General features: G+C 35.9%; 4 protein-coding genes and 2 long non-coding RNA genes across 9 annotated transcripts in view; 5 read left to right on the plus strand and 1 right to left on the minus strand.

Moving 5' to 3' along the window:
- Positions 1 to 2,214: 2,214 nt before the first annotated feature.
- LOC141333441 (conserved oligomeric Golgi complex subunit 5-like) lies at positions 2,215 to 107,099 on the minus strand. Its single transcript, XM_073838457.1, has 21 exons — positions 107,054 to 107,099; positions 106,722 to 106,861; positions 105,477 to 105,534; positions 104,398 to 104,452; positions 104,153 to 104,222; positions 99,429 to 99,549; positions 73,702 to 73,832; positions 44,125 to 44,284; positions 43,929 to 44,041; positions 42,577 to 42,654; positions 34,898 to 34,979; positions 29,268 to 29,469; positions 26,888 to 27,049; positions 24,461 to 24,560; positions 17,244 to 17,354; positions 14,233 to 14,295; positions 12,032 to 12,135; positions 8,558 to 8,795; positions 5,974 to 6,050; positions 2,696 to 2,822; positions 2,215 to 2,298 (listed from the first exon to the last, which is right to left on the minus strand). Exons 1-21 carry the CDS (start codon positions 107,097 to 107,099, stop codon positions 2,215 to 2,217), a joined length of 2,322 nt encoding a protein of 773 aa, XP_073694558.1.
- LOC141333332 (G-protein coupled receptor 22) lies at positions 87,532 to 91,315 on the plus strand. Its single transcript, XM_073838313.1, has 3 exons — positions 87,532 to 87,837; positions 88,695 to 89,600; positions 89,816 to 91,315. Exon 3 carries the CDS (start codon positions 89,820 to 89,822, stop codon positions 91,110 to 91,112), a length of 1,293 nt encoding a protein of 430 aa, XP_073694414.1. The 5' UTR covers positions 87,532 to 87,837; positions 88,695 to 89,600; positions 89,816 to 89,819; the 3' UTR covers positions 91,113 to 91,315.
- Positions 107,100 to 107,396: 297 nt separating the features above from the next.
- On the plus strand, positions 107,397 to 112,952 carry LOC141333504 (tRNA-dihydrouridine(20a/20b) synthase [NAD(P)+]-like). The gene is made up of 6 exons (XM_073838524.1): positions 107,397 to 107,702; positions 107,792 to 107,913; positions 109,420 to 109,537; positions 109,872 to 109,994; positions 112,346 to 112,572; positions 112,653 to 112,952. Exons 1-6 carry the CDS (start codon positions 107,596 to 107,598, stop codon positions 112,901 to 112,903), a joined length of 948 nt encoding a protein of 315 aa, XP_073694625.1. The 5' UTR covers positions 107,397 to 107,595; the 3' UTR covers positions 112,904 to 112,952.
- A 6,329-nt stretch (positions 112,953 to 119,281) lies between these two features.
- Positions 119,282 to 120,667, plus strand: LOC141333074 (uncharacterized). Its single transcript, XR_012355374.1, has 3 exons — positions 119,282 to 119,479; positions 120,000 to 120,059; positions 120,613 to 120,667. It is a non-coding gene; the product is annotated as an uncharacterized lncRNA (long non-coding RNA).
- A 2,207-nt stretch (positions 120,668 to 122,874) lies between these two features.
- LOC141333073 (uncharacterized) lies at positions 122,875 to 124,577 on the plus strand. The gene is made up of 3 exons (XR_012355373.1): positions 122,875 to 123,354; positions 123,911 to 123,970; positions 124,516 to 124,577. It is a non-coding gene; the product is annotated as an uncharacterized lncRNA (long non-coding RNA).
- Positions 124,578 to 127,774: 3,197 nt separating this feature from the next.
- Positions 127,775 to 144,179, plus strand: part of LOC141333505 (B-cell receptor-associated protein 29-like) — a 28,607-nt gene continuing 12,202 nt past the window's right edge. The window contains exons 1-13 of one of the 4 annotated variants that reach the window (XM_073838525.1): positions 127,775 to 127,979; positions 128,500 to 128,559; positions 129,118 to 129,172; positions 130,576 to 130,675; positions 131,646 to 131,871; positions 132,394 to 132,453; positions 133,005 to 133,059; positions 134,463 to 134,562; positions 136,184 to 136,243; positions 136,797 to 136,851; positions 138,260 to 138,359; positions 139,981 to 140,040; positions 140,594 to 140,648. The gene's annotated coding sequence lies outside the window, so the exon portion shown is untranslated. Of the gene's footprint in view, positions 127,980 to 128,499; positions 128,560 to 129,117; positions 129,173 to 130,575; positions 130,676 to 131,645; positions 131,872 to 132,393; positions 132,454 to 133,004; positions 133,060 to 134,462; positions 134,563 to 135,596; positions 135,757 to 136,183; positions 136,244 to 136,796; positions 136,852 to 138,259; positions 138,360 to 139,278; positions 139,555 to 139,980; positions 140,041 to 140,593; positions 140,649 to 144,179 lie in introns of those variants that run through there. The other 3 variants (XM_073838527.1, XM_073838529.1, XM_073838530.1) reach the window with 3 other exon arrangements.

The following is a 144,179-nucleotide window of genomic DNA, read 5'->3' on the forward strand; positions in this document are numbered from 1 at the left end:
AGAACTGAGCATAACCAGAAAAATGTATATGCACTTAAGAAATGTCAAGATTCTCATAATAATGGAAAACCTGGAAATGTAAAATTGATTTCCAGGCCTGGAAAAATCATGGAAAAAAATAAATAAATAAATAAATAAAAGCTATGGATATATCATTGAAATTTTCATAGTGACTAAATATTTGTAATAGAAAACATAAATATATGCATTGCATCAACTTGGACATTGTTTTATTAATTTGTAAGAAACTGACTTTACTAAATGGAATAAAAAAATATTTCTAAATGCCCCCAAACTATTTGTATATATGTATATACTTTTATTTTCTATTAATACAATACTAATGTAATACATAAATATATGTTTTGCATCAACATTTTAAAAAATAATATATATAAGAAACTGATTTTACTAAATGCAATCTAAAATTTTTCTTTTTTTCTAAATGAAAAAAAAATAATAATATAATTTTAAAAAGTACAGTAAAATAAATAAGAAACTGATTTTATTAAATGCAATCTAAGAAACTTTTTTCTAAATGCACAAAAACAAATATATATATATAAGAAACTGATTTTACTATATGCATCCTAAAATGTTTTTTTTCTTTTTTTTTTTAAATGCATAAAAAAGTGTATATATATATATATACACACACACACACACACACACACACACACACACACACACACACACACACACACACATTATTAATAGAACACCAATAGAATACATAAATATATGCATTGTATCAACTTGGAATTAAAATAATATAAAAAAAATATATAAATAAAATAAATAAATAAAATATATATATATATATATATATATATATATATATATATATATATATATATTAGGGGTGGGCATAGATTAATTTTTTTAATCTAGATTAATCTAGATTAAATCTGGGAATTAATCTAGATTAATCTAGATTAAAATGGCTAATCTGAATTCTGCTGAAGGCATTCAGAATATGTGTGCTACCCAAATAATGACTTAAAGTCTTTGAGAATGGATCATAAAGCTCATAAAGCTGTTCTATGATAATTTGTTGATGAAAATAAATTATGTTCAATTAGATGTACTTGTGTTTACTAACTAACTAACAATGAAATTATTTTTTCTCCCTATTAGATTGTGTTTTTTTTAACGTCAACACCTACCCAGCCCATTACATGTTACACCGTACTTTTATTTTGACAGGTTGCCGTGAATGATGCTAGTTTTCTCAAATGAAACGGTAAAAGTGACACTCACAGCAGTTTGGGAGATTGAGTTTATCTGTTCATGTGAGATGAAAATGCCAAAAATTACCGGGAGCGTCACGTGTGTTTCAGTATGCGTGTAGTAAAAGCTCGTCTCCATCATGCATAACGTTACATACAGCTAGGCAAACGGAACATATCGGATTCATATTAAAACGGTCTTTTTGCATTTCAGTTTTCACATACACTAGTCCATATCGCGATTTGAATTAAGTGACTGACCAACATTTGATTTATGAATCCAAAAAACGACGAATTTCCGTGGCATTTCGCTATAGTAGATTCGGTTTTTATGAATGGAGGACGACGCGATCCCGTCTGTGTTTTGGCGGAGGAGACTTAAACGCGCAACCATATTCTATAGTCTTCGGTATACATCCGCGTTAAACTATCAAGGTGAAAGTCATCATAGCTTGCGTAGTTTAGACCCAGCTCCCAACCCAAATTTGAGAATAGATTAACGGCGATATTTTTTTTATCGCGCGATAAGAGTTTCACGTTAACGCAGCACGTTAACGCCGATAACGGCCCACCACTAATATATATATATATATATATATATATATATATATATATATATAATTAAAAAATACTGTAGACATTTAAATAAATATATAAGAAACTGATTTTATTAAATGCAATCTAAACATTTTTTTTCTAAATGCACAAAAACAAATATATATATATATATTTTGCTTAATTATTACTTCATAGAAATGCATTAGTTATATTATTATTTTTTATTACAATTCCTTAATATTTAGGTTTTCTGTGATTGTGGGAACCCTGACAGTTCCAGTTTGACAGGTATTACAGCCAAAATCTAAACTGCTAACCAAGTGAAAGCAAACAGGTGTTAGTTTTCCACCAGAGGGTGTCACTGGGAATGTTTATTGTGAAAGTGGTAGCAATGGTAAATTACAGTTGAAATTTTAAGCGTCAGATCTTACCTAATAAGAGTGAGACGGTCTTTTTCCGATGGATGATCATCCAGCCACTGAGAATAGCGAGAGATGGACCACTCTGCTCTCTGTTTATAAAGGAAAAAGCAATATTAGTCGTACATAAGAGCTCTACAAATCCACCCATGCTAAAGCTATTTTAGAGAACCCTCATTTTGTAAAATGCCTAAAAATATCTTAATTTTTTCCAGTCCGAGCACTCAAAATGAAATGTGTCATTTAGCAGAAGCTTTTATCTAAAGCAGCTTACAGTAGGTCAGTCACAGGGACAGTCGCGACGGGGCGACTTGAGGTGAATTGCCCCGCTCAAGGGCATAATAAACAGGATCTGACCTCAGAAACCTTTTGCTTGCTAACACCCGAACCTAAAACCTCAATCCTTGAGGATCTATAACCAAGAGGTTTTCATCTCTCCACATTAGTGCAACTGTGTGTGTGTGTGTGTGTGTTTATGTGTGTGTGTACCTGATGTGGTGATTTGAGTTCAGCCGGGGCACGAGTGAACAGGAAATGCAATATGGTGCTGTATGGAATCAAATCTCCCAGCGCTTGACTGCTAGCGATGTGCTCACTCGTTTGAAACAGCAGCGGTCTGAAACAGAGACAAATATATTCATATTCACTGGGAATCACAATTTGTGTGCAATTTAGAGCCTGAAATGAATGCTGAAGATCTGGAAGGTAGGTGCATATGGAAAAAAGTCCAATGAAATTCACCAAATGTCTGTGACATGTTAAAATGGAGCTCAAATGCCATTCTCCAGCGGGTTCACAGCAGATATCTACTCACTGCTGACAAGATGCAAATGATATTTCAGTAACAGGAAAAAAAAGTCCTAGTTTCAATCACATCTGAGATTTATTTTGGTGCCAGTGCAGTGCTCGAATACAATATAAGATCATTTTAACTACACCACTGTTGTCATAAATGCAAAACAATGCATTTTTTGTTAAAAAAAAGTAATATGTATTATCACTCTCCAAACACAAATTGTACATCCTTTACATGTAAACATATGCAGTCCTTGAATACAATATAATGAGAAATGTAAATTGATCTTATTATGAGGCTTATTTTAAAAAAATGTTATCGTTTACCTGAAAATTGAAAGTTAAAAAAGCACATCTTTTCTCAACAAACTGCAGTGAGTACTTAATCATTGCTATAAGACAATATAACAATTGTTTAAAAATGCATCACTATTTTCATAAATAAAAAAAATAATGCAAGTCTAAGCATTTTATTTAAGATGTATTAAAAGCACAGGTCTCAACAAGCTGCGGTAAGTACAACTCATGCAGTCCTCGAATACAATACAATACAATGAGATTCTGAACTGAATCTTATAATGACTCTTATTTAAAATAGTTTTAAATGGAGCACTATTTTTATAACTGAAAAAAATGCAAGTCTTTGCATCTTTGCATTCAAAAGTTATCATTCACAAGACGAAAATCGTACATCCAATTGCATAGTAAGTAAAAGCACACTTTTTCTCAACAAACTGTGGTAAGTATAGCTTTTTTAATATATATTTTTTAATTGCATCACTATTTTCATTCATGGATGCACAACGGACAGGTCTCAACAAGCTGCAGTAAGTATATTTTAAACAGTCCTCAAATGCAATGCAAGGAGACTGTAAATTGAATCTTATTATGAGTCTTATTTAAAATAATTTTAAGTGCAGCACTATTTTTATATATATATATATATATACACAAATACAAGTACACTTTTTCAGAAGTTATCGTTCACAAGCCAAAAATTGTTCATCCAACTGTGTAGTAAGTAAAAGCACACTTTTTCAACAAACTGCACTGTAGCTTGTGCAATGCTACTTGATCTTAGCTTGAAGACAATATAATTTTTTTTTTAATCGCATCACTATTTTCATTAATGGAAAACAATGCACAGGTCACAACAAGCTGAGGTAAGTATACTTTATACAGTCCTCCGTTGCAATACAACGAGACGAAATTAAATCTTATTACGAGTCTTATTTAAAATAATTTTAAATGCACCACTGTTTTTATAAATTGAAAATAATGCAAGTCTTTGCATTTTTTCAAACATTATTGTTCGATGCTGAAAATCGTACATCCGGTTGCATGAGTAAAAGCACACCTTTTCTCAACCAGTTGTAAGTACAGCTTGTGCAATGCTATATTGATTTTTTTTTTTTAATTGCATCACTATTTTCATAAATAGAAAATGATGCAAGTCTGCGAATGCAATATAATAAGATTGTAAATTGAATCTTATGTGTCTTATTTAAAGTAATTTTAAATGCACAACTATTTTCATAAACTTTTCCATGGGAAGAAACTGCAAGATAACTGCAATATGATGATTTTGCATCACTAATGAATTGCATCACTATTTTCATAAATAGAAAACAATGCAATTCTATGCATTTTATTTAAAATGTATTATCGCTCACCAGCCAAAATACATATATGTAAAAGTAAAAGCACAGTAAGTGATAGTCTAACCGGTTTTGCTCAGCCAGCAATAAAGGGGTGCATTAACAAGGATGCAAAATACAGAAGCCTCTACAATAGTAATAGTAGTACTGGTATTTCCATAGCAAAGATCCTTATCATGTGCAAACCAAGCCAACAGAGAAAAAAGGTCACAAAAATCACAAGACACTTTCATGAATCAACTCCAAATTTAAACACACATATCTAGAGGGTAACTATGTCCCTGTACTCTATTAGCTGCGAGGCTCTGTTTAATCAAACAAGTTTATGAGCATGAAAAAGAAACCAATGTCATTTACAAGTCGCAGCTCTGTTCGGGTCAAAAATTTCATTACTTGCCGTCTACGGTCCCTCAACAGTGATCAAACGAGACAAATATCTCCATAGTAATAATTGTTATCTCTATCTTTGGGCTCTCTTGTAATAACATCTTTCCCCTGTGGTTGCCATGCATCATTTTGCATGCTTACACACACGCTCATTGAGTAAAATAAAGTTGCTCGTGGGGAATCGGCCCTTGCTCATGAGGGATACATGCACGGCAATCGCTCCCAGAGCTGGCATAGATGGCAGCGGTTTAATTTGATTAGCTATCCTGTGAGACCTCACTGGTGTTTATTAGATTGCCTGGAGGAAGTATGGAGAAAGCATGCTGCCTTAATCAAACTTGAACGTAAGAGGCACCAGTGCAGTGGACTATAAAAACTTAAATGCCAACTTCCTTTCTGGTCCAACAACAAAACATTAACACATCTCTGTTCACATTTATGCATAATTGCAAAGAGTTTGAAACAAAAAAACATGCAAGTTATTACATTCTAATGAAAGATTACGACAAATAAACTTTCATTTGGAACGACGTGCAACGATAAATCAAGACCAAGACTAAGGAGCTGTCATGAGTCAACCACAAAAACAACAAAGGAGCAACGGAAGGTGAGCATTAGAGTATTATCCGGACACATAATTTGACACTGACTTCTCCTCAGCTAATCAGACGAGCATCTACATTAATAACCTTCCTTTCTCTCTCTCTCTTGTTAATTAACAGCAATTTTCAGAGGGAAGACTCCAGGCGACCTCTTTGTCTCAGCAGGGGAAGGACGGAGACAAAGTATAACACAAATTGAGAGCGTTTGTGTGAAAAATAGACACAAAATCACTCTGAGTGTGTGACTTCAGGAACTGTGTGCAGTCACTCGAGGACAGGAAGATAAAGTCACCTGACATCATCCAGACTGTAAATAAAGACTCACCTGAAAGATCGCAGAAGACGGTACGCTTTACCCAGGTCTGAAACACGTCTGCAGAGAGGAGCCACGGCCAACTCCATCTGTAACAGATGCAAAGAAAGTCAGCGTTTTCCAGAAAACTAAATGTTTTTTGTAGCTTTTTTGGAACTTGACATCCCCATTTACTTTGTGTTTCTTGGTCAAAAGAAAGTTATATACTGATATGGAATGATATAAGGGTGAGTATTAATTATTTGGTCTAAAGGCACCATATATATGACCCTGGACCACAAAACCAAATTGAGGTTTATTTATCACATCTGAAAACATCTGAAAGCAGAATAAATAAGCTTTACTTTGATATATGTGACCCTGGACCACAAAACCAGTCATAAGGTTAAATTTTACAAAACTGAGATATATACATCATATGACAGCTCAATAAATAAGCTTTCTATTGATGTATGGTTTGTTAGGATAGGACAATATTTGGCCGAGATACATCTATTTGAAAATCTGAAATCTAAGGGTACAACAAAATCAAAATACTGAGAAAATCACCTTTAAAGTTGTCCAAATTAAGTTCTTAACAATGCATATTACTAATCAAAAATTACATTTGGATAGGTTTACAGTAGGAATTTTACAAAAAATCTTCATGGAACATGATCTTTACTTAATTTCCTATTGATTTTTGACATAAAAGAAAAATCTATAATTTTGACCCATACAATGTATTTTTGGCTATTGCTACAAATATACCCCAGCGACTTAAGACTGGTTTTGTGGTCCAGGGTCACATATGGTTTGTTAGGATAGGACAATATTTGGACAGCTATTTGGGAATCTGAGTGTGCAAAAAAATCTAAATATAAAAAAAAAACCACTTTTAAGCTCTTAGCAATGCATATAACTAATCAATTTATATATTAACGGTAGGAAATTTACAAAATATCTTTATGGATCTTTATTCAATATCCTAATGATTTTTGGCATAAAAAAATCGATAATTTTGACCCATACAATATATTTTTGGCTATTGCTACAAATATACCCTTTCTACTTGAGACTGGTTTTGTGGTCCAGGGTTTTGAGAGAAGTGAATTTTCAGTGGATAAAGGCTTTATTATTGCTCTGTTTCTCACAGAAAACCTAATGTATGAAATCAGAAGACTTCAGAAAAACAACTTTGATGGTGTTTTTTTATGTTATTTTGGAGCCTGAAAGCCCCAGTTTCCATTTACTGTGCTTTTCAGTGATGAAAAAGTTGAATACAGATTTAAACAACATTAAGGTAAGTTTTCGATCTCAAATGAATTATTTGGTTTGAAGGCACCATGCATTTAATTTGAGAGCTACAGTGGGCTGAATTTTCAGTGAATGAATGCTTACATTTTGCTTGTTTTTCCACAGAAAGCTAATGCACAACATCAGAAAACTTCAGGACAGTTTTAATGGTGTTTTTTGTAATTTTGGAGTTTGACAGCCACAGTTCCCCATTTACATTGTGTTTAATTGATGAAAGAAATCTGAATATGGATTTTAAACAACTAGGGCTGGGTATTGTGACCAATTCGGCGATTCGATTCGATTCTTATTTTTATGGTTTCGATTCGATTCGATTTCGATTCGATTCGATATCGATTAGCTATCAATATTTCATTTAAAATGTTAGTCTTGCAGACATAGGATCCATATTTTGATATAAATGCTGGTACTCTCCTACTTAAGTTTATTACTGAAATCTACATCTACATTAATAAAAGGGTGCACACAGGTGTTTATTTTAAACAACTTTTATTTTAAATGAACACTGTAACAAGAAGTCATAAATATGTGCATCCATTGTACACCATGTAAACAAACTGCAAAATGCACATTACTGTAAAAAAAATAAAAAGACTGTTTAAGAAATAAAACATTTTTCTAAATTCAAAATGTTCAAAACAAGCCCATCATAAAGCCCTTGTCTGCATACCTGTATACAAAACATTCTAACTGTCCATAAAACTAACAGTTCTTAACTACAGTGGAGCAATTCGAAAGATGATATTGTTGCGTTAAACTGAAGATCGATTAAAATCGGAGAATCGATATTTTTTACCCAGCCCTATAAACAACACAAGGGTGAGTTTTATTTTGAATTAATTATTTGGTATACACATACAATACATTTGATTTGAGAGCTATGGTGAATTTTCACAGAAAAGCTAATGAATGAAGTCAGAAGACTTAAGAAAAATGATTTTGATGGTGTTTTTTCATGTTATTTTGGTGCTTGATAGCTCCAGTTTCCATTTTCTGTGTGTTTCAGTGATGAAAGAAAGTTGAATACACATTTGAAACAACATGAGGGTGAGTTTTTACTTTCGAATGAATTATTTTGTTTAAATGCACCATGTATTTAATTGAAGAGCAGTGAATTTTCAATGAATAGATGCTTACATTTTACTTGTTTTTTCCAGAACACTTTCGAAGGACAATTTTTATGCTGTTTTGCGGCCTCAGTTCCCAATAACTTTGCGATTCATGAACAAAAGACAATTAGTAAGAGCCACAGATTCATTAAGAGAGATGAATGAGGAAGTCTGACTCTCATTTTCCTCACCTGAGCAAAGTCAGCCGCCAACCTCATCTTCCCTCCCTCTCCAAGCGGGCGCAAGAGGCTGGCGTGGCGGATAAACAGGGTGATGGCACGCTGGGCGATGTTCTCTGTACTGTCGTACAAGAAGTCCAGACACTGCAGTGGGCGGAAGTAGTCGTTCATCACACGTGCGATGAAGCCCTGCAGCTCACGCATGTACAGAGAGCATGGCACGTCTGGACGGCCACCTGCTGGTAAAGGACTGGGCACACACACACACACACACACACACACACACACACACACACACACACACACACACACACACACACACAAGAATAGTGTACTGTAATCTTGTAATGTAAGCGTAGACTACAGCTACAAGCAACACATTGATTTCCTTTGTCACATAATCAATATCATAAATGTGTTGCTACTGGAACTGCTGAAATACATACACAACGTCAGAAAAGGAAGGTCGTGTTAATGCCTTTTAGCAAGTGACAGTCAGTTTTTTTCTCTAAACACATAGGAGGTCATTTTTGGGTGAATCTCACGATAACGTTACATTTTTAAATTTTAAAAATGAAAATGTTCACGCATTTCATGCTCGAATAAACCTCATTCAAATTTATTTATCGTTATGTTTTTCTGTTAGAATTATTAGTTTTTGTTGCTAACATCAATAATACAATAAATGTATTTTTTAAAATTTGAGTCTAAATGTGACCCTGGACCACAAGACTAGTCTTAAGTAGCACGGGTATATTTGTAGCAATAGGCAAAAATACACTGTATGGGTCAAACTTATTGATGCCAAAAATTCATTAGAATATTAAGATCATTGTAAACTTCCTATTGTAAATATATTAAAACTTAATCAAAACTACGTTTTAAAATATTTTACCTTAAAATATTAGTGTCCAAGCATTTCATGCTTCAATAAAGCTCATTCAGTTTGTTTATCGTTATGTGTATTTCTGTTATAATTATTCATTTTTGTTTCTAACTTCTAGAATACATCATGTATTTTTTTTTATATTTGAGTATAAATGTGACCCTGGAGCACAAAACCTGGCTTAAGTAGCATGGGTATATTTGTAGCAATAGCCAGAAATACATTGTATGGGTCAAAATTGTCGATTTTTCTTTAATGCCAAAAATTCATTAGGATATTAAGATCATGTTCCATGAAGATGCTTTGTGAATCTCCTACCGTAAATACATCAAAACTTATTTTTTGATTAGTAATATGTAATTTGCATTGCTAAGAACTTCATTTGGACAACTTTAAAGGCAATTTTCTCAATATTTAGATTTTATTTGCACCCTCAAGATTCTAGATTTTCAATTAGTTGTATCTCAGCCAAAATTGTTCTATCCTAACAAACCGTACATCAATGGAAAGCTTATTATTCAGCTTTTAGATGATAAATAAATCTCATAAAAAAAATGTATGACTGTTTTTATGGTCCAGGGTCTCAAATACTACAAAAGACACTTTTTAATTTCTTAAAAAAATCTGCATACATCAAAAGCACTACTATAAATACAACCATAATATATTATTACCTAAAATTACCTAAAATGGTTCTTTATCTTTTATGCAATATATATCTTATATAAATGTCTTTACATTTGGACTAAAATAGGACTCTTAGACATTGGTTTGTGAGATTCGCCCTTTTAGCTCATCTCCAAAGGAGGAAAACTCTTTTTAGCGACTTTTGCCGACAGGCAAACCGGGGGTGTTTCTGGACAAAGCCGTCTCTATAGCATGTTTATTTCTCTGCTGTCTTCCCTCAGGAGTGCCTGACAGCAGGGACAGAAATAAAACAAGCCCACCAAGCCTGACTCCAATGGCCCTGAGGGGACGAGAGATGTGGACAAAAGAAGCCGTGCTGAATCACAGGGGTGACGGTTTAAATGTTATCAAACGCTGGCACATCGCTCTCTGTTGTATTCACTGGACTGCCCAAACCAACCAATGAGAGCAAGTGGAGGAGAAAACGAGAGATGAATACAGAGAGAGAATCTTTAGGGATTGTGTCCATTATAAAACACACATGTACATCCCCGCATTCATTTGTCTGCAGTCTGTAGTCTCATGGCATCACAGATGCAATAACTGAATGTAGATTTGTAAAGTTTAAAGACTGAACATGAGAAATTCAGACTTCAAAATACTGGCAGTGCCACCGTAACTTTTTGTTTAATGGTAAAGAACTATGACAATAGCACAGCCATTACACTCTGTCTCTGCTTTTAGTGAGTTGAAAATGAAATATGGTTAGCTGAGAGAGACCTGGTCTCATAACTGCCCTCAACAAGACTAAATAGGGCACACAATCCCAAATGTCATGTTAGTGTTTGAGAAAAAGCCCACGAGGGGAGAACCCAGTTTTTGTACAACCATAAATAGCAATTTTGACATCTCTCATTTGTTTTGTGTGGTGTTTTGAAATTGGTCAAATATATGTGAAAATTAAGTGTGCCTGGAGTGTTAGGCTTCTCGCTTTCCAGCTGCAGAGCACTGACTAACTAGTCGACTACTGTTTTGGACAGCTAGTCCATTAGAAAATAACCTTACTGCATGGAATACGGTATCCCACAATGTTTTGCACTTAACCTGAAAAATAATCATTAAATTTGCAAAATGATAAGTGGACACTACTGAGGTTGTGCAACATACTGTTTATGCAGACTGAGTAGCCTTACGTGGAATGGTACGCAGTATATGAGCCACAAAAACAATTTTAAAATGCATTTAGATACTGAAATCTTAGGTGTTTTTTTTAAGACCCTTCAATTATCTATTGAAATCCACTATAATATTTAAAATGTTAGTAAACTTAATATATAAATAAAATCATAATTTATTGGGTACTTTCAATTGGGAGGTGGCTGTCCTGAAAACTAACCCCTAAATTTCAACTTATGAAAATGATATTGAAATACAATTACACTGTTGTTTTTAAATGTATCTTTTTGATTCTTTTAAAAAGGGAAGTTAAAAAAAAAAAATTATATTTTCTTTGTAAATTATGAAACGATGTAAAAAAATGTGTCCCGCATTTTTCACTTCTCTACCAAAACAGTGTATGTTTTAGTCTATTGGCCAAGACTGATTTTAACTAAACCCATAAATGTATGGGTTCAACTAAAAACAAACCCCAAGCAGTTCCTTTACGAACCCTAGTTTGGGAAACCTTGATGTAATATAATGTTTATTGCACTTCATGTTGTAAATTGCAATGAATAGAACATATTTTCTTACTCTTTGTATTTTTTACATTATTATGGCACAAGATAATCCTATTTAAATCAATGTGATAAACAAGTTAGGTGAAAAGTGATCTAAAAGTAATCTGGTTATTTTACCCAAAATGTGTAATGACTGCAATTCTTGTCATGTAATCTGGAATCAGTAACGGATTACAATTAGTAAGTAATCTCCCCAGCTCTGATAGTAATGTAGTGCATGTGTTGCTTGCTTACCTAAAGAAATCCTCCTGGTGCATAGTAATGAGTATTGCTTCGACGGAGTCGGTAACAGAATTTAGCAGTGGTTGAACGGCACTACTCATCAGAGCCTGAACCGACTGCAAGAGACACACAAAAACTATAAGTTAGCTAATGAATATTAAGTAAACAACAAGAGATGTTATTGAACGGGTGTGAAAACTTTTGAAGGTCATTGGTTCATGTAGTATTTCCTCACACGGTTGCATTGCGACTTGTGCTAACACCTGCTCTCTATTCTCCCATGTGATTGCCTGACATTTGCTGATGGGACATCAGTCTGACCATCATGTGTGTTACGGCAGCTCGTCCTAGGCTCTTATCCGGCTCTCCATCTCTGAGCGACATCAATGCAAACCCAATAGGTCTCTCTGACCAAATAGGGCCGGTCATCGGCAAAATCCCCTGCAAGCAGGAGATAAAGAGCAAATCTCTGCTGCACATCTCTTCTTCCTAAACTCCTTGACAACAAAGTTGGTCGTCAAATACTCAGCAGACTCAGCTTTTTCCCCGTCATTCTTTGTCCAGAGCGGCAACTGGATCTTGGGTGGTGTTGGTGTCCCATTTCGTACTGTTGCGTTTAGTGTAAAAAAGGCTTTTACATTTGCCAAAAATAGATCTTTTTATATTAAAAACAAACAAGCAAGCCCTGTCCAGATTTAAAAAGTAATGCAAAAGTAATGTAATGCATTACTTTGCATAAACAGTAACTAAGTAATGTAATTAGTTACTTTTTTAGGGAGCAACTCAATATTGTAATGCATTACTTTTAAAAGTAACTTTCCACAACGCTGGTTGTGTTCTGGTTTAGAACTGCCACTTGTAGTAAAATAACCATGCTTTCATGGACTTTATGGGTCAATGTGCAAATGAAGGCCACAAGACCGTATGTCCACATTATGTGAGCCATTTGGGACAGCGATATAGAGATGCCATGCCCTACATGGGAGGAGAGCACTGCCTCAACTCTAAAGACAGCGGGCGGTAAAGTGTGGTAATGTGTTTTCACCTTGGACTATTGCTTACACTTAAAGATCAAGGGTTAAATCGTGTGAGTGTATCCGTACAGCTGGCAGGTTTTGTTAAAAGAGACGAAGGGGAAGAGAATGACCAGTTTACTCATCTGATAGCCAATTTACCTCAGGGGAGAGAGCGCTGAATTCGGAGCAGCTCAATGTTTACCCAATTACTTTCCAAAACCACCTTTATACTGTGTGTGTGTTTGTGTACAGCTGCAGCATCTCTATCAAAATTCTGATGAATGCTATGAATATAGAGGACATTACCTGCTTTGAGGTGATATTCAAACCAAAAAGATGTATAAAATGTTACTAATGTGGTCATTTGCTCGTTTACACTTGCTGTTATTACTGTGCATCTCCAATGACCAGACTTGATTGGATTTCATCTTTAAATTTGTATTGAATTTTTTTTATGTTTTTTAAAGAAGTTTCTTCTGCATTTCTTTGTTCCAAAGTACAGCAAAAACAGTACAATTTTGAAATATTTTTACTATTTAAAATAACTGTTTTATATTTGAATATATTTTAAAATATTATTTATTTCTGTGATTTCAAAACTAAATTTTAGCATCATTACTCTAGTCACATGATCCTTCAGAAATCTAATGAAATCATTATTATTATGTTGAAAACAGCTAAATAGATTTTTTTTTAATTGAAAGTTCAGAAGTACAGCATTTATCTGAAATAGAAATCTTTTGTAACATTATAAATGTCTTTATCAACACCTTTGATCAAAAAAGTATCAATTTCTATAATTTCTCCCCAAAAAAAGCTTTATTTCAGATAAATGCTGATCTTTGGATCTGTCTATTCATTAAAGAATCCTGAAAAAATTTACTGAACTGTTTTAAATATTGATAATAATAATAAAATGTTTCTTGAGTAGCAAATCAGCATATCAGAATGATTTCTGAAGGATCACGTGACACTGAAGATGAGTAATGATGCTGAAAATTCAGCTTTGCATCACAGAAATAAATTACATTTTAAAATATATTCAAATAGAAAGCAGTTATTTTAAACCGTAAAAATATTTCAGAATTTTACTGTACTTTGGATCAAATAAATGCATGCTTGGTGAGCAGAAGAGGCTTCTTTAAAAACATCACAAATCTTTTTAGTAGTGTAAACAGAATCTTGTTAGAGTCTTACCTCTAAAGATGCTGTGAGCGCTTGCTCTGCTGCCGGAGGGAAGGTACCCAGTCCAGATATAACCTGAAAAACAACTCAAAGTCAGCAATCGTTCAACATTGAGAGCCCTTGAACAATATTTCCCATCTTCACTCAAAGTCCAGTCCTAAAAAAATAACCTTGCTGCAACAAGCACCTTCACTTTCCACCAGTAAAACTTTGATCACCTCCAGTTTAAATATTTAATCATAGAGAAATCTCTTTTTATTACCTTATTAATCACACCAGCAAGGAAAAAGCTTTGCCTGCTGCTGGCATGTTTTTTTTAATGGGGCAGACTGGGAACTACATCAGCTGGTGCTAAAAAAGCCACTCGTGAAATATCACCACTCATATTGTACAGATATGACCGGTGGTGAGTCTGCAGTTTCTCAAGACTGTCTCTTGAGAAAAGACTGAGTAAAGTCACACTGCAGCCATATGCTCTTTATAGACAGGTGGACTGTTTTCCGCACATAGAGGAGTTTTATAATCCAGCAGGAGTCTATAATAACTTCACGCTGACTTCTATTTGAATGCCCTACAAAACCTTTTCTTGGCATGGAACAATGATTTCAAGCATCCTGCTGAGTGAATTCTTACGATCATCTGGTAATAAAACATCTACAGGGGGCCAAACCAGAACTTTGGTTAAATTTCTGATTATCCGGACAGCTACTAAGAAACGAAATTTAGACAGACTGAAACATTTTTACACAAACTTTGCAAAATTGGTACATGCCAGTCAAACTAACTGAATAAAAATGGTTTTATTTGGAGATTTAAAGGGATAGTTACCATCTACTGCTGTTCAAAAGTTTGGGATATGGTTTTTTTTGCTCATCATTGCTCATGCGTTTATTTGATTAAAAATGCAGAAAAAAAAACAGTAATATTGTTAAATATTATTGCAATAAAAAAAATGGTTTTATATTTTAATATACTTTAAAACAGAATTTACTGCTTAAATATTACTGCTTAATATTTGTATTTTTTAACCTGTGATACTTTTTTAGGATTCTTTGATAAATTAAAAAGAGCAGCATTTATTTAAAATAGAAATGTTTTCTAACAATATGCACTACCGTTTAAACTTTGGGGATCGGTACATTTTTTCTCTTTCTTTGTTTAAAAGTAATTAATACTTTTATTCAGCAAAGATGTGTTAAATTGATGAAAAGTGAACGCAAAGACTTATATTGTGAATTAATGCTGTTCTTTTAAACTTTTTATTCATCAAAAAATCCTGAAACAATATCACAGGTTACAAAAAAACATTAAGCAGCACAACTGTTTCCAAGACTGATAATAAATCAGCATATTAGAATGATTTCTGAAAGATCGTGTGACACTGAAGACTAGAGTAATGATGCTGACAATTCAGCTTTGCATCACAGAAATGAATTAAAATAGTAAAAGTATATTAAAATAGAAAAATTATTTTAAATTGCAATAAAATTTCTAATCATGCAAATAGAACTTTGAGCAGAAGAAAAATCGTACTGATTCCAGACTTTTGAACAGCAGTGTATATATATATACAGGTATATATATATATATATATTTTTTTTTTAATTATTATTATGGGAAGCACAAAAAAGATGTTTAGAAAAATAATGGACACCATTTAAGTAGTTCTTAGACCTTCTAGACTATATTTCAAGCGAAAGCTATATCATAGCTTTGTGTAAGGAACAAATCAAACTATTTGACCTTCCCACATTGCAAAAAATGCTTTTCTTACTTCGATTTTTTTGTCTTGTTTCCAGCCAAAATATCTAAAAATTCTTAAATCAAGAAGGATTTTCTAGACAAGTAAAAAAAAAATCTAAATTAAGTGAGTTTTTGCCTAGAACAAGCAAAATAATCTGCCAATGGGGTAAGCAAAAAAATCTTTCGAACTAAAAACAAGATTATTTTTCTTATGCTATTGGTGGATTATGGCTTATTTCAAGCCCAAACACAATTTTTTTCTGAAAACAAGACTATAATTTTTACTCGTCTACAAAATCTTTCTTGATTTAAGAATATTTTGATATTTTGGCTGGAAACAAGACAAAAAAGGATTTTTTGTAAGTAAGAAAAGCATTTTTTTGCAGTGCATTTATTACATCTCTCAAATGTCTTTTGTAGAAACTTGTCTTGTTTCCAGTCAAAATATCGAAAAATTCTTAACTCAAAGAGTATTTTCTAGATGAGTAAAACTTATTTTCTTGTTGTGAGAAAAAACAAGTCAAAATGAAGTGAGTTTTTGCTTAGAACAAGAAAAATAATCTGCCAATGGTGTAAGCAAAATATCTTCTTTTGAACCAAAAACAAGATTATTTTTCTTACGCTATTGGCAGATTATTGCTTGTTTCAAGCAAAAACGCACTTAATTTTGACTTGTTTTTTTCTGCAAACAAAACTATAATTTTTACTCGTCTAGAAAATCCTTCTTGATTTAAGAATTTTTCGATATTTTGGCTGAAAACGAGACAAAAAGCATTTTAAGTAAGCCATTTTTTGCAGTGCATTTATCACATCTCTCAAATGTCTTTTGTAGAAGCTCTGCAAAAAATGCTTTTCTTAGATTTTTGTCTCGTTTCCAGTCAAAATATCAAAAAATTCTTAAATCGAGAAGGATCTTCAAGACGAGTAAAAATTATTTTCTTGTTTTCAAAAAAAAAAAAAACAAGTCAAAATGAAGTGAGTGCATTTATCAGATTTCTCAAATGTCTTTTGTAGCAGTGTGCAGTCAAATATATTGTACTAATTTTGTAGTACTTTTTTGGAGCTCAAGAGCATCTGACTCATTCATTCACCTTCATTAAAAGAGTGCCTAGGACATTCTGTTAAAATGAGACACATAAAAACTAAACGTTTCTTGGAAGACTCTAAGTTAAATGGGCTTGGAAAAGACAAGGGTGAATAATAACGGCATAATTCTTCATTGTGGAGTGAACTAAACCTATAGTAACCACAGTGTCTTCAATGAGAGCTGGTGTTCTTACTTTAGCCACAGCTTGCTGCAGGCGGAAAAGAGAGTTCACCACGGCAATGTTTCTCCTCTGACCCTCCGTCAGGGGTCCGATCACCTGACTGGCGTCCCCTTGTGTACACAGCTGAGAAAGACAGAAAAAAAGGGGTGAAAAAAGGAGAGATTAAACAATATTAAGCATCACAACCGAAGGCTTGAGTAAATAATCAAGGAGTCAACATCAAAAGCGAGGCGACCGCAGGCTCCCGCTAATTTCCCCAGATGTCCCAGTGTTCTTCTGAGGTCAGAAGCGCTTGTGCTCAGTGGTGGCACAGCGGTCAGCATGCTGAGACACAGGCGTCACCATGGAGCTCAGACACCAGAAGCAGCTGGCATTGTGGGTTGGAGGGCGAGCAACAGGGAGACGAAAGCGAAGGAGGATTTGCCCGGCTCAGTGGCGCACCACAGGAACTAACAAGCAAAAGGTTGTCTCAGTCACGAGCGAAACGCCGCACACAAACACTTATTCGTGCCGCACTGCTGCCTCCTGACATAAACAAACAGCCACTACAGACAAAACAACTCAAAGGCGAAGTCGTAAGAAAAACAGCATAACCTCCAAGACATCACACCTCTTATCAAAGGTGGGGGGCTGGGGAAATAAAACTGGGGAGGAAAAAAAATATCACACATTGTCTGCGAGGAAAAGCCACATAGGATAGTGGCAGCAGGGGTACCATGGCAACAGTCTAAAAATGGCAAGGCAACGGTTAATTAACGTTTCCCGTGGCAGGTGTGGAGATGCCAAGTGAGGTGCAGTAACGCTAGTGATGATTCTAGGTGGGTTGCTCCTTCACACCTGATGTTAAATAAAGCATAGCCTCCGGTGCATATCTGCAGTCCAATACACTAATGAACTATTTTGAGATTAACTGCTGTGGGTCCCTAGGTCTGCTGTAAACCCACCTGAGGACCAAAAACATTCTTATACCTCTGTAATCCTCATGGAAGTGCACTGTTGTCATATATTTCCCCTAGAGCTAAACCAGATTACAGGAAGCTACTTTTAAACTCAAACACTGACCTATTTTTGGAAGGAAAAAAAAAAATTCCATTAGGGAGAATGTCCATTAGTTACTGTAACTATAGTTTAAATGGGTAGTTGTTACAAACACGTAAGTCTTTGGTTAACCTTTGAGGAAAAATTAGGATATATAATGCAACCCGAGAGATTGCTCCTCCATTGAAAGTCCAGTTAACCAAAAAAAGATTAAATTAAATATTCATTATGTACCATTAATTTACCATGGACCACAAAACCAGTCATAAGTGTCAATTTTAAATTGAGATGTATACACCATCTGAAAGCTGAGTAATACGCTTTCCATTGATGTATGGTTTGTTAGGATTGGACAATATTTGGATGAGATACAACTATTTGAAAATCTGGAATTAAGTGTGCAAAAAAAATCAAAATACTAAGAAAATCACCTTTAAAGTTGGCCAAATGTTAAAAAATTACATTTTCATATATTTACGGTAGGAAATTTACAAAATATCTTCATGGAACATGATCTTTACTTAATATCTTTTTTGGCATAAAAGAAAAATATATAATTTTGACCCATACAATGTGTTTTTGGCAATTTCTACTGGTTTTGTGGTCCAGGGTCAAATATAAAGTGATTGTATTTCTTCACAAGGTTTGTATTAAACCATCCTTTTCATATTAATTCCTCATATGATGCCTTTATGACATCTTTTGATCTGAAGTCTTGGTTACCTTGACTTTCAATGGACTCACAGAAACCTGAAGGTTTCATTAAAAATATTTGAATTTGTGTTACAAAGAGTAACTAAAGTCTTATGGTTTTGGAACAACATGGAGGTGAATAAATGATGACTGAATTTTCACTTCTTTTTTTAAGAGGAAGTTCACTTCCAGAATGAAAATCATCCAAGTTGTGTCTTTGTTTCTTTGGTTGCAGAGAAATTAATTTTTTGAGGAAAACATTTCAGAATTTTTTTCTACATAATAAACTTCATTGGTGGCCAACAGGTTCAAGGTCCAAATTTACGTTTCAGTGCTGCTTTAAAGGGCTCTACAAGATCCCAGCTATAGAATAAAGGTCTTGTCTAGCAAAACGATTGGTAATTTCCTAAAAAAAATAAAATCAATAAATACATATAATTTTTAACCACAAATGATTGCCCTTCACTAGCTCTGCAACACGCATCTTCATGCATTGTGTAATCATGTTGGAAAAGTAACTCTCGGTTAGTTTTTCGTCTGTGTACTTTGGTTAAAAGGGCATTTGACTTTCTTTGCATGTTTGCTTCGTAAACTCTGGGTCAGTACTTCCACCTTTCAGCTAGTAAAAGACAAGCATTTGTGGTAAATAAAGTATACAAATTTGTATTTTTCTTAGAAAATGGCGGATTGTCTCACTAGATAAGACCCTTGTTCCTTGCCTGGGATCATGTAGAGCCCTTTGAAGCTGCATTGAAAATGCAATTTGGACCTTCAACCTGTTGGCCACCATTGAAGTCCACTATATGGAGAAAAATCCCGGAATGTTTTCCTCAAAAACATTCATTTCTTTTTGACTGAGGAAAGAAAGACATGAACATCTTGGATGACATGGGAGTTATTTATCAGGAGATTTTCATTCTGGAAGTGACCTTCTCCTTTAAGTAAACCATACAGGATTTCTAAGAAACAATACTAAAGAAATCTGGCAATAACTGCTTCCACGGGATCAACTGATGGGGCAGTGACAATGTACATCATCAGGACATCGGCTACAGCTCAGATGAATCATATGGAGAAGTTCTCTGATGCAAGAAGCACTTTTAAAGCCTGGGTCTACCATCTCTATGGCACATTGGGCAGCAATTCTATCCATATTTCAGAAATCATTCTCCCTGCAAGAGCACTCTGCGTAAATCTGTGGATCGGAGTTGGTCCCATTCCATTATCACAGCAGGAAGGATATGAGAGGTCAATAGAGATACAGCCCTTCACTTTGTCTTCATTTATATCCATCCATTAACTGATGGAGTCTGTTTGCTGCCTGTGTTAAGCTGGGTTTAATCAAAAAGAAATCATCTGTGACTTGACTTGGAGAGCTTCTTGTTCCCGATCTTGTGAGGACATATTTCCGACTGCTTCAAAGATTTATGCAGTACACTACTATGATATCATTTCCAGAAGTAAGTCCAAGGAGAGGTCAAGGTTTGGCCCTAAACTGACCTTGAATTGAGTTCATGGGGTTCCGATGGCCCATCACACGCATCTGTTCCACAGGAAAGAACAGAACCAAACCCTCGTTATTCATCTGCTTGCTGACATAAGACAGATCGAGTCAGTGGGCCAGTGATTCGAGGACAGACACCGGACTAATCCAATCACACTCTCCCTGGCCAGGCACAATCAATCACACCTCCAGCTCACAGTGAATGGAGACAGACCTACACGAACAAGCTGGGTCATTTCGCTACATCTGTGAGGAAATTTAAACAGCTAAGAGGAAAATAAAACGAGCTAGATAACACGAATCATATTTGAGGTGCACTGAACCTCCAAAATGTTCAGAATGAAACTAAATATTCAGCAAGAAATAGAGTCAACGTAGAGTCAAACTGGATTGTATAACACTTAGAAAAAGTTATTTAAGAAGCCACAAAGTTACATATGAATTTTCCATGACATTTCTCAGGCGTAAACAATTACTGGGAAAGGATAGAGACCTTATACAGTGCCTTGCAAAAGTATTCATACCCCTTCATTTTATTCACATTTTGTTTTGCTGCAGCATTATGTTAAAATGCTTTAAATTAGTTTTTCCCCCACATCAATTTACACTCCATACACCATAATGATAATAATGACAAAGCAAAAATCAAATTTTACAAATTTATTAAAAATAAAACACTGCATAAGTATTCATACCCTTAACTCAGTACATAGTTGAAGCACCTTTACAGCTTCAAGTCATTTTGGGTCTGATGTGACAGACTTTGCACATCTGCATTTGGCAATTATCTGCCATTCTTTGCCTCACCTTTTCACCTCTCAAGCTCTGTCAGCTTGGATGGGGGCTGGCAGACATTTTCTAGAGTCCTAGTTGTTCCAATCGTCTTCCATTGTGGAGAATGGAGGCTACATGCTTCTGTGAACCTTCAATGCTGCAGATTTTTTTCTGAACTCTTCCCTAGATCACTGCCTTAATGCAAGACTGTCACTGAGCTCTACAGGCAGTTATCTTGACCTCAGGACTTGGTTTTTGCTCTGATATGCATTTTTAGCTGTTAGACCTTTTCTGAGAGGTGTGTGCCTTTCTAAATCAGACTCATTCAAATGAATTTGCCACAGTTTAACTCCACTCGAAGTGTAGTAACATCTAGAAGCAATATGAATGCTCCTGAGCTACATTTCGAGTGTCCCAGAAAAGGGTATGAATACTTATGCAACGGGATCTTTTTCGTTTTTTATTTCTAATAAATTTGCAAAGTTGTTACAAACCTGTTTTGTGCCTTGTCATTATGGTGTATGAGATGTAGATTGATGTGGGGAAAAAAAGTAATTTAAAGCAGTTTAACATAATGCTGCTACAAAACAAAAATGTGAAAAAATGAATACTTTTGCAAGGCACTGTAGACAATAATGACTTCAACCCTGTTAACATCCTGCCTAACCCTTACCTGTTCTCCGGCTGTTATCAAACATTAACTAAATAACCTAACCAAGGTGTTCACAATTGCTGAAAATTACAAGCAAGTTGACTGCTCTTGTTCTAGATGCTGAAATATGTAGAGCAGAGTACACCTTACACTCTTAAAAATAAAGGTTTATCGCAATGCCATAGAAGAACTTTTTTGTCTAAATGGTTCCATAAAGAACCTTAAACATCTGAAGAAACTTTCTGTTTCACAAAAGGTTCTTTGTGGCAAAAGAAGGTTCTTCAGATTATAAAACGGTAAGAAAGAGATGTTTCTTGAAAGAACCTTTGACTGAATGGTTCTTTTGTGGAACCAAAAATGGTTCTTCTATGGCATCGCTTGAAGAACCTTTTAAAGCACTTTTATTTGAGTGTAAAGTGTCATGAAACCCCCGTTTTAGCACTGGTCATTTACACCTCAGATCTGAAAAAGACTTGGGCGTGTAAAGCTTGAAAAGTGGGAGTGAAGAGGGTGGCAGGAGGGGAGAAAACCAATAAAACATAGACCTACAACACATTCATTATACAGACAAATGAATATTAAAATATGATCAAATAAATAAAGATAAAACAAACAACAATGGAGATAGGTGCCACCTTGATATATTTTAAAAAGATAATAATGATAATGAACTCTTATAATTAGAAGAAATCAAATGTTTTCAGCCACGGCTGCCAATCGCCACAATTACCGCATATAGGTCACTTTTTGTGAGGTTGGTTTAACTTTTTTAACCGGAAAGAACAAAATAGCTCCAAAAAAATAAAAAAATAACTACATTTCCCTTAATAATAGACAATAATGAGTGTTATTACTGTTTTCACTGATGTGCAACCTGTGCACATGACACTTTAAAAAAATAATTTTGCGACCAATATTTCCATAACTTAGTAAATTACAATTTTTAAACTGCTTTATATCTCTAAGTTTCAACAAAAAGTAAATAGGGTGAATTTGGGCTTCATGTTGTCTTTAAATATAAAGTTCTGTCATGAAACTCTAGATGACGCAGGTTGGTTCTAACTAATTAATGTACAATAAAACAGCATAGTCTTCACTGTAAGAATTAGACATGCATTATACTGTTAGACACGTATTTTCATTCTCAACTGTTTACGTTAATTTGATACATAACTGACGAAGGTTTACACGAATAATCACCAAACGCCGCATTTTGACATATATTTGCATGTATTTGACCGTTTAGGTATGCATCTTAGCTAAACATTCACTTTATTTGTCCGTGTCCTGTTCCGTCTCTGAACGCACAGAACACAGAACAGTGCAAACTCTCTTTCGTGCTTTTAAAAACACGACATCAAATAAACATAAATAAATCAAGCACGTCCCATTTAATGCAAGTCACGTTACATGATTTTACTGATTTGCATGTGAAATTGGGATTTTATAGAGGAGTGAAAGCGCACAAAGGGGGCGGAATTGGGAGCAATATTTGTTTTATCTCGACTATTGTATTTTCATAATAGTTTGAAGCCGTAATCGAAATCGAAACTGAACTTCGATTAACTGCATAGCCCAAATCTGATATATTTACATTTATTCTCATTGTGTATCTGAATGATTTATTTTGCATTACAGCCAATGAGCTTGCTGTTCAACATATATTCAACAAATACTTGGCTAGAGCTTGCTGTAGCAATTGCAGCGCATTTTAGAAACCCTCCACCTCCCCCAGCTCCACCTGTCCAGATCTGCTGCGGGGTAATATTATGTATGTTATATATGTTGGTTATTTCATGTCCGTTATATGTCCAGCAGTAATATTTCTACATGCTCACTGCAGCATGTGTGTGGATGTATTGGCAGTGGTAACTCTTAAGACTTGCTCTACCGCCACAGCAGTGTAGCAGATCAATTCCAAGACCGAACAAAACTCTCCGAGAGTTGTCATGACAGAAATGATTTTTTGTTTTATCTCAGAAGTCAGCTGCATAATCTTTGGAGAGCAGGACATGTTTAACTGAAACTGAAACGAGATTAAGGAATGAAAGGATTCACTCACTTGTGAAGCCAGTGCGGCTTTGTAGTTAACTCTATAGATCTACTGATTTATTGATTAAGGATCTCATTGTAAAGTTTGTGATAGCTGTTATGTTCAACTCAGAAGTGGACCACTACTGACAAAGGGATTGAGATGTAAGCCACTCTGACCACTTTAAAAGCATGAATATTGTGTTGCAAACCGATTTATCCTCCAACTACCGGCATTTATTTTTTGGTTGACCCGTTAGATCTCACCTTTTCCTGATTTGTGTGGCTATTTATAGACCAAATCAGCTGGCATGTCTAACTAGGTGGGTTTGAATCTGCCCTGCCTCTTGTCCAGGTCACGGCTCTCAGCAGGTGCTCTGATTCTCTGACTCTTGTTGAGATGAGCTCCACCCTGACTCGGCTCTCATAATGAGCTCAGTCGCAGACCGTGTGTGTCACCTCCCTGGCAGGGTTGAGGGGCATGAGAGCAGACAGCCGCCCGCTCAGCCTAGCTCATTATCTCTGTGTGTGTCTTACCAACTGCTCTGACTTGACGCAGAAAAGCTGCACAGTCTTGGCGGCGTTCTTGGCTACTGCGATCGTCAGGCCGGAATCCACTGATGCAACATTCAGCTCACTAACGTGCAAAAACAACATAAAGGGGCAACTGTTAACAAATTGCAGTCGATAAAAACAGTCAGCAGTCTGCTTATGGTTGGTCTTATTTTTATATGAAATGTAGCTATTTTTATAATTTAGATTTTTCTTGACTCTTAAAGCGACTCTTTTGTATGATGGCGTTTTAGTGTGTTAAAAAAAATCTAAGATTACGAGATTAACGTTGTAATATTTTGAGATTAACGTCAAAATATTACGAGAATAAAATCTAAATATTACAAGAATGAAATCAATTATGAGAATAAAGTTGAGTTTTCGAAAATAAAGTCAAAATGTTTTGAGAGTAAAGTCGAAATTTCGAGAATAAAGTCAAAATGTTTTGAGAATAAAGTCAAAATGTTTGAAGTCCAAATTACAAGAGTAAGTCAAAATGTTTCAAGAAAAAAAATCTAAATGTCTTGAGTAAAGTCAAAATTTGGAGAATAAAGCCAAAATTTAGAGAATCAAGTCAAAATTTCAAAAATATAATAGAAATGTTTTGAGAATAAAGTCAAAAGGTTTTGAGAATAAAGTCAAAATTTCAAAAATATAATAGAAATGTTTCGAGAATAAAGTCGAAATGTTTAGAAAATAAAATCAAATTTTTTTGAAAGTAAAAATGTTTAGAGAGTAAAGTCAAAATGTAAAAAATATAATAGAAATGTTTTGAGAATAAAGTCGAAATTACGAGAATAAAGTCTAAATGTTTTGCGAATAAAGCCGACATTTTTCAAGAGTAATGTTTCGAGAGTAAAGTCAAAATTTCAAGAATAAAATGGAAATGTTTTGAGAATAAAGTTGAAATTATGAGAGTAAAGTCAAAATGTTTCAAAAGTAAAGTCAAAAGGTTTTGAGAATAAAGTCAAAATTTCAAAAATATAATAGAAATGTTTCGAGAATAAAGTCGAAATGTTTAGAAAATAAAATCGAATTTTTTGGAAAGTAAAAATGTTTAGAGAGTAAAGTCAAAATGTAAAAAATATAATAGAAATGTTTTGAGAATAAAGTCGAAATTACGAGAATAAAGTCTAAATGTTTTGCGAATAAAGCCGACATTTTTCAAGAGTAATGTTTCGAGAGTAAAGTCAAAATTTCAAGAATAAAATCGAAATGTTTTGAGAATAAAGTCGAAATGTTTTGAGAATAAATTAAAAATGTTTCAAAAGTAAAGTCAAAATTTCGAGAATAAAATGGAAATGTTTTGAGAATAAAGTTGAAATTATGAGAGTAAAGTCTAAATGTTTCAAGAATAAAGTCAAAACGTTTTCAGAATAAAGTCAAAATTTTTCGAGAGTATTGTTTCGAGAGTAAAGTAAAAATTCCAAGAATTTGAATTTGAGAATAAAGTCAAAAGGTTTTGAGAATAAAGTCAAAATTTCAAAAATATAATAGAAATGTTTCGAGAGTAAAGTAAAAATTCCAAGAATTTGAATTTGAGAATAAAGTCAAAAGGTTTTGAGAATAAAGTCAAAATTTCAAAAATATAATAGAAATGTTTCGAGAATAAAGTCGAAATGTTTAGAAAATAAAATCGAATTTTTTGGAAAGTAAAAATATTTAGAGAGTAAAGTCAAAATGTAAAAAATATAATAGAAATGTTTTGAGAATAAAGTCGAAATTACGAGAATAAAGTCTAAATGTTTTGCGAATAAAGCCGACATTTTTCAAGAGTAATGTTTCGAGAGTAAAGTCAAAATTTCAAGAATAAAATCGAAATGTTTTGAGAATAAAGTCGAAATGATTTGAGAATAAATTAAAAATGTTTTAAAAGTAAAGTCAAAATTTCGAGAATAAAATGGAAATGTTTTGAAAATAAAGTTGAAATTATGAGAGTAAAGTCAAAATGTTTCAAGAATAAAGTCAAAATGTTTTCAGAATAAAGTCAAAATTTTTCGAGAGTATTGTTTCGAGAGTAAAGTAAAAATTTCAAGAATTTGAATTTGAGAATAAAGTCTAAATGTTTTGAGAATAAAGTCGAAATTTACGAGAATGAAGTCTGAATGTTTCAAGAATAAAGTTAATATTTAGTTTTCTCTTGACTCTTAATGCGACTCATTTTGACTATTCTTGAAACATTTTGACTTTATTTTCATAATTTTGACTTCTCGTAATATTTCGACTTTATTCTTAAAATACTGTATTGCGGTTTAATCTCGTAATCTTAGATTATTTACTACTGCTGTCTTCATGAAGGCAATACTTCCTTAACATTGGGTCACAGTGAGGTTTCTCAGAAGTCAGCAAAGTGGCACAGTAGGGAAATAATGATGTAACAGTTATGCTACATAATGCATATTGGAGGTGTACCTGGCTATTGTTTTTATGATGCTGTCAAGTTCATCATTAGAGGGTGGGTTTCGTCCTCCTTGAGGGAACACAAGATTGATGGGGTCAAAGAGGCGGGACAGAGACTTGGAAAGGTACGCTGCTTCATATGGTTGAAGGGAGGCCTTCAGGTCCTTCTCTGGACTGGAACAAATAAAATGTCAAAAAAGTTAGTCCTGTCAGTTTAATGAACACGACACGTATGTCACATACTCTGCGTGCATGTATAAAAATTTCACTGACCTAAATCTTGAATTTAATCAGATGAATGCCCGTAGAGATAATTACAAATCGAGACTAAATCAAAAGTGCAGCAGAGCAAACTGAACAACACTTAATGAAACCGTAGCCTACTTACACTCCTCATCTCAGTAGGGATCAAAGCCCCCAGCATTTGATTTTGCCACTGTAATAAATTAGTTTCCCTGGCTGACAGCTGCTTAATTCCCAATAATTATTCTTTTGTTTGACTTGTGTATACCACTTGTTGATAAAAGTGTAACTGAGATACGATTGTTTCCCCAACGGTTACCGTTTTCATTAAAAGTTTCAGACTTCTCATTATAGTGTAAGGTCTGAAAATGAAACTAAAATATGTGACCCTGGTCCACAAAACCAGTCATAAGGTTAAATTTTACAAAACTGAGATGTATACATCATATTAAAGCTCAATAAATAAGCTTTCTATTGTTATATGTTTTGTTAGGATAGGACAAAATTTGGCCGAGATACATCTATTTGAAAATCTGGAATCTGAGGGTGCAAAAAAATCTAAATACTGAGAAAATCACCTTTAAAGTTGTCCAAATTAAGTTCTTAACAATGCATATTACTAATCAAAAATTACATTTTGATATATTTACAGTAGGAATTTTACAAAAAATCTTCAAGGAACATGATCTTTACTTAATTTCCTAATGATTTTTGGCATAAAAGAAAAATCAATAATTTTGACCCATACAATGTATTTTTGGCTATTGCTACAAATATACCCCAGCGACTTAAGACTGGTTTTGTGGTCCAGGGTCACATATATTTGTAGCAATAGCCAACAATACATTGTATGGGTCAAAATGGACAATTTTTCTTTAATGCCAAAAATCATTAGTATAGTAAAGATTATGTTCTATGAAGATTGTTTGTAAATTTCCTACCTTAAATATATCAAAACTTATTTTTTGATTAGTAATATGCATTGCTAAGAACTTCATTCGGACAACTTTAAAGGCAATTTTCTCACTATTCAGATTTTTTGCACCCTCAGATTGCAGATTTTCAAATAGTTGTATCTTGACCAAATATTGTCCTATCTTAACAAATCATATATCAATGGAAAGCTTATTTATGGACTGGTCTGTGGTCCATGGTCACAGTTCTCATAGTAATGCAAAGAAACCTCATTCTCATCACTATAAAGGGAAAATAACTTATTTTTAAAATGGCAATATAGTAATTAATTACAAAAAAATTTGATGATTTGCCATTCATTATCATAAATTAAACACACTTTTTGCCCAAAAATAAGATTTTGTAGAAGTCACTCGAACTAAAAGCCAAATGAATCTTACTGTTAAAGAAGAAAAGAGCTCAGTGAGTGAATTAACACATAATAGACTGCTCTATAATAATAGATATCTAAACTAAACTCAGCGGATGCTGTTCAATGCTGTACAGCCTGAACTCTACCACAATGAAAATAGTTATGAGAGCCAAATATAGATCTACTAAAATCTCTCCAAAAAAAAAAACAAAGAAAACCACATCACCCTGACATATTAAACGCATTTGCCACTTTTTGACAAGATGCTTTAATAATCTTGCCTTTAATTGCTGGTTGTCATGCATCCTGACAAGCTTTTTCCGAGCTGTATTATGCGATACGAGCAACTGTGCGTAAAACGGGGGCTGTTTAAGGGACAATTGTGATTATGGGATCTCGGTGTTTGATCAGAATAGTGGCAGAAATTTTGAGAGATTGTCTGACAATGCGTCTGAGAGTGGAAAGGCTTCTTTGCTTCCTAAAACATCTCTCCATTCAGGTGAAAGGCAGAAATGCTGTCTGACTGATGAGAGCTATTTGGAGAGCACTCGAGAGCAACAAAATCTTTGTTGTGCCCCAGGAATGATTAGGAAGATGACAGTTTGTGTAGATAATAAACTTCAAATCGTGGCGTTTCTGTTTGACTGCTTGCATTTTGCATCTTAAAATGTAAAGTCTGTCGGATGCATTTCAACGATTGATAGTTGCAATTTAGTTCTAGTAAAGCCGCCATAAATATACCATATTTATAACAGTTACTGTTGTTACCACAATAAATCTTTGGCAGTTGTGTATGTGTTTATCATATATAATAGTACGCACTCATAGTCTGGTTTGTTCTGGGTGAACAGATCTTCAGTATCATGATCTGATGCAGGCAGTTCCACATCTAGACCTGCACCACTGCTCACTAGCGCCCCCTGTATGCTTGCGCTGTACTGCTGCAGCCTCTTCCATAGCTCATTATAAAGCCTCAAGAGTTTGGGATACTCTCCCTCCAAGGCCTGCTTCAGGAAAGTTGATGCTGAGAACAAAAGAGAAAATAAATTGAGAATAGGATGCATTTAGAGAAAAGATAACCACATACAGTTGCAGTTGAAATTATTCAACCCCCCAGAGACTGCAGTACTGAAGCTAATGATCAATTGACTTTCCTGCAGGACAATCATCCCAAAGTATACATCCAAATCAGTTATATAATGTTCTTGAGTGGCCTGTTCAGTTTCCAGATTTAATGCTTATTGAAAATATTTGGTTGAATTTAAAGAAAGCAGTGGCATTGTGAAAACCAAAGATTATCAGTGATCTGAAAGTTTTTTCAGGCAAGGAATGGGCCAAGATTGTAGTAGAGAGGATGCATTTAGAGAAAAGATAACCACATACAGTTGCAGTTGAAATTATTCAACCCCCCAGAGACTGCAGTACTAAAGCTAATGATCAATGGACTTTCATGCAATCATCCCAAAGTATACATCCAAATCTACTTATGCTTGCTTCAGAGATCAGTTATAGAATGTTCTTGAGTGGCCTGTTCAGTCTCCATTTAATGATTTAATTGAAAATATTTGGTTGAATTTGAAGAACCAATGATTATCAGTGATCTGAACGTTTTTTTCAGGCGAGGAATGGGCCAAGATTGCAGCAGAGAGGATGCATTTAGAGAGAAGATAACCACATACAGTTGCAGTCGAAAATATTCAAATGCAAGCTTTTCTCAAAATCCAAGATTTTATAAAAATTGCATCTACAACAGTTTGCTGGCATATTAAAAGTGATAATGTCACTATATAATGTAATGTTTTTGAGTTCATAATTATTCAACCCCTATTTAACATTGCTGTTTTAAGTCACTTATTTTTATGGTAGGGACCGTATGAAGGATATCATGGATTCTTTGAAGTATCAGGCCATTTTGGCAAGAATTGTGATGCCTTTGGTGCAAAGACTGAAGCTGATGATCAATGGACTTTCCTTCAGGACAATTATCCCAAAGTATACATCCAAATCTACTTCTGCTTGCTTCAGGAATGAGTTACAGAATGTTCTTGAGTGGCCTGTTCAGTCTCCAGATTTAATTCCCATTAAAAATATATGGTTGAATTTGAAGAACCAAAGATTATTAGTGATCTGAAAGCTTTTTCAGGTGATGAGCGGGCAAGAGATTGTAGTAGAGAAGTGACAGAAGCTTCTAAGCACATATATATATATATATATATATATATATATATATATATATATATATATATGTAAATAATAAAAGATTCTGCGCCAAACTTTACTTTTGGGGGTTGAATAATTTTGAACATGAACGTTTAGAGCCAATTTGATTTTTTCATTATCCACCAACTTATGTTCTCAGAATTACTCAAATGTGTATTAATAAACTTTTTCCAATAGTGTACTGATGCCTTTGTAGAATTTGCACGTCTTCCACGTCAAGGGGGTTGAATAATTTCAATTGCAACTGTAGATAAATCCATGTGTTGTGTCTTTGTCTCGATACTGACATATAACAGTAGTTTAAAACAACTAAAAAGGATGCAAATGCATCACTAACTTTTTTGATTACAAAGATTACAACAACAAAGACTTATTTCTTTTGAAAAATATGCAATGAATCTCAATAGTTTCACTATAGTTTAGAAATCAGGGTTATAAAGCCTGTATTGTTGTGAATACCATTTAATTAAAAAAGTGTCGCCTATGACAATGGCAAGCAGTGACTTAAAACTACAGATCCTTTCTTTGTGCCTCAGTGAGCTGAAAAGCCAAATCCCTCATCTCCAACCAATTTAACCAAAACAATGTTTAATAAAGAGAATACACTTGGAGAAATGAGAGTCAAACTGATGGAAATGCATAAAAATGCCTCTTCATTAATATGGTAATAACCCAACTTTACAGGTGATTAAATGCTCATTACGAATATTATGCAGATTGTTTCCTATGCAGATTGATTTGATGAATGCATAATTGAGTAGTTCATAGGCACAAGCATCTTAAGCGGTTTTAATCTTTGTTTCGCCATCACCCGAACAAAGATGAGTCCTGGCAGATATGCTCTATTGATGGAGTGCTGTAGCCATGTTCAGCTGACGCTACGTTTCAGATTTACTGCTGGTAGTGAAGCTTAAATTTCCTCACTTCATGAAACTGCCATGCAGCAGCTTTCAAACACCACCTGTGACTGTCAAGAAAGTCCTTCCTCAGGGAAGGTGATGAGGTGCATACAAAAACCAACAAATAAACATGATGAAATGGCTGAAAAATGGCATCTTCATTGAACAAGTGCCTTTCATGTTGATGAAAATGAAAATAAAAATAACATAAATAATAAAAACAGAGCAGAACTGACCCTAAACCTCCACTCTGACTGCTACAGGGTTCAAACAACGCTGAAGGCCAAGTCAGGAAGCCTACACTGAATGTTGAGAGGAAAACTGTCTTCATCTTTTGACCTGCTCTTTGAAAAGCAAACAGTTCAGGAAAGAATTCTGGGAAGGAGCTGTCAGTAGTCACAAAATGTATTTTAGGACAAAGAGGGTAGCAATAAATCATTCATAAACAGATCTTCTTTGAAGGCATGTGGATCAGTGATGTCTCAAGACAGAGTCCATAACAATCGACCCGAGAGTTAAAATGTTTTCTGATGGCCTCTTGGAGCCGCAAAGTTTGTGAGAGCATCTTCACCTCAAACGTTCTCATTCTGTGAGAGCATTTTGGCGAGGTTCCCTTAATAGATGTACAAGGTGAGCCCCCTAGGGTTTTGGAGAATATAAAAGCAAGTTTGATTGAGAGGTTTCAAATCAGGCTTGGAAGATGGAGTAATGCACAAGCATTTGGATAATGAAAGTGATGCAAAGGCTCCTATTTGCCTTCTATTGATCAGGCGGAGTGGAGCACAAAGTGTTGTTAGGTCGTGATAACACAGGCAGGGATCAATAGAGCTACACCATCAATGTCAAGGTCTAAATTACAGTGTCTCTGCAGGGAGGACGTGCTGCCCAGGATCTTTAGCACACTAATTAAGATGGGCACCAGTTGCAATCGTGAACCAGGGTAATGTATTAATGAAGGGATTCTGTGACAACTGAGTGTTTTTTTGTTGCAATACAGGGACCAAAATGAGGCATTAATAAAGTCCAGAGAACATTTCCTCTTGAGTTAAGTGCCTAGATAAAGAGCACAATGGTCATAGTTCATTAAAAGTTCCCTTCTGGGGTTTGAAACCACAACCCAATGGCAAGTTCTTGAGTTGGATTTCCATGGAGTGCATGGCAAACAAGTTGCTTTGGATTAAATTTCTCTGTCAAATGGGCAAATGCAACTGTCACCAGCTTAGAAAACCATCGGTTGATATACAACCATCAGTTGATCTTCAACCCTGCTCCTAGGGATCCACTGTCCTGCATAGTTCAGCTATAAACCTAATCAAACATGCCTGAAACCAGCTAATCAAGCTCTTCAAGATAACTTACCTAACGGTAATAGCTCATGAAACGTTGCTTCACAACCCAATGGCAAGTTCTTGGGTTTGATTTCCATTAAATGCATGGACAAACAAGTTGTTTTGGATAAAGTTGTCTTTCAAATACACAAATGCAACTGTCATCAGCTTAGAAAACCAAGAGCACAATGGTCATAGCTCATGAAACGTCCCTTCTGGGGTTTGAAACCACAACTCAATGGCAAGTTCTTGGGTTTGATTTCCATTAAATGCATGGACAAACAAGTTGTTTTGGATAAAGTTGTCTTTCAAATGCACAAATGCAACAGTTATCAGCTTAGAAAACCAAAAGCACAATGGACATAGCTTATGAAACATCCCTTTTGGGGTTTAAAATGACAACCCAATGGCAAGTTCATGGGTTTGATTGCCATTAAATGCATGGACAAACAAGTTGTTTTGGATAAAGCTGTCTTTCAAATGCACAAATGCAACTGTCATCATCTTAGAAAATTATCAGTTGATATACAACCATCAGTTGGTCTTTACCCCTGCTCCTAGGGATCCACTGTCTTGCATAGTTTAGCTATAAACCTAATCAAACATACCTAAAACCAGCTAATCAAGCTCTTCAGGATAACTTAAAAAAAATCAAAGGGCAGATGAGCTTAAGCAGGCTGGAAATACATTTCCTCTCAAGAAACCTAGAGTTAAGTGCCTAGTTCAAGAGCACAACGGTAATAGCTCATGAAACGTCCCATCTGGGGTTTGAAACCACAACCCAATGGCAAGTTCTTGGGTTTGATTTCCATTAAATGCATGGACAAAGAAGTTGTCTTGGATAAAGTTGTCTTTCAAATGCACAACTGTCATTAGAAAACCATCATTTGATATACAACCATCCGTTGGTTATCAACCCTGCTCCTAGGGATCCACTGTCCTGCAAAGTTCTGCTAAAACCCCAATCAAACACACATGAACCAGTTAAAGCTCTTCAGGATATCTTGAAAATCACAGGGAGAAAAGTGATTACTACATTTTAAATATGGATATTTTTCTTACAAAAACACATCAATTCGCTATAGGAGGCCTTTATTCACACCGGCACTTTTATTCAGCACTTTTTATTATGAATGGATGCGCTTTATTGGACTTCTGTTGGACTGTTGAACAGAAACACATGCCCACTGTCATTATAAAGCTTGGAAGAGCCAGGACATTTTTTAATATAACTCGGATTGGATTCAACTGAAAGAAGAAAGTCATATACACCAAGGATGCCTTAAGGGTGAGTAAATCATGGGATAATTTTCATTTTTTGGGTGAACTAACCCTTTAACTCTAGGTTTCTCGAGAGGAAATGCTCTCTGGATGAACAAGTCTGGCAAATAAAGAAATATAAATAGTCTAAAATCCCAAGACTGGGTGGAAAAGACTATTCTTAAGTGATACTGTAGCTTCCCAAGGTACAGGCTATTTTAAAATAAAGAGGGGAGTCTGTTTTGGTTATACATCTGTGAAGTCACATTTGAAGGTTTGCTTCCTCTATATTCCCTTGTGACCAAACACCTGCCTTGATTTATCCTGCTCCTTAGTGATGCTAACACCAAATTAGAGATCATCGTTTTGTGTCTATCAATGATGGCCTCTCTCATTGGCTGCATCTGAGCTTTAAAAACCATCCGAGATTACGGAAGTGTAAACACTTCTCCAAGGCCCCCTCCTGTCTTGAGATTATAGTGTGAAGTGGAAGTGAACAACGATGCTCAGTCAGTTGAGGAAAGAGTTAACAGAGTCGGTCTTCTCAAAAACAACTCCAGAAGAGCGTACGTGGGTAACAGAGTTTGAATCCGACTGCAATGTGATGAAAAGAAAGCAAGAGCGGAGGAGAAGAGAGAGACTAGGCGCAGGAGGGGAGCTTGTGTAACACACTCACACACAGAATGAGCTTTTGAGATGCATGACGGGGCATCGTCTTAAACAAAAACCCCAGACTGAGACTCACCAGCTGTGGCTTTCTGCAGCTCTTCGGAGAGCGTCTGAGTGACTGAACTCCAGAAGGTGTGCAAGATGTCAGGCTGCCCATCCTGATAAGAGAGAGAAAACACATGAACTTTAACATAATGGCCTATGACACACATATATGCATTAACACACTATGCAAACAAAGCTGATATGACTGCTTTTTATTGCTCCAACCAACAACACATCATGAAACTAATGTCCAAGTCACATTTAATTTCTGCAAAGACGTTCTTACTCATTTCACGTGCATCAGGAAATAATGACAGATTCTTTATATAGTAGCCATAAAAGTAGTAGTGATTGGAGAGAGGGTGAAAAATAGTCATGTGAAACCAAGTCAGTATGTTTTTAGTGCAAGAAACATCAACCAGCAATAAAGGGTAAAAAAATAATATGACCCCCACATTATTTATGCCATCACTAGACAACGCTGGCATTAGCAATCATTGATGGAATAATACCTGTCTGATCCGTTTGTGTGTAAACAGGGAAGTCTATGACAAATAATGATTCGAGAATCATGACAAAACAAATGTCGTCTAATGCTGATGAATGTTTGCCAAATGCCAGTGTGTGTTTGTGTGTAACAAGGCCGGATTGTCACTGGATCAGCCGATTAAAAAGGCATTTAGTTTAGTTTAGTTTAGTTTAGTCTGATCCACTGCTGAGCTATTGAGAAACAAGTACAAACTTGATTATTTTGAAATCACATTTACTTTTTAAATCATCTGGATTCAGTCAGATTTACTGACCAGAACAGTATTCATGTGCCTGACACATATTGTGCAACTTCCATAGACTGTCAAAGATGCACAATGATTGCACTAAGTTTAATTTAATTTACACAGGGAGAATGGGGTGAGCCAGAGCTGATATATTTTAGTACAGAGCTCAAGGCCATTAAAGATGAGCTTATCCAATACCCTGATCATTCCCTGTGTCTCTGTTTTTTTCCTACATCTATTGTTTTGCTGGAGACAAAAGGCAAGCAGCAGTCCAGTTTCAGTGATCCATGCTTATTGCATCCACACATCACCTGTGCAAATAAGCCTGCTCCTGAATGTCCCTGCTGACTCACACAAATTTGTGACATAGAGCATGTGAACTCCATTAGGGATGTAGTGGTATTATCAATATTGTGATATTGCGATAGCAATATTAATATTAATATTAACATGGTCACATGATGATATGAAACGGTCTTCCGGGCAAAAAATCTAGTTTTTAAAATATATTTAAACTTCTTATTCTAACATAAAAGGTCTTTAAAGTTGTGTTTTGGGCCATTATGCTTTGACACAGTATCTGTCAAACAAACTAAAACCGAAAGCGCAATATGGCTTAATCCCTTTATCAAGCCTGTTGTTGTTGCATGTTTCAAATTGAAGTGTATACTTCATTCAGACGATCAGCTCATGCTTCAGAACGGATCAGTTCACTGTGAATGTTACTTTTGAAAGTAATGCATTTCAATATTGCAGTCCCTAAAATGTAAAGGCCCTTTCACACCAAAAAGTGAAATGAATAAGCCTGAGGCTGAAGGACATGTAAATTCAAGTCTGTACAGTAGAACTGTAGGAAAAAGAAGTTCAACACTCTTCAGCATGAGAAAAATGAAGCACAAATGTTAGTTAATCTAAAGTAAGTTTTGTTTATTAGTATATGGCTGAATTCGATCAACAATAGTCAGCAGCAAAGACACGGTTAATAAAATGGGATTAAATACATAAAAGAAACAAAAAGTAACTGGCATTACTTTTTTAAAAAAGCAACTCAGATATTTACTTGTGAATGAAAATACATTACTTTACTAGTTACTTAAAGTAATCTGATTACGTAACTCGCGTTACTTGTAATGCGTTTTCCCCAACACAGTGAATAAATGCAGTGAAATTGCATATGCTTTATTGCATATGCTGAGTTTAGCACACGTTTGCAATGCAGCCTTTATTTTTGCGGCAGATAACAGTATTTCACAAAATTTGTAGGGAGATGCGTTTTTGCAAGCCTGTTTCACTGAAGCTAGAGTTTTCCTTCTAAATAAAACTCTACTGCAGTTTCATTCAAAATAAAAGCTCAAAAGTGCAGAAAGATTTGCTGACAACAAGCAGTCCAATTTCAAAATATCTTTCTCAAGTGTAGAAATTAGGAAAGAAGTATTGTAATTTTCCTGCTGTAGTGTAGAGCAAAAATAATATACCTATTAAATATTCATTGTAAAGTGTTCATGTATTGTACAGTGCAGTTGTTTTACAAATATGGCTATTACTGTCATTGTTATTATTATTAGATAGTATATCATAAATAAAGAGCGTTGAGTCCACTTTAAAGTTCAGGGACGGGTCAATTCACTGATTTTTTTCTGACTTAAGGTTTCTTAGTTAAGAGCTCTTAATTTAAGAATAATTGAAAGTTCAATTAATAGAATAATTAAATCTTCAATATGTACAAATTTTCTTTTTTTTTTTCAATTCTTCATTTGACTTTCTCAATAAATATAGTATCATGGACTTCATCTTGTAATATTATCGTATCGTGAGATTTTGATATTGTTACATCCCTAAACTCCATTGTACAAAAGGTCTGTTCACAAGATGCCCTGAAATGAATATGAAATAATGCCAGATAATCCGGAATTGCACGAGATTGTAGTGTCCATGCCAAATGTGTATATTGGCATTGTTTCAGTGCCATCATAAATGAAATAAAAATGGATTATCTTTCTTTTTTTCTCAAGTAAAATATAAGTGAGTTTCATATTTGCTCCAGTACTTCAGGCAACTGTTTCTTTCTCATGTAGAGTCGTATTTCACATTTATGACACCTGAAGTGAACAAGAGGGCCATCCGTGAAGATGAACTCATGCCAGAGAGCCAGAAGGCTTGTTTGCTACATAAAAGCAGCTGGGAATCCAACGGGAAGGTCTGTTTTACTTGTGTAACTGTTAAATGTGGCGGTTTGCAGGTTTCGCTTTCCGATGGGTGCCTGTGTGGGGGGTGTTTTTGCCACAAATAAAGGTGTGAGATTGTGGGAGTTCGAAAACAGCTTTTGAAGCGGAGGCAGAGAAAGAAAACAAAAAACATGGCATTCACCCACCTTTCCCAGTCTCCAGGGAATCCGACAGCAGCTTTGTTGTGCTGTACATTGACTCCTGCACAAAGTTCCTGTATGTGTTTTCCTATACTGCATATGTGTCCCGTCTCCTGCATGCACCTTGTTAAACTGAGGGTTCAGAGGCACTGTAGGGCCTTTTTACAGGCTTGTGAAGCTCCAAAAGAGGTGCCTGCCCTGCAAACACCTTTCACGGTGATTTTTAAATGTCGGGCGCCTCTTTCATCTGCGGCTAGCAGCTCTCTGAGCACCCGATGACACTCTGTCAGTCATTCTGGGTGGTTTGAATTTTCAAGGTGTCCCTTTGCTACCAAGAGCCATTGAGCTTTAGAATATTTTACAAATTTTGCAAAAACCTCCCTCACACTCAAATCAAACTTTTCGCTTTTCCCTTCTTTTCAACAAGAAAAGAAAAAGGTCTATGGGAGAGTGGGAGAAGGTGTTGCCATGGAAACGCCCACATCTGCTCCCCCCGCACACCCGCAGACCTCAATCTTCTGACCGAAAATCTCGATTTCCAAGAGGTGATTAGAAGCCGCTCAACTCATCTCCCCCGAAACTGTTTACTGAGTGAAAACGAGAGGAATACCAACAGAGAGAGAGAGAAAACGACTCTAGGTTTTGGAGACAGACCTTTTCTCTTTCTCACAAACTATGGCTGTGTTCGCAATGGAATACTAACATACTGTTTGCGATAGAAAACATTAGTATGCAGTAGTATGCTATGTTGTTGTTGCATGACCCCATTACATTTAAAGCATGCGGTGTGCAGTTATCATGAAATTGCATTGCTGTAATCTAATTTCGTCAGTTCGGCTCAAGAAAGAGAGTTTAAAATACTGGTCGATATTTTTTTGGTTCATTGGTCGAGTGACGTGTTATTTCATGCAATGTGCTCTACTTTGCATACTTGTGCTGCATTGTAAATATACAGGCTAAAGGAAATAATGCCATATATAGGCAACAAAAACATGCATTGCATGCATTAATGCTTTTTAAAATGTAAAATCTGGCCAATTTTTCAAAATTGAGGTTTGTACATAATCTGAAAACAGAAAAAATAAGCTTTCTATTGGTGTATAGTTTGTTATGGTAGGGCAATATTTGGCCGTGATACAACTGTTTGAATATTTTTAATCTGAGGGTGCAAAAATTGAGAAAATTGCCTTTAAAGTTGTCCAAATGAAGTTGAGTTGAGCGGCTTCTAATTACCTCTTGTAAATCGAGATTTTCGGTCAGAAGATTGAGGTTTGCTCAAGAAAGAGTTTAAAATAGTGGTTGATATTATTTTTGGTTCATTGGTCAAGTGATGTGGTATTTCATGCAATGTGCTCTACTTTGCATACTTGTGCTACATTGTAAATATATAGGCTAAAGGAAAGAATGCCATATATAGACAAGAAAAAGCATGCATTGCATGCATTAATGCTTTTATAAATCTTAAATGTGACCCTGGACCACAAAACCAGTCATAAGTGTCAATTTTTCGAAATTTAGATTTGTACATAAACTGAAAACTGAAGTAATAAGCTTTCCATTGATGTATAGTTTGTTATGGTAGGGCAATATTTGGCCGTGATACAACTATTTGAATATCTTTAATCTTAGGGTGCAAAAATTGAGTAAATTGCCTTTAAAGTTGAGTTGAGCGGCATCTAATCACCTCTTGTAAATCAAGATTTTTGGTCAGAAGATTGAGGTCTGCTCAAGAAAGAGTTTAAAATAGTGGTTGATATAATTTTTGGTTCATTGGTCGAGTGATGTGGTATTTCATGCAATGTGCTCTACTAAAGGAAAGGCTAAAGGAAAGAATGCCATATATAGACAAGAAAAAGCATGCATTGCATGCATTAATGCTTTTATAAATCTTAAATGTAACCCTGGACCACAAAACCAGTCATAAGTGTCTTTTTTTTTTTAAATTAAGATTTAAATAAAACTGAATAAATAAGCTTTCCATTGATGTATAGTTTGTTAGGATAGGGCACAAATTGAGAAAATTGCCTTTAAAGTTTTCCAAATGAAGTTCTTAGCAATGCATATTGCTAATCAAAACATATGTTTTATATATTTACAGTAGGAAATTTACAAAATATCTTCATGGAACATGATCTTTACTTAAAATCCAAATGATTTTTGGCATTAAAGGAAAAACAATAATTTTGACCCATTCAATATATTTATCCAAACTATATCTAAAGCACACAAACTCCCATTGAAACAAAAATGCATGTGTAAAATTTGCATTACACACAGAATATATACTACAAGTAGTATGCCATCCCAAATATATCCATGTCACAATTTTGCATCAGATAACCTGTTATCTATTCCCTACATTAGCTTTGCTGGTTATGGTTTAAAGAAAAGCGTTGCTAAAGGCCAACTCTAATTCCCTGCATTATATGCTCTCTTTGAAATCCATCTGTGAAATCTTACCACCCCTTCCTAAACTGTTCTGATCTCACAGTTTAGCCCTTCATTTAGCAGAAAATAGCACCTTAATTACCGGCTGTAATTAGCCAAATTCGCCACTGAAGGAATGGAGAGCCACGGATGTCTGGGACACCAAAGGGGAAACGCGTTGCATATGCCTTTGCAAACACTGCTCTTGTCACTCAGCGTGCACCAACACACTCCTGCTAGTTCACAAAGTCACCCAGAGCCAAATGGAGAATGTAGATAAAATTGTCCCATCACTGTCTGGCTGAAAACGTGTGGCGGATATATGTGTGTGCATGTGTGTGTGCATGCGTGTGGGGTAGATAACCTTGTCACAGAGGGGCCAGCCACCTGCAGACACCAATTAGGATGTCATTTACTGCTAATGTGCCAGCAGCAAGTGAACCAGCAGGGGCTATGCAGGCAGGCCAGCCAAAGGCAAGGGCAACACACAAAAATCTTTTGTAATAAATCACTACACATCAAGGACAAACTCTTCACTCATGGGATAAGTATAATATCGACACACATAACTTCCCCAAACTAAATTGAACAGCATACCTCTTCTATTATACACACACACACACACACACACACACACACACAATAAAAACATGTAAAACATATGTGACCCTGGACCACAAAACCAGTCTTAAGTCGCTGGGGTATATTTGTAGCAATAGCCAAAAATACATTGCATGGGTCAAAATTATTGATTTTTCTTTTATATCAAAAATCATTAGGAAATTAAGTAAAGATCATGTTCCATTAAGATTTTTTGTAAAATTCCTAATGTAAACCTATCAAAATGTAATTTTTGATTAGTAATATGCATTGTTAAGAACTAAATTTGGACAACTTTAAAGGTGATTTTCTCAGTATTTTGATTTTTTTGCACCCTTATATTCCAGATTTTCAAATAGATGTATCTCGGCCAAATATTGTCCTATCCTAACAAACTATACACTATACATACATACACAATAGAAAGCTTATTTATTGAGCTTTCATATGCTGTATATTAGTGATGCGCGGGTCGGGGTTTTTTTCAACCCGCGGGTCCCGCAATTATGAAATTATTTGGCCCGCCCCAGCCCGCCCCGCAGTACTGTGTCTATTTTTACAACCCGCCCCGCCCCGCACCCGCGACAATTAAATAGACATACTGCATAATGCAAATGAAAACCGAAAGTGCTTTTCGCCCTTTAAACTGGCAACAATACTGTACGATTATGAATATGAACCATAAATCAAATCATATTAATAACAAGATAATCAGTGGTGTAACGTTAGTGGTGCCGGAAGAAATGTGGGTATATATGCTTAATTTATGAATATCGTTTTGAACTTTCTATTTGAACGCATTCGTTTACTGGATCCTTGGACTGAATGGTTTAAAGGTTCACTGGTTTAAGGAAGTTCTGATCATGAAAATCTGCTTCTTTTTATTTGTAAGATATTGTTTTCATTATTATGTACTGTTTAAAATGACTAGGGTGCAGCCAGGAGACGCAGCGGGCGCAATCACCAAATACATTTCAAAGCAAGCCGGCGCCACAGTCCTGACTACATCATTGCTGTCTTTATTGTGTGTTTTTAGCGAATATTTACATTCATTCACATATGACTGGATGTGGTTGACTGTCATGATTTTGGCTAATGCAGGATAATGCGCATCAGAGGAGATTTAAATACGCATAGCACCAGGCCTGCAGAGTTGAATGTGCGTTCGCTTGATGCGCTTGTGGCTGGCAGCGGGAGCTGCTTGGCGCTTTCGTGACGTGACGTGTTGATAACCTTATTAAAGAACTTAATAAAATATGAAAATAGATATTCCCAAATATGTAATATAGGCTATAGGGAATTGCACGCAACATATTGATTTTTTTTATTTTATTTTGTTTTTAATGACCCGCCCCAACCCGACCCGCAAATAAAATGACAGTTTCTTTACCCGCCCCAACCCGACCCGCGGGTTACCCGCGGGGCCCGCGGGTTATGAGACGACCCGCGCATCACTACTGTATATATCTCAGTTTTTTAACCTTATGACTGGTTTTGTGGTCCAGGGTCACATATAGATATGAAATCATAATTCCATCTCACCTTGATAATTTCATCAATAAAGCACACATGAGACACTGGGTCCCTCTTTTTGGTCAGAACCTTCTGCAGGTGCTGCACCTGTTCAGGAACAAAGCAGAAACTTTATCCAATATATTCAAGGTCCACCTTAAAACACTTGGCTTTATAAAGTAGGTACAATTTGAAATTTTAATATCATGCACATGCGTTTGGATCAAAAACAAATTAGTTCATTTGTATATATACAGTTGAAGTCATCTGCAAAATGTTAATTAATGTACCAAAATAAGAGGGATCATTCAAAATGCATGTTATTTTTCATTGAGTACTGACCTGAATGAGATATTTCACATAAAAGACGTTTACATATAGTCTACAAGAGAAAAGAATAGTTGAATGTATAAAAATGACCCCGATTCTTAATCCATTACAAACACATGCTTCAAAAGGAAACACGATGCATTACTTATTTTGTCTTCTGGAAAACATGCAAGTATCTTCTGTAGCTTCTGAAGGACAGTACTAAATGAAAAAAAATATTATATTTAGGAAAAATGTACACATCCTCATTCTGTTAAAAAGTTTACACCCCTGGATCTTAATGCATCGTTTTTCCTGAATGTGTGAACCTTCTGTAATAGTTGCATATGAGTCCCTCAGTTGTCCTTAGTGTGAAAAAAATGGAACTCAAAATCATACAGTCATTGTATCAAAGGATTCAAATGCACAAAAATGCTGAAAAACTAAAGAATTCGTGGGATCCGAAGGATTTTTCTGAAGAACAGCGGGCAGTTTAACTGTTCAGGACAAACTAGGGAGTCATGAACAACTATCACTAAACAAAAAAACACAGCTGTGGATCATTCAGAAATCACACATTATTAAGAATCAACTGTATGTAAACTTTTGAACAGGGCAATATTTATAAATTCAACTATTATTTTCTCTTATAGACTATATGTAAAAGTCAGTACTAAAAAAAAAACATGCATGATACCTCTTATTTTGCTAAAATAATGAACATTTTGCAGATTCTACAAAGTCTATGTAAACGCTTGACTGTACTGTACTTTGCTCAAGCAACAATATTTTTCCAAAAACAGCTAATGCACAGACTTGAACAGCATGTATGAATGGAGAAGAGTGACAGCAATCTTCCTTCCTCACTCAAGCATCCTCACTCTACCATTAGCAGCAGTGCCAAAAAGCTCATTTCAGAGCTTAATATTTCATGGCTTTACAAGTGTACACCAGACAAAGTGGAGTGTGGCTTGGTAATACCATAGCCATCTGTGAACTAATGGTGTTTTGCCTAATGACCTACAGTGTTTCATAATAGTAACATCTGTGTAAGTTTGATAACTTATGCATACCTGACCACAAGCGGCGCAGATCTGGTCCATTAGTTTCTCTAAATTTGTCCAAAGGGCAGCTCGAAATGCGGCCGTGTTGCCTGGGGTGGGCATGACGGCTCTGCCAGGGGCACCTAAACACAAAAAGCACACACTAAAACACAATGCAATATCAGCAAGCACTCTAAAACAGCCACAAATGCACTAAAATACAAACCTCTAGTATTGGCAGGTTGGGTAAGGACTTTAATGTCCAGGGCGTTAACAACATTCTCCTGCACAGATGTCCGATATCCATCCACCACACTTCTTATGGTCTCTCTCAGACTGCCGAGGTTGTAAAAAACCTGTAGGGCTGTTCCCACCTGAGACGGATTCTGTGGGACAAAAAAAAAAAGTTAAATTGCACTGTATGAGCTATAATATGGTACAAGGTTTACAATGAAGGTGCCTAATATTTGAGTAGAATTGATGTGGGATGCAGGCCACTGACACAGAGCAATCTAAATGCATTAAAATATGCCTGACCCCCCAGGTATCTTCACTTCCAAGTCAACTTTACACCTGAGACTAGTCTTCTCCACATGAGGGGATCACAGACTACGCAGCACTTGCCGCGAGAGTCACGATTGACGTCACTGAGCTCAACGCCAGAGCACATGTTAGAAAAGTAGGTCAACTTCAGATTCTTTAAATTCAACTGTCTCAGCTTAGCTGTGACTACAGGACATTGAAGCTCTCCAATGCTGCATTCAAAGCATCTTCTCTGATCCTGCCTTTAATTTAATCTCCCAGGATGAAAGCGCCAAGCATTGCAACCGATTCAAGACCTTGTCCGACTTCAATCTAATCCCAGTGGATCAAAGATGATCAGGCCCAGTCGCTTTCCCAAACGGTACACTGAAAACTGCAGGTGAATGGATATATGCAACAGATGTGCTAAGAAAAACAAAAACAAAACAGATGACAGAAAGTGATAATCCAGTAAATCTACCCTTTTTGTCAGTGCTGCACTAATGGTGCACAGATTGAGTGTAATAGGCAGGAGTGGTAGGATAAAGCCATCAGTGGTGGCTAAGTACTTGGCGGCAATCAGCATTTTCCAGCTCTAATCACGCAAGTGACGGACACACATTGATTCCCTCATGCTGTCTTCAAGTCCACTTGAAGTGAAGGATAAAACTGAGGGCAGGGCTGCTGGATGTCACTCTAATATTCTAAACAAATGTAAAAAGATTGGGTTGGCGGACAAAATGGATGTTTGAAGATCAAATCCAATTAGATTGAAACACCTAGGTTTTATGCACTGCAACATTGAAAAACCCAAAGGAGTCTCTGACTATAGTAAGTACAAGAAGAAATACCTTGTGACCCCATTACAGGTGTTGGTGAGGGGCCGTTCCGATTTCTGATACACTAGTGGCTGCATTGTTTTTGTAGCTACTTACGATCTTAGGAAGTAGAACCGAATGGGAGAAACTGTTCCGGTACTTAGAAAAAATTGCAAAGCATTGGTGCCAATTTCAGAGGCTAAATGTAAAACCTTCAATGTAAAGCCTGCAAAAGTTGTTCATCAAAATATTGCATTATACATACATAAAGATATAGTCTCTCAAAAGAAAGAGTTGACTCAGAGATAATGATATAATGATGTGAAGAATGAGTGGTTAAAATTCATTCTTTTACCTTCTTTGGCTTCTAATCTTTTTTATTCAGACCAACTAGCGTTTCCTAACCACAACCTGTAAGTACAATTAATACATTGTGTGTGCATTTTCAAGTGAGTGCTCCAAATATCTAGTTTATTGTGCTAATATGTGATGTACACCTAGTACAGCTTTAGGTTTTCAGGTAAATCACGATATTAGTGTCTTACTGAAATAGTTCTGATAATTCGCTGTGAACCCACTATTTCTTAAGAATGCGTCGATTAATGTAGACAGTTGTTCTAATTACTTTTTATCAGTTTTATCAGCACTTGGCTAACGTATCGAATATTACTGTTTTGTTATGTGTTTACAGTTTAGCAGCGAAACTTTAGCTGTGGGCATGATTTGCTTGCATAAAGTGTTAAACAAAATTTTTTTATGCCATTATTTTGAAAACCGATTGGAGCACTATATTATTGTTTTATGTAAAGGTGCATCAGGGTTTCCAGGTTTTTATAACAGCACCAGCTCAATTGCTATTTAAAACTACTCCAATCTCATTTTGTGGGGGGTCCCCGCCTTCTGTGGTGTAAAACTTTATTGCACTTCCATGCAGCTTTACAAAAAAAGAAGCCCGAAGTCGAGTATAAGCAGCAGACTTGGCAACTTTGCTGGCAACTCGCTAACTTGATTAAGTACTCCTCTCTATGCCAATCACATCAGGCTTGGCCAGCTGACCAATCAGATCAGAGTAGGCTTTTGGAAGGGAGGGGCTTACAGACATTACACTCAAAGCTGCTTCGAAAGCACCATTTCGAAATCATTGACAAATGACTATGTATAAATGTACTTCTGAGAAAATGTTTTCTGACCTTATACGCATTTAAACCTGTTGTAGGGGACTCCAACACAGTATTAGGACACTTAAAAAAAAAAAAAAAAAAAAAAAAGCTAAAAACAAACATATGACCTGCTCTTTAATACTGATTTAAACTAGGGGTGGGAGGAAAAAAAAAAAGATTCTCAGATGCATCGCAATTCTCTCTTCAACAATTCTGAATCGATTCTGAATATTTCAGACAAAACATCTTATATATCGAAATCTGTGCATTTGTTTGAATGCAGCCTGTTAAAGCTGCCACTGTCTATAATCTCATCAGTAATAATCAAACAACACAAAATGCTGAGGAAAAAGAAAAAACAATAACTATTATCTGTAAACTTTCAGATACGTAAAGAACACTTATTTTATATAAGTAATTGTTTTAAAAAGTAGCCTGCTTATATAATAAAAAAGTAAGTTTTGCACAAAATAAATCTAATATAAAATGTATATGAAAATGTAGCCATGTGCAATATTGAAAACTGAGAACGTGAAAATCATAATTAAGAAGATTGTGAAGATTCACACCGCTACTTTTGAGATGGCAGTACTGACATACATACATACTGACATACATAAACAAAAAGCATAGAAACTGCAATGTTTGTTAAAATGTAAAGTTGTAAACATGTATTTGCACAGCAGAAGACTTGAGGAAAAAGTGTAGATCAAGAATCGTTTTGGAATCGTATTGTGAAGTGCCTAAATATTGCCACCCCTAATTTAAACTGCAAAATTTTCCCATCAACTTGTGCCATTTAATATCAATTGTTGAAAAACACAGTGGTTTAAAAAAACGAGCCAAAACTGGCTGTTGTCCAGTCAAATCATATGTTGTCACTTATGTAACAGTGAGCGTAGCTGTCAAAGAACAGATGTGAATCACAGACAAAGGAAAACAGAGGATTGGGAGAGACCTAATTGATGCAGCAGGTTCACTCGCAGCATGTAATGCGCTAGCTCTCATTTACCCTGAACTGCGGAGGGATAATGGTTTAGCAGGGACATGCACAGTCACTGTGGAGATGGATTTGATCAGCTCAGTGCAAGCCGGTGACCCGGGATGGCTAGCCGCCAACTGCCGTGAATGAGGTGTTTTCACATTACTCACATCCAGGCAAGCAGTATGCTTTTGTTCCCAGAATTAGCACTTAGCTGGAACAGGTGGCCAACGATCGCCTTCTTTACCGGCAAGAGGGAGAAAAACATATTTGGGCTAAGGCTTTTAAGCTCAAGCTCTAGAAGAGACCAATTTTGATTGGGAAAATAGACAGCCGTCGTTGGGAAGGTGAAATGCAACTAAAAATACACCTCGGTTCCATGTTGATTAGATTGGCTTGCATGTTGTGGGCTATTGGAAATCTTATACAGAGTGTTTCGTTTTGTCAGTGCCGGTCTCACTGTCCGCTCTGTCCAAGGGATCGCATGAACTTGCGTAGGGTGTAGCGCCCTTTCTTGATATGTTTCTTTGGGAGAATTACATTTCATACTGGAATGAATATGTTTATATCAGATAACCCCTCGTAAACAGTGAAGGTCAGAAAAGCGGTGCATGTTCGTGTGCACCGCAATGCAAATCCAAAGCATTCTTAAATAATTGCAAAAGGCAGGTGGCATGCTTGGCGAGCACATCACTGTATCTGAATCCTACAGATCATATGTACAAGGAGGTTTGAGGTGTGCCAATGTTATTTTTGCCATCTTGAGATTTAGGCGTGCTTCTCCAGGGGAACGTAGGAGACAAATGCATGTGAACAAGCATCTTACTGCTTGTTGTATTTGCTCTTAGAGCTGGTTTATAGGAGTAACAATGAGCTTGTGTATTAGTGTTTAACTTGGTGGAAGGAACTGGGTCAGATAGGGTACACAAGATGGGGTGGGATGCTAAGAAGGAGATGTGGTAGATCATCCTTGGCTCTATCACGTATCCTACCTGGGCCTGTAATAACTATACCACACTGATGGTATCACCTCCATTACAGACGCTGTGTGGGGCCTTGATTAAATTCTCTCCTGCTTGGGAGAATTCAATTCGGTCAACCCTCAGGTTCTGCATGAATGCTTCAGGTGGATGTCCACAAAGGAAAAAAAAACACAGTCCAAAAGTATCAAGTATGCCACCTCAACAGGAACATGGCGAGAGTTTGCCCATCACGTAGTGGCGCAGCCCCTTACAAGAAAAACAACAGTCATTTCCAGCCAATTGCTTCCTTTCATAAAAACACCTGGTCACCATGCCAGTGTCATTAGCTTCTGGCTGTGTTTGCTTTGTCACCATATGGAAGACTGGATATTTGTCAAACCAACCAATAGCTGATAAGTAGACGACACCAGGGGTCTGTCCACATACGGTGCCTAGGTAATTTCTATGAGAACATTTCCACATGCCAATTATATGAATACTGGATTAAATGTTATAACTGGGAAATTAATGACAAAAATCTTGTTAGATAAGAGTATTAGCAAGAGATTTCAGTCTGCTTAGAAGCCCCTTTTCGCCACTGAATAAAAAAAATAAAAAAGGCAATTGCGACTTATCTCACAATTCTGAATTTTTTCTCGTAATTCTGACTTTTTTCTCAGAATTGCATCAAACTCGCAATTCTGACTTATTTCTCAGAACTGGGAGATATTAATGCACAATTGAGAGTTATAAAGTCATAATCGCAAGATATAAGGTCAGAAATGCGGGATATAAATCACAATTGCCAGAAATATAAACTCTGACTTTTTTCTCGTAATTGCGACATTGTATCTCACAATTCATAACTTTTATTCTCAGAATTATATAAACTCGCAATTCTGCCTTTTTTTACTCGCAATTGCAACTTTGTATCTCGCAATTGACTTTTTCTCACAATTGCGACTTTGTATCTCACAATTCTGACTTTTTCTCACAATTGCGAATTTGTATCTCACAATTCTGACTTTCTCGCAATTGCGACTTTGTATCCCACAATTCTGACTTTTTCTCACAATTGCAAATTTGTATCTCATAATTCTGACTTTTTCTCGCAATTGCGACTTTGTATCTCACAATTCTGACTTTTTCTTGCAATTGCGACTTTGTATCTCACAATTCTGACTTTTTCTCACAATTGCGAATTTGTATCTCACAATTCTGACTTTTTCTCGCAATTGCGACTTTGTATCTCACAATTCTGACTTTTTCTCACAATTGCAAATTTGTATCTAATAATTCTGACCTTTTCTCGTAATTGCGACTTTGTATCTCACAATTCTGACTTTTTCTCACAATTGCAAATTTGTATCTCATAATTCTGACTTTTTCTCGCAATTGCGACTTTGTATCTCACAATTCTGACTTTTTCTTGCAATTGCGACTTTGTATCTCACAATTCTGACTTTTTCTCACAATTGCGAATTTGTATCTCACAATTCTGACTTTTTCTCGCAATTGCGACTTTGTATCTCACAATTCTGACTTTTTCTCACAATTGCAAATTTGTATCTAATAATTCTGACCTTTTCTCGTAATTGCGACTTTGTATCTCACAATTCTGACTTTTTCTCGCAATTGCGACTTTGTATCTCACAATTCTGACTTTTTCTCGTAATTGCGACTTTGTATCTCATAATTCTGACTTTTTCTTGCAATTGCGACTTTGTATCTCACAATTCTGACTTTCTCACAATTGCAAATTTGTATCTCATAATTCTGACTTTTTCTCGCAATTGCGACTTTGTATCTCACAATTCTGACTTTTTCTCACAATTGCGACTTTGTATCTCACAATTCTGACTTTTTCTTGCAATTGCGACTTTGTATCTCACAATTCTGACTTTTTCTCACAATTGCGAATTTGTATCTCACAATTCTGACTTTTTCTCGCAATTGCGACTTTGTATCTCACAATTCTGACTTTTTCTCACAATTGCAAATTTGTATCTCACAATTCTGACTTTTTCTCACAATTGCGAATTTGTATCTCACAATTCTGACTTTTTCTCGCAATTGCGACTTTGTATCTCACAATTCTGACTTTTTCTCACAATTGCAAATTTGTATCTCACAATTCTGACTTTTTCTCGCAATTGCGACTTTGTATCTCACAATTCTGACTTTTTCTCACAATTGCAAATTTGTATCTCATAATTCTGACTTTTTCTTGCAATTGCGACTTTGTATCTCACAATTCTGACTTTTTCTTGCAATTGCGACTTTGTATCTCACAATTCTGACTTTTTCTCACAATTGCGAATTTGTATCTCACAATTCTGACTTTTTCTCGCAATTGCGACTTTGTATCTCACAATTCTGACTTTTTCTCACAATTGCAAATTTGTATCTCATAATTCTGACTTTTTCTTGCAATTGCGACTTTGTATCTCACAATTCTGACTTTTTCTCACAATTGCGAATTTGTATCTCACAATTCTGACTTTTTCTCGTAATTGCGACTTTGTATCTCACAATTCTGACTTTTTCTCGCAATTGCGACTTTGTATCTCACAATTCTGACTTTCTCACAATTGCGAATTTGTATCTCACAATTCTGACTTTTTCTCGCAATTGCAAATTTGTATCTCATAATTCTGACTTTTTCTTGCAATTGCGAATTTGTATCTCACAATTCTGACTTTCTCACAATTGCGAATTTGTATCTCACAATTCTGACTTTTTCTCGCAATTGCAAATTTGTATCTCATAATTCTGACTTTTTCTTGCAATTGCGACTTTGTATCCCACAATTCTGACTTTTTCTCACAATTGCAAATTTGTATCTCATAATTCTGACTTTTTCTTGCAATTGCGACTTTGTATCTCACAATTCTGACTTTTTCTCACAATTGCGAATTTGTATCTCATAATTCTGACTTTTTCTTGCAATTGCGACTTTGTATCTCACAATTCTGACTTTTTCTCACAATTGCGAATTTGTATCTCATAATTCTGACTTTTTCTTGCAATTGCGACTTTGTATCTCACAATTCTGACTTTTTCTCGCAATTGCGACTTCGTATCGCAATTCTGACTTTTTTTCTCACAACTGTGAGATATAAACTCGCAATTCTGACTTTTATTCTCACAATTCTGACTTTATTTCTCAGAATTGCGAGTTTATCTCAGTATTATGACTTTATAACTTGTGAGTTTATATCATGCAATTTTGACTTTATAACATTATTTCTCAGAATTGCGAGTTTATATCACAAAATTCTGAGAAAAAAAGTCAGAATTTTTTTTTATTCAGTGGTGAAAACGTGCTTCCATAGCTTAGAGATAATACAGATAGTAACACAAGATTTGGTAACATCAATATTTTTAGAGACGAGTTTTAAAAGATCAGTTTAAATTAAAAAAAAATGTAAAGATATTGAAAATTGCCATCTTCAATTTAACAAAAGGAAAGAAAAATATATTTATATTTGTGCAAGAAAAATATCCACATTTCAAAATTTATAAACTGTGATATCTAGCTTTCTATAGTCTTTCCCAATTCGAAAACAACAACAAACATGGCTGATAGCAGCCCATAGGAACATTCAGAGTTGAACGAACTCACACTTAGCAAAGTGTCATAGCCATGCAAGAGTAAGAGAGAGGGCGAAAGTGAGACTTTGAGTGTGAGGAAAAAGTGAAAAGATGATGGATCACTTAGACATTCATTTACGTGTCATGTTTCCACAGCAACCCAAAAACAAACACGACGAAGACCGATTAAAGCCTTTTAAGACGCACTTGGTAAATGTCAGTGCAATGCCAGACCAGGAAGAAATGAACTCAATTTGGGAGAGAACTGATGATTATGGAAAGGAGAAAGGTGAAAGATGAGGTGTGCTCAGCATAACTAATGAGAGAGAACATCTTCAACGATAAAGAAACTTTGATTTGCACCGACATTAAGAGAAAATTATCTCCTTTCATTCTTGCATTTTTTAAGACTTCAGGTCAAATGCATCTTGTATCATATGTCATTTCTTTTATGTCAGAATGTAAATCAAATTCAACGAACATCATTCTGTCATCCTTTTAAGTGTTTTTACGAATGGGAATACATGTGCCCTTATATCTTTGTTCAGTACTAAATCATTAAATGAAATCAAGAGTGCAATTTAACCTACTAAAATGAAAGAATGAACATGCATAACCATGGTTTCTGCACAAGGCCTAAAATTAACACTCGCCAAGTGCAAAATGCAAGTAAAAATCTGCATTGGCGAGAATATGTAACAGTGTCAGTCGCCAGCAGTTGGTGGGTAAAACTTTTACGAATTATAAAATGCAATGTAGTAAAAACAATAGCCAGTTTTTAAAGAGATCCGCTGTTTCTGATGTGAGCGAATAAAATAATCTTTTCCGAAGACAAGTGATTAGCTGTTCTGTTATAAGCGACAAGAGTGAATCAATTAATAGGATACCAATGGGCTGACTGTCCTTGTCCACTTTACGTCCTATTTTCCCTGGACATGTACTCTTTGGATAAAATCAAATTTTCAAAGGCCGGGATTTCCAAATTGCCCAAAATGTCCGGGATTTGGCTTTTGCTTTCTATAGTCGCCATTCATTTTGTGTTTTGTATTATTAGTCTTGCGCTATCAATATACGGAGTAATTGTAAGATTTGGCTTTTGCTTTCTATAGTCGCCATTCATTTTGTGTTTTGTATTAGAAGTCTTGCGCTATCAATATACGGAGTAATTGTAAGATTTGGCTTTTGCTTTCTATAGTCGCCATTCATTTTGTGTGTTTTGTATTTAAGCCTTGAGCTATCAATATATGGAGTGGTTTGGATGCAACTCGTGTTGAATCTAGGGGTGCCAAATCTGCATTTTTCCCATGAAAATGGGTTGATTTTAAACTGTTGCAGTGGGTTGATTTTCTCCTGTGGGTTCAAGGTTTAAAATACTGCATAAATTACATTTGACTGAAATGTTTGTGTTGAAACATTTAGCATTCTACCTGTGATAAAACTGGGGTAGATATAAGTTTTGTGAAGGATGGCAACTGTGGTAGGAAGTCTTTTAGCGGTGTTTATGATCATTCTGCATAATGGTGACTGTAAAATATGTAGTTTAGGTGTAAATATATGATATATTTGTGTTTTGATATGATAAACATTCCAAAAACATGCAAAGGACAGGAATCTCAACGTTTTTTGGTAGGGATGCACCGAAATGAAAATTCTTTTTTTCACCATTGCATGAATTAAATAGCCAATATTTGCTTTTTAGTTTTTTCTTGCTTTTCAAAAAAAAAAAAGAAAAAAAAAGAAAATACAAAACAACAATTTAAAAATATTTTTATTTTAGTAGACATTATAGCCTACCAGCAAAGCACTTAACTTAAAATGAATAAGTTAGTAAAATAATATTCTTTGGTCATCCTTAAGACCCCTTCTTGAATCAGGCATGTGTTTTTAATGTACAAATAAATGCAGCCTTGCTGAGGAAATGAGAATGTTATAAATGTATTAATAGAGCTGTTGTAATGATTGTTATCATTATTTTTGTGTTACCTTTTTATTTTATTTTACAGAACAACAGTAAAATTACAATACTAACATTTATGAATGTTGACTTTTATTTTGGCAGAAACCCACAGGAAGAACTCAGTACTACTTTTTGCTGACAGCAGCAGATTTATGAATGATTCTCATCGCGCTTTGGACTTTGAACCCTGGCTAACTGTCAGAATAAATACATTTTTTTGTTTTTTAGACAACATAATGTGCTGTAGTTTGTTTATTTACTAATGGTTTAAGGCCATTTGGTGATTTCAGTCATCACACAGTAACCAGCAACAACCACCCCTTTCACTTCTCATGGAAGACATGCGATGCGATACTAAACAGTCTCTCGCTGTCGGTGCTTGTAATGATTTTTGCATCTTTCTCTGACAGTTTTAAATGCTTCCACACTGCCCACGTTTGCTGCATTAGTGCACGCCTCTATTTGATTGCGTCACGTCATTGTTCAGTATAATTTATTCTGCCTTTTCGCTTATAATTTTGGTTGCTGAACATTTGGTGCATCGCTATTTCTTGGGACAAAAAACGAAACTCAAATACATTAAGGAACAATGATTAATAAATCATTAAATCTGTATTCTTGTAAATCTGTTTCTATCTATGTTGAGTCCTTAAAGTAGTAATAACTGGCTGTTTTTGCAAAAAAAGTTTTATGGTAAAAAAAAAAGCCATTGGCAGGTGTGGCAAAAAGTTAGTTTTAGGCACTGCTTATGCACAAAGGAACAATGGTGGCTTACTGGTCCGAGTCACAAAAGTTCCTCCAATGCAAATCTATAGGATTTATCACCTTTTTTATTATTCAACAAGTCAAAATCTTAATCTGATCTAATATACTCAATATATCAAGGTATGGTGCTGGAATGGTGTATACTAGCAGGATACCATTTCATGGTATCACAGTATATAAAAACCTGTTTAAATCAATGATAATCAGTCAGAAACATCAAAACTATCACTTAGCAAGTGCAACAGCACTAGTAATCAAAAGCTCATCTCAGTGACACTATAAACACTATAAATAAACTTCTGCGTTTTAACCTCCGTGTGACTTTTTTAATTGTAAAGAACGGACACCAGGCAGAAGGGATGTTAAAAAGCGTGTGCATATGGTCTCCATGGTAACAGTAATTTGTCAGGTGGGTGCTTGGCAGTAACATGTTACTGATGGGTAATGGGCGAGAGAAGTCGACGTGCGAGAACGAGAAGCGCTAATCAGCACACATGGGAGCCAGTCGCTAACAGGTCTCTGATCTGTAACAGTGTACCAGTACTCTTTCAACATATCATACACAACCCTGCTGAAAAACAAGGCTTTAATCCAGTCTACAGTGGCTTGTTGGTCTTGGCCTGCTGGTTTCACAGCTTCAGAAATGCCTGGTCTAGGCGAGTTTGAGGTTGCAATGAAATGGAAGCCGTGACAGATCTTTCTGAACTATTTAAAAGGTGCCATTTAAGGTAACGCTATTTATTATTATTTTTTTTTTAAATAATATTATGAGGGGCCAAGCTTTGAAGGTGCTTAGGCATCCATCATATCCGGATATTGCAGGAAAGTTATGAAATTTGGCACACAGATAGAGGACAGTCTCAATATTAAGCATAGCAAATTTGGAGTCTCTATATTAAAATCTCTAGCGCCACCAATAGGCAAAGTGCCAGCGCAAACCGTCTTTTGGCATTGAAAAAGAACTGTCAGAATTTACTAAAGACACGCAGTGAATTAACGCTGAAAAGGTGTGGTAACAGTTTTGAATATGCTTTTGTAGGTGTTTCCCTTTCAGCAATTTTTTTATTCAATCAGTAAAAGATCTTGCATCTAATTTAAAAAGAAAAAAGTCGGCAGTATTTAGTCGTGAAAAAAGATGCTAATCAATTTGAGAACAGAGAAGACGATGTTAAATTATTTGAAATTCAGCAAGTGGATCAATTCATAATTATGAGAATTATTAATGAATTAAATACTACATATTCAAAAGATATATATGTGACCCTGGACCACAAAACCAGTCATAAGGTAAAATTTTACAAAACTGAGATTTATACATCATATGAAAGCTCAATAAATAAGCTTTCTATTGATGCATAGTTTGTTATGATAGGACAATATTTGACCGAGATACATCTATTTGAAAATCAGGAATCTGAGAGTGCAAAAAAATCAAAATACTGAGAAAATCACCTTTAAAGTTGTCCAAATTAGGTTCTTAACAATGCATTTTACAAATCAAAAATTACATTTTGATATGTTTACAGTAGGAATTTTACAAAAAATCTTAATGTAACATGATCTTTACTTAATTTCCTAATGATTTTTGGCATAAAAGAAAAATCAAAAATTTTGACCCATGCAATGTATTTTTGGCTATTGCTACAAATATACCCCAGCGACTTAAGGCTGGTTTTGTAGTCCAGGGTCACATATAATCTTGACACTGCCTTTTAGATTTCTGCTAATAATTTTTGAACCATAAGGTCTAGAAGCAAAATTCTTTCAAAACCTTGTCATGCTGAGTCGAATGCATGCCAAATTTGCATGCGAAATTTTGAATTTTGCTAAAAAATACTTTTTCTAAGTAGTCCTAGACACTTTGTCCAAAATTCATTAAAAATGGACATGAGGTTATATCTTTGCAATGCTTAAGTGAAAAGAGACCAAACTTTGTATGTTATACCAAGCATGACCTGAAAGCACATGAGTAGTTTTGGCACAGTGTCACCTACTGGTCAAAAGATATAAACATTTTACATTTTAGTTTATAATTTCTGACCAGTTCATCCTAAAATCATAAGTGTAATCTTGTTAGATCTACTTTTTCTAATTCATCCTAGACACTTTGTCCGATTTCCACCAAAATTGGCTTAGATCATCTTTAGGCAATGCTGGCTAAACGTTATCAAAAGCTTTTTGATATACCAAACCGTTTTCAGAAAGCATGCTAACGAAGTTGATGAAATTCGTATAAAAATGGACATGAGGCTATATCTTTGCAATGCTTCAATGAAAAGAGACCAAACTTTGTATGTTATACCAAGCATGACTTGAGAGCACATGAGTAGTTTTGGCACAGTGTCACCTGCTGGACAAAAAATAAAGAAATTTTACATTTCAGATTATAATTTCTGACCAGTTTGACCAAAAACCTTAAGTATGATCTTGTTAGATTCAGAACGGCATACCAAAATCTACTTTTCTAATTCGTCCTAGAAGCTTTGTCCGATTTTCACCAAAATTGGCTTAGATCATCTTTAGGCAATACTGGCTAAACGTTATCAAAAGCTTTTTGAAATACCAAACCGTTTTCAGAAAGCGTGTTAACGAATTTCGTATAAAAATGGACATGAGGCTATATCTTTGCAATGCTTCAATGAAAAGAGACCAAACTTTGTATGTTATACCAAGCATGACTTGAGAGCACATGAGTAGTTTTGCCACAGTGTCACCTGCTGGTCAAAAAATAAAGAAATTTTACATTTCAGATTATAATTTCTGACCAGTTTGACCAAAAACCTTAAGTATGATCTTGTTAGATTCAGAACGGCATACCAAAATCTACTTTTTCTAATTCATCCTAGAAGCTTTGTCCGATTTTCACCAAAATTGGCTTAGATCATCTTTAGGCAATGCTGGCTAAACGTTATCAAAAGCTTTTTGATATACCAAACCGTTTCCGCAAAGCGTGCTAACGAAGTTGACGAAATTCGTATAAAAATGGACATGAGGCTATATCTTCGCAATGCTTCAGTGAAAAGAGACCAAAGTTTTGTAACTTTGTTATACAAAGCATGACCTGAGACCACATGAGTAGTTTTGGCATAGTGTCAACTGCTAGTTAAAAGATATAAAAATTTTACATTTTAGTTTATAATTTCTGACAAGTTCAACCAAAAATGATACGTTTGATCTTGTTAGATTTAGAAAGGCATACCAAATTAAACAATACATAATTTTGTCTGCCTTTTTGGGCGTCTGCCATTTTGAGTTTTGTAGTTAAATTCTGTATCAACAAATGTCTTTAACAGAGGTTTCCAACCCTGCTACTGGAGAGCCATCATATTGCAGAATTCAGCTTCAACTGTTGAAGCAGATTCAGAACTTAAGTCTGTAGGAAGATAGCTCTTCTGAAGCAGGCTTGGAGAACCCTAGTCTTTACTGAAGTAATGACAGCTCCTTAGCTCTTCATTATTATTACTACTTTAAATTTTAAATGTACTTTATCAAGGTGAGACACTGCAGGTGAATAGGGTAAAAGACTAATAGTTATAACCTTACTTAGTGAATTGATTACATTGATAATTGCAAACATTTTTTGTATTACAAGTTGTCTAAAATGTTAGGTTTAAATACGCAAATGACGCATTATTTAATGACATATGCACTAATTTGCATACATTTCTAGTACAGAAATCTAAACACTGGATGAAGTTAGTTTCAAAATTTGGGATTTTGGGTATCTCATATTGTCACTCCATATTTCAGAAAATATTTAGAACAGGCAGAAAACTATTTTTTTTAACGTTTTTTTGGGGGGGAATAAAATGTTGTATAAAATCAAGCAAATTATATATGAACAAATCCCTCTGTAAAAACCTTTAGGATATAGAAAAGAATAAAAATGTAAGGTTTGGTGTGTGTAAGTGCTACTGAAGTGGAGATTTATGGCTCAAACTCATTATGAGAAAATGGCCTTTAAAAATATGTATTGTAATTTAAATCTATTGACACAAATAGATAAAGTGCTATAAAAGAAACACTTAACAGTGTCTTTTGTATGTTTTTTTCCCACTAGTCTAAAATCTCAAACTTGACAGGTGCATGAAAAAACAGTGTCTCCCCTTAAAGGAGTAATTCACTTTCAGAACAAAAATTTACAGATAATGTACTCATCCCCTTGTCATCCAAGATGTTCATGTCTTTCTTTCTTCAGTCGTAAGGAAATTATGTTTTTTGAGGAAAACATTTCAGGATTTCTCTCTATATAATGGACTTCTATGGTGCCCCGGAGTTTGAACTTCCAAAATGAACTTCAAAGAGCTCTAAGCGATCACAGCCGAGGAAAAAAAGGTCTTATCTAGCAAAACGATCGGTTATTTTCTAAAAAAAAATTACAATTTGTATACTTTTTAACCTCAACTGCTCATCTTGTCTAGCTCTGTGTGTACTCTGTTTAGTACGGTGGCCGACAGAGGCCAACGCGCTGCAAACAAGAAAACACATGCAAACAGAAAAAACGACAACAAATTAAGAAAACATCTTCATCCGTTTGACAACACAGGCGCTGCAAATCCTCGCAACGCAAACACAAATACGGAAACGCGCTGCAAATTCTCACAACACAACCAAACTCAGAAATACGCTGCGAACACACGAAGGCGCTGCAAACTAACAAACGCGCTGCATATAGATCGGTCCACAACGGAAATGTTTCAGGGGGACCTCAAAAAGTGACGAACTCATCTGGGACCTGATTATTTATATCACTATCACCTTTAAATGATACTATACTATCACTAAAAGGTGATAGTTCACCGATAACACCTCTGCTCTGACCAACAGCCACTGAACAAATAATCAGGTCCCAGATAGGTTCGTCACTTTTTGAGGTCCCCCTGAAACATTTCCGTTGTGGACCGATCTATATGCAGCGCGTTTGTTAGTTTGCAGCGCCCTCGTGTGTTTGCAGCGGTTTCTGAGTTTGGTTGTGTTGTAAGAATTTGCAGCGCGTTTCCGTATTTGTGTTTGCGTTGCGAGGATTTGCAGCGCCTGTGTTGTCAAACGGATGAAGATGTTTTCTTAATTTGTTGTCGTTTTTTCTGTTTGCATGTATTTTCTTAAGTTTGCAGCGCGTTGGCCTCTGTCGGCCACCGTAGTTTAGAGATTAAAAAGTATATAAATTGTAAATATTTTTAGAAAATAACTGATCGTTTCACTAGATAAGACCCCTCTTCCTCGGCTGGGATCATTTAGAGCCCTTTGAAGCTGTATTTAACCTACATTTTGGAAGTTCAAACTCGGGGGCACCATAGAAGTCCATTTTATGGAGAGAAATCCTGAAATGTTTTCCTCAAAAAACAATTTCTTTACGACTGAAGAAAGAGAGACATGAACATTTTGGATGACAAGGAGGTGAGTACTGTACATTGTACATTGTACATCTGTACATTTTTGTTCTGAAAGTGAACTACTCCTTTAAGCAATGAGATTCAGTTTATTAGTGTCCTTCAGGATGTCACTTATGGAAATGCATAAAGAAAAAAGGCAAACTGAGCACATTATATGTACTGCAAATATATACGAGTAGTATGATCGCTTCCAACAAGCCCTTTGCCTTCCTTCCACTGACAGAGCAGTGTGGAGACAAAAGCAGCCATTTTGGCAGAAAAAGCCACACCTACTGACTGCTTGTCAGCTATATGAGCAATCCAGCGCATCTATATTCCATCTTCATGGTCTTTAGAGAGCAAACAGAGAAAGAATGTGAGAGAGCGACAGAGATGTCATGTTAGAAGTGAGTGTAAAGGCAAAAGAAAGGGAGGCACAAAGCTTCAGGAAAAAAAAAGAGTGGCAGAAAAAAAGACTTAAGGAGTGCACAAAAGCAATGATTTCACTCCTTAGCAGCTTCAACTCCTGAGAGACATTCCTTTTGATGTAAAGGTTACTCAAACACATGACTCAAAAAAATGGATGAACCGTGAATATCAAGGGGTTGACTGCGTAACCTTCAGTCACCAGCACCCACTGGAAAACGTGAGAAAATGAATGAAGATTTGCATAGAGTGCAACAATGACATCCACTTTTTGTGACCTTGGCATTTTCCCCCATTCATTTTCACCACAGGCATTGGAAAAAATCCATAAAGGCAAAACACCAAAACAAATCAACCAGCTCTAACATTATAAACTTTTATTCAAAGCTAAATTTATGCAAAATTGTACTCTACTTGATGCATCCAACAAAGCATGGTACTACAAACTGTGGACTTTGTTATGACTGTCTATTGACAGTTATTTATTATTGGTTTATTGTAAATATTTAGCTATACAAGTAGTTCAAGAGAGGGGTTTAAGAGGGTGAATGACTCAATGTCGTCATTTGAAATTGTGCATGGGACTAAGTGGCTATTGCTAAACTCTTGCACTCTGGGTATTTTAATTCGGTGTACATTAAAACCGATTTACTGTGCCGTTTTTCTCTTGTTTGGAACAAGAAAGCAGACTGTCACATCCATATCTGACAAACCTGTTTATCCATCAGGTTCTTGGGATAAGGACCAATCTGTCACAAACAATGCAAAGCCTCTTGCAATATTAGACACATCAGATCATTCAAGAACACACACACACACACACACACACACACACACACACACACACACACACACACACACACACACACACACACACACACACACACACACACACACACACACACACACACACACACACACACACACACACACACAATTTGAATCCTGGCTGCATTAGCTTAAAGGGCAACACCATTTCCTGTCACCTTAGAATGTCAGCATGCAAAACGTAGTCAAAAGAGCACAAACCAAGCCACACATCTCTGCTCAGACATTTACAAATACCAAATACCAAAGTTATAACAACTTCTATGTCCATGGCGAAACATCAAACTTTGTCACACCGCCACGGATACGCCCTTTAACGAAAACTCAAGATCTTCGAAATTTAGCATCGCAAAGGCTTTAAGATTAGACTGACCAAATTTCATGTTGATATCATTAAATCTGTAGGAGGAGTTTGTTCCAAGTCATTTCATATTAATACGTGTAAATATGTGTGCGCAATATATCAAGTTTTCTGACTGTGTTCCAGGGGGCGCTGTAGAGGCCCTGAACCATGCCCGGGTCCCAGCCTCTGTGGCGTCCTGATGGCCGCAGATTCCAATGTGCCTGCAAATTTTCAAGAGTTTTTGAGCATGTTAAGGCCCCCAAAAGTGCCCGGAAGTTTGAGAGAAAAAAAAAGAAGAAGAATCCTTAGAAGAACAATAGGGCCCATTATGGGCTCGGGCCCTAATAATAATAATAATAAACGGAGCAGATACAAGAGGGTCCTCACACCATCGGTGCTCAGGCCCTAATGATTACTACCCTCTTATTCACAGTTTGAGTCATGCATCAAGATCAGCCCTGAAGGAAGAATAAAAAAAATGCTGTTATCAAATCTTGCGCATTAGCAATTGCAGGAGATCGTCTATAAATAATCAGGCATGACCGAAAGGCATTTATTTACATAGAATAAAGTAAAATTGCTGTGTGGTATAGCGGAAAAAGAAAAGAAGCATCAAATCGATTTCACTTAACATTCTTGTCAGTATTTGTTTGGCCCAAGGCGGATAACATATTTTTGTTGCGTCTTTTCAGCAGCGAGTGAGAGAAAATTCCATTACATGCCGCAGGTACATGGGTTTATTAGGCTGCGGATGACAAAAATCACATTCCACAATGACAATGGACAAAACTAAACAGATCAGACAGAATGGACAAATGCAGAGAAAGGAAAATCCTTTTAATACCAAACTCAATCTTAAAAGTAAGGTTTCACAACAATGAAAGATCCATTTTGGATTCTCCAATTCACCTTTCAATGAAAGGTTGTTCAATAAACATTAATAATCTAAAATAACAATTTTAAACTATAAAATTTACAAGGTTCTTAATGGAACCATAGATGCCAATAGAAAACATTTATTTTTAAGGGGAGACACTGCAGGCAAAAACACTGTTGCATGCACCTATCAGGTTTGAGATTTTGGGCTTTTTGGTTTTTCATAAAGTGCTTTTTTCAGACTAGTGGTTAGAAAACACCCAAAAGACACTGTTAAGTGTTTCTTTTATAGCACTTTATCTATTTGTGTCGATAGATTTCTACTACAATACATATTTTTAAAGGAGAACTTCGGTGTGATATTGACCTAAAGTGTATTGAATCATGATACCGAGTGTGAACGTACCTTGCATATTTCATCTCGGTTTGTGTCCAGCTGTCCGAAATCTGGGGTTAGTTAGCCGATGCTCACAACAGCTTGTCAATGAAAGTCAATCGGGCATCGAAGGAGCCATGTAAATAAATCACTGTTTTACGCCATTTACGAGGCACAAAGTAGCTCCACACTTCATCGGTAGACTTCCTAGGGCCCTGACATTTAAAACGAGACATTGAGAACTCAGAAAAAGCACCGGTAGTTTATTTACAAGAAGATTTATACAGACATCTTCCACCAGGAACAGAGCAGTCGCCGCCATCTTAAATGTAGTCACGATAAGTCGAGTGTCGAGCACGAAGGAAACTACAACCTGATACGTTGATAACCTGATAAATTCATTGGTGCTCCACACTCGATTTATCGTGACTACATTTAAGATGGCGGCGACTGCTCTGTTCCTGGTGGAAGATGTCTGTATAAATCTTCTTGTAAATAAACTACCGGTGCTTTTTCTGAGTTCTCAATGTCTCGTTTTAAATGTCAGGGCCCTAGGAAGTCTACCGATGAAGTGTGGAGCTACTTTGTGCCTCGTAAATGGCGTAAAACAGTGATTTATTTACATGGCTCCTTCGATGCCCGATTGACTTTCATTGACAAGCTGTTGTGAGCATCGGCTAACTGACCCCAGATTTCGGACAGCTGGACACAAACCGAGATGAAATATGCAAGGTACGTTCACACTCGGTATCATGATTCAATACACTTTAGGTCAATATCACACCGGAGTTCTCCTTTAAGGCCGTTTTCTCAAAATTCGTTTTTTCTCATACACGAGCCATAAATCTCATACACTGAGCCATCAAATAAACAGATCAGACAGAATGGATAAATGCATAGAATGGAAAATCCTTTCAATCCAAAACCCAACCTTAGATACACCTTTAAAAAATTGAGGTTTCACCACTTCTATATTGAATTCTCTAAAGAATCTTTCAATGAAAGGTTCTTAAATAAACATTTAATAGTCTAAAAGAACATTTACACTGTAAAATTTAATAGGTTTTAAATGGAACCATAGATGCCAATACAAAACATTTATTTTAAGGGGAGACGCTGTTTTTGCATGCACCCATCAAGTTTGCGATTTTGGGCTTTTTGGTTTTTCATAAAGTGTTTTTTCAGATTAGTGGAAAAAAAAAAGAGACACTGTTAAGTGTTTCTTTTATAGCACTTTATCTATTTGTGTCAATAGAATGCAACTACAATATAAATTTTTAAGGCCGTTTTCTCAAAATTATTTTTTTCTCATACACTGAGCTATACATCTCCACTTCAGTAGCACTTACACACACCAAACTTGACATTTTTATTCCTGTCTATAACCTGAAGGCTTTTACAGAGGGATTTGTTCATATATAGTTTGCTTTATTTTATACATTTTATTCCCCAAAAAGTGGTAAAAAATATAATGTTTCCTGTCAGTTCTAAGTTTTTTCTGAATTATGGTGTGTCAAAATGATATACCCAAAATCCCCTCTGTAAAAACTTTTGACTCTAATACAAAAATGTTGAAACTGACTTCATCCAGTTTGATTTTTGTACTAGAAATGCATGCAAATTAGATTTAATTAAATAATGCCTTACCTAATACCTAACTTTGTAATACAAAAAATGTTTGCGATTATCAATGTAATCAATTAACTGGGTAAGTAAGGTGATAACTATTATTTTTTTTTACCCTATTCACCTGCAGTGTCTCACCTTAAGTATGCATATGAAAATCAAAAATAAAATGAATGTAAATCCTGACAAATATTCAGGGAAACAGGACTAACTTGGTAAAATGAGTAATGATGTGACACAATTGATTGTGGCAATGTGGATTACTGTATATCTACCAACAGAACAAAAATCTATGCGAGACAACCATCACGCGCACTCCTGACCTCTTGAAATGGACAAAGGTGACGTACGGTTTAAAGGGTGCATGATCAATGTTCTGCAGAGACTGTTTATGTAATACACAGTCACTCATGGTGGGGCAAGAGGCGCATCTGTCTGTCAAAGCAGTGGTGACTCAGTTAAAACCCAGACTCATTCGTTCCCTCCTGTCATTGATTGTACCATCAACGCTCTTCCAGTGCAGGCTGTGCCTAATCTATTATATGGAGAAACCACACTCCTGTGATTTCACTAGTTATGTCTGCAGCTGGTCAGTTCTTTCCGAGGTTTATGATGGTTTTTGATCATGCATGAATGTGGTCACATGATTTTCTAAAAACTTGCTGGTCAGCGGTCAAACTAAAGACTACACTGCTTTCCTTACTTAGTTTTTTTGTCTTGTTTCAAGCCAAAACATCTACATTTTCTTAAATCAAAAAGAATACATTAAGTAAAAATTGTGTTCTTGTTTTCAGAAAAAACTAGTCAAATTTAAGTGAGTTTTTGCTTAGAACAAGCAAAATTATCTGCCAATGGGGGAAGCAAAAAAAATCTTATTTCAAACAGAAAAAAGTAAGAAAAGTAAAAGTAAGAAAAGCGTTTTTTGCAGTGTAGCTTTTAATATCTCACAAATGCATAAGCAATTTAGTCGTACACTCTAAAAATAAGGACGTTCTATAAGAATGATGCTATAGAACCGGGGTCGTCAACTGGCGGACTGCGGACCGCAAGATGCGTCCATGTGGACCGTGAAAGCTTTTGACATATTTAAATAAAAAAAATGCCAAACGCTAATTTCTAATAAATAAATTTATATTAAGCACACCAGGGTCAGCGTTTGGGTGCAATCTTCCGTGCAGTCATGAGAGCAGAGATCGGCGCATTGCGTACAGACAGATGTTGCTTTCACTGTTATTCAACTGCGCAATATGTTAAAGTGAAAGTAAAAACAGCGCTTCCAGTAACTGACGTGCACATTCTCTCAGAGACAATGACAGACGAATATACTTAATATGCTGATATTAATTTACTTCCCTAATATTTCTCTTGTGCACCGAACACAGTGGGGAAAAAATAAAAAGAACGTATTTTGTGTAGGCTAAGGGTTGTTTTTGAAAGTCTGTGTTTAAAATAATTCATTTTCATTGATGGCTGCAGTATTATTAGGGGTTAAGAAAGTCTTAATTATGATTTCAGGTTGTCGTAAATGTGGGGACTAAAAGGAAAGAATTGTGATGAAACTTTATAAGGCTATCCATTGAATAAATATGAGCGCTGCACGTTTCAAAGTCAGCTGCGGCGCTGCTTTTGATACCATTCTGATACGCCTCCTGCTGGAAGAGAATGATCTGCCATTTTCAATCAGCTCATATCAATCTTCTGTTGTCAAAAAGACCAATGTGAAAATCAGTCCTAGTTTTAGGCAGCAAACACAGAGTTGTAAATGTGAACTGATGGATCGACAAGATCATGTGTTAAACAAATTTAAACAATTAAGGCAGTAAAATATGTATATGTTAATTAATATAATACTTGATTGACAATAATTGTGTAAAATAATATACGAATTGATACTTTTGACTCTTGAAGGCTGGAATGTGAAGTTTATAATTTAAGAAATCTTTTTTGTTTTGTGAAACCTGCATCTGAATTGTAAATCATGCTTTTTACAGTCATTTTAATTATTTATTTATTTATTTATTTTTTGTTCAGGTCTTTAAAAAGGTATTTAAATGTCTAGAATTTAAGCTAAAATATACTGCAGAAACTCTTACTGGACCTCGAGCCGTTTTAGTTGAAGACCCCTGCTATAGAAGAACCATTTTGGGTTCTCCAAAGAACCTTTCAGCGAACAGTACCTAAAAGAATTTTTTTTTTTTTTTTGAGTGTGAAGAAAATTTTTAATAATCCAAGGAAGCATAAAGAAGCTTGTGTGGAATTGAAAGATTCTGTGGATGTTAAAAAATCCTTCACAGAACCATTGATGCCACTGAAAAAACATTATTTTTATAGGCACAGTTCCTTGTAACAGATACAATGAGGGGTTACTCCCTGTATGACTACCTAAACAGTCTTTCGGATTTTTTTCTATTTGAATATTTTATCAAATGTTATTTATTCCTGCGATTTCAAAGCAGAATTTTTAGCAGAATTTCTCCAGTCACATGATCCTTCAGAAATCATTATAATATTCTGATTTATTATTATTATTATTATTGTTGTTGAATAACAGCTGAGCAGAATTTTTCAGGCTTCTTTGATGAATAGAAAGTTCAGAAGAAGAGCATCTATCTGGAATAGAAGTATTTTATAACATTATAAATGTCTTTATCATCACGTTTGATCAATTTAAAGCATCCTTGCTAAATAAAAGTATTAATCTCTATAATTTTTTCCCCAAAGAATGAAATACATTAAACTGACTCCAAGCTTTTGAATGATAGTAATGATAGTAATGTTACAAAAGCTTTTTATTTCAGATAAATGCAGATCTTTGAATCTTTCCATTTAAAGAATTCCAAAAATGTACTCAACAGTTTTAAATATTGATAATAATAATAATAATAATAATAATAATATAAAAAAATGTTTCTTGAAGAGCAAATCAGCATATTAGAATGATTTTTAAAGGATAATGTGACACAGGAATAAATTGCATATTTTAAAATATTCAAATAAACAAGCAGTTATTTTAAATAGTAAAAATTGTTCACAATATTTCTGCTTTTGCCGTATTTTGGATCAAATAAATGCAGACTTGGTGAGCGTAAGAGACTTTTAAAAAACATTAAAAACCTTACTGTTCAAAAACGTTTGACTGGTAGTGTGTTATTCAGATAAATGTGATTGCATCTGATAAAACATATATTTTTGCTCAGTGTCTTTTAATCAACTCTTGTTAATTTTTAGTGATTTTTTTTCATTATTCCAAAAACTGGACAAACTTATGTTTGTGAGACACTTTGCTTGAAAAGTGTTTTACTTTCAAAGAAGCAACACTTCATTTGCAATCGAATGCACTGACATTTAGGGTCACTGTATTGAGGATGGAGAGATTGTCAATTTTTCTCTTCCGTAAGCGAGAAGGCATGCATTAATGTCCATTCCCCTACGAGCATGTGAAACAGGACACTGGCCCCGTGAGTACTCTTGCTTTTCTGGGTCAGGAAGACAGGAGCCAAGGCGAGAGTAGTCATTTGTATATGTGTGTCTGCGGACACACTTGTGAATTTTGAGCCCTTTGAGACCCTAGCATGCATCTCCATCTCGGACCACACACACACCTCGGTGACCTCCAACAAATGTTTGCTGAGCAAGCGAAAACCTTCACTGCGGTAATGAGAATCCACTTCCAAAACCTCATCCCCTCATCCACACCCAAAAAAGAAAGTGGAAAGAAAAACATGATTTCTCCCCCATCCCCCCGAGAGTGTCACCTCTCACGACCTTCTGCGTGAAAACACCCCTCTTAAGCAGCTGATATAAATGTATGAGCAGAGAAATAAAAACAGACTTGAAACAAGGTAGATAAAAAATTGAACAGACCTCCTCTTCTCTCACCCCATCCGAAATTAATGTGCAGATACAGGCTACACTTTTTTTTTCTGCCTCACTGCTCGTCAACGTCTAATTCTGACCTTCAAACGCACTCTCCTTTCAAGTGCCCTTCTGACAATATGGCAGCTGATGCTTTCGAAACAGAAATGCACTGATATAAAGTACCACTCCTCTGTACATTTTTAATGAAATTCAGAGGAGGAAAATTTACTAAGCACTGTCACTATGCACCAAAAAGCAATTAAGAACTGATAAATCCGTCCAAACTGATAAGACTTCAAAGAAATTCATTAGATTAGGATTTTGCTTTTTGTTTCGTTTCATTTCATCAAAACTGTGCAACACAAATATCTATCTCCATAAATTTACCACTGCAAGTGCTTAACTGGAAACACTAACAAACTGAGGGATGAGATGTTACGGATGCGGTCGATACGGCTAAACATGCATTAAAACCAGAACAATTCCATTAAAAGACATTAAAGGATTTGTTCACTACGAAATGAAAATTTCCTGATAATTTGCTTACCCCCATGTCATCCAAGATATGTCTTTCTTTCTTTAGTTGCAAATAAATTTAAGGAAAGGTTTTTAAGGAAACATTCCAGGATTTTTCTTCATTATAGTAGACGGGTAGAAATTGCAATTTCAATGCAGCTTCAAAGGGCTCTACACGATCCCAGCCAAGGAATATTGGTCTTATCTAGCGCCATTTTCTAAAAAAAAAAAAAAAAAAACACAAATGCTCATGTTGCACTACCTCCTCATGTTGGAAAGGTCATGGTTGATGTAGGCGTAAGTACCAACCCAGTGTTTCCAAAGGGAATGTGCAAAAAAAGTCAAGATTTTACTTAATTCCACACGTAAATTTTACTTAAATGTTAGTTCAAAAACGTACATTTACTTGTATTTTCAGTGTAGTACTCGTAGCAAGGGTTATTTTAATTTATACAATAAATAAAAATAATTAAAAACAGAAAAAGCAAGCTAGTGTTAGAGGCCTAAAAATAGATAGATCATAATTTGCTCACCCCAAGATATGTCTATCTTTCTTTAGTTGCAAAGAAATTAAGGTTTTTAAGGCAAACATTCCAGGATTTTTCTCCATTATAGTGAACTTCAATGGTGGCAAACGGTAGAAATCGCAGTTTCAATGCAGCTTTAAAGGGCTCTACATGATCCCAGCCCAAGGTCATTTGTGACCCTGGACCACAAAACCAGTCATAAGGTTAAATTTTACAAAACTGAGATATATACAGCATATGAAAGCTCAATAAATAAGCTTTCTATTGATGTATAGTTTGTTAGGATAGGACAATATTTGGCCGAGATACATCTATTTGAAAATCTGGAATATAAGGGTGCAAAAAAATCAAAATACTGAGAAAATCACCTTTAAAGTTGTCCAAATTTAGTTCTTAACAATGCATATTACTAATCAAAAATTACATTTTGATAGGTTTACATTAGGAATTTTACAAAAAATCTTAATGGAACATGATCTTTACTTAATTTCCTAATGATTTTTGACATAAAAGAAAAATCAATAATTTTGACCCATGCAATGTATTTTTGGCTATTGCTACAAATATACCCCAGCGACTTAAGACTGGTTTTGTGGTCCAGGGTCACATTTAAAAAAACAAAAAACAAGAGCATATACTTTTTAACCACAAATGGCCGTCTTGCACTAGCTCTGCGATGCACGTCCGCAACTTCACGCATTACGTAATCATCTTAAAAAAATTGTCATCTTCAAGAATGGGCTAAAAATCCATCTTTATTTGACCTTCTAACTCTAGCACACTCTGTTCTTTATTAAAAAAACTTGCCCTTTTAGACTTAGACTCTGTTTTCTTAAAAAAGTAGTATACTTTTTGTATTCTATTTATCCATCTATTTTAAGGCTTTTAACACTAGCTTGCTTTTTCTTTTTCTATTTTCTTTTTATTTATTATATAATTTAGAATAACCCTTGCTACAAGTACTACACTGAAAAAACAAGTAAATTTACTTTTTTTGTATGCACATTTTTTTAAGTAAAATTTAAGTATGGAATTAAGTCAAATCTTGACTTTTTTTGCACATTCCCTTTGTAAACACTGGGTTGGTACTTATGCCTACGCCAACTGTGACCTGTCCAACGGGACGAGCTAGTGCAACATGAGCATTTGTGATTTAAAAATATATACATTTTAATTTTACTTTTAGAAAATGACAGATTGTTTCGCTAGATAAGACCAATACTCCTTGGCTGGGATTGTGTAGAGCTCTTTGAAGCTGCATTAAAACTGCAGTTTGGACCTTCAACTGGCTGATCCCCATTGAAGTCCTCTTTATGGTGAAAAATCCTGGAATGTTTTCCTCAAAAACCTAAATTTCTTTTCGACTGAAGAAAGACATGAACATCTTGGATGACATAAGGGTTAGTAAATTATCAGGAAACTTAAATTCTGGAATGAGCTAATTCTCTAAAAGATTAGATTAAAATTCAATATTTAAATTGAAAATTCCTCTTTTTTTGTTTCATCTAAAAGAGTGAAATGAAGAGGACCAGATCTCTCCACATGAGCTCAGGAATAGCGGCTTATGTAACCCACACAATTCTAAATATACTGATGCAGGACTGGCCGTGGAGGAGTGGAGTGAACTACATGATAAGATCCAGAACAACAAATGCATGAACAGAGGTCAGGGGGCTCTTGCATCGCTTGGTTTTATAATGAGATGCTAATAGGGCAAGAATGTGTTGTAGGAAGACAGCAGAGAAAGAATTTGTTAGAGATGCATGGGATAGAGAACTGAGCCGTTCACACTTAATTGAAGTGAACGAGAGATAAAAAGCATTTCTGGTCTTTGAAAAAGAACATTTTATAACTAGATTTCTAGGCAAAAAGCTTAGCTTAAATTGGAGAAAAACATATTTAACTGAGACATTAAACAAACCATTATTACTCTCTTTCTCTTTCCCAAAAATGTGGTCTACCTAGTGCACTAGGTTTTCAAAGACAGCCACTGTAACCAGAAACATCCATTGCGCAATATTTAAACTTAAAGAGATCACACAGTGGTCAATGCCATTTCGGTGTCCGCAGCCAATAACCTTGAGACATCAAGTGAATGACAGACTGACCATCACACAATCAACTTGTGAAAAAAAAAAAAAAAACAGCCTGCAGGCATTGGGAGGCTTATTTTAGCAAGCAGCAAGCAATGGAAACCATTAAAGATGCAGGAGCAAAGAAAACCTGACTGGACCAGGTCAGCTATGGGCTGTTCATCCCCACAATTTCACCCATAGTCCCTGAACGGCAATGCTTTCAAAGACACCTGATGGCCCATGAGAGATGCATAAAGCAATCAATTTTTGACCTTATAGTCAGTCTTGTCATCTCCAACTGGAGCTATGCATTGATTTGCACCATAAACTGTGCAGAAAAATCAAACTGTCAATCAAAAGGAAAACAAAATTAGAGGCGCAATGACAGCTGAATTGTATGGAAGCCTTTTTCTGCGACTGAATTAAAAAAGTAATTGTGGCTTTTTATCTCACAATTCTGACTTTTCCTCACAATTGTGAGTTTGCAATTTTTTTTTCAGAATTGCGTCATATAAACATGCAATTCTGACTTTTTTCTATATCATGTAATTCTGACTTGATTTCTCAGAATTGCAAGTTTATATCATGCAATAGTGACTTTATTTCTCAGAATTGCAAGTTTATTTATTTCATGCAATTGTGACTATTTCTCAGAATTGCAAGTCTATATCATGCATTTGCGACGTTATTTCTCAGAATTACACGTTTATTTCATGCAATTGCAACTTTATTTCTCAGAATTGCAAGTTTATATCATGCAATTGTGACTTTATTTCTCAGAATTGCAAGTTCATATCATGCAATAGTGACTTTATTTCTCGGAATTACAAGTTTATATCATGCAATAGTGACTTTATTTCTCAGAATTGCAAGTTTATTTCATGCAATTGCGACTTTATTTCTCAGAATTGCAAGTTCATATCATGCAATAGTGACTTTATTTCTCGGAATTACAAGTTTATTTCATGCAATTGCGACTTTATTTCTCAGAATTGCAAGTTCATATCATGCAATAGTGACTTTATTTCTCGGAATTACAAGTTTATTTCATGCAATTGCGACTTTATTTCTCAGAATTGCAAGTTTATTTCATGCAATTGTGACTTTATTTCTCAGAATTACAAGTTTATATCATGCAATTGTTACTTGACTTCTCAGAATTGCAAGTTTATATCATGCAATTGTTACTTTACTTCTCAGAATTGCAAGTTTATATCATGCAATTGCCACTATTTCTCAGAATTGCGAGTTTATATCATGCAATTGTGGCAATTTTTCAGAATTGCTAATTTATATCATGCAATTACAACTTTATTTTTCAGAATTGCGAGTTTATATCTCGGAATTCTGACTTTATTTCTCAGAATTTATATCTCACAATTCTAAGAAAACAAGTCAGAATTGCAAGTTTGTATATGCAACATATCTTGTAGATTATTCGTGGAGGCATTTTAAAATGAGCATCTATTGAAAAACAGAACTATTCTGCATCTTCCAGTTTATATCTCGGAATTCTGACTTTATTACTTGCAGTTGTGAGTTTATATCTTACAATTCTGAGTAAAAAAATGTAGAATTGCGAGTTTGCATATGCAACATATCTTGTAGACTATTTGTGAAGGCATTTAAAAACGTTCATCTATTGAAAAACAGACATATTCTGCATCTTCCAGCCACTGAGACGGCTCCATGTGGCAGCTGAATTTCTGAAATGTGACTGGACAGTTCAGTGTGATGCATGTGTGTCTGTAGACAGGGGAGAAAAGGCCAGTGCGGCCCATCTGCTGTGTGTGAGAGCGTCGTGTGAAAGAGAAACATGCTGAGGGAGAGATGGATAGAGAGAGAGAATACTGGCACAGGTTTCATCCACTTGAAGTTTTAGGTCAGACATGGCTTTATCAATTAAATTTTAAGTGCAACCTCATGAACATGCGTGTTTTGAAACGCTGGACGACAACTCAACAATGCAAATTGGGCATTTTCAGCAATGCTTGTACTTGATAATAATAATAACAGTTCCTGGATGTGGTGTTGGAGAATTTTGAAATTGCAGCCTGCCAAGTGACAAACACCTCATAAATTAAAGCAGTTAGTCTACCCCTGAACTAAAATCAGATGCAAGTCACCAAGTAGCTGACTACACTGAGAGCTTTTTCAAAATGCTGTCAAGTACTGCAACTGTTTGTGCTTTGTTTCTCCCCGGCGTTGTTGTATTTTTACCTGAATTTCCATGCCCTGTTCCAGTAAGCGTTTGGCTTGGTTCTCCACCTCCAGTCGAGCTCGACTGATGAACAGCAGGTCATTTTCTATGACGTCAATACCTGATAGATCAACACCTTGGGACAGGTAGTCTGCAAGAGATGGAACAAAACATTTTTTGTTAGATTTTAAGCTTTTGTTGAAAATTTGTTGTTCTTTTCTGTCATTCTACAATATTGGTGCTGTTCCACAACCCAAAAAACATTTAAAAAGCATTTAAGTATTCAAATCTTAGATTTTTTTTTAGAATCATTCTATTATCTATTGAAACCCACAATAATATTTATAATATTAGTAAGCTTAATATCAATAAAATCATCATTTATTGGGTACTTTCAATTGGAAAGGCTGTCCTGAAACCTAACTCCTACATTTCAACTTAAAAAAAAAATATTGAAATAATAAATAAAAAAATAAGTATCTTTTTGATTCTTTTAAAAAGTTAAAAATATATATTTATTTTACATTTCCTTTGTAAATTATGAAAAATTATGTAAAAAAAAAAATGGGCCGAGATTTTAACTTTATAGAAAAACTGCTAATTTTATTACAGTGACTTTGACTTTTTTGTATTTTAGTATGTTTTAGTAGTGTTTTAGTATGCAAGTTAAAATTCTGTAATGTAATGTGGTTGCTACCATAAAATAAAGTATACTGAATTATCAGCTAAGATGTTATGACAGTTTTCGGTTTGATGTATATTTAAATTAATAAATCCTTAACTTTGAAATCAGTATAATGAATAAATCACACTTGAAATATTGTTAAAAAATTAATTGTTATGGATTTACCTCTGCAAAAAATGTAATAAAATAGCAAAAAATATATATTTACAAACTAGATGCAAGCCAAATCTTAACAGGCCAATATAACCCTTCTAATTAAATCGATCTAAAAATATAAGAAAATTAACTGCACAATTGCAAAAAATATGTGGCTTGGATATTATACAATTTGCATACATACAAATGTTTTGGCAAAATAATTTTTTTCCAAGCCGTTTCCAACTCTGACTTTGGATTTTTTTTTCACAAACAGTCATATGTTTATGTGACAGATAACGTGTCGTACGGAGGACGAGTGTGTTTGCACAACCCTAGGAGCCCGTTTGAGCCGTTAGCATGAAACCATCTTCTTCGCAATTGTCTGCACTAAGCAGGGGGTCTGGAAGCCACTCGACCCACCGTCGCAGCGGGCTGTGAAAATTATGCTTGATTTAGGTTTTCAGTGTGAAACACATCAAAAACTGCTTCAGAAAGTACTCGAACAATGCTTGTGTTGGCAGCTTCCTACTTAGGGCTGATTAAACTCATCGAAAAGAGCAAAGCGTTTATTTAGACGGCAGCATGCCCTTGGAATTAATGCATTGGCAAGTAGGGCAGCAGCTCCTAGGAGGAGGCTGAACGTCTCAGTTACACCTGAAAATATTTCAACTGGGAGACCAGCTGTTAATCACAAAGGTGCGCTCATTCAGGTAGTCATTGATTTGACAACACCTGTCCTCTCAGAAAACACCTGCCACAAAAAATGTTAAAAGTATTTCTAATAAATACAAATTGTTCATGCAAGAAGAGCATGCATGAGAAAACTGAATTTGTGAACTTTCAAGAGAAGACTGTGTAGCTGTACACATCTCTAATAAATACATGTTTTAATAAGGGGTACTCTTGAGGCCGATCGCAGTAAGCATTATCTGCCGATCCGATCACCGATCTCCGATACTGATCTTTTTAAAGCCTTATTTTTATCATGTAGAATGCTTTATAGTGAAACTCCAAGCAGGATTTTTTAATTTGAGGGGTGAATTTTAGACATTTAAGGATCTCACCTAAATGTTTGATCATGCAGTGCATTTTTTATTTTTTCGAATTGTGCAGTTATTGCACAATAGCTTACACACAACACAAGCCTGGTTTCCACAAACGCATCCATTATTACCCATTACTTTGATTTCAAATCCAAATATGGTTATTGAAAATGCTTTTTCAACATTTGTGATTCATTTTTTCACAGTAATCTTTCATATACAAGTTTAAACACAATAAATATAAGGAACACATTATTCAATGCTTTTTACTTTTGCATTTACTTCTAGATTTATATATTAGGTTGCCCAAGCAAATGGCAAAACATTTAAACTGCTTATGTTATCACAAACATTATAAATTAGTCAGTTCTACTGCCTTTACTTTTGCATTAAATATTTATTACAAGCAATCCTGTTGTTAATAATGAACAGTTTTCCCACCTCCACGAGTGCCATATATTTTTGCCTTGTTTATCTAAAAATGCTCTTTTCCTTTAAACCTAGCCAAAACCTATATGCATTGACTGTGAAAGACAGTAGATTTTAGTTATATGCATTTATGGTGTAATTATGACATTTTCGTGTCAATGCGCTATCATATTAATACTATTTAAGACTATCTCTGCACTGCTGCAGACGCACCCCTCCTAGAACAAAAATCTGAACGCCGTCTGTCATTTTGACAGATTACACTGCAGGTGATCTATAGTAAATTGTAACTGGTGGCAGCAGAGCACTGGATCCAGAACAAAAATGAAACTGTCACAACAAATCTTTTGCTATGCATTTACTATGCACATGCGAGTACCCAGTTTAAACTACAGCGATCTATCATGCCACATTAAAGAGCGCCAAAACGGTATTTATTGCTTGAATTTCCTAATGAAATGGACACAATTTGAAATCTGAGATTTTTTCATGTTGAAAGCAACAAAGCACAGAGCTTAAGCTTTTTGTGATTTATTGGATAGGAGCACTACTGCTCATTCATAAACTGAAAACAGCATAGACCAAAAGATCGATTGAGATTTAAGAATAGATATTGATTCATAAAAATAAGAATCTATTAAAATCGAGAAATCGATTGTTTTTCGTTTGTTTAAGTGTCCTTCAGGTGTGGTGTTGAACATAAAAATTGACGCAGTCTCTGTTCATCTGTTCTCTTCATAAATAATATGCATAAGCCTATACAGTATGCTTGTCCTGTAGGTTCATGATTAAAAATGAAAATGTGAACAAAAATAAAGGCAATTAAATGTGTTATTATAATTAAAATATGAAAATTAAAATAACGGACAATGTGGAAGTCTAATGCTGCCTTCATGTGTTATGGGAAAGATGATGCTTTCCACTTGTGAAGTGGAAATTACCAGTGTGTCGTGTTCAGGTGCTTTTGTTGTCATAGCGAAGAGAAACATGGCGGACTCGGAATTTGTCCTCACATGCTACTTGGGTAAAACGGTTATAAACTCCCTAATGCATCTGCTAATAAAATAACATGAGAAAATTGCCTCCTTCAGAACACTGTACCGCACAGCACCCTACTGAAAGCAAGCCAAGACGAGCTAGCATCTTCTCTTAATGGTATTTTTAAAGACAACAATACGTTTAAATAGCGACGTTATTAAAATTATTTATGCCACAGCATTATGGGGGCTACTAACTAACCAACTAAACAGCAGAGAACTTTTAACATCATGCAATGCTTACCATTCAGTATAGTTTCGTTGCTGTCCGCCATGTTGAAAGGTCAAAGTTTATTCCATCTCGGCAGCTCGGTTATCATAAAAAATTTTGAGCTTTCCAGTGGAAATTACAACGTGAGTGGGTGTTCATGTGCAATTTCGATGTCGGATTTTGGTATTTACCATAATTACGATAGCACATGAAGGAAGCATAAAGCAACCTCTGGTGTGCGCGCTTTGTTGACTTCAGGAGAGCGAACACTCAGCATGCTCCTCTGACCATCAATGGTGCGTCTGTGGAGAGAGTGAGCAGCACCAAGTTCCTGGGTGTGCACATCACTGAGGATCTCTCCTGGACAAACAACACCACTGCACTGGCTAAGAAATCACAGCAGCGTCTCTACTTCCTCCGCAAACTGAGAAGAGCAAAAGCACCAGCCCCCATCATGTGCACATTCTACCGAGGAACCATCGAGAGCATCCTGACGAGCTGCATCACTGTGTGGTTTGGAGCCTGCAATGCGTCCTGCCAAAAAACTCTCCAACGCATAGTCAGAGCAGCTGAGAGGATCATTGGTGTCCCTCTCTCCAGGACATCTATAGCACCCGTCTCACCAAAAAAAGCCCTCTGCATAGCAGCAGATCCATCCCACCCTATGCAAAGCTTCTTCAGCCTGCTGCCATCAGGGAGGAGACTGCGGAGTCTCCAGGCCAGGACCAGCAGACTGAAGGACAGCTTCACCCATCAGGCTGTCAGGAAGCTTAACTCTTTACCGGCTCTGCCCCCACTCCCTTCTGCCTCACAAACTTCATGAACTATGAACTGTGACACACACACACACACACACACACACACACACACACACACACACACACACACACACACACACACACACACACACACACACACACACACACACACACACACACACACACACACACACACACACACACACACACACACACACACACACACACACACACACACACACACACACACACACACACAGTCACTTGTGTAGTTTGGTGCTCTGCTAACTACCTCTTACTACACACAGACTACCTCTAAAGACTTGTCTGCTATAACTGTCACTTTATTACACTTATAAGCTCCTTTTGCACCTTATTCTTTTTGCATTTGCACTACTCTGTCCGGTTTGCACTGTGCCATGTGCCCTTACTTGTATATCGTTTTAGTTTTTTTTTTAATATATTATATGTATAATTGTATTTATTTGTATTTTTAAATTCCTACCTTTGGTATTTAATGTTACGTGTATGCACCTAGGGTCTGAGAGTAACGCAATTTCAACTCTCTGTATGTCCGGTACATATAGCAGAATTGACAATAAAGTTGACTTTGACTTTGACTTTTGACTTTGACTTTATAGTCTCCAGGAGAGCATGTGAGCTCCGAATGGTTAAACACTTGAAATAATTAAAAAAGAAATGCAATTTGTAAACTTTAGCGACGATGCGACACTGCCTCTATTGTGCAAGTAACAATCCCAGTGTCAACTGTGCAGCTGCGATGTGGTGATTGGAAGTCATTTGAGCACTTTGAAAGAGAAAGAGATGGCCATCATTCACTTGTGCTGTTTGTGAAATTGCATCTCACATAAGGTTTTTGAATGCCTTTATAAGTTCTTTAACTAAGAATTATGAATTGTACCTCACCTTCAGCATTATAATTGTTTTACCTGCGCCGCACAGAGACTGAGACAGTGCCGCTGCAAGTCGTGCCAAACCTCTCACGGCAGGTGCGTCATCAACTTTATGAGATCGGTCTTTTTAGAGATTGCCGATCAAAGGGATTATCGGCCGATAGTAATCTGTAGCCGATCAAACGCAGCACCATTAGTTTTTATGCCACACTGTGAACTTTAAAGAGTGGAAGATTCTTGCAAGTAATTGAGAGGGAAAGAAACAGCGTCTCTAAACACAGGGTGCCATCCTGAACAGGCCTCTGAACAGACAGCCTATGAGTCAGAGATGCTGACTGATACGGATACAGTGGCACCAAGCAGAACAATGTCACTACATAGATCCACTCATTAGCGCCTTCTGAGGGCACACACACCAGCTGACGACTCTGTGACTCGACTCGCTGACTGCTAACAGAGATATCATAAAGAACCCAATGCTGTCTCATTAGAAGAGGTCAGATATCTCGCAGTGGAAATGGCTCCATGCTGTAGCACCCAGATGCTAAGACGCGACCTTGAGGTTGTGGTTCAAAATTTGGAGAGATCGAAAGCTGTAGGAAACAGGTGGCTTCTACACAGGAACGCGGAGGGGGAATCTTTGGCTCTTGTTTGTACAGGTAGGCCCAAAGCCAGAATAAAATCAACGATCCCTGCCAAAAAAAACCTTGTGTTGAGGCGCAATTTAATTTCACCTCATTTTCACCCTCACCTACTTCACCCTTCGAGAGTGCAACAATGATTGCATTGTCCTAGAAGAAAACCACAATACTGAAGGAGGACTTTCAATTAGCATGCTATCATTTGCACTTTAATAACAAGTGCTGAAACTGTTGCATGCCGTTTTTAGAGGACAAATGGTTGCACGGATATAACGTGACATGATGATTTTGTAACTTGGGCTAGATTTGTAATGCCATGCTAGTAGGGCTGTGCAATCAAATTAATCAAAATTGCAGTGGGGCCTTTTGCGATAATTAAACTGCAAAAGGCAGAGGTTTAATTAAATATAGCATGCATGTGATGCATTCTTCATAAAAGGGATAGCACTCTGCTGTGTATGTAATCTACTGCTCATACTTGCTTAAACTCTCATGTTTTTACACAATATTGTGTTTCAAATGCAAAATAATAGGTGGGTAATTTTTTTTTTTTTTTAAACGATATGAAACAATATTGATTCGTAAATGCCAAGAATTGATTAGTCAGTTAATGAATGGAACATTGTAGCACTTCTCGCATCCAATAAATTGCAATAAGCTTTGTTACTTTTGATATATAACAAAGTCTCAGTTTTCAAATTCTGTCCATTTTATTATAGTATTCAAACAATAAATGCCGACTTTTAATAGCTGTTTGATATGGCGTGACAGATTGCGGAAGCACGAGGTGCGCATGAACATCTCCTCCACTTTAATACCAGTTTCAGCACGAAATAAACACGAATAAACCTTTAAAAGGTATGTTAAAAGAAAGAGTACAACATACCAAAATCCATATCCTGTCTCATATAATCGCTTAATCAACCATGCAAAGTTGTCAATATAACAGCTTATAAACAATGTCACGTAACGTTACATTTACCTCAGAAAAATGTACCTTTAAGCAGTAAGATTTTTAATGTTTTTAAAAAAAATATATATTTTCTGCTCACCAGGCCTGCATTCATTTGATCCAAAGTACAGGAAAGACAGTACAATTTAGAAATATTTTTACTGTCTAAAATAACTGCTTTCTATTTGAATATATTTTAAAATGTAATTTATTCCTTTGATTTCAAAGCTGAATTTTCAGCATCATTACCCCAGTCACATGATTTTTCAGAAATCATTCTAATATTCTGATTTGCTGCTCAAAAAAATATTTATTATTATTATTATTATGTTATCAGCTATATATACTTTTTTAAATCAGATTTTTAGAAGATAATCTCTTTTAAACCATAACTATAAACCATAACTTTTGGCCGACTATCATAAGCATGTTTATGAGACCATCACGAAGCGATTGTGAAGTGTGATGCAAGTGCGTGACTTCTAGCTTCAGAAGATTCAGTATTTTTCCCCTCACACAAACCTATTGTTTCGCTTGAGAAGACACTTTCTAAAATCATTGCTTGTGTTCACCTGAAGAAAGAAAGTCATCCAGGACGGCAAGAGGTTAAGTAAAAAATATATCTTTGAGTTAAATGTACCTTTAAACACGCAAAGGCATACAGCAGACACCCTGCAGCGAGCAATAAGAAATGCACTAGTAACTGTTTTGAATGCAGTGACAGCTTCTCTCTCCATAACCAAATCATGCAGAGGTCATGGAGGTCAGAGGGGATGCCCGAGGGAGGGGCACAGGTGCTCGTTCAATCACTGTTCTTGACTCGGTACTTTCGGCGTTGGAGATAAAAGACACTCGTATGACCATGTGTCGGCTCTTCGCAGATCCTTCCTTTTTGTAGAGGCACTAGAGGACTGTAGGCTCAGCATCAATCACAGTTATTACCTGCATTTATCTGGAATGGAGCACAACAGCCACTCCACAGAGAGAAGGTGCGGCGTGCAATATAGTGTAAAACGATTCTAACTGTGACCTTGGAAATGCAATTTTTTTCCTATTACGGTGTAAAAAAAGAAGGGACCGATAAGAAACATTAGCGCAAATTCAATATGGGGTCTGTCTGAGAAGGTGATTCCCACAAAGCGGGGCACTCAATTTGTTTGAGATTAAAACGAAAGTGAAAAAGGTAATTGCTGTTGGTATAGATAGACTCATCTCCGAAATTACGAGAAAGAGCAAGAAAATGTCAAATGAAAGCGCAATACTAGGTTCAAAAGCATTTAAATTCAAGAGCTCAACAGCAGGCATAGCAATGAGTCACAAGACGTGCTCAAAACCAAACAAATTGTGCTTTGTTTTCGATGTAAAATAAATAAATAAAGCAGTGCCAAAACATCTGGATGATCTAACTAAAATGTTAACAGATGGTTTTGGTTTCAAAGAAAATTATAGCACTTAGGACCTCATCATGTATCATACTCCAACAGCAGTGGAGGAAAACTGTTTTCAATAATCTGTGACCTGCACAGTGGCACATGAGAACAACCTACAGGTATGATGCTAATGAAATCATGCTAATATCATGTGAGAACACCATGGCAAACCACTTAGCCTGAAAGTCTGTCAATTGACCATATGCATGGAGCGTTCTTTAGTACTTCTGCATAATGATAAGCCAGCTCCTAAACTTCAGCTGAAGCTCATTTTATATGTGCTATATATAGGAGGACACTCTTGAGACTCCTCTACTGCTTAGTTCTGATCAGAAACTGAGAAAAATAATAATTGCAACATCGTAAATAATGATAGCGGTATGAACATTTCATATTATTTAACAACATATCATTTAATCGCAGGAGAGTAAGTTGCCTTCATGGTCATGAACACATTTTTAAAATCTTGTAATATTTTAAAGCCTTTATTATTTTTCGACTCTACAGCTGTGCAAAAAAATTCACTTCAATGATTCACTTTTCATTCATAAAGACGACATGGAAAAAATGTCTTTTCACGGCAAACAACGTCTTTTTAAGATGAAAATGACATAAAATTACCCATATAACCAGAAGATGGCAGTAGAGGATCAATTATTGGCTGCATGCCTATTTTTTCAAGAAGTCTTGCTTTTCGATTTATTATAAAATTACTAGTATAATAAATTGTTGTACTTTTACCGCACTGAAGTATATAGTACAGCAAGTGCATGAAGTCATTAAAATAAATAAAGAAATAAGCTCAGACACAAACAGCCTATAAGGGTGAATTATTTAAATACTTATATATAGTTCACTACAAATGAAATAAGTTAAATATTAATGGTATACGAATTAAATAATGCACTCAGTATGAATTTGAAATATTTTATATAATTTAATAACATCTTTTAAGCTTTATCTTGAACTGTAAAAGCTATTAAATAGCTTATATTTAACCAACACAAACTTGTAACTGCTGTAGTTTTGTTACTCTGAATTTAGTCTGAATCATTTAATGCACAGCTGTTTCCTTGTCATCAGCTTGTCAGATGTTTCGTCCGGTTATTACTGTCAATCATAGCAACTTGCGCATATTTAGCCAATTTATTCATGTAATTTATCGTCTTTGTCATTCTTGAAATGGTATGTATGTACATTTGGTCCTCTTAGACAAACTAAACTTTTCTTTGATTGTGAATGGAATAGAGAAAACAAGCAAAGTACACTCCTATTACGGCACAGTACAGTTGACCGGAAATGACTTAGCTGGTAATCCGTGCATATGGTCAATTAACTTATTATTCTCCCACCAGACCCCATGTCTTCTTTCACCTGGACGCTTCATTGCTACGATACGTGATGGGTGAGGGACACACAAACAATTCAGCTGGTCAGAAGTGACAAGACAGTGAAAATCGCTCCAGCAACTTCTTGACAGGATCGCTACTTGCACACTGAAATCACATCAAAAGGTCAGGCATTGTTCTCGGACATCAATTCGACCAACCGGAAGAATAAGCTGGCTCTTTCAGACAGGTGTTCAAGCTACCATCTCTATACCACAATATCAGATCCAGTTTACTTGTCACTGAGTTAAGGTGGTAAACCACTGCTGCTACAGTTTATAGAGTACTCAATATACCTGCTTTTAAAAATGGTACAACACTTTAGGATGATACTTTAGGAATGCATTTTGATGTAAGCCGTATTTCCTGAGTAAAACACTTTATTTAAGGCTTTATGATTACAACAAAGTTGAAAACGCAGATGGAATCTTGGGATCAAGTCATAAAAAAAGAATGCACTGTAAATGCGCAATATCACAGGATTTCACTATTTAAATATGAATTCTGCATGTTTTGTGGGTCTCTGTATGTATGAATGAATGAATGAATGGCGCAGATGCATGGTTTTCTTTACTTCACACATAGCCTACTAAAGCATGCTTGATGCTTGCGCTGTTTTCAGCCTCTGCCGCCTCAATATAGGAGTACATGAATACATAAATAATCTCTAGAACTGCTGTGAGTCACTTCATGAGCATTTTACTTTTGAGAAAAACCATTGTCATATTATATGCAAACAGAAACAGAAATGTAAAGGTCTTCACAGCAACCCGTCAAAATAAAAGGTTGGTTTAACTTGACAGAAATATCACTTAATGTAATAAAAGTACTAATAAAAATTTTATTAAAACAATATTTATCAGAAAAATTGTAAATACACAACATAGTATTTCTGAAAAAAAGAAAAAACATATATAATAAATTAATTATAAAATTATAGTGCAATTAACCAGACATGCTTTTGATTAATAAAACTATTAAACTGTAAAATTCAAAGAATTAGATAAAAAATAAAACTGAATTTGAGAAAAATAATAAAACGTATTTCATAGGGCCTTAAACATGTAATTTTTTGTAAACTTTTAAGAAATTGCTGTTAAATTGTGTACGTTTCAAGATTTCGATTAATTAGACATGCTTTTTGATTAAAAAATTTTATGTAACCATTAAAATAGAGTCTAGAAAGATTAAAATGAAAAAAATGGAATCCAGAAAAATTAAAGCAGAATTTGGGAAGAAATAAAACTGATTTTATAGGACCCCATTTATTTCATGTGTATCTTTGTTCTTTAGTTTAGTACTTGCTTCTATGTTCTTATTATTTACAACAAAGATAAAATAACAAAAATGACTATATCATGATATACTAAATTGTTACTGTGAAATAAACTATATCATGAAATAAGATTTGGCTTTATCCAATATAGCAAAGATCTCTACATACCTGTAGGCTCTGCACTTGCTTACCATGGTTTAGTGACACTGGCATGTGATTTGTATTATTTTATTATTTTTTTTAAATACTTTTTTAAATAGATTAAATAACTATAACCTCCATTTGGATTGTCTATTATTCAATTACTTTTCTTGTTGTTCTGTTTTTGTCATAGTATCATAGTATAACAATGTTACATTCATTGTGAAAGTAAAATAAATATGTGCCAGCATATTTATAAAGAATATCTATTATTTACTAGGCACTTCATTTTGTGAGGCGTTGTCTGAAGACTAAAAAAAGCACTTGCGGAAGGTCCTAAAATTGCTATTAGGATATGCTGTTTCAGTAAGGAATGTGAGGTTTGCTTTTCAGTTTCATCTTCCATTTGAATTATCTAGAACTCAGCAGTAACAGATACAAGTGTTTCTGTCCTTGAATCAGAACAGATTAGGCATCAGGGAGGTGATGGAGCTTTCTGAAGGTCACCCCACTCATAAGGGATGGCGTTTTCCCATGCCTCCCCTCCCCCGGTACAACAAAACACATAACAACACAGCCCCATCAACTGTGGCAGGAAGTGGATGAACTCGGAATGCTTTGTTGGGATTGGACAGAATCCCTATGGGATGGCGAAGCAAAGCTGAACCAACATACGCAGAAAGCAGAAGTTCACAGTCAGGGTGTCCCCGCTAATCTGCCGCCGTGAAAACACAATGTGGGGGATCCAGACTCGCATTAACACTAACCTTGCGTCACAGAATGACGTGTTGGCCCCGCAGAGGCTAAAGGGACTTGACACTGTTTATACAAGCAAAGCCTCTGAAATCTGCTAAACACAGGACCAATCCCATTTCCCACAGACCAGACCCTTCCATTGCATTGAAAGCTGTTTGGAGAAAAATTATCGTCTAGCCATCACTAGTATCATTCATAATAACTCAGATAATGAGCACTGAAAGACGCAACCTAACACCTCAGAATATGAGACTGCACTATATTTAGTATCACCATCTGTATCAATTGCATTGGTGTTTGAAAATCAGTTTAATGCTGTAAAAGCATCCTTGCATCTGCTTGCATCATATTCCAAATACACAAATAAGTTTAACAAGATAAACTGCTCCAAAAGCATGTGCCCAAAGGTTTTCCATCTGAAGTGCAGCTAGTCTCACTTAGGCCCGGCTCAACAGATGTGCAGTTCTTACTACGAGCCCTGATGGAACAGCTGTAGGACTTTGGGGACTGAGGACTGCCAAAGGCGAGTTTGACCAATAGGTCTGTCATCTGTATTTGGTCTCTCCCAAGTCCACATGCAAGAGAGCCCTTGGAGACACTGGGAACGTGACCAAGAACAGCTCCCGAGTCTCTGAGGGAGTAGTGAGCCAACAAAATATAACACTACAGGCCAACCAGAATTTCCTGTTTGGCTTTGGTTTTAGGTGGCCGTTTCTTTAAGCTTCTGTTCAAATGTGCTTGTTAAAGCTAACATAATGTCCCAATAAAAAGCAGATAAGGGAGAACTGCCTTAGGATAGCAAATCAGATTCGGATAACGCTTTCCAACTTGTACTACCTGACACTGGCTCTGGATGAGAGTAGTGCCAGAGAGGATACAGAGGGATAGGGTTTAAAGCAGAGCCAGAAAATGAGGTATGACCCACCACTCACACCGGCTCTAAAATCTGATGGGATGCCCTACATTCAAAGCTGCTGACAATTAGCAAAACTTATGGAAGAGATTCAGCCAGATGAGAAGTGGCAAACTGCAAGGCAGCATCCCAGAGGGTCGTGCCAGAGACCCAGTGAGCAAGCTTGCTTCCTGGAGGTTGCTCCAGGGAGCAGAAGGCGCAGATTTTCCACGACTCTTCATCCCTCACGCCTCTCCCAGCGAGCTGGCACCTGGCGTCGTACCTTCCGCTCCTGGAACCTGCGGTTGCTAAGCACAAGTTAATTCACCCAGGGCTTCTGGAGTTCTGCTTCCACTCAATGAGCATCAGTCACAGCGGCATTATCAAGCTAGAATCACACAAACACACTCAACAGGGCAGTTTATACAACGGGAGAGAGATAACGACATAAAGAGAGTGGTCATTACTGACAGACACTAGAAATGAGACATCAGCTTTTGTAATCGAAGGGCCACTAGCTCGAGGAATTGTCTAAAAATATATTTAACTCTCTCGCTCAGGCATCTACTAAGAAGTGTTTTGGAACAGGGTCTGAATAAAAAGTTTAAATATTAATGCTCACCTTGAAATATTTACAAGTATGTTCAGCTTGGTAATCTGAAGCCGTTTGGTGATATTTTTGTCATCTAGAACAATAGAGTTCTGAATTTGGTGAAAAAAGTGATGTTCCATCATTAGCCCATTCCTCGGCTCCGCATCAGTGTGCACCAACACGCCCACACAAGTACGGCAAAAAAGGCCGAACCTAAATCACGCTTGATGCGAGGTTTGTCTTGTTTGCATTGTGCAGACTCAGATGGAGCCCTTGCCTTGCAAGTGAACTCACCCACATCCTTGCTCAAGGCTTTTACAAAGATTTTTGCATGGACTGAAATCAAAAGTTGACTTTGTGACCTAATGTCAACATATTCACCTGTTGGCACCTATTTGAGCAACAGGAGAAGAAAGGGTTACAACTATTACACGAGACCAATCGGGAACCAGAGGAGTGTTATAAACCACAGCACAGAAAGGGAGGAAGGGAGAGGGAAAGCGAGAGTGATGAGAAAGGTGGGAGGGTAGAGAGAGAGAGAGCGAGAAGAGGAGGAGGAGAGAAATGAGTAGGTAGGGCATTTTGAAAGCACTGAGCGTAGGGATGGATGAGAGAGAGAGAGAGAAAGACTAGAGAGAAGGAAAGGAGCAGATCTCTAAGCGAGATGCATGGCACTACATCCTACAACATCTGACTTCCCTGCCCCCCCTGACAGGCAAAAGAAGCGCTTTTGCAGAAAGGCAGATAGAGGAAGACAGCCAGACTCATCCCTTCAGATAAGCATGTCCTTTATTACTCGCCCTGGCATGGCTCTACTCAAACTGGGAAATATATGGGCTACCAGGTCACTCACTCTGATGGCAGCAACAAGAGGTAAAAAGCTTCAAGTTTCTGTACTCTCACAACTGGAGCATCTGCTCAAAGGAAATGCATGCTTTTCCACACAAGCCATAACTTTAGAGATCTGACAACTTTTACTGTTTAAAATACATAAAATACTGTGCATCGTTGCGACCAATATATTCAGCACTGTGCTGCAGACAGGAATATGAATTGATTCAACAACTGTTTTGAAGAAAAACTGCGCTGTCTTGTTTTGATGCTTGCACTGCGAGAAAATAGATGCATGCTGTTATTTTGATGCGTATCCGCCACAGTAACTGACACATTTAACTCAATTAATGTATGTGGAAAGAGCAAGACTGAGTAATCGAAAGCCATCCAACCCATTATCCTCTTAAGGGAAAGATGATGTGAGCGCTCTTGTCGCTATTACAGCTTCTGGCTAGTGCTAAAAGCTGCCTTCCAGCTCAGAAAAACAGAGAAAGAGTGAGAGAGTATTCTGCTTCACATATATGGAGTATTGCCCATGTAAGTATGGTGTGGGAGTACTGCAAACCTGCTCTGCAAACAACCACTCACAGTCGCTGTGGGAGTCCATTATTTCTTAGGAACATGAGTTTAATGAGTTGGGCTTAAGTAATCACACAAGAGACACCGTCAAAGACAAAAAGTTGACTTTGACTGGGGTTAATTCTGAAAGAGTGCTGCAAGGTCTTGGAACAACCAGAAACCATTGATTGTTGACAAATAATAAGACTTACTTGTGTAAAATGGCTTATATGAATGCTAAGAAGATGCCACTGTCCTGTAGAGATTTTCCAAGGTCATGTATGACTTGGGTCGAAAGACAAAAACAATTCTAACTCTCACTTTTTTGCACCTATCAGCAGACAGAGTGTGAAACTACTGAGGATGGAGCTTCCCTTCCGGTGCCCCACATGAACACTGTGAAAAAGAGAGGGTAAATATATGCCACACAATGCACCGGCCTGACTACCTCCTTCCCTCTGGAAACCTGTGACCTTGTTGTGATTACTGTGTACTGCTGTCTACCTGCCCGGTCTCCTGGAGCTATATTGTGGCACAGCAAGTGGGAGTGTGATTTACTCAGGTGGAATACGAGGGGCTGTGGACTATATAGTGAGGAGGGAATGCCAGTCTTGACCTGTCACACTGAGGGAGATTAATTTCTTCACATGGTTCGGAAAGTCTTGGAATAAACAATGAAAAGAGAGGACTTTTGCAAGGATGGGGCATGGTGCTGTCCCTGACCGTTTCTGTAAGATCTGTTTGACCAACACAAAGGACAAAAGGCTAAAGACAGGCCTGAATACAACACAGCTTTCATGTCAGGACCACGTGGATATTACAATGCACAAACCCTTCCCACGCTCTGAAAAGGAAGAGCAGAGTGTTTCCATCTCCCACATCCTCCCACAGAAATCTGAGGATGCAAGGGAACGAGGTATGAGCTGTTTAGACAGTGTTTAATCAACCCTACGGAGAGGTGTTTGAGGAAACCGGGGTGTCCTCACTTGTTCAGTCTGTGCCATGCTCGGGCTGAGGACAGCCTTGGCTGATGCGTTTGTTAAATATTAGCTCAATCAAAAAACTAAAAAAAGCACACAACGGAGCAGGTACATAACAGAATGGCATTGAAGGAGCAAAGGACACTGCTGAGATAAAGAGGCGTTGGAGTATGGTTGGCGTCTATGACAACTTGCCAACACATCAACGCTTTGGTTGCATTTCCTACACAAGCTCCTAAAGAGGACAGTGAACACAAGGGAGGGGTGAGTTTCGTTAGTCTACGCACATCTTTTTATGTGCATGTGCAGATAAATGTTTCATCCTTTTTACTGTGGTCCTTTCCATTCACATTCTTGCCATGCCATGGAAATGCTTCTCAGAAACACATCTACATTTAAGCAGTTTAATCTTTATGTCTAAGTAATAAAGGCACCCAATGAATATGTTAAAACACCCGTCTATCTTTCTGCACGTGTAGGAGAATGCATACCCCTCCTGTGCTGGGATTCCAGGCCATCATGAGCAACGTCACTGTCCTCGATAACGTCGAACCTCTTGACTTCGAAATGGACCTGGACACTCCTTACCCTGTCAGCTTCCAGGTGTCTCTAACAGGTTTCCTCATGTTGGAAATCGTGCTGGGTCTCAGTAGCAACCTGACTGTGCTGGCTCTCTACTGTATGAAGTCAAACCTGGTGAGCTCTGTCAGCAACATCGTAACCATGAACCTTCACGTGCTGGATGTGCTGGTTTGCGTGGGCTGCATCCCACTTACGATTGTGGTGGTGCTACTGCCACTGGAGGGCAACAGTGCACTCATTTGCTGCTTTCATGAGGCCTGTGTGTCCTTTGCTAGTGTGGCTACGGCTGCCAACGTCCTGGCCATCACACTAGACCGCTATGACATCTCAGTTCGGCCTGCAAACCGAGTTCTGACAATGGGACGAGCGGTGGCCTTATTAGGGTCCATTTGGGCTTTATCGTTCTTTAGCTTTCTGGTACCCTTCATAGAAGAGGGTTTCTTTAGCCAGGCAGGTAACGAAAGGAATCAGACAGAGGGGGAGGACCCTTCAAACCAATACTACACTGAATTGGGCCTCTACTATCACCTGTTGGCGCAGATCCCAATCTTCTTCTTCACTGCCGTGGTCATGCTGGTTACTTACTACAAGATTCTGCAGGCGCTCAACATCCGCATTGGCACACGTTTCCATTCGGCTCCCAAGAAGAAACCGAGAAAGAAAAAGACCATCTCTATGACTTCCACTCAGCCTGAGTCCACCGATGCCTCACAGAGCAGCGCAGGCAGGAATCCACCATTGGGTATGCGTACCTCCGTGTCCGTGATCATAGCCCTCCGTAGGGCAGTCAAACGGCACAGGGAACGGCGTGAACGACAAAAGAGGGTTTTTCGCATGTCACTTCTTATCATCTCCACCTTCCTGCTTTGCTGGACACCCATCACTGTGCTCAACACGGTTATCCTAAGTGCAGGGCCAAGCAACTTCACTGTGCGTCTCAGACTGGGCTTCCTGGTCATGGCTTATGGAACCACTATTTTTCACCCGCTGCTCTATGCCTTCACTCGGCAGAAATTTCAGAAGGTTCTAAAGAGTAAAATGAAGAAGCGTGTGGTGTCAGTTGTAGAGGCTGACCCTATGCCCAATAACGTGGTCATCCACAACTCGTGGATTGACCCAAAGAGGAACAAAAAAGTGACTTTTGAGGAGACGGAGGTCAGGCAGAAATGCCTCTCGTCAGAGGATGTGGAATGAGCTACTGAGCCAATTTAAGGCTAATATCCTCATCAGGTACAGAATGGTTAAAAAGGGAAACCACTAATCCAAAGCAGTAATGAATTTAAGTGTATTACTTGTACAGCACCTCAAGAGGAATAATTTATTATTATTTATTGTAACGGTGACTATTGTAGACGTCATAGACGGTAAAGTGTAAATACTGCATGTGCTTTCTTGAAGTGGTCCTAGAGATTGTACATACATAGTCAAGTAAAGTATAAACCACAAATGTAAAAAGTAGAAAATGATGCTCCTGGGTTGTTCATTTGCATTAAATACCCCCCCCCAAAACAGCTTTTGAAGTAGTTTGAAGTGGTTATACGTTTTTGTTCTCTTTCTGCTTCTGCCAGCTCAGTTTTTACTGGTGCAAAACATAAGACAAACAAACACTGTTAAGAATTCACACTATGAGTTTCATTAAGTGGACATTACTTGCCCTCTACCCTGCAACAAAAGGAACAAGATGGCTGTATTACTCAGGTCAACAAGTCACAGGGTGCACTTACAAAGCGAGGTCTGCTTTCTTTCAAAATCACTTGCACGGCCAGTTGGCATAAAAATCAAATCTTTTTATAGGGATGAGGGAGGTGGTATGCCGCATATCGTCCAATAAAGCCGCTGGAGTACGAAGTGGATGGGGAGTGTCAATGAAAAGGTGTTGATTCTAAATACTTGACCTTGTGAGACCCATTGAGCCGATGGTGTTTGATTATGGGTTAGACTGGATTAGAGGGTGATAACTGTATCTTTTGGCAAGATACAAAAATAATCACCCCTTGCATTGCAGCAATGAAAGGTCACACACTGTTCAGTTTGAGAGGCAAAGTCATGCCACTAATTTAAGGTTAATTCCTTACTGGGCTGACATGTTCAGTTTCAGGAATAGATGCAAATGGTGTTCGATGATAGCTTTGCATTTATAAAATGCATTTATAATCAATTTGTGATGTGAATGTTGAATGTGTCAAGGGAGTATCTAAGGTTAGTAAATAGAGGTGTAAAAATCTTAAGGAGTCAGCGAGGCTACATTTGACTCCACCTTAGAGCGCTTAAATGCTTATTGAATATACTTTATCAAATTAAACCGCACTAAAAAAAAGTTCACACACTAAATCTTTTAGCTCATGCTGGTGCAAAACGATTATATGCACAGGTGCTGCCAGCACCCAAAGTGCATCTCAGTTGGGTAGGCTTTAAACCTAAATATTACTAATGTTCAGCTCAATGTTTAGTTTATCTATAGATAGGGTCAGAGCTAGGGCAGCTGATACATATTTAGCTGATGAACAAGAGAAAGTGGGAGCTGAAGTGCATGATTGATGCATGTTTTTTTGGAGTATAAGTTTCTCAAAACAGTGAGTTACTGTAATAAAACCTACGCAGTGTGACAAATCTGTCCATGCGTCAACGCTGTACCCGAGTCCCAGCTATCATGAGGCTCTATGCGTTAATATCAAGAGGAAAATGGTAACATTTAGTTTAGATATACTCCCAGACAAGAACTCACGTGGCAAATTCTAAGAGCCCTTTAAGCCAATTGTGTGTCCTTATATACAACAGATCATAGCTGTTACCCTGTGATGAGTTGACCGAAGGTTTGAGGTTGGCCATGAATGGAGGCTTTATTGTTTCGCTGTAAACAAGCTGTATAGACACTTCTGAGAGGCATGTGGGGGAAAAAACAAATCATAATTGCAAGCAACAGGCTTTTTGCCAGTATTATGGGCTGCCAAAACTGGGACGGCTCTGCTTACAAGTTGCGTTCAGGGTCTGAAAACATCCAAAGTCACATTAGCACTAAAGCAAAGTACTGTTTCATTGTTATTGCCAATAAAAAGATGTTAAGAATGATGAACTGCCTGGTATTGCTACTATTACATGTATCTTGATTCAGACCCTGATTAGTCGGTTAGCCTCTTTTTTTGCTGGTTTGTTTGTTTGATGCAACACCAACCACAAACTTAATGCTCCTAGAAGAAAAAACAAAGATCTAATCTTTTTTGAGCAGCACCCAAGAGTCAAATGCTCTCCCTGTTGGTTTCCATCAGGGTAAATGTTACTTATTTTGTCCTCTGGTAAACATGCAATAATCTTCTGTAGCCTCTAAAGTGCAATACTAAATGCAAAAATATGACATTTTGGCAGAATACGAAAAATCTTCATTGTGTTCAAAAGTTTTGTTCAGGGCCTTAATGCATAATTTTTTCCTTCTGAAGCATCAGTGAATGTTTGAATCTTCTGTAATAGTTGCATATGAGTCACTCAGTTGTGCTCAGTGTGAAAAGATGGATCTCAAAATCATATAGTCATTGTTGGAAAGGGTTCAAATACAGAAAAAAAATATGAAAAACCACAGAATTTGTGGGACCTAAAGGACTTTTCTGAAGTACAGCGGGAAGTTTAACTGTTCAGGACAAAAAACAGAGATATCATCTTTTTTGAGCAGCACCCAAAAGTCAAATGCTCTCCCTGTTGGTTCCCATATCCACAGCCTGTGGTTTAACCATAAAGTAGGTTGCATCACATCCATGTCTTTAAAATCTAGTTAATTGGAGCATGCTTACCATTCCACTGTCTGTTTTCGTTTACTCAATCTATTCCTTTTACCTTGCTACACTGATCTTGACATTGACATGTCACTCATTTATTCCCAGAGGAGTGAGTCACTGAGTCCATGTCCTGTGATTGACATCCCATCTTCATTTGACAGACAGGTGCAGTTGTAGAAAACAAACAGAATTAAATCCCGTGGACTGAATGTTCGATATATATCTGTATACTACACTGAAAGCCATTCATTTGCTTGGTAAATTTAGGCAGGATACTATGAGCGCTCAATGCTACTAAGCATATTTAATACTGTATACCTAGTATGCAATATTGGTCAAAAGTTTACATACACCTTGCAGAATCTGCAAAATGTTAATTATTAGGCTCTTACAAAAAGCATGTTATTTTTGTATTTAGTACTGACCTGAATAAGTTCACAACTATTACAGAAGTTTCAAATTCTCACTGATGCTTCAGAAGGAAAAACGATAAATTAAGAGCCGGTGGGGTGAAAACGTTTTGAATTTGAAGATCAGGGTAAATTTAACTTATTTTGTCCTCTGGGAAACATGCAAGTATCTTCTGTAGCTCTGAAGTGCAATACTAAAAGAAAAAATATGAGATTTAGGCAAAATATGAAAAATGTACCCATCTTCATTCTGTTCAAAAGTTTTCACCCCCAGGCTCTTAATGCATCATTTTTCCTTCTGAAGCATCAGTGAGTGTTTGAACCTTCTGTGATAGTTGCATACGAGTCCCTCAGTTGTCCTCAGTGTGAAACGATGGATCTCAAAATCATACAGTCATTGTTGGAAAGGGTTCAAATACAGAAAAATGCTGAAAAAAACCCACATAATTTGTGGTACTTAAAGGACTTTTCTGAAGTACAGCGGGCATTTTAAGTGTTCAGAACAAAAAAAAAAGGGGACTCATGAACTATCACTGAATAAAAACAAACAGGGTCATTTTTAATAAAAAAAGAACATGCATTTTTCATGATCCCTCTTACTAAAATAACTAACATTTTGCCCATTCTGCAAGGTGTATGTAAACGTTTGACTTCATTCACTCATAAATAGACATATAAGTGTCTCCCAAACAGATTGCAGCCTGCCGTTCACCTTTCTTCCTGTCAATTCTCAGCTCTTGAAATTTATCTGACTTTGATTTCCTCTCCCCAATATAGCCCCATTCCTTCGGTTTGCCCATGATATCCCACTCAAATCATCTCATTACGGCTGACAGCAGTCACACACGTGTCCTCCACCAATCAAAACACCTCCATCTCCGTCCATCACCCCAGTCAATCTTCCCCTTAAGCCATTTAGAGTTCTCCTTCAGCTGTTCATCAATCCATCTGGCCGGCCATCCGTACCTTACGTCGCTGGGAAAGGCTTCATAAATCATGTTAGCAAGATGGTGTGCTGCCATTATTGTGTTAGGACCGGCATAATTCAGAGCTATTTCAGGCATATGCTTTGCGTTCGTGGTGAGATTAACCGAGGAAATAACAAACGGCTTGCAAAGTTAATGACAAAGAAGAGTGTTACAACATACGATCAACCCTACACTGGAACAGTGATGTCTCAGGAAACAGGAAAGCGATTTGTCAATTAAAACTTCAAGGGTTCATTATCATTTACTGATTGCCTTGTTTACAATCCAATAACATGATGCTATCAGCAGTTCTGTGAACTCTCAAGCTCGACCCAATCACTGCTCAACTGCACCTCGTCGGGTTTCTTGTAACAGCGTCTGAGAACAGCGTGCACTCGCCAGAGACAGACTTCAAAACAAAGAAAGCAGTTTAATTGCTTCTACAGTTTCAGGGCTGCATCCTGCTGTATTTGAAAAAAAACAAAAAAAAACAAAACAGAGATGACGTCTGTGATCTAGCATGTACCGTAAAACACTGTCAAAACCCACAGACAAAAAGCTTTCCTTGTAAGGCAGTGTGTTTTTAAACAAGTTGCCTAATGGGAGATTTGTTAGACAGCTTTCTACGCTGGATGCCAGAGAGGCGCATATACAGATAATGATATCATAACAAACCCTGGCTGTTCATGTTATACCTTGAGGGGGTGGAGGAAAAGCATAAAAGCTGAGCATCCAGTGCAAAAAAAAAGGACAGGTGCTGTTAGAGCAGCGTAATTGTCTCGTCTTGGATGGTGACGCTAATGCAAAGATATCTCTGTATTCCATTAGCTGGGTGAGACGAATCCAAATATGACCCTCTCTTTGACGTGATAAATAATTCAATGGATGGAAAACATATTACTGAATCATATTGTGTCAAGAAGAGAATAAGACCACAGCTCCGTTCCAAATTCTAGTCTGTTGCCTTTTAAGGAATCTCATAACCGAACTCTAACAGGAAGCAGAGCTTACGCAAGCGGTAAATGCAAAAATCAGCATGCCCTCCGTACGCACAATGGGACTGTCCGCCTGCATTGATTTAGCTTCACTTGAAAACAATATGCAAATAGAAACCGGGAAAAAGTACCTTGCTGATCTTCACTGGAATTTATCCCACAGGGCCTGGGACTCAATAATGAAGCATGTGTTTACTGTGTCACACAAACTTGGAATAAAAGCACGCTGAATTTGCATTGCGCTATTTATCTGTCCGTATGACATCTAGGCAAATGTGCAAATTAAAGGTCAACAGAGTTATGAGTCAATATGAATCTGATGTAACAGCCATTAAACCCATGTTCGAAAACAAGTTTTACATTTCAGATAATGTCTACAACCACATGAATTCCAGACAATAGTATGCCAATGGTCTAAAATTAAACAGGATTGTCAACATGGGAAAAAAAACCCCAACAATTTTAATTTGATGCATCGTGAAAAGTGCTCACTGCAAAAAAAAGGCTTATCTTACTTTTTTCTCATTTCTAGTCAAATATCTACAAATTCTTAAATTAAGATGCATTTACTATATATGCAAAATGACATAAGATATTTAGCCTTGTTTTAAGCAAAATGCACTTAATTTATTTTTCCCCCTGGAAACTAGTAAAATCAGATACTGTTACTCATTTTAAGCAAACTGCACTTAATTTAGTTTTTCAAGGCTAAATATCTTGAATCTATGTCATTTCGCTTATCTAGTAAATGCATCTTTGTTTAAGAATTGATAGATATTTTGACAAGAAACAAGACAAAATACTAAGTAAGATGTGTGCTAAGTAAGTGCTTTTTATATGCTACCATTCAAACCGTTCAAATCTTTGAACAGTAAGATTTGTAATGTTTTTTAAAGAAGTCTCTCACCAAACCTGCATTTATTTGATCCAAAGTACAGCAAAACTGTAACATTTTTAAATATTTTACTATTTAAAATAATTGTTTTCTATTTGAATTTGTCAAAAATGTAATTTATTCCTGTGATCAAAGCTAAATTTTCAGCATCATTACCGATACTGCTGAATCGCTGTTCAATAAACATTTTCTAGTCTTATTATTATTTTAAACATTTAAAACATTTTTTTTTCAGGATTCTTTGAAAGATCCAAAGGTCAGTATTTATCTGAAATAAAAAACTTGGTGGATTTATTTGGGAGGAAAGAAATGATAGAAATTAATAGTTTTGTTTATCAAGGATGCTTTAAATTGATCAAGAGTGATGATAAAGAAGTTTATAATATTATTTCAGATAAATTCTGTTCTTCTGAACTTTCTATTCATCAAAGAAACCTGAAAAAAATCTGCTCAGCTGTTTTCAACATCATAATAATAAATGTTTTTGAACAGCAAATCAGAATATTAGAATGATTTCTGAAGGATCGTGTGACACTGAAGACTGGAGTAATGATGCTAAAAAGTCAGCTTTGCAATCACAGGAATAAATAACATTTAAAAATATATTCAAATAGAAAACAGTTATTTTAAATAGTAAAAATATTTCACATTTTTTATCAAATAAATGCTGGCTTGGTGAGTACAAGAGACTAGAAATCTTACTGTTTTTTGACTGGTGGTGCATGACATGAGAAAGTCTGAGCTCTGACATCACCAATACAACCTGGAGCATGCAATAAGAAAGTAAATGGGGTCAACTTTGATTTCCCGTCTACTTTAAGCTCTGTGAGATTATAATGTAGTCGGGTGAGGTCACTACTGGAACTAAAGTCACTTGTAAACGTTACTCGCTATTCGGGTCAGACGTTTAATCAAGGGGGTTTCAATGAAGCATAACCTAAAATATCCCCAAAGCAGGTCAGACAATTTGAGAACCAGTTTCAGACAGTCCTCGCACCTGCGTTGCAAACTCAGCAAAACATTTAGGCCACAAGAACGGGGCTGACCTGGAAACAGTACAAGCCATTTACAAAAAAAGTGGAGGATGCTGTAGCTTTTGAATTATTGCCATTAGTGGGATATAAACAGAAAAAAAGCGCAACATTGCCAAGTGCTCGGAAAACCAAATCCTATATGTGAGCCTGGACCACAAAACCAGTCTTAAGTAGCATGAGTATATTTGTAGCAATAGCCAAATATACATTGCGTGGGTCAAAATTATCGATTTTTTTTTTATGCCAAAAATCATTAGGTTACTAAGTAAAGATCATGTTCCATGAAGACATTTTGTAAATTTCCTACATTTTTGCAACGTTGAGTAACAGACATATCTCCATGAATCCTTTCATAAACAAAGTGCGGAGAGAGTAAATAGGAAATTGATTGTGCAGTGTAAAGAACTTCGCTGGTTATAGTGAAACTTTGTGAGATTGTGATGAACTAAGATGGGTGACAGCTTTTAACCATCTTTAAGAGAGTTTGATACTGATTTAATACAACAGTTAAACAAACTAAGTTATTATTAAGAGACGTACATTGTTTGACTATAACACTACTGCCCGATTTTGCTCTATTTCGTCGTCAAAAATAGTCTAAAACAAGTCACAACAGAGCCGCTGCGCATCTCCAATCAAAAACAGCGGTGTTTGGTTTATGAATGGACGTGCATTTTTAAACGAATCTAGTGAGTCAATGATTCAATTTCCCATTCATAAAGACAGTCACTTGCTTTATTCCTGAATGAATCAGCCGTTCGAATGAATCAAATGAATGAATGATTCTGTAGTTAAATCAACGAGATTTGGAAGATTTAGTTTCATTTTTAAAGTATCTTTTAAGTCAACTCATTTAATATTTCTGTATTCAAAATGTTATATTTAAAACATTAATCTCAACATGAATTTATGATTTTGATTGCACTCATGCCACCTCTGAGGCTCATTAAACATTAAAATACACCTACAAGCCACTTTTGTGTTCTTCTGTGCCACCTCTGTAGTACAAATTAATTTTGTTAATACTGATTTCATTTGATTGGTAACTTATTCTTATCCCATTTGGTTTTATTCTAATGTTTTAATTAGAACTTTTAAAAAAGATTATATGCTTTTAATAAAGTTAGAAAATGCCATTACCACGGTAAAAATTCCCCTTTAAATCACTTTAAGGTTCTTCAGACCATTTGCAAAAATTGTTCTGTTAAAAACCATTCACTGGGGAGCTCACAATGGTTCTTCTATGGCTTTACTGTGAAAACCACCCTTAGAAGCTTTATTTTTAAAAGTGTTACACCAACTTGTTTTCTGATTACTCATCATGGACGTGATACAACCCAATAAAGTGTTGCCACTCGTGCAGAGTGCCCCATTATGAATAAATGTTTTGAAGGACATTAGAGATGAGTAAAGTAGATGCTCATCGTGATAGGTCACTCACCCAGCTCGTTGAGGCTTTGGGCAGCTTTGGTGATCTCTCTGCTGCCCCCCTGCAGTTGCCCTTGCAGCCGTTTGCTCAGGTACAGGATGCGAATAATCCTTCTTAATAGGTCACACGCCACCTGCCAGACAGAAAAAGATAAGACTTCTCATTCATGTGTTCATCAAATGTGACCCTGTACTACAAAACCAGTCAGAAGGATACTTTTTTTTAAAACTGCGATTTATGCATCATCTGAAAGCTGAATGAAAAAGCTTTCCATTGATGTATGGTTTGTTAAGGCAACTATTTGAAAATCTGAAATGTGAGGGTGCAAAAAAATCTACAAATTGAGAAAATCGCTTTTAAAGTTGTCCAAATGGAAGCCTTAGCAATGCATATTACAAATCAAAAATTAAATTTTCATATATTTATAGCAGAAAACTTACAAAATATCTTCATGAAACATGATCTTTACTTAATATCCTAATGATTTTTGGCATAAAAGAAAAATTGATCATTTTGACCCATACAATGTATCGTTGGCTATTGCTACAAATATACCAGTGCAACTTATAATAACATAATGACATATGGGCCTATGATAGCCAGCTCAAGCAAATATCAATGATAAGGTAATGACAATGACAATGATGTCCACATTATGATAAAGTTAAAACCTCTATCTAAAAATGGTTTGATAGCTCACCCTAAAATAAAAATGCCACTATAGAAGTCAATGGCTACACTGAAAAAATGACTTTCTTACTTAGATTTTATGTCATGTTTCCAGCCAAAATATCTAAGAATTCTTAAATCAACGAGGATTGTCTTGACAAGTAATCAAAATCTTGTTTTCAGAAAAAAAAAACAAGTCAAAATTAAGTGAGTTTTTGCTTAGAACAAGCTAAATAATCTGCCAATGAGGTAAGCAAAAAAATCTTATTTCAAACAGAAAATAAAATTATTTTTCTTACATCATTGGCAGATATGTTTCAAGCAAAAATGCACTTAATTCTGACGTTTTTTTTTCTTCCTGAAAACAAGAAAATAATTTTTACTCATCTAGAAAATCTTCTTGTTTTAAGAATTCTTAGATATTTTGGCTGGAAAAAAGACTATGAGTCTTACTATCAATAGCATTTTTTTTTGTAATGTACCAGAGACTTAAAATGGATGATAGAAAGACATTAATCAAGACTTGAGGGCCTTTAAAAAAAAAAAAAAAACATCTAATTCGGATAACAGCATCATTTATTTTCGCACAAATCTTTGTTAAGACTCTGAATTAATTTGTAAGTGTGCTTTAATCAATTTTAGATTAATTTAATCAAGGAGAAGGATGTGCATTATCTTATATGCTTTTGTAACACTAGAGTATGCTTTAGTATCAATTAATTTTTTAATTTTGCATTTCACACACGTTAAAATACTACAAGCAGGCATGAATAAAACTTTAGTTCACCCCCTGACAGCAAAAAGACACTGGATTATAAAAGACACTGCTTGTAAACCAGTGCATTTGTGGTTAAAACATGCAACTGAGCCACACGTTCAGTATAGTGCTGCGACGATCGAGCCTGTGGGCAGACAGCAGGTGGACGAAGGACTTGTAGAGGGCACTCTTTTTTGGGTTTCAGCGAATAGGTGCTGCTTAACTGTCCCAAAGGTACGTGCATCTGATTTTGTGTGTGTCTGAGACTGATGGTTTTGTCCTGGGGACAGAACGTCAGATATTATGACCGAAAAATTACAAATGGATAAGAGGGAAAAAGATTCTGCTGTGTCTCCATCGTCAGGTCTGGTTTTATTCTTACGAGGAATAAAAATAAATTAAAATGTGTTGCTAAAGGCAAGGACAGTACTGACCCAGACACAAAGACAACATGGAATGAACCAAGTCCTGCACTTCTGAATCTATTTGTGCCACAAAACCAGTTTAAGTAGCATGGGTATATTTTATAGCAATTGCCAAAAATACATTGCATGGGTAAAAATGATTGATTTTTCCTTCATGCCAAAAATCATTAGGATATTAAGATCATGTTCCATGAAGATATTTAGTACATTTCCTTCTGTGTGTGTATATATATATATATATATATATGTGTATGTGTATGTGTATGTGTGTGTGTGTGTGTGTGTGTGTGTGTAAAAAAATAGATAATAGAATAAAAAAAATGAAGTTCTTAGCAATGCATGTTACTAATCAAAAATTAGGTTGATATAGATATATATCTATATCAACCTAATTTTTGATTAGTAACATGCATTGCTAAGAACTTCATTTGGACTTTAAAGGTGATTTTTTTCAATTAAAAATATCAATTTCAAAAAATGTACCTTTATGAATGATTTTGTGGTCAAGGGTCACATATAGTTAAGCAATAAAATACTTAATAAACTACACAACTACAAATAATCTATCAGATTTATATTTTTGTCTAATAACTGATAGATAAACAAGTTTAAGCAATGAAACCACACTGACATATCTTCAGACAAGAATTAACTATATAATAAATAAACATTTTTTTTTACTGAATGGTAGTTTATATAAATCTTAAATCAGCTTGAGAAGTCACACTCTAACTTACAGGGTAAAGATACTCCATAAGTTAAAAATCTTGTTTTTACTTACAGTACATGTGACCCTGGACCACAAAACCTCTCTTAATTAGCCATAAGTAGCACAGGTATATTTGTAGCAATAGGCAAAAATACATTGTAGTCAAAATTATCTATTTTTCTTTTATGCCAATATAGGCTTTTAAGAAAAGATCATGTTCCATGAAGATATTTAGTAAATTTTCTACCGTAAATATACCAAAACTTAATTTTTGATTGCTAAAAACTTCATTTGGACAAATTTAAAGGCGGTTTTCTCAATTAAAAAAAAAAAAAAAAATCTCAATTTAAAATAAATTGACCTTTATCATTGATTTTGTGGTGACTATTATTATAGTCAAACAGTGAAATACTACAACTGAAAAATATAGTATATTGTATTTTTTTTGTTTAATTTTAAAGCAATAAAACCACACTGATATATCTTCAGACAAGAATTAACTATTTAATAAATAATCATTTTAATTTATTGAATGGCAGTTTATATCCATGAAGATATTTTGTAAATTTCCAACAGTAAATATATCAAAACTTAAATTTTGATTAGTAATAGGCATTGCACAGAACTTCATTTGGACAAATTTAAAGGCAATTTTCTTAATATTTAGATTTATTTGCACCCTCAGACTTTGAAATAGTTGTATCTCAGCCATTGGAAAAGTTATTTATTTAGGTTTTAGATGATGCATAAATCTCAATTTCAAAAAAACTGACCCTTATGACTGGTTTTGTGTTCCAGGGTCACATATTATTGTGGGGAAAAAATACTATGACAACATGTCCTGGCCTCCTTTACATATGCATTTTCTGTGTATAGCTGCATGCAAAACCATGATCAAAGCACTGAAGGATCATCATGGAGTTTGTGATGGTGTTATGCTGATTAGCAAACACAAATATGCAAACGTGTAGCTACACTTCGATAAAGCTGCACAAGAAAAGGAGCAGAAGGGGGTTTTGAGAGTAAAGGGGAGAATTTCATAACCACAGCTGTATTTCATTCATATTTAATAACAATTCCCAAAAGCCACTAAGAACCTGGATGGAGGACCCTGTAAATCCACAAGATGTGTCGAGCGGGACAGCTATGGGTATTCACGTGTGTGACTGATAGAGTGTGAGAGAGACCCTTTCTTTCCAGGGTCCAAATTGACTTTTATTGATTTTCTGCAGACTTGAAGCTTCACTCATGATGACATCATGTGAACCGAGGGCAGAAAGCGAACATGATAAAAGCGTGCACTCTTCTTGCCTTGCAACATTCAGCAGAGAAGCAAAGGTTTTATTATTCCACAGGTGCACTAATAACTTCCTTCAGACAAAATAGATGTTTTGAACTTTTTTTTTTTTTTTACCATGACAATACATAGTGACCACATTTGTCAGGTTACATAAAGAACAAAAAGTAGAGTAAAAGTAGACCATACATACTTCAAAAATATGGAATATGGCACCCAGGCACCATAGCTGTTTTTTCTTTGCTAATTAAACTTGACATAAATTAATTTAAGGTCACTATGAACTGCCACTGGGAAAAAAGCTTCATAAAGACTAAATCTTAAACACTGCACAAAGATACTAGTTTTTCTATTATTCTACTCCTTTAAGAGATATAAGAGGTCACTCTATTACATTCTTAAAAGATTTCTGAAAGATTTTACTTTTATTTATTTTATTTTTTAGATATAATATTTTGAAAACATGTTTTTTTATTTATTTATTTTGCTTTTTTATTTTTTAGATGTGTTAAAAAATGAAAATCTATATTTTTATTTATTCATTTATTTGTTTGTTTGGGTTTTTTGGGATGTGAAGCACAAATCAATATCCACTCTGCCAGAAAGATTTTCTTTTTCTCTGTGTGCATTTCTTTTTTTCCCCCCATGCTTGGTGTATTACAGAATCTGTCTTGACTGCAAACAATTGTGAAGGCATGGTTGCATCTATCTCAGATGTCGAGCCAATAAACATGGAAATCAAGCCTCTGAGCGAGCGCGCGCAGTGTTTGTAAAGCAGGACAATGAGGAAATAATAGTTCTGCAGAATGCCTCTGCTGGAATATCCACGGAGAGAAAGATATGAGATGACAGAAGCAGATGTAAAAGCAATAAAATAACCTGCAAGCGGGCGAGCTGGGCTGTCCGTGCCACAATCTTATTGTAAGGGTCAACGATTTTGGTCCTTATCCTGACGAGAGAAATCAGAAATGCATAAATAAAATACCACAAAGTTATCTGATTAATTGGTGCATGCAATTTTTAATTTATAGTGCACAAATTGCACATTTTCTGATATCTATTAATCATGCATGTGTACATCACTTTTTTTAAAAACATGCAATGTCTTCAATTGAGTCATTTACCTGTCCACAGCACTCTGGAGAGCTGCAATCCTGGTCTGCATCATTTGTAAGACACCTAGAAGCAAAAACACCCATAAATTCCTTGTATAGAAAGAGCTAAACTACATGCGCTGTGCAAGAATTTGAGATGTGACAAGGGATCCCCCTGGTGGACAGCTGCAATTGAGAGGTGCAGCTCAATAAATAAGCTTTCCATTGATATACTGGACAATATTTGGCCGAGACACAACTGCATTTGAAAATCTGCAACCTGAGGGTGCAAATAAAACAGAATACTAAGAAAATCGCCCTTAAAGTTGCCCAAATTAAGTTCTTAGCAATGCATATTACTAACCAAAAATTAAGGTTTGATTTATTTACGTTAGGAAATTTACTAAATATCTTCATGGAACATGATCTTTAATTAATATCCTAATTATTTTGGCATAAAAGAAAAACTGATCATTTTGATGCATGCAATGTATTTTTGGCTATTGCTACAAATATACTTGTACTACTTAAGACTGGTTTTGTGGTCCAGGGTCACATTCGTAAAGCACTTTTCACAATACATGTGATGAAATGATGTCTTTACAGAAAATGCATTTTTCTCTTTACAATTAAGAGTAATCTCAAAGAGTAATGTCAAAATAATGTCCATGCATACAGATCATGTGGTTGAATGAATGCATCAAAGGTATGATTACAAGTCGTGCTGATAACAATTGCAATATAAGCAATATTTGGCAGTTTTGTATGTTGATTTAGAGTTAGCGTCACTAAAAAAAATGTGTTTTAACATTTTATTAACCCAAATTATAATGAAGAGACAACTATAGGCAAATTGTAGATTATAGCCCTGAAAACTGAGGAAAACTATTTGTAAATGTACATGAAGGGGAAAAAAGTTGCACACTGCAATTTTTATAAATACTTCAAATGCCATTTTTATATGCTTGCATGAAATAGCTATTTCTTACATCTTAAATGAACCATCATGCAGATAAAAATTGTTTGGGAACTAACATTATAAGATTGCATAAAGTTACGGCATCTCATGATTGTGATCTTAAAATGTGAAGCAGGAAATTAAATATTACCTTCAAGAGATTCAGTCCCTGTTGCCTGAGCTAGTAGATCCTCATGTCTGGCCACAACCTGTGACCAAAAACAAAACAAAATATTGGTATACAAATTACAATGTGTTAAAATATGTGGCTTTTTAATGTTCGTGTAGTTTCCAGTGCTTAGAGACAGGCTATAAAGCAGCAAGGGGCTTTCTAAATTCATAGAAATGATCCTAACAGACACTACCAGTCAAAAGTTTTTGAACAGTAAGATTTTTAATTTTTTAAAGAATTCTGCTCACCAAGTCTGCATTTATTTGATCCAAACTACAGCAAAAACAGTACAATTTTGAAATGTTTTTACTATTTAAAATAACTGCTTAACACTTCAATATATAGTAAAGTATAATTTATTTCTGTGATTTGAAAGCTACTTTTTCAGCATCATTACTCCAGACTTCAGTGTCACATGATCCTTCAGAAATCGTTCTAATATGCTGATTTGCTATTTAAGAAACATTTATGACAATTACCCATATTTAAAACAGTCAAATACTTTTTTTAACTATTTGATGAATAGAGAGATCCAAAGATCAGCATTTATCTGTAATAAATAATATAAAATAAAAAGCTTTTGTAACATTATACCATATCATTAAAAAGCTTGGAGTCAGTATTGTATTTTTGTTGTATTTTATTTATTTAATTATTTCAAAATAAATGATAAAAATTAATACTTTTATTTAGCAAGGATGCTTTAAATTGATCAAAAGTGATGATAAAGACATTTATAATGTTACAAAATATTTCTATTTCTTCTGAACTGTCTATTCATCAAAGAAACCTGAAAAAAATATACTCGGCTGTTTTCAACATAATAATAATAATAATAATAATAATAATAATAATAATAAATGTATTCGGAGCAGCAAATCAGAATACTAGAAGTTGAAATAATGAGTAATGATGTTAAAAATTCAGCTTTGAACTCACAAATAAATTACATTTAAAAATATATTCAAATAGAAAACAGTTATTTTAAAAAACTAAAATATTTCACAATATAACTGCTTTGGATCAAATAAATGCAGGCCCGGTGAGCGGAAAAGAAATATAATTTACTGCTCAAAAACTTTTGACTGGTAGTGAATCTTTTTAAAGCAGTTTCCAGTGCTTAGAGACAGTCTATAAAGCACTATGGCACTTTCTAAAAAATTTAGACATAATCCTAATATAGATCTGCATTGAAACTTGCTCATCTTGACAGGTGTGACTCACCTGAAAGTGCAACTCTTTGTCTAGTTGACTGATGCCCTCTGCCAGCTTTGCCAGCTGCTCAGCAATGACAGCATGATGAATGGCTTGAGCAGTGTATGTCTTCACATCGAAATCCTCTTTGAGGAAATCAACATAGCAATCTGAAAGGTAAAAGGACCAGGATTTGTAAAACACAGGAGATCCGGCTACATTGCAACACACAGAGTATGTGTGTTTCTGTGCTATTACTCCAGCTAGAGGCGCCGATCGAGACGCTTAATCAGCCTGGTTAACGTACAAACACTTGCACATATACAGATCAAATTGAGAAATCATATTAGAACTGTATTTACCATCTTTCAGCAGTGAATTCGCTGTTGATTCCGGACTAGCCTCCATCATTGCCACTTCATCAGTGACGTACAATCCCTGCGTCACAACATGAATGGAGAGCAACGGCGATTGGTCATGAATATTAATTAGCTAACTGACGTAACCTCATTATAAATTCTCGAACAGACACGATTTGAAGCCTGTATCAATTTAACACATTTTATAAAGATTTTATAATTATTCTGTTCAATTATTTTAATAATTTTTCACGTCATGATTCAAAATAAATAATTTCGATATTCGTGGATACGAGGTCAAAGGTTTATCACGCCCACCAACACTGAGACACGGAAGTGAGGAAATAGTACGCATGTGAATTTCATGAAGCCGGTTGTAAACACGCGTTTTACTTTAATGTTTATGATTCAGAATTAGCCTTTTTAACGGAATACATGTATCGTGTTTGTAATGAAAATGAAATACATTTTAATACGGAATTTAATTTTGAGTAGTTAAACCGCGCGTTTTTCCAATTACTTCTTAAGACTGTGAGTTGCAGAATATGACAGAGGTCCACAATAGAATCCAAATGGACAGTGGGAATATCATGGACCTGTTTAACAGGGGAAGGCCAGTCAGAGTGTGTGCACCCATGGTCCGCTACTCAAAGTAAGTGAAACAACACTGAATTGATTTCTGTAATGTAGGCTGATGTTGAGTGTCTTGTTGTTCTGAATGGTTTATTCTTGATGTTTCAGGTTGCCTTTTAGATGTCTGGTGAGGAAATATGACTGTGATGTGTGTTTCACCCCAATGATCATTGCAGCTGATTTCATGCGATCTGCAAAAGCCAGAGACAGTGAATTCACCACCAATAAGAGTAAGCTGTAGGCCTACTTCATATAAGATGTCTATCTTTTTCAAATTGTCATGCTGATTTAAAATAATTTATTATACAGGTGTAAACATAACATTGCCATCAAGCATGAAAATGTATTTATATCACCATACAATGCATGGGTCTAGCGATATCAAATTTATTTGTATGCATTTTTTTAAGTGTGGTTAAATATTTTTTTAGTTATAAATAAGTGATTATTCCAAAAATTCCATATAAAATATTCCATTCCATTGTGCATTTCTTTTTTTTTCTTTTTTTTTCCTGTGCTGGGTTTATTACAGTATTACAGCATGGTACTGGTTAAATAGGAACATTTATAATTTTGTTAATGCATAGAAATTTGCATCTTAACATATGCAAAAACAGTTTGCCAGATATTATTATTAACGTATATTATCATATATTGTCAAGTGACAGTCGAATTAAGCATGCATATTTACCCTATAATTTTACTGTTAAAAAAATAAATTAATAAACAAATCTGCTAATTGTTTTGTGCATTTTCACTCTGATTTTAATGCAAAATGTTGATTTAACTTTGTTAAATGGAGACGAGGTTACTAAAATTATAATCAAATTGCTCAAAATAATGAATAAACATGAACACTGAGGGTGCAATGAATGTCAAACGTTTTGATCAATGAGTGTTTCAATTCATTGCCATCAAGCATGAAAATGTATTTATATTACCATACATTGCATAGGTCTAGCAATATCAAATTTATTTGTATGCATTTTTAGGTGTGGTAAAATATATATTTAAAAAAAAAAAATGTGATTATTATTATTATTGTTGGATGTGATCATCACAAACAAAACTTACATATGAAATATTCCAATCCATTGTGCATTTCTTTTTTTTTCCTGTGCTGGGTATATTACAGTATGACAGCATGGCACTGGTTAAATAGGAACATTTATAATTGTGTTAATGCATAGAAATTCACATCTTAACATATGCAAAAACAGTTTGCTAGATATTATTGTTAATTATATTATCAAGTGACAGTACAATTGAGCATGCATCCTTTGACATCAAGAGCAAGAATTAAGATGGAAAGCATTTAAGTATTTTGCTTGATTATATGCATGTATTTTTCTATCTGAACCACTGAAAAATTAGTGAACCTTTTCAAATATTTTTTTATGCACTAAAAAAAAAAAAGAAGAAGAAGAAGAATTAAAAACCCACACTGTACATCATTCATATGTTGGCGCCCATATTAACATTTTTCATAGATGTTTTCAGTTTTCCATAAACATTTCCTGGCAGGAAAATATTTAATTGTCGGAATATGAATGTTTTTATTGGTGTACAATTTCTAGCACCTGTGAGTTACTGGAAAAATTAAGTTTACTCATAAACTTTTTCTTGACCTCAATAAGACTAATTATTGAGGTCAAGGCAACCTTTTATTTTAGTCACTGGCACAGCCTTCTGCTCAATAATTGCTCATATCATTTTAACATATCTTTGCTTCTTAGCTGACCGACCCTTGATTGTCCAGTTTGCTGCGAAGGATGCACAGACGCTGGCAGATGCAGCATGTGTAGTTTCTCCTTTCTCAGATGGGGTGGATTTGAACTGTGGTTGTCCACAAAGGTAATCTCAGAGTACATGAAAAAATATATAAATATTTACCCTTTAATTTTATTACAAAAAAAATTAAATAAACAATCTGCTGATTGGTTTGTGCAATTTTCACTCTGATTTTATTGCGAAATGTGAATTTAACTGTGTTAAATGGAGACGAGGGTACTACAATTATAATCAAATTACTCAAAACAATGAATAAACATGCACATTGAGGGTGCAATGAATATCAAAAGTTTTGATCAATGAGAGTTTCAATTCTGTTGAAGATAGTAGAAAAATTTCTGCACTGATTGCATCTTTAGAATCTGCAAATTTATCTGTTTTTTTTTTTTTGTTGCAGGTGGGCCATGTCTGAAGGCTACGGTGCGTGTCTGATTAACAAACCTGAGCTAGTGAAAGACATGGTACGTCATGTCCGAAATCAAATCGACAATCCCAACTATGCGGTATCCATTAAAATAAGGTGAGCAGATGATTTCTTGATTTTAAAAAGTGCTCATGGCAGGGAACATTCAAGGTTGGACTTAACAAAGAAAGTTAAAGGGACACAGAGATTTACAAGCAGATAATGTAAAGCTTGTATTTATTTTTTGACAAAAAATGTATTTAATTTGGAAGTTGTTGAAAATGTTGAATTGTTAGACAGTTTACAAAACAAAAATTATTCCACAAAAGTCTGCCACATACAGTATAGCAAAATATAACTAATTTATTGCCTAGCTCTGCACATAAAGTTAGTTTTATAAATATGTCTAACTTTATCTGCGTACAGTAAACTATTTATATACTGTAACTGTATAACATATCTCAACTGATTTTTTGGACAAAATTATTGTCCAACTCTTTATATAAAGTTGGATGTAAATATATTCTTCTACATATACATAACATACATACATGGGTTAAAGACAAAAAAGGGTTTAAGCATAAAAAACCATTAGGATATTAAGTAAAGATCATGTTCCATGAAGATATTTTGTACATTTCCTACCACAAATATATCAACACTTCATTTTTGATTAATAATTTGCATTGCTAAGAACTTCATTTGGACAACTTTAAAGGCAATTTTCTCAATAGTTTGATTTTTGTTTTGCACCTTCAGACTCCAGATTTTCAAATATTGTCCTATCCTAACAAAACCTGCATCAAAGCATTCATTTTGCTTTCAGATTATGCATAAATATTATATATTAACACTTATGATTGGTTTTGTGGTCCAGGGTCAAATATAACACAACATATTGTATAACATATCAACTATATTATTATACTTTTTTTGCAAAATATAAATATACTATTGTCCAGATATTTATATAAAGTTAGATATATGCAAGTATGACAAACTTTATCTACATCCATACTTTATACATGTGTAGGGCGACATATATAGCAAATCTCAACTGCTTGATTCTTTGTATTGTAGCAAAATACTGCATAAAATGCTTCTCTAGCTTAGATTTTTTGTCTTGCTTCTAGCCAAAATTTCTAAAAATTCTTAAATCTAGAAGGATTTTCTAGACAAGTAAAAATAGTCTTGTTTCTAGAAAAAATAAGTTAAAATTAAGTGAGTTTTTGCATAAAACAAGCAAAATAATCTGCCAATGGGGTAAGAAAAATAATCTTATTTCAAGCATACAACTAGATTATTTTTCTTACCCCATTGGCAGATTATTTATCTTATTTTATGCAAAAACTCACTTAATTTGGATTTATTTTGTTAGTGAAAAAACAAGACAATATTTTTTACTTGTCTAGAAAATCCTTCTTGATTTAAAAAGTTTTTGATATTTTGGCTGGAAACAAGACAAAAAATCTAAGAAACACTTTTTTGCAGTATTTTGCTACAAGACAAGGAATCAAGCAGTTGAGATTTAATAATATAGTTAATAATAATTAACTAATAATATTGCTAACTAATAATTAATTAATAATAATAATAAGTATAATAATACTATAATATAAGTATAATTATATAATTATAATTATACTTATATTATAGGTAAGTATTAAGTATAATTATAGTATAATAATACTAGTTGATATGTTATACAGTATTTTATATGTTATATTTGACTCTGGATCACAAAACCAGTCCTAAGTGTCAATGCATAATATCTATACATCATCCGAAAGCAGAATAAATGCATTAATTCTAGAAAATCCTTCTTGATTTAAGAATTTGTTGATATTTTGGCTGGAAACAAGACAAACAAATCTAAGTAGGAAAAGCATTTTTTTGCAGTGCAGCTCTAATCTGCTAAATGCAACTAATAAAGCATGATTTTCTGTAAAGCTGCTTTGAAAAGTGTATAGTAAAAAGCATTATAAATAAATGTGACCCTGGACCACAAAACCAGTCTTAAGTCGCTGGGGTTTATTTGTAGCAATAGCCAAAAATACATTGTATGGGTCAAAATTATTGATTTTTCTTTTATGTCAAAAATCATTAGGAAATTAAGTAAAGATCATGTTCCATGAAGATTTTTTGTAAAATTCCTACTGTAAACCTATCAAAAGGTAATTTTTGATTAGTAATATGCATTGCTAAGAACTTAATTTGGACAAATTTAAAGGTGATTTTCTCAGTATTTAGATTTTTTTGCACCCTCAGATTCCAGATTTTCAAATAGTTGTATCTCGGCCAAATATTGTCCTATCCTAACAAACCATACATCAATAGAAAGCTTATTTACTGAGCTTTCATATGATGTATACATCTCAGTTTTGTAAAATTTAACCTTATGACTGGTTTTGTGGTCCAGGGTCACAAATATGACTTGACATGTCAGCTTGTTTTTTTCTTGTCCTCAGAATTCACAAAGATATCAGGAAGACAGTGGACCTCTGTCAGAAGGTGGAAGCAGCAGGAGTCTCATGGATTACAGTTCACGGTCGTTCAGCCGACGAGAGGCACCAACCCGTTCACTACGATGCCATTAAGACCATCAAGGACAGTCTTTCCATCCCAGTCATCGCTAACGGAGACATTAAGAGCATGCAAGATGTAGAATCCATCTATGAGCTCACAGGGGTGGATGGTGCGTGTCATTTATTCAGCATCTGATTTAATTTTTGTTTGTGCTGTATTTCTGTATCTCATACATCTGAACTTCCGTAGGTGTGATGGCTGCTCGGGGATTGCTGGCCAATCCTGCCATGTTTGCCGGGTACGAGGAGACCCCGCTGCAGTGCGTGTGGGACTGGGTGGACATCGCTGTGGAACACGGGACCCCGTTTACCTGTTTCCACCATCACCTGATTTACATGCTGGAGCGTATCACCTCTCAGCCTGAGAGGAGAGTCTTCAATAACTTATCCAGTACATCTGCTGTCATTGACTTCCTTCACAATACATACGGCTCCACATAGTTGTTTTTAATGAATGCATTGTTTTATAAATTGTAATAAAGGCACAAAAGAAAAAAATCTGAATGTGTATGCTGTTTTATGCTGCAAACTTCAATTCAATCATGCAATTAAATCATTACCAGTCAAAAGTTTTTGAATGGTACGATTTTTAAAAAGTCTCTTCTGCTCAGTAAGCCTGCATTTATTTGATACAAAATACAGCAGTAATATTGTGAAATGTTTTTACTATTTTAAATAACTGATTTCTATTTTAATGTATTTTAAAATGTAATTTATTCCTGTGATCAAAGCTAAATTTTCAGCATCATTACTCCAGTTTATTATTATACATTTTTTTTTTTTTTATTATTATTATTATTATGAAATAATAAGCTTTGTAAAATTATGCACTGCACCATTCAAAATCTTGGATTGTTTTTGGGAAAGAAATTATAGAAATATCTCACAATTCTGACTTAATAACTTGCAACTGCGAGTTTATATCTCACAATTCTGACTTAACTTGAAACTGCGAGTTTTTCCCCCGGTTTCACAGACAAGGCTTAAGCGTAGTCCTAGACTAAAATGTAAATCGGAGCTGTTTCAACTAAAAGAAACTTGCACTGACTGATCTAAAAATATATCAGTGCCTTTGTTTTGTCTCAAGATGCACACCAATAATGTTTTTTTCTAAGCAGGTTTATAAAAATGACTTAAATGTCCTAATTGAACTATGTGCTAATCCTGGCTTAATCTAAACCCTGTCTGTTAAACCAGGGGGGTGTTCCATAAAACAAGTTTACCAAATAAGTTAGGCTTATTTCAGTTAGTCTGACTTATTTTGAGCCAAATCAAGTGACAATAAGTCAGACTAACTAAAATAAGCCTGGCACTAAAATAAGCCTGGCTTATTTGGTCAATTTGTTTTATGGAACATCCCTCAGGCCTATATCTCACAATTCTGACTTAATGGCCCGGTTTCACAGACGGGGTTTAGACTAAGCCAGGATTAGGCCATAGTTCAATTAGGACATTTAAGTCATTTTTATAAACATGCTTAGAAAAAAACATTACTGGTGTGCATCTTGAAACAAAACAAAGGCACTGATATATTTTAAGATCAATCAGTGCAATTTTGTTTCAGCTGAACAGCTCAGACTTACATTTTAGTCTAGGACTAGGCTTAAGCCTTGTCTGTGAAACCTGGTTAATAACTTGTAATTGCGAGTTTATATCTCACAATTCTGATTTAATAACTTGCAATAATAACTTGAAGCGGGCTTCAACTTCGGCATGTTATAGAGTCAGAATTGCGAAATATAAACTTGCAATTCTGGGAAAAAGTCAAAATTGCAAAAAAATCGCAACTGTATGTTTACATCACGCAATTCTAAGAAAAAAGTCAGAATTGTGAAATATTTTTTTATGTCACTGTTTATTTATTTTATTTGACCAGTTAGTAATGTTATGCCTCAACTACAACCAAACGAAAATTAGCAATGTTGCTAACTGAAATAGCATTAAGTTTTTCATGTAATATTAATATTGTTTTTTATTTCAGCTTTATTTTAATTAACAACAACAACAACAGGAAACGTTTTAATCGTTTTAGTTTTACAGCAACCCTGCTAACCAGGGTTTTGTAGCTTCATTTTTAATGGTGATATGTATTAGCCACAAGAGGGAGCTGATAATCAGCTATTTTTCACTTGCTTTACGCAATAAATACGGACTTTTGCTTAAAATAAGCAAACATTAAAGAAGGCTAGACATTTTGAAATTAAGTCAGTCACTCAACCTGAACCAGCTTTTATTTTTTGAGCGATCGACGCGACTTGTGTGGTTAAAACTGAAGTGCAGTTTTTCATCCTCGCCATTAGGCGGCAGAAGCGGGCTTCAACTTCGGTGTGACACCTTTGGATGATTTGAACGAGAGACAACCTTCACAACAGGTGTACAGGTTGTTTCTACAAACAGACCGTGCAGATGGCAGCTCAGCGACACATTCTTAATGTCTTTCAACTTAAAGGGTGCATATTCCATCTTAACAGCAAATTAATCCGACGAGAAAGTGCAGAAATCGAGGGTCACCACTCGCTAGCATTCTTTAATAAAGCGACGTTAGATTTCTCTTGTAAAATGACTAACGCGCGTTACCTAGCAGTGTTTACGTTTGCTAAAAGTCATTGATACATAGTTCTTAAATGATACATAGACTAAAAGCAACAAAACACTTTTAAAAATGTGTTAAAACCTTCAGGTTTATCGCCGGCTTTGTTTACATGCCGCTGTCAGGCTTTTTTGAAACAACAAATTAATCGGTAGTTGTTGCGTTACCCTTTTAATCCTTGAATTAATTACCCTTTAATATTTATTTTATAAAGTAGAATACTAAGTAATGGCTTTGTTCTTTGTTGTAGAGTCAGTTAATGCGTTAAGCTTTTAAGTTTCTGCTGCCTTATGGTTTTGTAAACATGTTTAATAGAGAGTATTAATATATTAGTGTTCAAATCTTAGATGTTTACTAAGATAATTTTATTATCTATTGAATCCACAAAATGTCAAATATGAATACGCTATATATATATATATATATATATATATATATATATATATATAGTGATTATAATTTAGTGAGTACTTTCAATTGGTAATTCAAATTAAAAGTCAGAATTGTTAGATACAAACTCAAAATTCGGACTTTTTTTTCTGAGAATTCTTTTTCCTCAGAATCAAGTTTATATCTCACAATTTTGACGCTTTCTCTGAAATGCAAGTTTATATTTCACAATTCTGACTTTATAACATGCAATTGCAAGTTATTAATATTATTTTATAAAGTAGAATACTAAGTAATGGCTTTGTTCTTTGTTGTAGAGTCAATTAATGCGTTAAGCTTTTAAGTTTCTGCTGCCTTATGGTTTTGTAAACATGTTTAATATTTTGTTTAATAGACAGTATTAATATATTGGTGTTCAAATCTTAGATGTTTACTAAGATAATTTTATTATCTATTGAATCCACAATAAAATGTAAAATATTAATACGCTTTATATATATATATATTTAGTGATTATAATTTAGTGAGTACTTTCAATTGGTAATTCAAATTAAAAGTCAGAATTGCCAGACAAACTTGAGAAATAGTCAGAATTGTTAGATTCAAACTCAAAATTCTGACTTTTTTCTCACAATTGAGTTTACATCTTATAATTTTTTACTTTTTTTCTGAGAATTGTGTGATAGAAACTCACAATTCTCATAAAGATGTAATTCTGACTTTTTCCTCAGAATTAAATTTATATCTCGCAATTTTGACTTTTTCTCAGAATTGCAAGTTTATATTTCACAATTCTGACTTTATAACATGCAATTGCAAGTTATTAATATTTATTTTATAAAGTAGAATACTAAGTAATGGCTTTGTTCTTTGTTGTAGAGTCAGTTAATGCGTTAAGCTTTTAAGTTTCTGCTGCCTTATGGTTTTGTAAACATGTTCAATATTTTATGTTTAATAGACAGTATTAATATATTGGTGTTCAAATCTTAGATTTTTACTAAGATAATTTTATTATCTATTGAATCCACAATAAAATTTAAAATATTGGCTAAATAGGTGGCTGTCCTAAATTGTATCTAATGAAAATAATATTGTAATAATTTTATACCATTGTTGTTTTTAAAATATATCTTTTATATATTTAAAAAAAATAAAATTACTTAAAGTATATTGAATTATCAACTAGGATTTTATGATAGTGTTTGGTTAAATGTATATTCAAACTAATGAATCCTTAACTATGAAATCAGTATGATGAACTTTTTACCTTTTACAAAGAAAAATTAATTTAAAATACAACAAATCTCATAAATCACACTTCTAATATTATTAAAATTGTAGCTGTTTATATATATATATATATAAGAAAAATCTTAATAGGTCAATATAACCCTTCTTATTAAATGATATATTACTGTGTTTCAGTAGTGACAAATTTGGAAAGAGGACCAATATTGCAAAACTTTCTGAAAATACAATGCGAATTAACTGCAAAATTACTTTAAATGTGTACCTTGGATGTTATACAATTTACATACTTGTACAATTTGTGGAGAAAGACATTTTGCAAATTAATTAATTAATTTTAGACTTTTAAATATTTAACTTTTAAATTCTGGTGTTTTAGATATGCTATATGGCATAATGTTGTTGCTTTTGTGTTTCCCCTACAGACATTGACTGACTGAAAGGACATCTGCTCCTGGACAGGTAAGTATGTTTTTTTTTTCCCTTTTCTTTTCTTTTTTTTTTTTTTTATTAATACAATTTTCGTTCTTCCATAAATAAGTATAACCCCTGCTGGACATGGTGCCGGGCCTCAGGGAGAACTCGGATCATCCCCGCCCCTTCATTCACACAACACTCACTCTTAACGCTGTGATCTGGCTGGAATCGAACCAGCAACCCCTGAACCGTGAGGCAGCGCTCTTACCAATGAGCCACAGATCACTTGTTTGAATTTTTGCTGGAACTTATACTTCACTATTCAACTGTATGTGAGTTTGCAATAAATCAGTTAAAGCTTGCAGTTGGTTGAGGTAGGATTCAAACTCACGCCTCAATCACAACCTTGTCTGCTGTTAACGTGTGCTTAGCCACTAACCCATTGTGGCTTTCACACTTTGTACCTTGTTTTAATGCACTTTGTTGGATGTAATGACAACGATTTGAATAATTTCACAGCAAATACGTTAAAGCTTTGAGTTGGTTAAGGTGGGATTTGAACCCATGCCTCAATCACACCCTTATCATCTGAAACATGTGCTTAGCCATTAACCCATCATGACTTTCACATTGACTGCTTGGATTTGGGACACTTTGTTGGATTTTTAATGACAACAGTTTAACATAAACTTTAGTGGGATTTGAACTCAAGAATCCAACATTGCAGCACAATGCTTAATCCTCTGAGCCACTGAGTCTGATGAGTGTTTTGGATGAGATTTTATTGTTTTATATGTAGAAAAACTTGAGTAAATGTGAGATTTGAACCTAGGAATTTCCCATAGAGAAAGCAGTTAATTATCAATGAGCCACACTGAACTTATATATCATCATTTTATTTATTTTATTCAAATTAATAGTTTTTATGTTTCTGAATCCAAAACATATTGCCTGAAAGTTTCTAGCAACCCTAGAAAGCTGTGACAGGTGTTCTGAATCAATGAGTTAGAGATAGCTACTTTCAATAAAACAGTCCTCTATATAACAAAACAAACCTTGCAATTAAAAGAAAGCATATTATACAGACACGTCATATTTAATGGTATTTGGTGATTTGTTAATTGCATTTAAGACATTGTACTTTGCTAAATATTTTTAATGGGTTTGTAAAAGCGTTTTTTAGGCGTGAGATTACAGGTTTGTCCACCAGGCGGCACCAGTGTGTGTTGTTTCGAGCGATTCACCTGCGAGTCATTTTGCGAATCAACTGATTCAAAGCTTCCAAAAGGTTCCTTCTTCGTCTCTTTGCTCCTGCTGCTTTCTTTTATTAATGCATACACACTTCACACATCATTTTTGATACAGGATTTGTTGACAATTTGTCCAAATCCGTCCTGTCTACTTCATCCATATCCTCATCACCCATCCAGAGCTTAAGGTAGACAGAGACACAGAGCAGGATGTGGATTGGGAAGTGCTCACTATCCAGATGCTCCTCAAGGTGGAGCTGGAGAATCAGTCAAGCATTACAAATGCTGCTCAAGTCTGCAAACACAAGCACAAAACACCAAAATCATTGTTTATCAGTGAACAAACACGATACACATACTTTAAAGCAAATAAAAACAAATATACATCTGTTTTCAAACTAAAACAGTCTCAGGGGATCTTATGTCCTCCTATGTTATGTGTGTTTACATTTTGAGCGTGTGCTCTTGAGTTCAACACAACATTTAAACCGTTTTACCCATTGTTTTATCTCACCAGTTAAGAGCTGATCGTCTTAATTTAGTGAATCTGGTCCATGTTTCTCCGCTGGTCAAAGCTTTGACAAACATAGATTTGTTTGAATAAACAGAAAGTTTAAAACTCAGCCCTCTGAAGTGCGACTAGCCTCCTCAGGTTTAATGCAGCAGCCTAATGAACCTATCTATAGATGCTGATACACTTATTGACCACAAGAGGGAGATGATCAGCTCTTTGTCTGCCTTATACACATTTAATATCGTAAATAGCGACTTTGGCCTGAGTATGAAAATAGTAAAATGTGAAAACAAAAGAAAGAAACTATTTTAGACTATGTTGGCCTTATAATATGACTCGTAAGGTAGAAACTGAAGTGCGTTTTTTCCATCCGCTCCACTAGGCGGCGTAAGCGGCTTCACGGTCAGACTGACACCTCGTTCAGGATGCTCGACCAACATGGCTTTGTTTACAAGCGTGCAGACCGATTAAAATACAGATTTTGGAGATGACAGTTCAGTGACAGTTGTTAAAAGTCTCTAAACGGGACATATTCCGACTTATTAACAAACAGAAACGACGCATGATGCGATAAAACGCAGGAAACAGGAGTGACATGCGACTCACCTGTAAGTAACTGCACACATGCAGTGATTTTCTCTTGTTTTATCTTTTGTGAGTGGTTATTCGTTGTATTTACGTGCTTATTTAAGGTTTAAGAAGTGTTTAAATGTTAGAAAGCCTTTGTTTCTTCTAAAATGTTAAAGCAGGGCTGCTCTATCAGTTTGTTTACATTCATAGAGATGGTTTTAGGTGCATTCAATGTGTTTTGACACAGAGTCTACCTTTATAATGTCTGAATGAATCGCCCTGATATTTGAACATTTATTCTCAAGTAGAATAATAAGGAATGGAGTTTTTGTCTGTTGTTGTTGCAGTGTTTCTGTAGGTAGTATACTTATGTTTGTTATTGGGGTCAGTAGGTTTGTGAAGCTCTGTTTTTGCTGATTCATAGTTTTGTAGAGTTGCAGTCCTTTGCTTTTAATGATAACCAGCATATATACAGTCAGTTGTTGATTGTAAAGGAAAGTCAGCTTTACAGCTGTAAATAGACATTGTTCTAATAAACATCTGTTTTGTTTTGCTCAGTATTCTGAAGCACAGTAACCAGAAACAGATTGAAGACCATATCCTCGACTTCAACAGCATGTGAGTCAGACAACATTCATTCAGCAGTGAAAATAAGTCAACAGTCATGTAGTATGTGTACAGTAGTCAACATTTGAAGTGGGATAAAACCTTTCAACAAAGCTGTCCTAAACCCAAAACAATACCCGTTCTTGTCTTAGGAAAACTTTGATGAACTTTTTTTTGATCCACTTCAAATGTTGACTACTATATTTACCCCTGTTTTCACTGACAAGGCTTAAGTTTAGTCCCAGACTAAAATGCATGTGTGGGCTGTTTAAACTGAAAGAAACTCGCACTGACTGATCTTAAAAATGTCAGATTCATTGTTTCGACTCAAGATGCACACCAGTAATGTTTTTATTCAAGGCATCTTTCTAAAAACTGCTTAAATGTCCTAATTGAACTTTGGCCTAATGCTGGCTGAACCCTAACCTAAGTCTTGTCTGTGAAAGCGGGCCATAGTGTTATTTAATGTAATTTTAGACTTATTTAGAGTGACTTGAGGCTAAATTTAGATGTACTAATATACTAGATATACTAATGTCTGTTTATTTTTGTCTTTTCTCTACAGGAGGGATGTGTTTGGACAGACGATGACTGTAATGATAGGTGCTCCTCATGGACAGGTAAGACTTACAACTTGTGTTTTTTGTTTTGTACTCAATGTATCAGTTACCATCATTTTCTTTCTGGAGTTTCACCCCTCCAGAAAGCAAATGATGGTAACCGAAACGGGTGGGGAAGGGGCGGCGGAGCTGATTTTTTTTATACAGCTAATTTTTTTTCTTCCATAAAGTAGCATAACCCCTGCTGGACATGGTGCCGAGGCTTGGGGGGGGACCCGAATCATCCCCACCCCTTGGTTCATGCAACACAGTGATCTGGCTGGATTCGAACCAGCAATCTCTGAACCGTGTGGCAGCGCTCTTACCCATGAGCCACAGATCACTTGTCTAAACATGTGCTGGAACTTATACTTCACTATTCACCTGTATGTGGCTTTACAATAAATCAGTTAAAGCTTTGAGTTGGTTGATTGTTGTCTGAGGTGGGATTGGAACCCATGCCTCCATGGCAGCTGGTAACGTGTGCTTAACCACTAACCCACTGTGGCTTTCACAGTTTGTGTCATGTTTTTATGGCACTTTGTTGGATGAAATGACAACAATGTGATTTCACAATAAATTCATTAAAGCTGAGGTAGGATTTGAACCCACACCTCAGCCTTATTAGCCAAGGACATGTGCTTAGCCACTAACCCATTGTGGCTTTCACACTTACTTTAGGCGCTTTGGTGTATGTAATGATAACAATTTGATTTTTACATTAAATCAGCTAAAGCTTTAAGTTGACTGAGGTGTGATTTGAACCCATGACAGGTTTATCAACTGAAAACATGTGTTTAGCCACTAACCCATTATGGCTTTCACACCAAATGGTTGCATTTGGGAAACTTTGTTGGATTTATAATTACAACAGTTTAACAAAATGATAGGTGGGATTTGAACTCAAGACTCCAACATTAAAGTGCATCACTTTATCTACTGAGCCACATGAATGTTTCAAATGAGATTTTATTGAACATTTGTTTTATATGTAGAAAAACTTGAATAATTGTGGGACTTGAACCTAGGTGTTCCCCATAGAAAGAGCAGTTAATTATCCACTGAGCCACAGAATCCTAACAGTTAATTTATAAATTATAATCTGTTTAATCAAACAAATAGCTTTTATGTTTCTGAATTTGAAACACTTACCTGGAAGTTTCTAGTAACCCTAAAGACCTTGATTAGCTGTGACAGGTGTTCTGAATCAGATTTGAGTTAGTGATGGTGAAACACTCCTTTATTTAACAAAACAAACCTTGCAATTTATTACAAGAAAGCATATTATACAGACACGTCATATTTAATGGTATTTGGTGATTTGTAATTGCATGTAAGATATTGTACTTTGGTAAATATTTGCAATGGGTTTGTAAAAGCTTTTTTTAGGCATGAGTTTTTCTTGCATTTACAGGTTTGACCACCAGGCGGCACCAGTGTGTGTTGTTTCGAGCGATTCACCAGCGAGTCATTTTGCGAATCAACTGGTTCAATTGATTCAAAGCTTCGAAAAGGTTCGTTCTTCATCTCTTTGCTCTTACTGCTTTTTTATTTATTTATTAATGCATATACACTTCTGTCCACATGGAGGCTGACACACTAAATTGATCTCATGCATTTGCCTGTTAGATTCATCAGTAAAACATTTCAGTGTTTATCCATTATATTAGTCATTAGTTTATTAGCTATCATTTTTGATAGAGGATTTATTGACACTTTGTCCAAATCTGTCCTGTCTACTTCATATCCTCATCACCCATCCAGAGCTTAAGGTAGACAGAGACTCAGAGCAGGATGTGGATTGGGAAGCGCTCACTATCGAGATGCTCCTCAAGGTGGAGCTGGAGAATCAGTCAAGCATTACAAATGCTGCTCAAGTCTGCAAACACAAGCACAAAACACCAAAATCATTGTTTATCAGTAAACAAACACGATACACATACTTTAAAGCAAATAAAAACAAATATACATCTCTGTTTTCAAACTAAAACAGTCTCGGGATATTATGTCCTCCTATGTTATGTGTGTTTACATTTTGAGCGTGTGCTCTTGAGTTCAACACAACATTTAAACCGTTTTACCCATTGTTTTATCTCACCAGTTGAGAGTTGATCGTCTTAATTTAGTGAATCTGGTCCATGTTTCTCCGCTGGTCAAAGCTTTGACAAACTTATAGATTTGTTTGAATAAACAGAAAGTTTAAAACTCAGCCCTCTGAAGTGCGACTAGCCTCCTCAGGTTTAATGCAGCAGCCTAATGAACCTATCTATAGATGCTGATACACTTATTGACCACAAGAGGGAGATGATCAGCTCTTTGTCTGCCTTATACACATTTAATATCGTAAATAGCGACTTTGGCCTGAGTATGAAAATAGTAAAATGTGAAAACAAAAGAAAGAAACTATTTTAGACCATGTTGGCCTTATAATATGACTCGTAAGGTAGAAACTGAAGTGCGTTTTTTCCATCCGCTCCACTAGGCGGCGTAAGCGGCTTCACGGTCAGACTGACACCTCGTTCAGGATGCTCGACCAACATGGCTTTGTTTACAAGCGTGTAGACCGATTAAAATACAGATTTTGGAGATGACAGTTCAGTGACAGTTGTTAAAAGTCACTAAACGGGACATATTCCGACTTATTAACAAACAGAAACGACGCATGATGCGATAAAACGCAGGAAACAGGAGTGACATGCGACTCACCTGTAAGTAACTGCACACATGCAGTGATTTTCTCTTGTTTTATCTTTTGTGAGTGGTTATTCGTTGTATTTACGTGCTTATTTAAGGTTTAAGAAGTGTTTAAATGTTAGAAAGCCTTTGTTTCTTCTAAAATGTTAAAGCAGGGCTGCTCTATCAGTTTGTTTACATTCATAGAGATGGTTTTAGGTGCATTCAATGTGTTTTGACACAGAGTCTACCTTTATAATGTCTGAATGAATCGCCCTGATATTTGAACATTTATTCTCAAGTAGAATAATAAGGAATGGAGTTTTTGTCTGTTGTTGTTGCAGTGTTTCTGTAGGTAGTATACTTATGTTTGTTATCAGGTCAGTAGGTTTGTGAAGCTCTGTTTTTGCTGATTCATAGTTTTGTAGAGTTGCAGTCCTTTGCTTTTAATGATAACCAGCATATATACAGTCAGTTGTTGATTGTAAAGGAAAGTCATGTTTGTTATTGGGGTCAGTAGGTTTGTGAAGCTCTGTTTTTACAGCTGTAAATAGACATTGTACTAATAAACATCTGTTTTGTTTTGCTCAGTATTCTGAAGCACAGTAACCAGAAACAGATTGAAGACCATATCCTCGACTTCAACAGCATGTGAGTCAGACAACATTCATTCAGCAGTGAAAATAAGTCAACAGTCATGTAGTATGTGTACAGTAGTCAACATTTGAAGTGGATTAAAACCTTTCAACAAAGCTGTCCTAAACCCAAAACAATACCCGTTCTTGTCTTAGGAAAACTTTGATGAACTTTTTTTTGGATCCACTTCAAATGTTGACTACTATATTTACCCCTGTTTTCACTGACAAGGCTTAAGTTTAGTCCCAGACTAAAATGCATGTGTGGGCTGTTTAAACTGAAAGAAACTCGCACTGACTGATCTTAAAAATGTCAGATTCATTGTTTCGACTCAAGATGCACACCAGTAATGTTTTTATTCAAGGCATATTTCTAAAAACTGCTTAAATGTCCTAATTGAACTTTGGCCTAATGCTGGCTGAACCCTAACCTAAGTCTTGTCTGTGAAAGCGGGCCATAGTGTTATTTAATGTAATTTTAGACTTATTTAGAGTGACTTGAGGCTAAATTTAGATGTACTAATATACTAATGTCTGTTTATTTTTGTCTTTTCTCTATAGGAGGGATGTGTTTGGACAGACGATGACTGTAATGATAGGTGCTCTTCATGGACAGGTAAGACTTACAACTTGTGTTTTTGTTTTGTACTTAATGTATCAGTTACCATCATTTTCTTTCTGGAGTTTCACCCCTCCAGAAAGCAAATGATGGTAACCGAAACGGGTGGGGAAGGGGCGGCGGAGCTGATTTTTTTATACAGGTAATTTTTTTTCTTCCATAAAGTAGCATAACCCCTGCTGGACATGGTGCCGAGGCTTGGGGGGGACCCGAATCATCCCCACCCCTTGGTTCATGCAACGCAGTGATCTGGCTGGATTCGAACCAGCAATCTCTGAACCGTGTGGCAGCGCTCTTACCCATGAGCCACAGATCACTTGTCTAAACATGTGCTGGAACTTATACTTCACTATTCACCTGTATGTGGCTTTACAATAAATCAGTTAAAGTTTTGAGTTGGTTGATTGTTGTCTGAGGTGGGATTTGAACCCATGCCTCCATGGCAGCTGGTAACGTGTGCTTAACCACTAACCCACTGTGGCTTTCACATTTTGTGTCATGTTTTTATGGCACTTTGTTGGATGAAATGACAACAATGTGATTTCACAATAAATTCATTAAAGCTGAGGTAGGATTTGAACCCACACCTCAGCTGCAGCCTTATTAGCCAAGGACATGTGCTTAGCCACTAACCCATTGTGGCTTTCACACTTATTTTAGGCGCTTTGGTGTATGTAATGATAACAATTTGATTTTTACATTAAATCAGCTAAAGCTTTAAGTTGACTGAGGTGTGATTTGAACCCATGACAGGTTTATCAACTGAAAACATGTGTTTAACCACTAACCCATTATGGCTTTCACACCAAATGGTTGCATTTGGGAAACTTTGTTGGATTTATAATTACAACAGTTTAACAAAATGTTAGGTGGGATTTGAACTCAAGACTCCAACATTAAAGCGCATCACTTTATCTACTGAGCCACTGAGTCTGATGAATGTTTCAAGTGAGATTTTATTGAACATTTGTTTTATATGTAGAAAAACTTGAATAATTGTGGGACTTGAACCTAGGTGTTTCCCATAGAAAGAGCAGTCAATTATCCACTGAGCCACAGAATCCTAACAGTTAATTTATAAATTATAATCTGTTTAATCAAACAAATAGCTTTTATGTTTCTGAATCTGAAACACTTACCTGGAATTTTCTAGTAACCCTAAAGACCTTGATTAGCTGTGACAGGTGTTCTGAATCAGATTTGAGTTAGTGATGGTGAAACACTCCTTTATTTAACAAAACAAACCTTGCAATTTATTACAAGAAAGCATATTATACAGACAAGTCATATTTAATGGTATTTGGTGATTTGTAATTGGATTTAAGATATTGTACTTTGCTAAATATTTGCAATGGGTTTGTAAAAGCTTTTTTTAGGCATGAGTTTTTCTTGCATTTACAGATTTGTCCACCAGGCGGCACCAGTGTGTGTTGTTTCGAGCGATTCACCAGCGAGTCATTTTGCGAATCAACTGATTCAATTGATTCAAAGCTTCGAAAAGGTTCGTTCTTCATCTCTTTGCTCTTACTGCTTTTTTTTTTTATTAATGCATATACACTTTTGTCCACATGGAGGCTGACACACTAAATTGATCTCATGCATTTGCCTGTTAGATTCATCAGTAAAACATTTCAGTGTTTATCCATTATATTAGTCATTAGTTTATTAGCTATCATTTTTTTTTTTATTTATTTTTTTTTTATTTGGAGTGCAAAAACATACATGGTAAATGCAGAAACAGAAACAACAACAACAGAAACAATACCAACAAAAAACAAAAACAAACAAAAAACTATACTAACAACAAAAAAAACAACAAAAAAAAAACAACAACAATGATAATAAATGAGAAATGAGAACAAGACAATCTGAATAATAATAATGTATAAGTAGTAGTAGCAGTATAGGTAGTATTAGCATATTCAAAAATAATAGAAATGGCCATAAATCGGAGTAACAACTATAACACCAAAGGTAGTGATGATACGGTTAATATTTTGTGATGACAGTAACAGTAATATCAATAATAACAGTAATCATAATAATAATAATAATAATAACAGCAATAATCCCAAGGATGGTGATTACAGTATGATGTTGTGATGATGGTAACAGTAATATCAATAATTATAATAATAAAATAATAATAATAATAATAATAAATAATAATAATAAAAATAAATAAATAAATAAATAATAATAATAATAATAGTAGTATTAATAACAATAGTAAAGTTTGAGTTGTAACAATGATATTTTGTGACGATGTTTTGTGATGAAGGCAACAGTACTATTACTATTAATAATAATAATAATAATAATGATGATAATAATAATGATATAATCACAATAGTAGTTATCTAAATATATGTATGCAGGATTAGCTATCATTTTTGATAAAGGATTTATTGACACTTTGTCCAAATCTGTCTCCTCCATCCATATCCTCATCACCCATCCAGAGCTTAAGGTAGACAGAGACTCAGAGCAGGATGTGGATTGGGAAACGCTCACTATCGAGATGCTCCTCAAGGTGGAGCTGGAGAATCAGTCAAGCATTACAAATGCTGCTCAAGTCTGCAAACACAAGCACAAAACACCAAAATCATCGTTTATCAGTGAACAAACACGATACACATACTTTAAAGCAAATAAAAACAAATATACATCTCTGTTTTCAAACTAAAATAGTCTCAGGGGATCTTATGTCCTCCTATGTTATGTGTGTTTACATTTTGAGCGTGTGCTCTTGAGTTCAACACAACATTTAAACCGTTTTACCCATTGTTTTATCTCACCAGTTAAGAGCTGATCGTCTTAATTTAGTGAATCTGGTCCATGTTTCTCCGCTGGTCAAAGCTTTGACAAACATAGATTTGTTTGAATAAACAGAAAGTTTAAAACTCAGCCCTCTGAAGTGCGACTAGCCTCCTCAGGTTTAATGCAGCAGCCTAATGAACCTATCTATAGATGCTGATACACTTATTGACCACAAGAGGGAGATGATCAGCTCTTTGTCTGCCTTATACACATTTAATATCGTAAATAGCGACTTTGGCCTGAGTATGAAAATAGTAAAATGTGAAAACAAAAGAAAGAAACTATTTTAGACTATGTTGGCCTTATAATATGACTCGTAAGGTAGAAACTGAAGTGCGTTTTTTCCATCCGCTCCACTAGGCGGCGTAAGCGGCTTCACGGTCAGACTGACACCTCGTTCAGGATGCTCGACCAACATGGCTTTGTTTACAAGCGTGCAGACCGATTAAAATACAGATTTTGGAGATGACAGTTCAGTGACAGTTGTTAAAAGTCTCTAAACGGGACATATTCCGACTTATTAACAAACAGAAACGACGCATGATGCGATAAAACGCAGGAAACAGGAGTGACATGCGACTCACCTGTAAGTAACTGCACACATGCAGTGATTTTCTCTTGTTTTATCTTTTGTGAGTGGTTATTCGTTGTATTTACGTGCTTATTTAAGGTTTAAGAAGTGTTTAAATGTTAGAAAGCCTTTGTTTCTTCTAAAATGTTAAAGCAGGGCTGCTCTATCAGTTTGTTTACATTCATAGAGATGGTTTTAGGTGCATTCAATGTGTTTTGACACAGAGTCTACCTTTATAATGTCTGAATGAATCGCCCTGATATTTGAACATTTATTCTCAAGTAGAATAATAAGGAATGGAGTTTTTGTCTGTTGTTGTTGCAGTGTTTCTGTAGGTAGTATACTTATGTTTGTTATTGGGGTCAGTAGGTTTGTGAAGCTCTGTTTTTGCTGATTCATAGTTTTGTAGAGTTGCAGTCCTTTGCTTTTAATGATAACCAGCATATATACAGTCAGTTGTTGATTGTAAAGGAAAGTCAGCTTTACAGCTGTAAATAGACATTGTTCTAATAAACATCTGTTTTGTTTTGCTCAGTATTCTGAAGCACAGTAACCAGAAACAGATTGAAGACCATATCCTCGACTTCAACAGCATGTGAGTCAGACAACATTCATTCAGCAGTGAAAATAAGTCAACAGTCATGTAGTATGTGTACAGTAGTCAACATTTGAAGTGGGATAAAACCTTTCAACAAAGCTGTCCTAAACCCAAAACAATACCCGTTCTTGTCTTAGGAAAACTTTGATGAACTTTTTTTTGATCCACTTCAAATGTTGACTACTATATTTACCCCTGTTTTCACTGACAAGGCTTAAGTTTAGTCCCAGACTAAAATGCATGTGTGGGCTGTTTAAACTGAAAGAAACTCGCACTGACTGATCTTAAAAATGTCAGATTCATTGTTTCGACTCAAGATGCACACCAGTAATGTTTTTATTCAAGGCATCTTTCTAAAAACTGCTTAAATGTCCTAATTGAACTTTGGCCTAATGCTGGCTGAACCCTAACCTAACCTAAGTCTTGTCTGTGAAAGCGGGCCATAGTGTTATTTAATGTAATTTTAGACTTATTTAGAGTGACTTGAGGCTAAATTTAGATGTACTAATATACTAGATATACTAATGTCTGTTTATTTTTGTCTTTTCTCTACAGGAGGGATGTGTTTGGACAGACGATGACTGTAATGATAGGTGCTCTTCATGGACAGGTAAGACTTACAACTTGTGTTTTTATTTTGTACTCAATGTATCGGTTACCATCATTTTCTTTCTGGAGTTTCACCCCTCCAGAAAGCAAATGATGGTAACCGAAACGGGTGGGGAAGGGACGGCGGGGCAGATTTTTTATACAGCTAATTTTTTTTTTTCTTCCATAAAGTAGCATAACCCCTGCTGGACATGGTGCCGAGGCTTGGGGGGGGGGGGACCCGAATCATCCCCACCCCTTGGTTCACGCACCGCAGTGATCTGGCTGGATTCGAACCAGCAATCTCTGAACCGTGTGGCAGCGCTCTTACCCATGAGCCACAGATCACTTGTCTATACATGTGCTGGAACTTATACTTCACTATTCACCTGTATGTGGCTTTACAATAAATCAGTTAAAGCTTTGAGTTGGTTGATTGTTGTCTGAGGTGGGATTGGAACCCATGCCTCCATGGCAGCTGGTAACGTGTGCTTAACCACTAACCCACTGTGGCTTTCACATTTTGTGTCATGTTTTTATGGCACTTTGTTGGATGAAATGACAACAATGTGATTTCTCAATAAATTCATTAAAGCTGAGGTAGGATTTGAACCCACACCTCAGCTGCAGCCTTATTAGCCAAGGACATGTGCTTAGCCACTAACCCATTGTGGCTTTCACACTTATTTTAGGCGCTTTGGTGTATGTAATGATAACAATTTGATTTTTACATTAAATCAGCTAAAGCTTTAAGATGACTGAGGTGTGATTTGAACCCATGACAGGTTTATCAACTGAAAACATGTGTTTAGCCACTAACCCATTATGGTTTTCACACCAAATGGTTGCATTTGGGAAACTTTGTTGGATTTATAATTACAACAGTTTAACAAAATGTTAGGTGGGATTTGAACTCAAGACTCCAACATTAAAGCGCATCACTTTATCTACTGAGCCACATGAATGTATCAAATGAGATTTTATTGAACATTTGTTTTATATGTAGAAAAACTTGAATAATTTTGGGACTTGAACCTAGGTGTTTCCCGTAGAAAGAGTAGTTAATTATCCACTGAGCCACAGAATCCTAACAGTTAATTTATAAATTATAATCTGTTTAATCAAACAAATAGCTTTTATGTTTCTGAATCTGAAACACTTACCTGGAATTTTCTAGTAACCCTAAAGACCTTGATTAGCTGTGACAGGTGTTCTGAATCAGATTTGAGTTAGTGATGGTGAAACACTCCTTTATTTAACAAAACAAACCTTGCAATTTATTACAAGAAAGCATATTATACAGACACGTCATATTTAATGGTATTTGGTGATTTGTAATTGCATGTAAGATATTGTACTTTGCTAAATATTTGCAATGGGTTTGTAAAAGCTTTTTTTAGGCATGAGTTTTTCTTGCATTTACAGGTTTGACCACCAGGCGGCACCAGTGTGTGTTGTTTCGAGCGATTCACCAGCGAGTCATTTTGCGAATCAACTGGTTCAATTGATTCAAAGCTTCGAAAAGGTTCGTTCTTCATCTCTTTGCTCTTACTGCTTTTTTATTTATTTATTAATGCATATACACTTCTGTCCACATGGAGGCTGACACACTAAATTGATCTCATGCATTTCCCTGTTAGATTCATCAGTAAAACATTTCAGTGTTTATCCATTATATTAGTCATTAGTTTATTAGCTATCATTTTTGATAGAGGATTTATTGACACTTTGTCCAAATCTGTCCTGTCTACTTCATATCCTCATCACCCATCCAGAGCTTAAGGTAGACAGAGACTCAGAGCAGGATGTGGATTGGGAAGCGCTCACTATCCAGATGCTCCTCAAGGTGGAGCTGGAGAATCAGTCAAACATTACAAATGCTGCTCAAGTCTGCAAACACAAGCACAAAACACCAAAATCATCGTTTATCAGTGAACAAACACGATACACATACTTTAAAGCAAATAAAAACAAATACACATCTCTGTTTTCAAACTAAAACAGTCCCAGGGGATCTTATGTCCTCCTATGTTATGTGTGTTTACATTTTGAGCGTGTGCTCTTGAGTTCAACACAACATTTAAACCGTTTTACCCATTGTTTTATCTCACCAGTTAAGAGCTGATCTTGTTTATTTAGCGAATCTGGTCCATGTTTCTCCGCTGGTCAAAGCTTTGACAAACTTATAGATTTGTTTGAATAAACAGAAAGTTTAAAACTCAGCCCTCTGAAGTGCGACTAGCCTCCTCAGGTTTAATGCAGCAGCCTAATGAACCTATCTATAGATGCTGATACACTTATTGACCACAAGAGGGAGATGATCAGCTCTTTGTCTGCCTTATACACATTTAATATCGTAAATAGCGACTTTGGCCTGAGTATGAAAATAGTAAAATGTGAAAACAAAAGAAAGAAACTATTTTAGACCATGTTGGCCTTATAATATGACTCGTAAGGTAGAAACTGAAGTGCGTTTTTTCCATCCGCTCCACTAGGCGGCGTAAGCGGCTTCACGGTCAGACTGACACCTCGTTCAGGATGCTCGACCAACATGGCTTTGTTTACAAGCGTGCAGACCGATTAAAATACAGATTTTGGAGATGACAGTTCAGTGACAGTTGTTAAAAGTCACTAAACGGGACATATTCCGACTTATTAACAAACAGAAACGACGCATGATGCGATAAAACGCAGGAAACAGGAGTGACATGCGACTCACCTGTAAGTAACTGCACACATGCAGTGATTTTCTCTTGTTTTATCTTTTGTGGGTGGTTATTCGTTGTATTTACGTGCTTATTTAAGGTTTAAGAAGTGTTTATATGTTAGAAAGCCTTTGTTTCTTCTAAAATGGTAAAACAGGGCTGCTCTATCAGTTTGTTTACATTCATAGAGAGGGTTTTAGGTGCATTCAATGTGTTTTGACACAGAGTCTACCTTTATAATGTCTGAATGAATCGCCCTCTGATATTTGAACATTTATTCTCAAGTAGAATAATAAGGAATGGAGTTTTTGTCTGTTGTTGTTGCAGTATTGCTGTAGGTAGTATACTTATGTTTGTTATTGGGGTCAGTAGGTTTGTGAAGCTCTGTTTTTGCTGATTCATAGTTTTGTAGAGTTGCAGTCCTTTGCTTTTAATGATAACCAGCATATATACAGTCAGTTGTTGATTGTAAAGGAAAGTCAGCTTTACAGCTGTAAATAGACATTGTTCTAATAAACATCTGTTTTGTTTTGCTCAGTATTCTGAAGCACAGTAACCAGAAACAGATTGAAGACCATATCCTCGACTTCAACAGCATGTGAGTCAGACAGCATTCATTCAGCAGTGAAAATAAGTCAACAGTCATGTAGTATGTGTACAGTAGTCAACATTTGAAGTGGGATAAAACCTTTCAACAAAGCTGTCCTAAACCCAAAACAATACCCGTTCTTGTCTTAGGAAAACTTTGATGAACTTTTTTGATCCACTTCAAATGTTGACTACTATATTTACCCCTGTTTTCACTGACAAGGCTTAAGTTTAGTCCCAGACTAAAATGCATGTGTGGGCTGTTTAAACTGAAAGAAACTCGCACTGACTGATCTTAAAAATGTCAGATTCATTGTTTCGACTCAAGATGCACACCAGTAATGTTTTTATTCAAGGCATCTTTCTAAAAACTGCTTAAATGTCCTAATTGAACTTTGGCCTAATGCTGGCTGAACCCTAACCTAAGTCTTGTCTGTGAAAGCGGGCCATAGTGTTATTTAATGTAATTTTAGACTTATTTAGAGTGACTTGAGGCTAAATTTAGATGTACTAATATACTAGATATACTAATGTCTGTTTGTTTTTGTCTTTTCTCTATAGGAGGGATGTGTTTGGACAGACGATGACTGTAATGATAGGTGCTCCTCATGGACAGGTAAGACTTACAACTTGTGTTTTTGTTTTGTACTTAATGTATCAGTTACCATCATTTTCTTTCTGGAGTTTCACCCCTCCAGAAAGCAAATGATGGTAACCGAAACGGGTGGGGAAGGGACGGCGGAGCTGATTTTTTATACAGCTAATTTTTTTTTCTTCCATAAAGTAGCATAACCCCTGCTGGACATGGTGCCGAGGCTTGGGGGGGGACCCGAATCATCCCCACCCCTTGGTTCACGCAACGCAGTGATCTGGCTGGATTCGAACCAGCAATCTCTGAACCGTGTGGCAGCGCTCTTACCCATGAGCCACAGATCACTTGTCTATACATCTGCTGGAACTTATACTTCACTATTCACCTGTATGTGGCTTTACAATAAATCAGTTAAAGCTTTGAGTTGGTTGATTGTTGTCTGAGGTGGGATTCGAACCCATGCCTCCATGGCAGCTGGTAACGTGTGCTTAACCACTAACCCACTGTGGCTTTCACATTTTGTGTCATGTTTTTATGGCACTTTGTTGGATGAAATGACAACAATGTGATTTCACAATAAATTCATTAAAGCTGAGGTAGGATTTGAACCCACACCTCAGCTGCAGCCTTATTAGCCAAGGACATGTGCTTAGCCACTAACCCATTGTGGCTTTCACACTTATTTTAGGCGCTTTGGTGTATGTAATGATAACAATTTGATTTTTACATTAAATCAGCTAAAGCTTTAAGTTGACTGAGGTGTGATTTGAACCCATGACAGGTTTATCAACTGAAAACATGTGTTTAGCCACTAACCCATTATGGCTTTCACACCAAATGGTTGCATTTGGGAAACTTTGTTGTATTTATAATTACAACAGTTTAACAAAATGTTAGATGGGATTTGAACTCAAGACTCCAACATTAAAGCGCATCACTTTATCAACTGAGCCACTGAGTCTGATGAAAGTTTCAGATGAGATTTTATTGAACATGTTTTATATTTAGAAAAACTTGAATAATTTTGGGACTTGAACCTAGGTGTTTCCCATAGAAAGAGCAGTTAATTATCCACTGAGCCACAGAATCCTAACAGTTAATTTATCAATTATAATCCGTTTAATCAAACAAGTAGCTTTTATGTTTCTGAATCTGAAACACTTACCTGGAATTTTCTAGTAACCCTAAATACTTTGATTAGCTGTGACAGGTGTTCTGAATCAGATTTGAGTTAGTGATGGTGAAACACTCCTTTATTTAACAAAACAAACCTTGCAATTTATTACAAGAAAGCATATTATACAGACACGTCATATTTAATGGTATTTGGTGATTTGTAATTGCATGTAAGATATTGTACTTTGCTAAATATTTGCAATGGGTTTGTAAAAGCTTTTTTTAGGCATGAGTTTTTCTTGCATTTACAGGTTTGTCCACCAGGCGGCACCAGTGTGTGTTGTTTCGAGCGATTCACCAGCGAGTCATTTTGCGAATCAACTGATTCAATTGATTCAAAAATTCGAAAAGGTTCGTTCTTCATCTCTTTGCTCTTACTGCTTTTTTTATTTTTATTAATGCATATACACTTTTGTCCACATGGAGGCTGACACACTAAATTGATCTCATGCATTTGCCTGTTAGATTCATCAGTAAAACATTTCAGTGTTTATCCATTATATTAGTCATTAGTTTATTAGCTATCATTTTTGATAGAGGATTTATTGACACTTTGTCCAAATCTGTCCTGTCTACTTCATATCCTCATCACCCATCCAGAGCTTAAGGTAGACAGAGACTCAGAGCAGGATGTGGATTGGGAAGCGCTCACTATCGAGATGCTCCTCAAGGTGGAGCTGGAGAATCAGTCAAACATTACAAATGCTGCTCAAGTCTGCAAACACAAGCACAAAACACCAAAATCATTGTTTATCAGTGAACAAACACGATACACATACTTTAAAGCAAATAAAAACAAATACACATCTCTGTTTTCAAACTAAAACAGTCCCAGGGGATCTTATGTCCTCCTATGTTATGTGTGTTTACATTTTGAGCGTGTGCTCTTGAGTTCAACACAACATTTAAACCGTTTTACCCATTGTTTTATCTCACCAGTTGAGAGTTGATCGTCTTAATTTAGTGAATCTGGTCCATGTTTCTCCGCTGGTCAAAGCTTTGACAAACTTATAGATTTGTTTGAAGAAACAGAAAGTTTAAAACTCAGCCCTCTGAAGTGCGACTAGCCTCCTCAGGTTTAATGCAGCAGCCTAATGAACCTATCTATAGATGCTGATACACTTATTGACCACAAGAGGGAGATGATCAGCTCTTTGTCTGATATTACACATTTAATATCGTAAGTAGCGACTTTGGCCTGAGTATGAAAATAGTAAAATGTGAAAACAAAAGAGAGAAACTATTTTAGACCATGTTGGCCTTATAATATGACTCGTAAGGTAGAAACTGAAGTGCGTTTTTTCCATCCGCTCCACTAGGCGGCGTAAGCGGCTTCACGGTCAGACTGACACCTCGTTCAGGATGCTCGACCAACATGGCTTTGTTTACAAGCGTGCAGACCGATTAAAATACAGATTTTGGAGATGACAGTTCAGTGACAGTTGTTAAAAGTCACTAAACGGGACATATTCCGACTTATTAACAAACAGAAACGACGCATGATGCGATAAAACGCAGGAAACAGGAGTGACATGCGACTCACCTGTAAGTAACTGCACACATGCAGTGATTTTCTCTTGTTTTATCTTTTGTGAGTGGTTATTCGTTGTATTTACGTGCTTATTTAAGGTTTAAGAAGTGTTTAAATGTTAGAAAGCCTTTGTTTCTTCTAAAATGTTAAAGCAGGGCTGCTCTATCAGTTTGTTTACATTCATAGAGATGGTTTTAGGTGCATTCAATGTCTTTTGACACAGAGTCTACCTTTATAATGTCTGAATGAATCGCCCTCTGATATTTGAACATTTATTCTCAAGTAGAATAATAAGGAATGGAGTTTTTGTCTGTTGTTGTTGCAGTATTGCTGTAGGTAGTATACTTATGTTTGTTATTGGGGTCAGTAGGTTTGTGAAGCTCTGTTTTTACAGCTGTAAATAGACATTGTACTAATAAACATCTGTTTTGTTTTGCTCAGTATTCTGAAGCACAGTAACCAGAAACAGATTGAAGACCATATCCTCGACTTCAACAGCATGTGAGTCAGACAACATTCATTCAGCAGTGAAAATAAGTCAACAGTCATGTAGTATGTGTACAGTAGTCAACATTTGAAGTGGGATAAAACCTTTCAACAAAGCTGTCCTAAACCCAAAACAATACCCGTTCTTGTTTTAGGAAAACTTTGATGAACTTTTTTTTGATCCACTTCAAATGTTGACTACTATATTTACCCCTGTTTTCACTGACAAGGCTTAAGTTTAGTCCCAGACTAAAATGCATGTGTGGGCTGTTTAAACTGAAAGAAACTCGCACTGACTGATCTTAAAAATGTCAGATTCATTGTTTCGACTCAAGATGCACACCAGTAATGTTTTTATTCAAGGCATCTTTCTAAAAACTGCTTAAATGTCCTAATTGAACTTTGGCCTAATGCTGGCTGAACCCTAACCTAAGTCTTGTCTGTGAAAGCGGGCCATAGTGTTATTTAATGTAATTTTAGACTTATTTAGAGTGACTTGAGGCTAAATTTAGATGTACTAATATACTAGATATACTAATGTCTGTTTATTTTTGTCTTTTCTCTACAGGAGGGATGTGTTTGGACAGACGATGACTGTAATGATAGGTGCTCCTCATGGACAGGTAAGACTTACAACTTGTGTTTTTTGTTTTGTACTCAATGTATCGGTTACCATCATTTTCTTTCTGGAGTTTCACCCCTCCAGAAAGCAAATGATGGTAACCGAAACGGGTGGGGAAGGGACGGCGGGGCTGATTTTTTATACAGCTAATTTTTTTTTTCTTCCATAAAGTAGCATAACCCCTGCTGGACATGGTGCCGAGGCTTGGGGGGGGGACCCGAATCATCCCCACCCCTTGGTTCACACAACGCAGTGATCTGGCTGGATTCGAACCAGCAATCTCTGAACCGTGTGGCAGCGCTCTTACCCATGAGCCACAGATCACTTGTCTAAACATGTGCTGGAACTTATACTTCACTATTCACCTGTATGTGGCTTTACAATAAATCAGTTAAAGCTTTGAGTTGGTTGATTGTTGTCTGAGGTGGGATTCGAACCCATGCCTCCATGGCAGCTGGTAACGTGTGCTTAACCACTAACCCACTGTGGCTTTTACATTTTGTGTCATGTTTTTATGGCACTTTGTTGGATGAAATGACAACAATGTGATTTCACAATAAATTCATTAAAGCTGAGGTAGGATTTGAACCCACACCTCAGCTGCAGCCTTATTAGCCAAGGACATGTGCTTAGCCACTAACCCATTGTGGCTTTCACACTTATTTTAGGCGCTTTGGTGTATGTAATGATAACAATTTGATTTTTACATTAAATCAGCTAAAGCTTTAAGTTGACTGAGGTGTGATTTGAACCCATGACAGGTTTATCAACTGAAAACATGTGTTTAGCCACTAACCCATTATGGCTTTCACACCAAATGGTTGCATTTGGGAAACTTTGTTGGATTTATAATTACAACAGTTTAACAAAATGTTAGATGGGATTTGAACTCAAGACTCCAACATTAAAGCGCATCACTTTATCAACTGAGCCACTGAGTCTGATGAATGTATCAAATGAGATTTTATTGAACATTTGTTTTATATGTAGAAAAACTTGAATAATTGTGGGACTTGATCCTAGGTGTTCCCCATAGAAAGAGCAGTTAATTATCCACTGAGCCACAGAATCCTAACAGTTAATTTATAAATTATAATCTGTTTAATCAAACAAATAGCTTTTATGTTTCTGAATCTGAAACACTTACCTGGAATTTTCTAGTAACCCTAAAGACCTTGATTAGCTGTGACAGGTGTTCTGAATCAGATTTGAGTTAGTGATGGCGAAACACTCCTTTATTTAACAAAACAAACCTTGCAATTTATTACAAGAAAGCATATTATACAGACACGTCATATTTAATGGTATTTGGTGATTTGTAATTGCATGTAAGATATTGTACTTTGGTAAATATTTGCAATGGGTTTGTAAAAGCTTTTTTTAGGCATGAGTTTTTCTTGCATTTACAGGTTTGACCACCAGGCGGCACCAGTGTGTGTTGTTTCGAGCGATTCACCAGCGAGTCATTTTGCGAATCAACTGGTTCAATTGATTCAACGCTTCGAAAAGGTTCGTTCTTCATCTCTTTGCTCTTACTGCTTTTTTATTTATTTATTAATGCATATACACTTCTGTCCACATGGAGGCTGACACACTAAATTGATCTCATGCATTTGCCTGTTAGATTCATCAGTAAAACATTTCAGTGTTTATCCATTATATTAGTCATTAGTTTATTAGCTATCATTTTTGATAGAGGATTTATTGACACTTTGTCCAAATCTGTCCTGTCTACTTCATATCCTCATCACCCATCCAGAGCTTAAGGTAGACAGAGACTCAGAGCAGGATGTGGATTGGGAAGCGCTCACTATCGAGATGCTCCTCAAGGTGGAGCTGGAGAATCAGTCAAACATTACAAATGCTGCTCAAGTCTGCAAACACAAGCACAAAACACCAAAATCATTGTTTATCAGTGAACAAACGCGATACACATACTTTAAAGCAAATAAAAACAAATACACATCTCTGTTTTCAAACTAAAACAGTCTCAGGGGATCTTATGTCCTCCTATGTTATGTGTGTTTACATTTTGAGCGTGTGCTCTTGAGTTCAACACAACATTTAAACCGTTTTACCCATTGTTTTATCTCACCAGTTGAGAGTTGATCGTCTTAATTTAGTGAATCTGGTCCATGTTTCTCCGCTGGTCAAAGCTTTGACAAACTTATAGATTTGTTTGAATAAACAGAAAGTTTAAAACTCAGCCCTCTGAAGTGCGACTAGCCTCCTCAGGTTTAATGCAGCAGCCTAATGAACTATCTATAGATGCTGATACACTTATTGACCACAAGAGGGAGATGATCAGCTCTTTGTCTGCCTTTTACACATTTAATATCGTAAATAGCGACTTTGGCCTGAGTATGAAAATAGTAAAATGTGAAAACAAAAGAAAGAAACTATTTTAGACCATGTTGGCCTTATAATATGACTCGTAAGGTAGAAACTGAAGTGCGTTTTTTCCATCCGCTCCACTAGGCGGCGTAAGCGGCTTCACGGTCAGACTGACACCTCGTTCAGGATGCTCGACCAACATGGCTTTGTTTACAAGCGTGTAGACCGATTAAAATACAGATTTTGGAGATGACAGTTCAGTGACAGTTGTTAAAAGTCTCTAAACGGGACATATTCCGACTCATTAACAAACAGAAACGACGCATGATGCGATAAAACGCAGGAAACAGGAGTGACATGCGACTCACCTGTAAGTAACTGCACACATGCAGTGATTTTCTCTTGTTTTATCTTTTGTGAGTGGTTATTCGTTGTATTTACGTGCTTATTTAAGGTTTAAGAAGTGTTTAAATGTTAGAAAGCCTTTGTTTCTTCTAAAATGTTAAAGCAGGGCTGCTCTATCAGTTTGTTTACATTCATAGAGATGGTTTTAGGTGCATTCAATGTGTTTTGACACAGAGTCTACCTTTATAATGTCTGAATGAATCGCCCTCTGATATTTGAACATTTATTCTCAAGTAGAATAATAGGAATGGAGTTTTTGTCTGTTGTTGTTGCAGTATTGCTGTAGGTAGTATACTTATGTTTGTTATTGGGGTCAGTAGGTTTGTGAAGCTCTGTTTTTACAGCTGTAAATAGACATTGTACTAATAAACATCTGTTTTGTTTTGCTCAGTATTCTGAAGCACAGTAACCAGAAACAGATTGAAGACCATATCCTCGACTTCAACAGCATGTGAGTCAGACAGCATTCATTCAGCAGTGAAAATAAGTCAACAGTCATGTAGTATGTGTACAGTAGTCAACATTTGAAGTGGGATAAAACCTTTCAACAAAGCTGTCCTAAACCCAAAACAATACCCGTTCTTGTCTTAGGAAAACTTTGATGAACTTTTTTTGGATCCACTTCAAATGTTGACTACTATATTTACCCCTGTTTTCATTGACAAGGCTTAAGTTTAGTCCCAGACTAAAATGCATGTGTGGGCTGTTTAAACTGAAAGAAACTCACACTGACTGATCTTAAAAATGTCAGATTCATTGTTTCGACTCAAGATGCACACCAGTAATGTTTTTATTAAAGGCATATTTCTAAAAACTGCTTAAATGTCCTAATTGAACTGTGGCCTAATGCTGGCTGAACCCTAACCTAAGTCTTGTCTGTGAAAGCGGGCCATAGTGTTATTTAATGTAATTTTAGACTTATTTAGAGTGACTTGAGGCTAAATTTAGATGTACTAATATACTAGATATACTAATGTCTGTTTGTTTTTGTCTTTTCTCTACAGGAGGGATGTGTTTGGACAGACGATGACTGTAATGATAGGTGCTCTTCATGGACAGGTAAGACTTACAACTTGTGTTTTTGTTTTGTACTCAATGTATCGGTTACCATCATTTTCTTTCTGGAGTTTCATCCCTCCAGAAAGCAAATGATGGTAACCGAAACGGGTGGGGAAGGGACGGCCGAGCTGATTTTTTTATACAGCTAATTTTTTTTCTTCCATAAAGTAGCATAACCCCTGCTGGACATGGTGCCGAGGCTTGGGGGGGGACCCGAATCATCCCCACCCCTTGTTTCACGCAACGCAGTGATCTGGCTGGATTCGAACCAGCAATCTCTGAACCGTGTGGCAGCGCTCTTACCCATGAGCCACAGATCACTTGTCTAAACACGTGCTGGAACTTATACTTCACTATTCACCTGTATGTGGCTTTACAATAAATCAGTTAAAGCTTTGAGTTGGTTGATTGTTGTCTGAGGTGGGATTCGAACCCATGCCTCCATCGCAGCTGGTAAGCGTGCTTAACCACTAACCCACTGTGGCTTTCACGCTTTGTGTTTGGTTTTTAAGGCACTTTGTTGGATCAAACAACATCCATTTGAAGTAAGCAATAGTGGGATTTGAACCCGGGTCTCCCAGATCAAAACACAAAGTTTTATCTCCTGTGCCACTGGATCTCTGGAGTTGCTCAGTGTTTTGAACAGGGTTTTGTTGAGAGATTTGTCTTAAATGATGGCTAACTTTATCAAATGTGGGATTTGAACCCTGGTCTCCCAGATCAAAACACAAAGTTTTATCTCCTGCGCCACTGGATCTCTGGAGTTGCTTAGTCTTTTGAACAGGGTTTTGTTGAGAGATTTGTCTTAAATGATGGCTAATTTTATCAAATGTGGGATTTGAACCCGGGTCTCCCAGATCAAAACACAAAGTTTTATCTCCTGCGCCACTGGATCTCTGGAGTTGCTTAGTCTTTTGAACAGGGTTTTGTTGAGAGATTTGTCTTAAATGATGGCTAACTTTATCAAATGTGGGATTTGAACCCCGGTCTCCCAGATCAAAACACAAAGTTTTATCTCCTGCGCCACTGGATCTCTGGAGTTGCTTAGTCTTTTGAACAGGGTTTTGTTGAGAGATTTGTCTTAAATGATGGCTAACTTTATCAAATGTGGGATTTGAACCCGGGTCTCCCAGATCAAAACACAAAGTTTTATCTCCTGCGCCACTGGATCTCTGGAGTTGCTCAGTGTTTTGAACAGGGTTTTGTTGAGAGATTTGTCTTAAATGATGGCTAACTTTATCAAATGTGGGATTTGAACCCCGGTCTCCCAGATCAAAACACAAAGTTTTATCTCCTGCGCCACTGGATCTCTGGAGTTGCTCAGTGTTTTGAACAGGGTTTTGTTGAGAGATTTGTCTTAAATGATGGCTAATTTTATCAAATGTGGGATTTGAACCCGGGTCTCCCAGATCAAAACACAAAGTTTTATCTCCTGTGCCACTGGATCTCTGGAGTTGCTCAGTGTTTTGAACAGGGTTTTGTTGAGAGATTTGTCTTAAATGATGGCTAACTTTATCAAATGTGGGATTTGAACCCGGGTCTCCCAGATCAAAACACAAAGTTTTATCTCCTGCGCCACTGGATCTCTGGAGTTGCTCAGTGTTTTGAACAGGGTTTTGTTGAGAGATTTGTCTTAAATGATGGCTAATTTTATCAAATGTGGGATTTGAACCCGGGTCTCCCAGATCAAAACACAAAGTTTTATCTCCTGCGCCACTGGATCTCTGGAGTTGCTCAGTGTTTTGAACAGGGTTTTGTTGAGAGATTTGTCTTAAATGATGGCTAATTTTATCAAATGTGGGATTTGAACCCCAGTCTCCCAGATCAAAACACAAAGTTTTATCTTCTGCGCCACTGTATCTCTGGTGTTGCTTAGTCTATTGAACAGGGTTTTGTTGGGAGATTTGTCTTAAATGATGGCTAACTTTATCAAATGTGGGATTTGAACCCTGGTCTCCCAGATCAAAACACAAAGTTTTATCTCCTGCGCCACTGGATCTCTGGAGTTGCTCAGTGTTTTGAACAGGGTTTTGTTGAGAGATTTGTCTTAAATGATGGCTAATTTTATCAAATGTGGGATTTGAACCCGGGTCTCCCAGATCAAAACACAAAGTTTTATCTCCTGCGCCACTGGATCTCTGGAGTTGCTTAGTCTTTTGAACAGGGTTTTGTTGAGAGATTTGTCTTAAATGATGGCTAACTTTATCAAATGTGGGATTTGAACCCCGGTCTCCCAGATCAAAACACAAAGTTTTATCTCCTGCGCCACTGGATCTCTGGAGTTGCTCAGTGTTTTGAACAGGGTTTTGTTGGGAGATTTGTCTTAAATGATGGCTAACTTTATCAAATGTGGGATTTGAACCCCGGTCTCCCAGATCAAAACACAAAGTTTTATCTCCTGCGCCACTGGATCTCTGGAGTTGCTTAGTCTCTTGAACAGGGTTTTGTTGGGCCTCTGATTGTTTTAAACAGGATGTTATTGAGAGATTTATTTTAAATGATGGATAGCGTTATCAAATGTGGGATTTGATCCTGGACTTTCATGTTTGAGATTGAAATCTTTAACCACTGAGCCATAGAGCTTGTTATGTTGCGCTATTATTGTTTTTTGGGTAATTTAGATGTCAGCTTGAAGTAGGTTTAGACTAATTAATTTTTGGTGATTCGAACACGTGTCTGTTATAGTTTCGTAATGCAAAGTCATGTATTTAACCTCTGCACCACTAGGCTTCAGGTAAGTTGTGTGTCTATCTTGTAGTTTACACCTCATTAAAAGAGTAAACAATTATCCTCTGTCAACTGAGAATTTGATGGACTCAAAGTTGTGTTTGGTCTTTTATATTATTCATTATTATAATTTTTAAAAAGACTTTAGACTTTCTTAAATATTAAAATGTTTATAGTTGTCACCATCATTGTGTACAAATGACCAATTAGTAGTCATTGATAGTAAACTGGCAGTACAAGTGTTTCTATTTTATTAAATTATTCATATTTTAATTAAATTTTATTATCTGACTACACAAAAACAATTCTTTAAGATATTTTAGATTAAATGTTTGTTGCTGAATTTACTAAGATATTTCTTTTTAATTAAAAAGAAAAAGTTAAAAAGTTATTGCACCCCTTTGTGGCAATTTTTGTAAAAGTATATAAACAGTAATCAAGTTTAGTAACGTAAATGCACTATGCTTCTCCAAGAGGGTGAGATCAGAAGAACATGCCCATAATGCATTGCAATACGAACAGCCAATCAGAACTAATTACGTTAGTTCTTTGTTTTCTCTTTTCTTCTGTTAAAAAGCCAAAATCAAAGAAAAAAAAAAGATATCAAGCCGGAGAAAGACAAGATTAAAGACCTAAAACATACGCCCTTCTGTGGTGTTTTTGTGAATTACACGGTTATAAGTTGACTCTAATGACCTTAAAGATCTGCTGTACTTCTGCAAGATGGTGAGAGCAGAAGAGCATATGACGCACTGCATGATGTATGTTCTGTCATCTGTTAAAAATAAATAAATAAATGATGAA

Source organism: Garra rufa, chromosome 4 (assembly GCF_049309525.1).
Source record: "Garra rufa chromosome 4, GarRuf1.0, whole genome shotgun sequence".
Lineage (NCBI taxonomy): Eukaryota > Metazoa > Chordata > Actinopteri > Cypriniformes > Cyprinidae > Garra > Garra rufa.

What these genes read in the sequence shown, in the direction of transcription:
- LOC141333504 (XM_073838524.1), top strand. Translation starts at nt 107,596, where the DNA reads ATGACAGAGGTCCACAATAGAATCCAAATGGACAGTGGGAATATCATG. An exon ending in GCGGTATCCATTAAAATAAG is followed by an intron (nt 109,995 to 112,345) that starts GTGAGCAGATGA and finishes TCTTGTCCTCAG; the next exon opens with AATTCACAAAGATATCAGGA. An exon ending in TGAGCTCACAGGGGTGGATG is followed by an intron (nt 112,573 to 112,652) that starts GTGCGTGTCATT and finishes GAACTTCCGTAG; the next exon opens with GTGTGATGGCTGCTCGGGGA.
- LOC141333441 (XM_073838457.1), bottom strand. Translation starts at nt 107,099, where the DNA reads ATGGAGGCTAGTCCGGAATCAACAGCGAATTCACTGCTGAAAGATG. An exon ending in ACAAAGAGTTGCACTTTCAG is followed by an intron (nt 105,535 to 106,721) that starts GTGAGTCACACC and finishes TTTTGGTCACAG; the next exon opens with GTTGTGGCCAGACATGAGGA. An exon ending in TTATTGATGAAATTATCAAG is followed by an intron (nt 34,980 to 42,576) that starts GTGAGATGGAAT and finishes CTCTCTTATCAG; the next exon opens with GATGGGCAGCCTGACATCTT.
- LOC141333332 (XM_073838313.1), top strand. Translation starts at nt 89,820, where the DNA reads ATGCATACCCCTCCTGTGCTGGGATTCCAGGCCATCATGAGCAACGTC.